The following is a 144,179-nucleotide window of genomic DNA, read 5'->3' as shown; positions in this document are numbered from 1 at the left end:
TTATTTCAGAGATTCATAGATAAATCTCGAAAGAGATCCAAAGTCACAGTTAATATCAGATCCAAACATGGCTGAACCAACTGGGGTAAATCGGAGGGAGGCGGTTTGGTCTGGTGGTCCACCCCAGTAGAGCCCCCGCAGCTGCTTGCCTCTACAATCCAAAATTCCCACTGTATCCCCGGCCTAACTCCACTGTGTCAGGATGGACCTCACCAATATATAATCTGCTGAAAATTCGGGTATGAGGGTTTTGTGACTGAAATCTCCAGGCTTTCTCAGAATTGGGGTGAGGTACCTCCCCAACTTTCCCATACACATGGAAGCAATGACAGTCACCCCCACAAATCAACTGTAGTGCCACCCTGTAAGCTCTACTGCTAGCCTTGCTTCAGAGACCCCTAAATAAATCTCGAAAGAGATCAAAAGCCTCAGAAAAGCTTGGACCCGTGCATGGCTGAACAGACCAGGGTAAATTGGAGGGGCAGGTTGGCCTATGCCCACCCAAAAGCAGAGTTCCTGGCAGCCACTTGCTTCTATAATCCAAAATCGCTGCCATACCCCCAGCCTGACTCCAGCATCTAAGGGTGGACCTCACCAAGATATAATCTACTGAAATTTTTGTAATGTGGATCTTAGTGCACCAACAGCACAGAGACACAGCAGAAAGTCCTGGAAGACACCACAACACCGGAGAACTCTCCAAGTCCCATACTGGGCCAGTTTCAATGGGGCACCCCAGATGGAGCAGGTGCAGTCTCCCTACCTACTCAGATAAATTCCCGGTGACCAAGAGCTTTCACAAGCAAGGTCCAGGTATACGGGTTCCAGGACTGAATCTCCAGGTTGCATGGTGGCAGAGGACCCGGGACATCCTACCCCAGGACCTCGCCCACCCAGCAGACTGACTGCCATTCCCACAATTTGCCTCTGGAAGCCATTTTAGCGCACCAACAACCGGCCCAGAGATTCCCAATTGAGTATCAAAATTGATTAGTGCCATACAGAGATATCTCTGAAACCCAATCATTTACAATCTAGAATTTTACACTTACAACTATGGCCGCGTGAGCTCTGATGATACTCAAAATGAGCAATGGAAAGTAAATTATCTAGCATCTGTCCCTGGCTTGAATGGTGGTGGGAAATTTTGAGCAAAATATAATGCCCAAAATTAGAGAGAGAATATTGGGAAAATTGTCAGCCATAGAGGCAGGGTGAGGACTGGGATATAGGTGGTGGAAAATGGGCACTGGTGGATGGATGAGTATTCCATCATTGTATGACTGAATCTCAAATATGAAAGATTTGTAACTCTATCTCGTGGTGATACAATTAAAAAAAAAGTAATGCGGAGTTCATGCCCAATTCAATCAGCTTAATCAATGGCTGAACAAAATGCAGCACTCCTACATTCTTAAAAGAAAAAAAAAGAATGTATTCCTAAAACACAGAAATTTTACCTCCGTTAAAAACAAATGTTAGTATGTACCAATTCTTTTCTTCTGATGAAGTCTTCCTTTCCTCCATATTGAAATCTCTTTTAAATCTCATAGCTGAGTCTTTTTGGCCCTGCTTATCTATTTGTCTTTATTGTTTGGAGGCTAAAGCCAGTGGTACTCAGGGACTGTCCCTGGTACTATACTAGAACCACCAGTGATGATTGGGATTCAAAGCCAGGTCAATAACATGCAAGGCACATGCTTTAACTCCTACATTATCCCTTCTTCACAGAAATCATTTCTTGAATAGTTTAAAAGATACTAAAGAATTCTGTGATTCAGAATTCTGAATGACCCTGAACAAATTATTTACTTTTTCATTTCCAAATGTTGATATGTTCAGTACTGCTAGTAAGCATCGCATGAACTTTTTTTTTTTGTTTCAGATAATTCAACAAAGACCTGTCTGTTACAGTTCTTCAGTGTGTGAAACACTGTTCCAAGAGTAGTAATACAATAAAAATAAAACAAAGACCGTTTTCATAAGGAAATACATCCGGTACATTAAAATAAATAATAAAGGTTGGAGTGATAGTAGAGTATATAGGTTCTTTGACTTGCAAGTGGTGAACTCAGGTTCAATACCTAGCATCCCATATGATCCGTAATCAACCAGTAGTGATTCCTGAGCACAGAGACAGGAATATATCCTGAACTCCAGCAGGTGTGATTAAAAAACAATAACAACAATAAAAAGTAATAATGTGCTACAAAGAGTAATAAAAGAGAAAATAAAAATAAGGAAGTACAAAAGTATGTGCTATATTAAAAAAGAGTATAATTTGTCTGTAGCATTTGAATTTAAATTAGTTTTTGAATATATGTTTGTGGAAGGATTGTGTTACATCTAGTTGGTAATCAGGGACTATTTTAAAATTAATTGAATCTGGGGGTTGGTGCCGCCAGCAGGCCAATCTGTACCTGTGATGCAAGTGCATCAGCAGCCTGATGGCACCTTCAGACTTCCAGACACCCCAAAATTGCTGCTGTGCATTTGGTCAGACCCCAAAAATTAGGGGCAAAGTTTACCAAGAAAGTAAGGTAAAGGTAAGGTAAAGGCCCTCCCGTTGATCGTCGATTTGCTCGAGCGGGCCCAGTAACGTCTCCATTGGAGACTTTGTTGTTACTGTGTCTGGCATATCGAATACTCTCGGTAGCTTGCCGGGCTCTCCGAGAGGGGCGGAGGAATCGAACTCGGGTCGGCCATGTTGGCCGCTTGTAAGGCGAACGCCCTACCCTCTGTGCTATCGCTCCGCCCATGGCCAAAAGTTAAGTATGTGGGAGACACATGCACAAACCACCTCCAGCTTAGCTATATAATTGGAGGCATGGCTTCTCTGGTTCCTGATCAAACTGCTTAACCGCCATGATCCCAGAGACTCAGAAACAAACCTCGAAACCCAATGGCTTTCGGCAGAAATGTGTCCAGTCCCTGCAGTAAATTACAGGCACTGGGTCACCCCAGGTGGGAATAGGTTTCGTGCCTTGGCCTGTTCCCCTTGGCAGCCTGGTGGCTACCATCCTCCAGAGGCCGCTGGACAGTCAGGTTTAGGCCTGCAGTGGTGAGACATGTGGGGACTCACAGGATGGGGGTGGAGCCGGCCCTTTCTTCCCCATTCTAACAAGACCTCGAGTCGCCACCTACAAACAGCCTCTCTGGTTCCTGATCAAGCTGCTTAACTGCCATGATCCCAGAGACTCAGAAACAAATCTTGAAATCCAGCGGCTTTTGGCAGAAATGCCTTCGAACCACGCATTAGGTTACTGTCGCCAGGCCAGCCCAGCGGGGAAAGGGTGCTGTCCCTCCACCTGCTCCCCCTTGGTGGCTCGGTGGCTGCCATCTGCCAGAGGCCATTGGACAGTCGGGTTTGGGCCCGCAGTGATGAGACACACAGGGCCCTCACGGGATGGTTGTGGAGCCAGCCCTTTCCACCCCAATGAGACCTCTAGTCACCACCCACGAATGGCCTCTCTGGCTCCTGATCAAGCTGCTTAATGGCTCGGAACCCAGCAGGTTTTTGCAGAAATCCCTCCAGATTTAATGATTAAAATTTCGGAATTTCAGAATCGCACGGCCACTACTGCAGCCATGTGACATCATATGTTTTTTCATAACTAGCAATAGAAAACAAATTGTCTACTGTTGCCTTTTCAACAGATCTGAGTGTTGGGGTAAAATCCCAAATAATAATGGTGGGTCTGATGTCAAACTATTGAATGTAATCAAAGTAGAGAGAGAGTAACGTGGAAATCATCTACCCCACAGGTAGGGGGAGGGTGTGGGATGGGGGTATACTGGGGTTTTTGGTGGTGGAGAAGGGGCACTGGTGAAGGGATGGGTGTTTCATTGTATGACTGAGACTTAAACCCGAAAGCTTTGTAACTGCTCTCATGGTGATTCAATAAATAAAATTATAAAAAAATGAAAAAAATAATAAAATTAATTGAATCACCCTGAATTATAAATTAATTCATGATTGGGTTCTGGTATATAGTGTTTCAACACCAATCACTCCACTGGTGTTCACTTCTCTCCACCAATTCCTATACCTAGTCTCCCAACAAATTCCATCTCCACCCCCTTGCTCCGCCCCCCCTTCCTCCTTCCAGTCACTTTTCTCTTTTTCTTAATTCCTATTAGGCACTATGGTTTATAGTACTGTTACTGATAAGGTATCACACATACCAATTTACCATCTTTTTAGCACTCAGTTCTCAGTCAGAATATTTACCTCCTTCACTGTTACAGTGTTTCCTTACCAGACATAAATCTTCTTCTCCTCACATTGGTAAGGGCTATTTCTCCTGATCTTTATTCCTATTGGCTTGGCCATTCATTCTTCCCCTACTACGTTCAGGGACTGTTTCTGGGCCTATGCTCAGTTGTGACCCTTATTGCTTTATAGGGACCATATGCAGTGCCAAGGACAGAACCAGAGGTCAGCCACATGCATTGCCATTGCCTCACCTTCTGTACATCTGTCTAACCTCAGCACTGGAGCTTCAAAGATATATTAGAGGATTTTATTTTGTAAAAAATTTCTCTTTGTGGGTAACTTGGTTCCCACATACTAATTTTGCACACTAAAATTATCACAATATTCCATAGATCTTTATTTTTTCATTTTTGTTCACCATTATTTCCTTGTCAACTTTAATTATTTGCATGTTTCCTATTTTCATCATTATATCTAAAGTTATCAAAATGTAATTTCTAGTTCTGCTTTTACTCACAGCTGAGGTCCAGGTTCTCAACTATCAATTACATGTCGAAAAGTTTTACTTGATAGTTTGGAAGTTTCTCGTCCCCATCAAAGAACTGCAATTTGATTTTTTAACCCAACTTTCTCCTGATTAAACTTTTAAAATGATTATTATAAATTTCTGAGTCACTTGGGATAAAACTTCAATCTTCTTTTCCTGTATTATAGTTATTTAAATCAGTTTTAACATTATAAAATTCTCTTTAGATTTTCATCTAAATATATTATTGACTCTTAATGTAGAGAATGTCAGAATATTACACTACAGTAGAGGTAGACATTAGACTTCTGTTATAAAAGTTCGGGGAAGCCACATGAAGTCACGCTTTTGCATCCCATAAGTACCTAGGAGCCATTGAAGGATTTGACAGAGCATGGTTCATTTCATGTTATGTTAAGATAACCCAGACTTAAGGGCAGGCAAGGGGAATCTCTAGAGAGAAGATGTTGACTTGGTCTAGGAAGAAGTAGCAAGCATATCAGGACCAAATGAACCATTATGCATCATTAATTTGAATCTCTGTTCCAGAACCATGAGTACACTGCCATTTTGTTGTGAACAAATTATAGAATACTCAAATATATTTCAAGTTATTCATGAACCATTTTGTGTTATAATTCCTACCACTGTGGTAAATATTCTCATACAAATTATTCTTCTCCAATTTCCTTTTTTGTATATTCCTCATTTTTTACATTGTTGTCTTTCATGACAAGAAGGAAAATTGTTATTATTATTAATACTATTATTATTATTTTGATTTTTTACTTCTGGATCTGCATTCAGGGATCACTCCTGATAGGTTCCAGGGACCATATGGGGTGCCAGGGGTTGAACTGGTCTCCACCACATGCAAAACGAGAGCCTTATTCTCTACTATTTCAGTAGTCTCAAGAAAGAACTTTTAGTTTATACTTCACTACTTTCATTATTTTGTTTTACTTTTTATTGTCACATTTTCTGTTGTGATTTTGGTTTGGGGGGCATAACACGTTATCCTCAATGCTTTCTCCGGACTTTGCTCACAGACATCATTCCTAACTGCTCTTGGGGAATTATAGAGAGTACTGGGGCTCAAACCTGGATCAATCACATGCAAGACATGTTGATCTAGAGTATTCTCTGCTCCCCACATTATTTTAATCATAACAGCCTTGCTCAATGCACACCTTTTCTGTAGAAATTCCTGAACAAGTGAATTTAAATAGAACAATAAATTCCTCCTTGTAGTGACAACAGGGTTTTAATTTTATATCCTTAAATTACCCATTATTAATATTTTATATAGCAACATATTTCAAGCAAGGATGTAGTTTCCTTATGGGAGGCTTATTTTTTCTGAACCAATAGTATCTTTCTGATAAATGAATAATTGTAAATAGATTAGAATAAAGTTTATATGCACTGGTAAATTAAAGATCACAACAAGACGTAGATATAAATATCATGTAGATGCTGAAATTAATTTTATAGACCTGATGGAGATCAACAAACTTTTATATGAAGTTACTATGGGGGAAATATGCACAAAATGCTATTCATTGCAATTTAAATAACAATTTTCAAATGTCAAGGCCATTCTCTAGTGATCCAGAATTGCCCAGATAACTTATCCAATGAAATAAAATAAACAGGGTAGAGTAAAAACAAAATAGTCTTCCTCCCCAAGGCTTAGAGAAAACCTCTAAGAGCTATTCTGTTTTTGCAGCAACATTAGAGAAAACAAAGAATAAGGAGAGTAAAGGGAAGAAAGACAATGCAACCGCAAGAATTGAACCATACCTTTTTATCTTCATTTTATTTCTTTCCATCTTATTAAAGATGTCACTAGAGAAGAGTGATCATTATCTTGGGTACAGGTTCTTCTCTCTTTGCTCACAAAGCTCAATCAATGATCATGATCAGTAAATTTAGGACCATGACTGATACTGACAACTACTATTGAGGTCGTATAAGAGGATGGGAAAGGTAAAGCAGTTTCTCTCAACTTATGTTTATGGACTTACCTTCTTTTTTCCCTATAGCTTTTGCTTTTTTGTCTCTTTCTCTTTTTGATGATGATGGGCGATGAGTCCTAAACCCAACTCTGATTCTTTGAAGTTAGGGTTTTTGTTGGATAAGAATCTAGATGGAAAGTTTGGGCAGGCACTTATCTAAGGTAACTTCTCTAAGGTGGTGCCTTTATGAACTTCACAGAGACAGAGAAGGAGATAGGCAAGAATTTTATAAGTGAACTGAAGGCTAAGCAGATGACGGGAATATAGGAGTTAATTTTAGATTTGGTCGGTTAGAGAAGAGAAAAGATTAGTATGATCTTTGCTTTATCACTAGCTTGTCATTTCAATCTTCTTGGTGAATAAACAAACATAATTTTTCTAGAAAAAAATTCAAAATGACCTTTGGGAATGGTAAGAGATTGGGTAAACATTGTCCATATCTCAGGGATATGGACATAGCTACAAAATAAAGGCCTGTTTTCTATATTTTTTTATTTGAATCACCTTCCTCCATATTTCAAATAGAAATTGTACCAGGAAGTTTTTGTTTGTTTTTACTACATAGGGAATGAACAGAAATGTATTTAACATATAATTTTTTTCCTATTCCTATTTTCTCTATTCCTATTTTCTCTATTAGAAAAGAGGATATTAAATATTAAAATCAGATCTTTGCAGCACTCAGCCGAAGAGAAGGACAACATGGAGGGCGGGATCCACAGATCCCGAAGGAAAAAAAAAAACTGGTTCCAAAAAGAGCCGAGATCATCGGGAAGTCCCAGATGGGGTAGGTACCGCATCCCGCCTCCCCCAGATGGAACCCTGGTGACCAGAAGCCTCTACAAGCACAGCTCGAGTATGCGGGATCTAGGACTTTTCCTCAAAACCGCGCGGCCGCTTATGCGGCCGTGCGACTTCTCTCTATATACAAAGTGATCCATGGGAAGTAAACCACCCAACCTTTCTCCCTGAAAATCAGAGTTAAGTTTGGAGCATGGCCACAGCCCCAGAAACACAAGGACTTAATGCATAACCCAGCAGCTTGGAGCAGAAAAGTGAACGGGCTATGCGTTAATCCAGGCCATCATGTCTGTCCGGAGGGGAAAGGGTGTTGCCCCATTCGCCCTCTCCTCTCTGGAAAGAAAGATGGCGGCCACATGGTAGCCTTGTGGACAGCAGGCATGAGCCGGGGGAGTGGGGGCGACTAAAACCTCATGGGAAGGGGGGCATTCCGGTTCATCCTTCACACCCTACCGAGGTCACCAGTTGCCCCCCACGAGCGGCTCTCCAGCACGGCCACAGCCCCAGAAGCACAAGGACTTAATGCAGAACCCAGCAGCTTGGAGCAGAAAAGTGAAAGGACTATGCGTTAATCCAGGCCATCAGGTCTGTCCCGAGGGGAAAGGGTGTTGACCCATTTGCCCTCTCTTCTCTGGAAAGAAGGATGGCGGCCGCATGGGAGCCTTGTGGACAGCAGGTATGAGCCGGGGGGGGGGGGCGACTAAAACCTCATGGGAAGGGGGTGTTCCGGTCCGTCCTTCACGCGCTACCGAGGTCACCAGTTGCCCCCCATGAGCGGCTCTCCAGCACGGCCACGGCCCCAGAAGCACAAGGACTTAATGCAGAACCTGGCAGCTTGGAGCAGAAAAGTGAACGGACTATGCATTAATCCAGGCCATCAGGTCTGTCCCGAGGGGAAAGGGTGTTGCACCAGTCACCTTCTCCTCTCTGGAAAGAAAGATGGCGGCCGCATGGGAGCCTTGTGGACAGCAGGTATGAGCCAGGGGAGTGGGGGCGACTAAAACCTCATGGGAAGGGGGGCGTTTCAGTCCGCCCTTCACGCCCTACCGAGGTCACCAGTTGCCCTCCATGAGCGGCTCTCCTGCACGGCCACAGCCCCAGAAGCGCAAGGACTTAATGCAGAACCCAGCAGCTTGGAGCAGAAAAGTGAAAGGACTATGTGTTAATCCAGGCCATCATGTCTGCCCGGAGGGGAAAGGGTGTTGGTCCCTTCTGCCCTCCTCCCTCTGGAAAGAAAGATGGCGGCCACATGGGAGCCTTGTGGACAGCAGGTATGAGCCGGGGGAGTGGGGGCGACTAAAACCTCATGGGAAGGGGGGCTTTTCGGTCCGCCCTTCACGCCCTACCGAGGCCACCAGTTGCCCCCCACTAGCGGCTTTCCAGCACGGCCACGACTCCAGAGCACAGAAACCAATTTCTTAACTATCTGACTTTCAGTAGAAATACTTCCAGGGTCAATAAGTAAAATAGCAGAAATCCAAAACCAACATTTAATTCTTGAACCCAGCTGTAGAAAGCAAATCACTTCACAATGCTTTTTCAGCATGTCTGATTGGGGGGGGGGGGGGTAAACTCTAAATAATAGTGGTGAATCTTTTATTGAAACAATGAATCTAATCAAAGCAGATAGAGTGTTAACTAGAATTCATCTGCCCCACAGGGACTGGGAGGGGTGGGGGGTGGGGTTTTATTGGGGTTCTTCATGGTAAAAAATAAGTATTGGTAAAGGGAAATGTGTTTGATATTTGCATGACTGAGATCTAAACCTGAAAGCTTTGTAACCTTTCCCACGGTGATTCAATAAAGAAATAAAAAAAATAAAATAAAAATATTAAAATCAGAAATTCCAAATAAGGAAAGTAGAAACAATTACACATTCCAATCGATAGCACGGCGGTAGGGCGTTTGCCTTGCACGCAGCCAACATGACCAACCTGAGTTCGATTCCTTCGCCCCTCTCAGAGAGCCCGGCAAGCTACCTAGAGTATCTCGCCGGCACGGCAGAGCCTGGCAAGCTCCCAGTGACGTATTCGATATGCCAGACACAGTAACAACAAAGTCTCTAATGGAGACGTTACTGGGCCCGCTCGAGCAAATCGACGAACAAGGGGAGGGCCTTTACCTTTTACCTTTACCTAATGTTTAACTATTTCCACTATTTCTTGCTTTAAATTTTCCCAGAAAATAAGCATCTTTGGTGCACAAAGGATGCAATAAAAATTAAAATTTCAGGGCTGGAGAGATAGCACAGCGGGTAGGGTGTTTGCCTTGCATGCGGCCGACCCGGGTTCAATTCCCAGCATCCCATATGGTCCCCTGAGCACCGCCAGGAGTAACTCCTGAGTGCAGAGCCAGGAGTAACCCCTGTGCATCGCCAGGTGTGACCCCCCCCAAAAAAGCAAAAAAATTTTTTTTTAAATTTCAATAACAAAAGTACAAGGCTGTTTTTCCTCTACCAAAAAGATACTACTCAAGAACCCTCTTCTCTCTAACAAAGTTGACCTTTAAAACTTTATTTCTTGCAAAAAAAATGAAAGATGTCTGCTTTGCAAATTTTGGAAAGCCATTTGGAGATGTGTGGGAGGCAAATGATACATCAGAGTTTCTCTTATAGGCTTCAGTGCAGTGGGTTCCAAACCCCAGGAGGGAGAGACTGCAGCTTCACTCCTTACTCCCTCCAGCCTCCATCCAGATGGCCTCCTAGTTAAGTATTGGAAAATCATTTATCCTTTGTGCTTGGCTAAAAGTGGAATTTGTAAAAGAACAGTTCTTTTTCCAGGTACTTAGTAAGATAATTTTTTGAATCACCAGTGACATCACTTTCAAAGTTAATAGCCCATTAAATACCAAGTAACTGGAGATTCCAGAGAGAACCATCTCTGAGGAGAAATGGAAGGTATTAGCTTTGAGTCGGGCCCATGGGAGTCTCCAAAATTGTATAACCATACTGCTTACAGGAGCAACTTCTAAGTGATAAAGTACACACTTCGATAACAAAAATGGAGAAGCTCTGATTAACAATGGACAGATGATCTGAAATGGCTTCTAACCTCCTACAAAAAAGACAAAGATAACCAACCCATTCACAACTAAAATGCTTGGCATCACCAATCCCTAAGAAAATACAATCTCATACCTGTCAAAATGGGTTCCATCAAAAGTTAAGACAACCAAGGATGAGGACTGTGGAAAAGAGAACTCTAGTTATGCTGATAGAAAAGTAAATTTTTGAATCACTATGGAAGGATGGTACAGATATCCTCAAACAATTGAAAAAATAAGTATCATATTATACAGTTATTTGATTTGTGAGTACCTATTTAAAGAAAACAATGACATTCAAAATTTGTTTGCACCCCACACACATGCAGCACCATTATCTGTAATCATAGCACTACAATCTGTCCATCAATAAATAAGGTATTTTTTTGATATGCACACAGGTATTAATCAGCTATAATAAAGAATAACATATGAAATTCCATCACTGGAAGATAGCTGAAATGGTAGAGTGCATGCTTGTCATGCATAGGGCCCCAGGTTCTATCTTTGGAACCTTACAGGTTCCCAAAGGTTGCTTGGTGTAATCCTAGTGGTCCTCAGCACCACTGGGAAGGATCAAAATAGAAAAGAAAATAAACTGATGATACTTATAGCAATATATATGAATCTTGAAATCATTTTGCTAAATAAGCCATAGAAAGAAAAATATAGAATGATTTCAAACGCAAACAAAAACCAACAACAATTTCATAGTTACAGAGAAAACAGAAAACAAGTGTATAAAGTAATGATTGGTATAAGTATTACAGTATAAAGTAGTAATCAGTAATATGAGTGAGTCAAGCAGTATTAAGTTACAGTAAAAATTAGGAGAATATAATGTTTAGCATGATGGCTATTATTAGAACTGACTGCACATTTGCAAATCACAAAGAAGCAGATCTTAAGATATCTTATTACAAGATTAAAAAAAAAAACTTCACAGTGTAGTAATGGGGTTGTACTAGGCTAATCGTGAGCATTTTGCAGTGTATACATTTAATAAATGCTGAACTCATGAAAACTACATGATTTATATGTCAATTATACCTCAATTAAAAATAAATTTGAAACCAGAGAGGTATTACAGTTAAGGTGATTGCCTTGCATGAACCGACCTCGATTTGATTTCCAGCACCATATAGTGCCCTGAGCATTGCCAGGAGTGACTTCTGAGCAATGAGTCAGTATTAACCCCTAAGCACTTCTGGGTAGGACCGAAAAGTTGAATAAATAAATAAATAAAATTAATAAGTTTTCCTACTGTCATCAATATTTTTATTTAGTAATGAGACTAGTTAGGGATAGACTAAAATTATTCATGAGAATTAGTTTTCATACTTTTTAGAGACCTGTGTTTCTCAAATTTTTACAAATGGATCTTTCATTAGAAATATTTTATTCCTGTTTCTATCATTTCTCTGAAAAATACAGTAAGTTAGCTAGTTTAGTAATTCACCAGGGATCTTTTATGTGAAGAAGCAAAAGCCGTATTATTAAACTGTGTATCTTATAGTTTGGTAGTTGAAGAAAAACACCCTCAAGGAACTGGGAATAGAGCTGGCAGCAGTGTTGTGTATGAATTGCAAAGAAGTCCAAGTGTCTCTGTGACTTTTGTTTTAAGAAGAAAGGTGTTTATGAAGCATATCAACAGGAAGTCACAGAATGAGAGTGCTTTGTTTAACATCTGTCTGTCAGCTAACCACACTACTGTGGGGAGATTGGCAGGATCTTTAGGCTTTTAAGCTACAGTCTTTGTCAAAAGTAGCTTCAGACTAAGACAGATTCCATGCAGCTGAAGAGGTGCCTCTGCACAATTCACAGACATTTCTCTCTTCCAGGATATTTCTATTATTATTTTTTAAAACAATGATGGGTCCCATTCCCCTGACCCCAAAAGAGCCTCAAATGTGGCACTTTCTAAAATCTCAGGGCTAGGGCAAAGAAGACGTTACTGGTGCCTGCTAGAGGAAATCTGTGATCAACAGAATGAGAGTAATACAGTGATTTTTTAAAACAGGTGAAGACCTCCAGGACCCAGCCTCTGCCATGCTAAGACATCTCTCCACATGCGCAGATGAGCCTTATGCATGAAGGAACTGGCAGAGGAACCCAGCTGTGTGGGACCTGGGGTTGAGATCTCCAAGCCTGCTCAATTTGGGACTGGGCCACCTCCACCCAGATCCCCCATCTTCCAGTATCTATACAGTTACACCCACCAACTGCCGTGTAACCCCATCAATGGCCAAGATCCAGAGACTATAAAACCAAGTTCCCAGAAGCGTGGCCACATTTGCGGCCTCGCAACCTCTTACTGTCTTGTTCTCACTCTCAGAGAACCCAGCAGGCTACTGAGAGTACCCTGCCTACATATATGCCTTACTGGGAACACCTGTGTAGGTGACTCAAGTCTGTCCCAAAAGCTTTCATCCCTCTCGGAGAGCCTGGCAAGCTACCGAGAGTATCCAGCCCACATGGCAGAGCCTGGCAAGCTACCCATGGTATACTCAATATGCCAAAAACAGAAACAATGATGGTCCTCATTCCTTTGGCCCTGAAATAGGCCCCAACATGCCCTTGGGCTACACTAGTCCATGACAGGGACGAATGTAGATGTGACTGGCAACCGCTGGAGCAAATAGTTGAACAACGGGGTGATCATGATAGAGATAGTGATTTTTTAAAACTTGGGACAGATTCTGAGTTTGTAGTCTATATTTTAATACTTGAAATTGTCTCTTCTTATAAGAAATTCTAATATTACATGACATGTTAAAATGTATTTAAAATGTTTTGCTATTGTTCGGCTTGCAACCACACCTAATTGTGCTCAAGGCTTACACCTGGCTCTGTGCTCAGGGATAACTCCTGACAGGTTTGGGGGAATATCTGGGGTCTGGACATTGAACTCCAGTATGGAGCACAAGGCAAGTGCTCTACCTGTTATTCTATGTTCTGGCCCCTTTAAGTGCATTTTTAAAGGATCATTTTCAAGAAAGTGGAAACAATATACTTGAATAGATCTTCCACTAGGAAAGATTTAGGAACTATCTGTAAGCATTGGCAATAAAAATGTGTACAGAAGAGCTGTTTGTTTAAATTGCTCTAAGAGGCATATATATCAGAATAAGTCTCATATTTGAAAGTCTGAAATTCTACTGTGTTTAAATACTGAGTGAAATAAACTATGCTATGATTCTGGTTAAACGGCCAAATCCACATTCCCAGGCAATGCTTTCAATTGTTGATTTTTACAGGCTACAAGGCCAACTTGTTCAAAATCAACAGCATAGATTAAAAAAATACTGAAAATAATATTTCTTGAATATTCAGAATGATTTTTGTTTAAAATACTATCACTGATATCATCTAATTTAATGCATAAAAATGTAAGTGTGCTCTGCAGTATTACCTATAATTATTTGAAATAATGTGTAATTGTGACCATTTTACAAATGAAATTTAAGGAATATTATAAACTTTTACCCACATAATTTAAAAGAATCACTATGAGGTTTTATAAAGCAGAAAGTGGAGAATTATTGCAGAGTTCCTTGTGTAAGTTGCAAAAGTGTATAATAGAAGATCACTGATAAATTATCTTTCTAAAATGATTGCTCTAGGGGCCATCGATATAATTCAAAAGAACTGAGCTCATGGTTAGCATGTGTAAAGCCCTGATAATTCATCCTAACATCATTCCTGGTAATTCATCTCTTCCCAACAGTATATCATCAGGCCAGACCATTAACAACACCAAAATCAAGCACTTAACTACCAGGCCAATACCCAAAGTGGTCTGAGTATCTCTAGTAATGGTCTCTGGTCCTTCTGGTACCATTAGGGGTAGTTTCAACAAACCAAAATCACATGATAACTAAGGTTTTGATTCATGATATAAACACAGGAAGAAATTCTATGGTCACTTCCAAATGTAATAATATATAGAACAATTCCCTTAGAATGTGAATGGAATTCATTCATATCAAAGGATGAGGAAAAATTATCGGAGTGGTCAGGCAAGACAGAGATGAGCTTGGGATAAACTGAGCTCACTGATACAGAAAAGAAATTGGTAACAGCTATTTTCACAAGGCAATGGGGCCAGTACAGGGAGGGATTCAAAAGGGATAAACTTTTAGTTATATGGAGATAAAAAAGTAAAGCAAGTTGGCTATAGTTAATAATATTGCATTCCCTTTTTGAAAGTTGGTCAGAGTAATTTTCCTTAGTTTTCATCATGAAAGAGTAATTTCAACCATGTATGATGAAGGATGTTAACTTCAGTGAGGTAATCATTTCACAACTACATTGAATTATCATATTGAACATCTGAAACAACGTTTCATTTAAAAAAAGAAATTAATTTTAAAATTTGGGTTGTAAAACAAGGTAAATGGTAAGGTTTTTTTGACAGACAAATCTGTTTACTAAGCCAAAAATGATCTTGGTCAAAGCAGGTAGGTAGGACATAATTAAACCACTTTTTTAAGATGCCTACTAGGAATCCAAGTGGTTGTTAGTTCATTGAGTTCACGAATCACGAATCATGACCATCCTGTTATTCGTTGATTGCATCGAGCAGGACCCAGTAACGTCTCCTTCATCCTAGCCCTGAGATTTTTAAGAAAGTGCTATATTCAAGGCTCTTTAGGAGAGTGAGACCCATCATTGTTACTGGTATTTGGCATATTGGGTACGCCACGGGGAGTTTGCCAGACTCTGCCGTGTGGGCAGGTTACATTCGGTAGCCTGCCAGTTTGTCCAAAGTACGAATGAGATAATAAGATGTTATAATATGATGTCGTGCGGCCGCAAATGCGGCCACGCAGTTCCGGGAGCTGGTTTTTATAGTCTGGCCAAGACTCAGAGACTATAAAAACCAGCTCTCAGGTCAATGGAATTTTATAGGAATATGTAAGTTGGACCACGGAAATAGCTCAAAGGGCTTGATACTCATGATCTGCATACCAGAGGCCTGGCTAGGACCACAGGGTCCCGCAATTAACAAGCCAGGAATAGCTTCTGAGAACTGCCAAGTACAGCTCAAAACGAAAAACTATGCCAAAGACCTACTCAAGATTTACTTATTTTTTTATTCCGTATCCATATTATATTTTAGGTATGTTATTGATTTATACATTATGCCACAAAAAGTTATGTATCAAATTTTTCTTCTAAAAATACTATACTCTTAATCACTTAATCACTTAATCCTCGTTATTCATCGATTTATTCGAGCGGGTGCCAGTAACGTCTCCATTCATCCCGGTTGCATGCTAGCGTAGCCCAATGGTATCTGTTCGTTTTAGGAACATGTAGAGCCTCAAACCGATCATTTAGGGTCTTGACGAAGAAGTCTGACCATCTTATAGGTGGGCGTCCACGTGATCTTTTGATGTCTCGTGGAATCCAATCAGTAATGGCTCTAGTCCAGCGGTTGTCTGTAAACCTCATTACATGTCCAGCCCATCTGATTTTTGATGTCTTGGCAAATGAGACAGCGTCCCTGATTCTTGAGCATTGACGAAGATCAGAACTCCGGATTCTATCTCTCATTTGAGTGAATCGTGATATTCCAAGCATAGTTCTTTCGATTCCTCTTTGAGAGACCCGAATAGTGTTCTCATCCTGTTTTCGTAGGGTCCAGGTCTCTGAGGCATATGTTAATGCAGGAAGAATAGTGGAATCAAAGAGATGTGCTCGTAGTTATTTCTTCAATGCTCTTGAAGGCATTCCAAGCCGCTCTCTTCCTCCTGCGTAACTCAGGTGCCAGGTCATTCATCATGTTGATTTCTCGACCTAAGTATATATAACTGTTGCATTCGGAGATGGTGGTTCCGTTGAGAGCGAATGGAGCGTCAGGAACAAGGCTGTTTCTCATAAACATTGTCATCATAAGATTCAGCTGTAGTCCTACATTTCCACACTCACGGTCAAAGTCCGCAAGCATTTGTGCCGCTTGGCTGATGTTTGGTGTTATTAGAATGATGTCATCAGCAAAGCGGAGGTGGTGTAGTTGCCGACCATCTATCTTCACTCCCATGTTTTCCCATTCTAGTCGTCGCATGATGTTCTCGAGGGTGGCACTGAAGAGTTTTGGTGAAATGGTATCACCCTGCCGAACCCCTCTCTTGATATGGATGATTACTTCTTTGTAGAATGGTGAGATCTTGGTAGTGAATCCACAATAGAGCTCACGAAGGATCCTGATGTATTGAGTTTGTACGCCCTGATTGGCTAGGGCTTCCATGACCACTTCCGTCTCAACAGAATCAAAGCTTTAAATCAATGAACGTTAGACAGAGCGGCATCTTGAACTCCCGAGATACCTCAATGAGCTTGGTTATTGTGTGGATATGGTCAATGGTACTGAATCCTTTTCGGAATCCAGCTTGTTCACATGGTTGTCCTTCATCTAGTGTTCTGCTAATCCTATTCAGGATGACTCGAGTGAATAGTTTGTAGATGACAGACAATAGGCAGATTGGGCGATAGTTGCCAATGTCGTGGATGTCTCCTTTCTTGTATAGTAGTACAGTCTTGCTGGTTTTCCATTGGGATGGAACCTTGCATTCAGACAGGTAGCGTGTGAAGAGTCGAGCTAATGTATTGACGAGTACTGATGGTAAGTTCTTCAGGTGTTCAGGTCTGATCTTGTCTGGGCCAGGTGCTTTTTGTTTCTTTACCGACGAGATGGCATGTTGGATTTCGGAAGGGAGAACATTGGGAACGACATATCCATCATGTGGTATGTGGTATGTGGGCAAGTGGATGTGGCTATTAAAGAGATCTGAGTAGAAGTCATAAATAATCTTCTCCATTGCTCTTCTGGAAGATGTGATAGATCCATCATGATGTCGGAGGGCAGTCATCTTGGTTTTGTAGTTGGTGAAGGACAGGCGGGCATTACGAATGTTTTCCCAGCTTCTGCTGCATCTACCAGTACTGCTGCTCTCCTGTTTTTGAGGTCATCCTTGATGGCTTTTCTGCACTGTTTTGCCAGTTCGGACGTTTGCTTGTGGTTGCCTGAGGCACGTGCCACGCCACGTTGGCGAATAAGTTCAAGAGTGTTCGAAGAAAGATGGTTTTTTGTGGTTATCTCTCTCTTGGCATTCCTTGCACAAACATGGAGGTGCTGAATCATTCGATCGTATTCCTCATCAATGTTGTCAATGACGGCATCTTCCCATGTTGCTGCAACAGAGCCAAAGAGTTCCCAGTTGGTGGTTTTTCTGGGAGTCCTCTTCTTAAACCTTGCATTCTTTTCTCCTCGTTCTGTGAGGTAGAATTTTGCACGAAGAAGAAGGTGGTCTGATCCCGTTTGGAATTTTGGGACAACAGCAACATCGGTTAGGCAAAACCGCTGATTGAATATGATGTGGTCTATTTCATTGTGGAACCGTCCATCGGGAGACTCCCATGTCCAACGTTTAGATTCAGCCTTTTGGAATTGTGAGTTACCATGGAAGGTTTTGGTTGACATGATGAACTCAGACAGTCTGTCACCCTGTTCGTTCCATTCCAGGCCATGGGTTCCGATGTGGAGTTCATCGACTGATCTTCTTGGTCCTATCTTGGCATTAAAATCACCGACAATGATCTTGTAGAAGGTGTGATCTTCTTTATAGAATTTCTCCAGCTCCATGTAGAATTTCTCAGTTTCTCTTTCACCATAACTGGATGTTGGTGTATAGACAACAAAGATAGAAACTGCCGGTAGTGAGCCACATTTATTCAAGTGTAATCGTCCGATTTGGGTTGTTAGGCATTCAAATGAATCAATGCTTTTGCTTTGCATGACACAGAAACAATTTAGCAAAAACACAAAAACCAAAACCAAAAAAATTTCTTTTGCTAGCAGGAAGAAACGTTACTCTTAGAGGCATTCATCTTTCTCAATCAAACTTATCAGTATTAAGCTGATCACAGTTACTTTAAGTCTCATTCTCTCTTACACTGAGTTCAGGATTTCAAGAATGTCATGTCTCAGATTCCCATAGGAAAGGACTGTGGCAGGTATATCATTGAGTTCAATTTAAAGAAATCAGAAGCACAGTTAAAATTTCAGACCTAGAGCTGGAGCAATAGCACAGTGGGTAGGGCATTTACCTTGCACGTGGCCAACCCGAGTTCAATTTCTCCGCCCCTCTCAGAGAGCCCAGCAAGATACTGAGTATCTAACCCACACGGCAAAGCCTGGCAAGCTACCCATGACATATTTGATATGCCAAACACAGCAACAAGTCTCACAATGTTACTGGACCTACTTGAGCAAATCAATGAACAACGGGAGGACAGTGACAGTGACAGTGACAACTTATTGCTAGTATTTTGAAGTCATGGAATTGAATCATATTTCAATATTGTCTAGGAGATGGTCATGATAAAGTATCTGCAGATAATCTCCTTAGAAGAGTTTTATTATGAAAATTTTCAGAAAAGTAGCTTCCCAAGAATACTAATTGATATGAATCTAGTTACACTAAAATAGTTGGTGAAAATAGTCATTTTTGTAAATGTGATGGAAATCTTTCTTTCTTGAGTAATATAATATTCAGTGACAGAATTTCAAATTTGAGTTTCTTATCCAATCATGTAACACAATTTTCTAAGCAAAATCATTGGTGTCTGACAAGAAACAAGTACAAAATCTTCTCTCAATCTATTGCTAAGACATCCATAAAGACAATACTTTAAAAATATTCACCAGAACTTTGGAACCTCTAATGCGAGTTAAATCATAAAACATAAATATACTTATAACAGGAATTAACACTAAAAAAATAGGGAAGATACAAAAGACTACTAAACTTTGCTGCAAGAGTTAAAATTGAATACAAAACAGAGACCAGACTTAGATTCTGGGAGTAAACAAGCCAGTGCAATCTCATAAACAATATGAAAACAAACTTATTTATTAATAGAAATAAACAGCCTATCATAAACTTTCTATGCCTATTGCATAGAAAATTTCAGTAATCTTCTAAGTAAGATAATCAGATTTAACCAATCTTCTGCCACCAGGAACTCTCATTGTAATAACCAATCATTATAAAGATTAAAAATTCTTATTTTCATTTTATAAGACATCTCTAAACTTAATACCCTGAACTTAATATCACTTTTATTTTGGAAAGCTCCAGGATGTTGAACTGCTCTGATATGCCAGCAAACTCTTACTACTGCTCACTGATTTTTTAATAGCTATTTCTGGATTTTAACATAAGAAAGTGATAACCTGGCAAATGGCACCTCTCCCAACTTTTGCATAAGGATGTAGATCAAAAACATACATTTCCTTTTGCTCCCTCTGGATTCAGGAAGCTATATAGTGAATTTTACTTAAGATTTAAGACCAAAAGGAAGAAAATAAAAGAGTTGCACACTTTTTCAACTGTACTGTAAATAGATTTAGAGATTTAAAAAAAGCCAATTTACTTAACGAAACTTCAGTATGTTGGATGCAAAATTGGTTGTAGGGAAAGCTCAGAAATAGCCTACTTTATACCACAGATGTTACCACCTGATATCTTAATTAAAATGATTAAGAAGGCACCTGGTGCCTCTAAGCTAGTGGTAAAGTCAGGGAGACAAAAAGGAGCATTTCTTAAAATTTCATATAAGATATGAGTGTCCCTGGGTCCAGAGAGAGAGTACAGCAGGCAAGGTACTTGGCTTGTGTTTAGCTGGCCTGGATTCAATTCCTGGTATCCCTTCTGGTTTCCTAAGCACTCCCAGGAGTGATCCTTGACTGCAGATCCAGGAGTAGTCCTTGAGCACCACTGGATGAACACCACCCACCAAAAGAAAAAAAAAATGATGTTAATACCTCAATCCAATCCCTGCCCTTTAGCAGTTGGATTTCTTCCTCTTTCCAATCCTGACAGAAGAATTAAGATTTGCTCTTTAAGCAGAGCATACATTCTTTAAGCAAGGAGAAATCAGATGAAGCCAGTCCAAGGAAATCAGAAGTTTGATTCAATATCAGAAAACAGAACACCAGTCTGGTTAAGAATAGTGAGAATATCAATATGGCTCCCTCTTCTCTTGTCCAAGAGGATGAGTGTTGAAACTCCAATCTAATCCTCTTTGACAGCCACATTGGGGATTCAGTAGGTAGATAAGAGAAAATAAATGCATATACACATATAAACATGTACCAAAATGTTCCTAAAGATATTAGAGTAAATAGCCAAAAAATAAAATCAACTTCAAGGTTTGTCATGCATGTTTCAACCTACAAGGACAATTGACATTCTGATAACAATAACACCATGAACCTTGATAACATTAAAGTCACTGTCACTGTCTTCCTGTTGTTCAGTGATTTGCTCGAGCAGGCCCTGTAACGTCTCCGTTGTGAGACTTGTTGTTACTGTGTTTGGCATATTGACTACATCACGGGTAGCTTGCCAGGCTTTATCGTGCGGGCAAGATACTCTTAGTAGCTTGCCGGGTTCTCTGAGAGGGGCAGAGGAATCGAACCCGGGTCGGCCTGCTCGACTGTGTGCAAGGTAAACGCCCTACCCGCTGTACTATCACTCCAGCCCATAACATTAAAGATTGTTGGAAAATATTACAAATCATACTAGTATGAAATGTCAATGGTAGGTGAATCTGTGGAGACAAAAAACAGTTTAGTGATTTTGGGAGGTTAAGATAAGAGAGCACAGTGTGTAAGTCTAATTAATTTAGGATTTTGAAGGATACTTAGATGGGTTACACCATGTACTTATGGAATTTACCACTTGTGGAATAAATTATGTGTCACAGGAACCTGGGTCAGGGTGTTAAAGCCGCTAATGAGGGAGGAGTCAGTCTTTATCCCACTTAGTCCATCCCTGATGCTCTAGGGCTCTCCCAAGGCACTGGCACATGCAGGCCGAGACAGACAGATAGACATACACACACACACACACACACACACACACAAACACTCACACCACACAGTCTCATGACACTCTGGACAGAATCAGGACTTTCCAGGAGCAGTACAAGTTCTCACCGTTTGGGGGCTCTTCTTGTCACCTCTGGTCTCTAGCTGGCTCTTGTTCTCTTTGAGAGAGTCTCAAAGAGGACTGACTGCTGAAAAACTTTTCCTCATTGGTAAAATTTAGCAAAACAGAAATCTTTGAAACTAATAAAGGCTTTAGTTTGGTTCTGATATCTAGATGTTTGTTATCTTGGCAGCTAGACTTTGAACATACATAAGTATATTTGAGAGAAAGTGTTTAATCTAGTCAAATTTTACAATGTGTCACCTGTGATGATTGTATTATCAAGTCAACCTAGTTTTATACTCCCAAGTGTCTATTTGACTTTGATATTTAAATGTACAATGTCCAAAGTGAAATATAATGTCTAAAGTGAAGACAACTCTGAATTATTCCCATTTCTCTAATATATTTTTATGATTTTTCACGTGTTCTATGTTTTCTATCATTTGCTGCTACTCATCATGTAACATTAATTATATCCAATGCATCATGTTTCTATTGATGCCATTTTATTTCATGATTATATTGGGTTCTGAGTAATTGTAAATAACAGTAATAATTGTTCTCTAAACTATACTTAATGCTTAAAATAAACCCACGTTTCCTTTATTTTGCTCTGACCAAATCTTGGAAACAATTTTTGATCTATTTTTTTTCAGGGGAGTAGGCATACCTGATGTTTCTCAGGGCCTACTTCTGGCTCTGTGCTTAGTTATCATTCCTGGAAGGGCTGACGAGTTCATATGAGGTGCTGGGAATTAAACTTGGGTTGAAAAAGTGCAGACAAGTGCCCATCTGCTGTCCTTTGTTACTGGTCAAAAACTTTTAAAATTCTTAAACATGTCACATTGATGCCCAAATCATTCTATGATTTTCAATAATATACAAGATAAAATCTCAAATTCTCATGCTTTTAAATAAAAAATTCACTTTTCTTAAATAGGAATCCATAAATTACACCTGGAGGGACCTTCTGAGATCTTGAGCGCAGAGGAATTTTCAATAATACAACCTCCTTGGCAAAGAAAATGAACTAAATTATTGGGATTAGAAATAAATTATTGGGACTACATAAAACTAAAAAAAGTTTAGTTTATGAAAGAAATTATACCTAAAATTAGCATCCAACTGGTTGGTAGATTATATCTGCACTCCATGCATCAGACAAAAAGCTGACATAAAACACTCTCAAAACTCAATAATAAACAACTGCATAAAAATATGGAAAGAGGAGATAAGTAGACATTTCATCAAAGAAGACATATAGCTGGCCAATAGGCAGATGGAAAAAAAAGTTCATCATCACTGCCTAGCAGGGAAATGCAAATCAAAACAATGATGAGATATCATGTCACACCAGGGAATGTACTCTATATTAAAAAGACCAAAAATCTTACTTACTGACAGAGATGTGATGAAAAAGGAACTCTCATTCACTGTTGAGATGACTGTTGCAAGGTTCAGTTTCTCTGAACAGTTGTTTAGAGATTTCTCAACACATGAGGAATAGGATTCCCACATGACCTTGAATTCCACTCCTGGAAATCTACCTCAAGAAGATAAAAACTTTTATCTGAGAAGACAAATGTATATCTAAGTTCATCACAGCACTATTTATGATAGCCAAGACCTGGAAACAACCTGGGTTTCCAAAAACAGATGAGTGCATACAAATATATGCAAATACATCATGAAATATTATTTAGCTCTGAGAAAAATAAATGAAGATTTGCAGTTTGCTGCCACGTGGACGGAAAGTGAAGTGAGATGTAAATTAAAAAGAAGTCCTAGATGAACTCATTGATAAAGAAAAAAGGAAAGGGATTAGACAATGCTCAATGAAATAAAACCTTAGACATGATCCATAGTATTAGTACTGGGAATTAAGGGCTTAGGAGAAAGGTGCAAGGGCACATGGTATACTGGGGGAAGTATTTTGAAATAATGGAGGAAATATTGCTGTGGTAGCTTTGCAACTACAAGACAATAGCTTCACTAGAATTATAAACTATGGGAACTGAATAGTTAAGACATAACTTTAAACATTTAGAAATAAAGACACACCCACTGGCCCTGCTTTATTGATTTCTGCCTAAATCTTCAAGATGCATGCATGCAGCGAAAATTCATGAAAGCACTGGTTCCTGCAGTGGAGACCTCCAGGGCACCCTCAGGAGGTGGACAGGACATCCAGCTGAAGCCCAGGTAACTGCACCCTCATTTGACTGCTGCAGTCACAGCAAGGTTTTAACTCCACCTCTTCATGAGTATTCTCTTTGCAGGGGTGACAAGCTGTGAGCAATTTCAGGTACACTGGTGCCCAGGCTAGAACTCTCAGGCCTTCTCTGATGGGGGGCTGGGAAGGGAGAGCTTCCCCCGTCCTCCTGTACTTCCAGAAACTCTGGAAGCCACATCTACCTTCCATAGCCACCATGTCAACCCATTGATAATTTTTTTAGACTTATTGATTTTAGGATTGGAGCTTTGTTTCAATTTCAACTCTAGAATTTTAGCAACAGCTGTGACTTATGTCTATATTAAAACATATTAATTTTTTAAAGAAAAATTTAATAATAAATTAAAAATTGTATTTGAAACATATACTTCACCTAATTGACTTACAAGGCGTTTGCTTCTATGACGTTAATTTTATATTTTATTTATGATTAATATTTTTCATTCTCAGTGTTACTTCCTCTCACCATTTTATTACATCTTATTCAAATGCAATTCAATCAACAATATTATGTTACTGTTTCTTAGATTATTAAAATAACAACTATGTATTGGGCATATAAATAGTTTTTGTGAAGCACTGTTCTCTGCTATGGGATAGTACTGGTGTGTAAGATATCATCTTTGTCCCCTGGGAGTATGTTGCCTGTTGAGAAATCATCAATTATAATCATGTAAACAATGAATATGAGACCCAGAATCAACATTTATTGGCCATCTGTCTCTGTCAGGCACATATGGACCCTCCAGACAGCCTTGTGAGAACAGGATGACTTTACCCACATGTGAGGAAGGCTTAGAAAGATCAGTAACTTACTCAATGTCTTATGACAGAGTACAGTTCTGTGAACCCCAAATTCATTACATGCTGATTTAATAAAAACCATTGCCTAGCAAACTTAATTCCAATTCCTACCATATTTTGTTTTACGCATATATTCAGTATTTGTCATACACTGGACTAGACATTATTTCATGATTTTATATTACATCATATTTCATTTATTTAATAAAGAGTTCCTACAAATTGCTTGACACTGAGCTAAGTCCTCAGAAATACAAGGCCGACACAATGAAATCTTTGACTTTAAGGACTCTTCATCTAGTGTGAAAGACAAAAGAATATTTAACATTGTATACAGGGCTCTGACTGATGGCTATACCTTTGAAATGTCAAAATTCCTTATCACCTCAGTTGTAATGGCTCACATTGATGTATAATCTAATCCCTCCATTTTCAGCTGTGCTTACACTTCTTTAAAAATGGTACCACACTCTAAGTGTTATCAAAGAAGGCTTTCTTAATGAGAGATTCTTTGCAAAGAATTTGTTGTTGTTGCTGTTGTTGTTGCTATTGTTTTTATTTTGTTTGTGCTCAAGGATCATTTCTGGCAGTGCTCTGGGGACCATATGTTGAACTGGGGATCAAAGCTGGAACGGCCATATGCAAAGCAAGTGTTTTCACCCATGTTCTATCTTTCCAGGCCTTTAAGATATTTAAAGAGTGACCCAGAGAATGTCAGGCAACAGAGGTCAAAAAGAAAAAATAAGTGCATATATGGCAGAAAAAGAACCGTAAACAAATGCAAGGTTGTTGAGCAGGATAGTATTTGCAAGAATCGCCTAAATCCAGAGCCGACTGACTTCAAAGCAGAAGTTAGAAATAGAACTGGGAAGGTTTTTTTTAACCACGATTTGTCATTTTAAAGGTATCTGATTTTGAGAAGTATAAAAATACTGATACATTTTCCTCACCTAATAGTTAAATTAGGAACTTTGTTGGAGTCTACACAAAAAGAATCTGCAAAATGGAGTTTTTATAAAGATTTACCAGGGGACTCTAATGTACAGTCATTGTTGAGGATCAGTGCTGCAGGCTAGGGAGATCCTAATCAGTTTAGGAAGCAAAAGGAATGATCAAATTTGTTTCTTGGATAGAGAGCACTCTGGCTACAGCACAGAAAATTATCTTGGTCATGTGGCAGGAGGGTAAGAGATGCAGTCAGAGTTTGTTACTAACAGTTCAGGAAAGACAGGATAAGTCTTTAACATTACTTTCTATACCATTTTGCCATTATGTTTACTAGATATCAATGTTATCTGTGGGTTTTTGTCAGATTGGTTTTCCTAACAACCTTTTTGTCTAGAATAGTGTATCATAACACAAGATAACACAAGATAAAAAAAATTGAAATAAAAATTATTTTTTCTAAGTTTGAAACATGACAATAGAGTAAAATGTTTTTTAGGAAAATGTGGACATTAAGTACCAATATCAGTGAGAGTTAATATGGGTCTTAGTCTACCATGGTATAATATGTAACTATGCACATATTTAAATATTTTGGCAGTTTTCCCTTTCTAATTATTGTTCACATAATAGATATCATTCTCACACAAAAATACTGATTCATTTTGTATCATTAACAGCACATTCAGTTTATTCAAACTGTAAACAAGATTATTTAAAAGATTTCATAATGGGCTATACTATCATTTATTAGTAAATTTCCAATTGTTGGATATCCAGGTAGCTCTTCATATTTTTAACTTTACTGTTATAGACGATGATCATACTTGACAAAAATTTGTTATTTAAACTCCTGATTATTACTCTCAGAAAGAATGCAAGTAATAGATTTACAGCCAGAAAAAGTGTTTTGAAGGTAATAGAAAAATGTTGTAAGTTTATTTTCCTTGTAATATTTACAGTGATCACTCTTCTCACCTGTACTATCTAATAGGCTTATCATTTATGTGTCAATTTGCCAGCATTGTGCATTTTCTCATATATATATTTAAATAAACACACGCATATGTGTGCAAACATATATAAATTTATATATTTCTTAATTACAGAGAAATATGAACAAAAGTGCTTTCTTCAATATTCTCTCAATATAAAATGAGAGGTAAACATAGAAAACAACATACTGATACTGAAAACTTTTTCAGAATATTTTTGAAATGCCAAAATAGTCCATAATGTCTCATTACCTTTCAGTGATTTATCCTATTATAGCACATAAAATTTTTCCTTCCTAAAAATGTTCTTTTTTGTTTCAAAATAAGTATGAAAGGCTCCAATATCATTTTTAGTTTAATTTTGATTGATATGACATGATACATACATTTTTCATTTGTAAGTTGTGAGTTTCATGTCTTTTATATTTTTACACAATACGTTATTATATGTTCCATACCCATTTATAGACCAGAGATTTGTGATTTTTTTATGTATATCAGGTGATCTATGGTTCTTTATCATTAGTTCTTTAAAAAACCCTCTGTGGGCCCTGGAGCTAGTACAGCCTAGCATGGGACTACTTTGGGTTGGAGACTCAGGACACATGGCTGCCTGAGAATTGCCAGATACAGTTTCAAAGGCCACAGTGACTTCCAGGGTGGTCCAAGTGGTCCTTGGCATGGTAAGGCATGAGCAGCACCTCATCCTCAGTCCCTATCTGGGATAGATCTCCAAGGATCCTGAGCATCACCTGAGAGCATGACCCTCCCTGAAGTAAAAATGTGTATCTGAAAATTTCCATGACTTCTTTATATATTTCCCACTTGTGAATGTATTAGAATTTTTTTTTAATTTTGATTTTTGAATTTTTCCAAGACTTTTTGAATTGTTCTGATTTCCAGTATACTAACCCAGTATTTTCTATTGTATAGGGCCTCTCTCTCTCATTTTCCATGAAGCCAATTTTGGTTTGCATGTTTCAGGACCAAGTAAGGTGGTACTCAAAGGTGACTCCCAGGTTAGTGTTCTGGAATTTCTTCTGGTGTTGTGTTAGGAACTAATTCACTCCCAAACTCAGACCTTCAAGGGGAAAAGTATCTGCTCCAGTCCTTTGAGGGAGTCCTAAGCCCATGATGCTGATTTTTAAAAGTACATTCTTGCTTCCTCAGTTGAATATCTCTTGCATACTTTTAACATGTATTTGAAAATTAGTGTATTTTTGGATTATTTAAGACCATGACCAAATACAAAGAAAGGCAGCATAAAATGTGAATAAAATGCAGAATATAATGAGTAAATACAGAGTTAGAGAATAAAACGGCAAACCTCATAGAATTATAATTATAATGGTATAAAAATAACAATTATAATGGTATCAAATAATTTTTAAAAAATTTTTATTAGTGAAACACCATGAGGTACAGTTGTAGACTTACAAATTTTTGTCCTTGGGTTTCAGTTATACAATGATCAAGTACCCATCCCTTCACCAGTGTCTATTTTCCACCACCACAGGTCCCAGTATCCCTCCAACTCCCCATCCTCCCATCCCACCCTGCCTCTGTGACAGGGATTCCCTTTTGTTCTCTCTCTCTTTTTGGGTGCTGCAGTTTGCAAAAGAGGAATTGAGTTGCAATCATGTTTGGTCTATAATCTACTTTCAGCATGCTTCTCCCATCCTGGGGCATCCTTCCAATACTCTCCATTTGGTGCTCCCTTCTCTATCTGAGCTCCCTTTTCCCCTAGCATGTGTGGTTGGCCTCCAAGCCATGGAGCAAAACTCCTGGTACTAATCTTCACCATTCTTGGGTGTTAGTCTCCAATTTTGTTACTTTATGTTCCCCAGATGAATGCAATCTTTCCATGTCTATCCCTCTCTTTCTGACTCATTTCGCTTAGCATGATACTTTCTATGTAGTACCACTTGTATGTAAATTTCATGATTTCATCTTTTCTAACAGCTACATAGTACTCCATTGTGTAGATGTACCAAAGTTTCTTTAACCAGTCATCTGTTCTTGGGCACTCAGGTTTTGTCCAGATTCTGGCTGTTGTAGAGTGCTGCAATGAACAAACAAGTTCAGATGTCACTTTGACTATACTTTTTTGCCTCTCTGGGATATATTCCCAGGAGTGGTATTGCTGGGTCAAATGGGAGCTCAATTTCTAATTTTTGGAGAATCGTTCGTACTGTTTTCCAAAAGGGTTGGACCAGTGGGCATTCCCACCAGCAGTGAAGGAGGGTCCCTTTCTAGCCACATCTGCGCCAGCACTGGTTGCTTTTGTTCTTTTGAATGTGGGTCAGTCTCTGTGGTGCGAAATGATATCTCATTGTGGTTTTGATCTGCATCTCCCTGATGATTAATGATGTAGAGCATTTTCTCATGTGCCTTTTAGCCATTCGGATTTCTTCTTTGAGAACGTTTCTGTTCATTTCGTCGCCCCATTCTTTGATGGGATTGGATGCTTTCTTCTTGTGGAGTTCAACCAGTACTTTGTATATCCTTGATATCAACCCCTTGTCGGATATGTATTGGGCAAATATCCTTTCCCATTCTGTAGACTGTCTTTGTATTTTGGTCGCTGTTTCTTTTGAGGTGCAGAACCTTCTTAGTTTAAGATAGTCTGATTTGTCTATCTCTGTTTTCACTTGCTTGGCCAGTGGCACAACATCTTTGAAGTTACCATTAGCTTCAATATCATGGACGGTTTTTGCTAATTTTGTCTTCAATGAACCTTATGGATTCTGGTCTGATGTTTAGGTCTTTAATCCATTTTGATCTTACTTTTGTACATGGTGTTAGGCAGAGATCTGAGCCCACTTTTTTGCATGTAGCCGTCCAGTTTTGCCAGCACAATTAAACAATTTATTTTTTTAAATATACAATCCTTACATCTAATTTTTGAGGAAAAGGAAATCTGAAATCAAGGTATCACCTTTAATCAATGCTCACTCCAAGGTACCACCTCTTTTAAATATCTGATGTTTCCTTGGCTAGAATAATTTCATCACATGCCCTCTGATAGTCTTAATGTTAAATACTCCCCTTTGATAAAGACAGTAATCATAATGGATTAGAGGACCACCCTATTTAGCAGGATTTCATTTAACTAATGAGATTTGCAAAATAGGGATTTCAATAAAACACCACAATCTTAGGCTCTATAGGAAGCATTTTAACTTAAGAATTCAGGGGAGAACAAAGAATAAACTATAGCAGAACAAATATCCTAGCAGACTTCTGAGTAATATTTTTAATTTTTTTAACCAAAATGTGTCAATTACAATTTGTCTTAAATCACACCTGTCTTCAAATTATTTATAGAGTATGAAAGCATATCATTTAGATTTTTTTTACTCAGGACAGCGGGTAGGGGCATTGTCTTGTATGTGGCAAACCCGGTCAACCCGAGTTCAATTTCTCCACCCCTCTTGGAGAGCCCTCCAAGCTACTGAGAGTATCTTGCCAAGTCTCACAATGTTACTGTGCCTGCTTGAGCAAATTTATGAACAATGGGAGGACAGTGACAGTGACAGTCTAAAGATCAAAGTAACTCAGCATTTCTCATCAAAACAAATAACCCTTTTGAATAGCTTTTGCTTCTATAGACCTAGTTTTTCCAAATGACCTGAGGTATAGGGACATGATGGTGGGAAATGTACACTGGTGGAGGGATGGATATTCAATCATTGTATGACTAAAACTCAATCATGAACGCCTTTTAACTATCTCATGGTGTAGCACTGTAGCACTGTAGCACTGTCCTCCTGTTGTTCATCAATTTGCTTGACCGGGCATCAGTAACATCTCCATTGTGAGACTTGTTGTTACTGTTTTTTGGCATATCTAATATGCTACGGGGAGTTTGCCAGGCTCTGCATTGTGGGTGGAAAACTCTTGGTAGTTTGCCGTGCTCTCCAAGAGGCACGGAGGAATCGAACCCAGGTTGGTCTCATGCAAGACAAATGCCCTACTTGCTGTATTATTCATTTCATTTCATTTCATTTCATTTCATCATCCTGTTATTCGTCGATTGCCTCGAGCAGGCCCCAGTAACGTCTCTTTCATCCTAGCCCTGAGATTATATTCAAGGCTCTTTTAGGAGAATGAGATCCATCATTGTTACTGGTATTTGGCATATTTGGTACGCCACGGGGAGTTTGCCAGACTCTGCCCTGTGGGCAGGTTACATTCAATTAACTGTATTATTCAATTAAAATAAATACATACACACACATATGTATTTTAAACTACATATGGATGATCCTGTATGCAAAATGTAAGTTTTAGCGTTACTCCTAAGGTGTTTCTTTATACCACATTGTATCTATCACTCCTGACTTTGCTTGGGGGTTGATTGTATTATTGCTGGGGAATCATGTGAAGCCAGTTTCGCCGCAGGTAAGGCCTTAACCCCTGTATTATCTCTCACCCCCATGATTTGTATCTTTTGTTCTACATTTTTTAAATAACATATTCATTTTGGCATTTATTTGTAACTTTATTTTTCTTAATTTTTTTTATTAGTGAAACACCATGAGGTACAGTTGTAGACTTACAAATTGTTGTGCTTGGGTTTCAGTTATGCAACGATCGAGTACCCATCCCATCACCAGTGCCCTTATTTGTAACTTTAAATCATTTACTTTAAATGCTGATGATAAATTAACATCCAATACTGGATATTTTGGTAAATCTTTTCATTTTTTTAACATAAAGAGTTAAAGGTCAGCATTACTCTATGTTGCATAAAGTTATATGGTTTGAGACTTTCTCAGGGAAATATACCTAAAATTGGGATTATGGTGTAGGAAGATATGTATTTCTTTATACGTTTTGCTAGATAATTATCAGTTTGCTTTATGGTTGACAAACTTCCCAAATATTTATTTTGAAATGTGTGCATATTTATTATTTGAAAGTGTTCTATATTCACTCTAGATATTTTGTTTTATCAAATGTCACAAATATAAAACATACATTTTCCCATTTATGTTTTATCTTTATACTTAATGATATTTTTGGCTGGTACAAAAAGTCTCTCACTGACGTCCTACCAAGGCCATGAGTTTCCCCCCATGAGTGGCTCTCTGGAATGGCCATGGCCCCAGAGGCACATAGACCTAATTTAGAACTCAGTAGCTTGAGGCAGAAATGTGAATGGACTATGCATTAAACTACGGTGCCATACCCCACCTTCCCCAGGAGGGAACGGGTGTCCATCTCTTCCACCCTTCCATCCCAGCAGCATGCCTCAGAGCTTATTGGACAGCCAGGCATGAGCTGCTGTGACAGAGAAACTGCAACCTCATGGGATGGGGGACAAAACCAGCACGTCCTTCAGGCCCTACTGAGGCCATGAGTTGCCCCCCCACGAGTGACTCTCCAGCACGGCCATGGCCCCAGAGGCACACAAACCAATCTCGTAATTATCTGGCTTTTGACAGAAATTCCTCCACACTTAATTACTGAAATATCAGAAATCAGAAATCATGTGACCGCTATCGCTGCTGTATGACATCATATGGTCTGCATAACCAGCAACAGAAAAATTATTTCACAATGCCTTTTCAGCAGTTCTGATTGTTGGGAGAAAATTCCATATAATAATGGTGCATCTTTTGTCAAAATAATGAGTGTAATCAAAGTAGAGAGAGAGTTAAGTAGAAATCATCTGCCTCACAGACATCGGGAGGGGTGGGAAGGGGGGTATATTGGGGTTCTTGGTGGTGAAAAATGTGCACTGGTGAAGGGATGGGTGTTTGTTCATTGTATGACCGAGACTTAAACCTGAAAGTTTTGTAACTTTTCTTACAATGATTCAATAAATAAATTTTAAAAAAATCTCTCCCTCAAATAATGTAAAAAAATTCACTTTAAAACAGATGATAATATTGAAATATTTCCTAAGAAAATACCTTATGTTGAAATTATAACCATAGCTTTTTACTACCATTTTGAATATGTTACAGTTTTCAAACCAGTTAAAAAATAGATGTATCGGGGGTATGGTGCTGCCAGCAGGTCAACCTGTATCTGTGAGGCAAGTACATCAGCAACCTGATGGTATCATTAGACTTTCAGATACCCCAAAATTGCTGCTTTGCCTTTGGCCAGACCACAAAAACTTGGGGCAAAGTTTACCAAGAAAGTAAACGGCCAAAAGTTAGGTATGTGGGAGACACACCCACAAACCAACTCCAGCTCAACTATATAACTGGAGGCGTGGCCTCTCTGGTTCCTGACAGAACTGCCTAATGACCATGATCCCAGAGACTCAGAAACGAATATCAGAACTTTTGGCAGAAATGCGTCCTGTTCCTGCAGTAGGTTTCTGGCGCTGGGCCACTCCAGGTGGGAATAGGTTTTGTGCTTTGGCCTATTCCCCCTGGTGGCCCGGTGACCGCCATCCTCCAGAGGCCACTGGGCAGTCAGGTTTGGGCCTGCAGTGATGAGACACGTGAGGCCTCACCAGATGGGTGTGGAACCAGCCCTTTCCTCCCCATCCCAAGGAGACTCCGAGTCACTGCCTACAAATGGCCTCTCTAACTCCTGATCAAGCTGATTAATGGCCATGATCCCAGAGACTCAGAAACAAATCTCGAAACCCAGCGGCTTTTGGCAGAAATGCATCTGGACCATATACAAAGTGGCCGCTGCCTCAGCTTATTGGAAACAGGTATGAGCCGGCAGTGACAGGGAAACTGCAGTCTCAGGGGAAGGGGGAAGTACCGGCTTGTCCTTCATGCCCTACCGAGGTCATGTGTTGCCCCTCTCATGAGCGGCTCTCTGGCATGGCCATGGCTCCAGAAGCAGAAGAACTTAATCCAGAGCCCCGCAGCTTGCGGCAGAAAAGTGAATGGACCATGCGTAAAACTATGGCACCATGCCTCCCAGGGAGAAAAAGGGTGTTGCTCCCTTCTGCCTTTTTTCACCCCAGTAGCAAGGTGGCTGCCACCTCAGAGCTTATTGGAAAGCCAGGTATGAGCTGGCAGTGATAGGGCGACTGCAGTCTCATGGGAAGGGGGGCTGTACCAGCTCATCCTTCACACCCTACCGAGGTCACGAGTTGCACCCCATGAGCGGTTCTCCAGCACGGCCATAACACCAGATGCACAGAAACCAATATTGTAATTATCTGGCTCTTTGCAGAAATCCAAAATTACATGTTTGCTATTGCGGCTGCACGATATTATATGATTCTCTTAACAAGCTATAGAAAACAAAGTATTTCACAGTGCCTTTTCAGCAATTCTGATTGTTGGGGGAAGGGGAATTCTAAACAATAATGGTGAATCCTTTGTTGAAATAATGAATGTAATCAATGTGGAGAAGAGTTAAGTAGAAATCATCTGCCTCACAGGCATTGGGAGGGTGGGGGAGTATATGGGGTTCTTGGTGGTGAAAAATAGGTACTGGTGAAGGGAAAAGTGTTTGATCATTGTATGACTGAGACTTAAACCTAAAGGCTTTGTAACTTTTCCCACAGTGATTCAATAAATAAATATAAGAAGAAAAAAAAGTAGATGTATGTTTATATATTGGTGAATGTTACGTATGTGCTTCTATATGTGATAAAAGATAAGGGGGCACTTTAATATTTTTCATTTGAAGAACCAACTACCTTGGCACTAAGCTGTATACTCTTTCCACTCTAATTTGTAATTTGTAATGCTATCTTATTCATAATTCAGTTTTCTACTTATATATAATGCTATGTTTCTAGATTCCTATTCTATTCCTTCACCATTTTTGTCTGTGTCAAATCGTCTTAATTAAAATGACATAAGAATATATTGTGGTATATTTTTTAAAGAGTTGTTCTATTTTGTTGTTTCTCAAAATAATTTAGTTTTCTTCTTTCTTCTTACATGTTTATACTTGTTGGGGTCATGTTGTTCTGTTCCTTTGATGTTCTTATTGAAATTTAGATTAGTATTATGTTGAAATTGTAGTTTAATCAAGAACAGTTTGACATATTCACTGACACCAAGTATTTATTCAGAAACACTTTTAATTTCTACTTATATCAGATTCTTTTGTGCAATGCCAAACTCTATCTTTATAAACTTGCATACTATGCTAGTGTTTTCCTTGTGTGTGTGTGAATTGATATTCTGTCAAAAAATATTTTTACAATTATATCTTATAGTTTAACCATTTCTGGTACCTTTAAAAGCATACATTTTTCTATCATATTATTTGTTTTCATGTTTTTATATTAATTTATCTAAAGACACCTTGATAAATATCCTGTAGCTTTAATGAATGATAAAAAATTCTTCAGGATTTTTTATGAACACACGTAAAATGCTAATGAATTTTAGTTTTGTCATTTTATCAGTCCTTTAATGAATGAGTTCAATCACACAGGTTCAGGTGGGAGAAATGATGCCCCAAAAGAAATTAGTCCTTCTGGGTGTGTACTCAATGTTGCAGGTAACCTGATGTTTGGCTGTCTCACCTAAAGTTACAAGTAATTTAGATAAAGAGAGGAACAAGGCAGATAGTAGCTTTGAGAAAGTGGGAGTACTACTGCCCTCCTGTTTCACGCACCTAGTAATCCAGAAAAGTGCCTGGAGAGGGTTTGGATCAATAAAGATTGCCATTCAACACCTATAGGACATGAAAACTTGCACCAGCTCTACTGAGCAACTGTCATGGTGGTTCTGAGTTTCACTTGATCATCATGTTGCAGGAATTTGCGGTTAACATCCAAGTTCTTAGTGAGCTGTGACCTCAGGCTAGAGTGAGAAATTGCTTTTTGTAGGGTTAGGAAAGTTAATTCTGGCCCTGGTCCAGGTTTCCAGGTTTGTCTTGTAGCTGTACAGAACAGATTTTAAGGAAGGAGATGAATAGAAGTAAGATAGCTTTTAGAAAATATGTAGGCAAAAGTTTTTGCTGGTGTATTTTCAAGGGGAGGAGCACAGAGATTTTGGTGGTCTTTTTCTATGTAGTCATACACTTTTTCTTTTTGGGTCACACCCGGTGATGCACAGGGGTTACTCCTGGCTCTGCACTCAGAAATTACTCCTGGTCGTGCTCAGGGGACCATATGGGATGCTGGGAATTGAACCCGGATCGGCCACGTGCAAGGCAAACACCCTACCCACTGTGCTATCACTCCAGCCCCAGTTGTCATACACTTTTGATTCTCGCCTCTCCTGATGCAATTCAGCCTGTGCTGACAACAGACTTTCATCTGGTCTTCATTTCTTTGCCTCCAGGGCTCTAGGCTGCTTTGGATTGGGGACACAGCAATTCATAATTCACATGTTGGGCTCATTACTTCCAGAAAAGTCATTGTCAGCTCTGCCACTCTATCTACTTGTCTGAAATATCACTATGATTAAGTATATATTTACATTTTTATTTGGTGGCTGACTTTTTCTTTTTAATCTTCCTTTCATTCTGCTTTTTATCTAAGTCTCCGGGAATTACAAATTGTAGTTCTCATTTTTTATAGCATTACAATTATTTTGGTTTTGGGGCCACACTGATAGCACAGAGGGTTTATTCCTACTTTTATGACAAGATGTCACTACTGCTGGTGCTTGAGGAACAAGACAGTGCGAGTGATCAAACTAGTTATGGGACTTTATTAATTTTGCCTGGCATTTAACAGCTGTAAATCAAAGAACACTTGTCTTAATTGGGAAAAATCTGTGGTATTTAGCCACTTAAATATTGCCTTTTTCTATTTTTCCTTCATTCTTTTATACAAAAACTCCCATTAGATATTTGTTCAAATATTTTAAGTTATCTCTCAAACCACTTAACTCTTTGTCCCTATACTCTGATTTTTTGACTCACTATATTTTAGAACTGATTCTGCTGGACAATTTTTTAAATAAGTATAACTTCAAATATGATCTAACTGCTGATTCTTCACATACTCCCATTCTTATTTTATTCGACCTACTTTTTCTTTGTAATGTCTTACTTATTTTAACAAGTGCCAAGGCTTTGCATGGGCATTTCAAAGCATACATTTAAAGTTCATACTGACTACTTTATAAAGTAATGTTACCTGTAGTGCTGCACTGTGTGTGTATGTGTGTGTGTGTGTGTGTGTGTGTGTGTGTGTGTGTGAGAGAGAGAGAGAGAGAGAGAGAGAGACACTGGGAAAGGGGTGAGGGGGAGGGGAAGGCACCATAAGACAATGGCTTTGAAGTGATGCAGTAAGGGAGCATATTGACTCCAGGGAATTTCAAGACAATTATAAGAAACTAACCAATTTAATCTTTTTTTTAAAATCATCACATTGGTCTAATATTTCTAAAAGACATTAATGATATTAACCAAGAGATCCTGACTATTTCCCTCAGATTAATTATACTTTAAGCAACTTTTGTCCTGACAATGAACCTCCCTCTTCTTAAGAGTATTTTTCCCTTGAATCCTGCCTTCTTCCAGCCATTTACCAGTTTTACAAGCCAGAAAAATCTTTTCCAGAAACCTAGGAGGCATCGCTTTGAAATGTAATCATCCAGAAAGAGAGTGCTCTTATCTCTCAGTCTCTGTAGTATGGCAGGAGCAGCCAACTTTGATTAAGTACCAATTAGGAAAACAGATGGCTTAATAACGTTGACCAAGCTCTCCCCAAGGCCTTCCACGACTTTTCCGATAGCTCACCCTGTGCTTAGAAATGTCCCAGTTTAGTTTAAACAACTTGGGTTCTCTCTCAACTACTGCAGCTCTCTTTAATAAAATATTACTTGCTTGTTTCACACTGTATGAAATGGTGCCAGATCATACAGTGGATATGGTCTTTCCTTGTACATGGCTGACCTGTGTAAGATCTGGTGTCATAGACAGTTCCTCAAGTTCAACCAGGCATGACCCCCAAACACAAGGCCAGGAGTAAACCCAGATCACAGCCAAGTGTGGCCCCAAAACAAACAAAAGAAACAAAATGAAACACTTTTGCCCCTGCAGACACCAGAAGAACTCTATTATTCTTCTTGAATGAGATTATATTTCAATTTCTGACCTTAATAGGATTTTGCCTCATATTTTTGCTTATTTTAAACATTTTATTGGCAAGAGTTAAAGAGAGAAGGCTCTCTAAATCTCAAATCCTAAATATAAGCAAGAATTTAGGGAGACAGATTTTTGTGTCTGCTTCTTGACAGAACACTTGCTTCTGGCTTCCACCTTTAAAATCTGAACCCAAGTCCTGCAACCTGAAGCCTTTCCTAACTTTCATGACCAGCATTAGGAATTTTTTTCCATCTGTTTGTGAAGAGGTTTATCTGTACCATCATGATAAAATTATTCTCATTATTTTTTAACCAATTTGGAGGTATTCCAGAAGATGTATTTATATAGATGTAAAGATGTAAGATTTCCACTTAAATTATTTTCTAAATCAATGATGCTTTCAGTTTCATTTTTCTTAATTAGAAAGCTGTGTTCTTTCATATCAAAATAATTATAACTTATATAAAATAAAATGAACTTATTTGAGGATGCAACTTATTAACATTTCAAAATGTTTATATTCATGAAACAACTGTAAGAATATTTCTATGCCCATAAGCACTTGTTTGTGCTTTTTACATAGACACCTAGGAGTGGAGCAGCTAGATTACATGGTAGTTTTAATTTAATTCAGAACAGACTGTTCCTATAAATGCTGAACCATTTATAACCCACCAGAGAATGAGGAGGATTCCTTTTTCTCACATACTTGCCAGGTACTTAACATATCTGGCATGAGCTACAGCCCTCTAATCCAGCTCCTGGTCCTTCTGGCCTTTTGATATAGGCCATTCTCACAAGCATAGGGTCATTTCTCTTTGTCATTTTGATTTGCATTTCCCTAATAATCACCAATAATGAGCATTATTTTGCAGTGTCTATTGGCCATATGTATGTCTTTTGGGGGGAAATGTCTGTTCAACTAATCTCCCCATTCTTTAACAAGGCTGCTTTTTTTTTTTGTTTTTGAATTACAGAATGATTTATGTATCTTGGATATTGGCGCTTGGTCAGATATATGGCATAAAAAGCTTTCTCCTATTTAATAGGATTTTTTTGTTTTATTGATAGTTTCTTTCATAGTGCAGGAAATATTTAGCTTAATGCTATCCCATTTTTTTATATTTGCTTGTTTTATTTGACAAAGGAGACAGGTAACTGAGGGCACCACTGAACCCAACACCAGAAAATGCCTTTCTTGTTTTCTTGAAGGATTTTATAGATTCAAGTCTAATATTCAAGTCTTTAGTCCATATATTTGTACAAGTTTTGAGATAGATTTCAAATTCTTGTTTTTTTCCCATATGGTTATACATTTTCCCAGCACTATTTGTTGAAGAGATTTATATATTCTTTTCATTTTATGTCTTTTTCTCTCTTCTCATTTGATCCCTGTGATGCTAATGTTATTTCCCCAATGGTATATCTTGTATATATAATTTTATCTTCATTTAAAGTATATATTTCTAATTATTCTTTCCATGATAAGCTTGAGCTAATGAAACAACTTTTTGATTTGCATTTGCTATCATCTAGGAGCAACTAGCAACAGGGTTGAACAGATCTTGGTCATGCTCTGTGGTAAGAAATTGTTAGTGCCATATTGGAATAGGTTAACTAAACAGGGGATGGGCCTATAAAAAGAAAACTACAAATATTACTTAAAGAAATAAAAAAGAATATGGGAAAGTGGAAACATATACATTGATCATGGATTGGGATGATTACCATTGTCAAAATGGCAATAAACTCCAAAGTATTATACAGATTCAATGCAGTCCCTATAAAGATGCCCATGAAATTTTTCAAAGAAATAGATAAAACACTCCTGAAATTCATATGGAACAACAACTCCCATGAATAGCTAAAACAATCCTTGGGAAAAAGAAGATGGGAGGCACCACCTTCCCCAACTTCATACTATAATATAAAGCAGTAGTAATTAAAACCACATGGTGTTGGAACACAGATTCACAGACCAGTGGATGGGCTGGAGCGATAGCACAGTGGGTAGGGCTTGCATGTGGCCAACAGGGCCAACTTGAGTTTGATTCTTCAGCCCCTCTCGGAGAGCCCGGCAAGCTACTGAGAATACCTTGCCTGCACAGAAAAGCCTGGGAAGCTACCTGCGACGTATTCGATATGCCAAACACAGTAACAAGTCTCACAATGTTACTGGGCCCGCTCAAGCAAATCACTGAACAATGGGAGGACAGTGACAGGGACAGGGACATCTCAAATATATTATCATCTAATCTTAAATAAGCAAGAAATATGAAGTGGAGAAAGAACGAAAAGCCTCTTCAACAAATGTTGCTGGAAAAACTGGATAGCTACATGCAAAAAAAATGAGCTCAGACTTCATTCTAATACCAGGCATAAAATTTACATCAAAACATTATTTACCCAATACCCATCTAATAAGGGATTAATATCCAAGATTAATAAGGCAACAGTAGAACTTTATGAGAAAAAAATCCAACTCCATCAAAAACTGGCAAAAGAAATAAACAGAAGATTCCTCAAAGAAGAAACAAAAATGGCCGAAAGAGACATAAAAAGTATTTTCTCCATTACTAACCATTGGTGAGATGCAAATCAAAACAACTATGAGATATGATCTCACACCACAGAGACTGGCACATACCAAAAAGAACAAGAGCAAGCAGTGCTAGAGTGGATGTGGGAAGAAAGGGACTCTCATTGATGGTAAGAATGTAAAGTGGTCCAGCTTTTCAGAGAACAATTATAGGCATTTATCAAAAGGATAGAAATTGAACTTCCATATGAACCAGCAAAACCACTTCTGGGAATATACTATGGGGATCCAAAAACAGGCAGCAAAATTGTCATCTGCAGTACTATTTTTTTGCAGGACTATTTTCAATAGCCAGAAACTGGAGCAACCCAAATACCTTGGTGTATCTACACAACAGGATACTATGCAGCTTTTTTGGAAAAATGAAGTTATGAAGTTCATTTATAAATGGGTAGACATAGAACAGTATCATGCTGAGTGAAATAAGTCAGAATGGTTGCCCTCATTTGTGGGATGTCAAAAAACATAATATGAGACTTATACCCAAGTGCAGTAGAAATGAGGGCCAGGAGGATTGGTCCATGGTTGGAAGCTTACCTAAATTGCAGGGTGAGAAGGCACTTGGGATAGAGAAGGGACAACTATGACAAAGATAGTTGGAAATGATCACTCTGAATACGACTTATATGCTGAAAATGGGTAAAGGAAAAAACATGATCACCTCTCATTATCTGTATTGCAAAACATAATACCCAAAAGGGGGGAGGGAGGGAGAGAATGGGGAGGAGGAGAGGGAGAAGGAGAGAAAGAAGGTATAGCTTGGGTGTATACTGGTTGCATATTATACATGGGAATTCCTCAAGCTGCTTCCTTGCTAACCCAAGAAGGATGTGGCAGAGGCCTGATCTGTTTGTGAGGTAGGCACAGGAAAGAATTTCTTAGCTACCAGTTAGTTCAGCTATTATTTGGAGGTGAGAGGGGCTCACTCTGGGGACTTGCCTTCAGGACTTGTTCCTAAGAATGATCTAAAAATGCAACAACCAGATGGACGTTCTGACACTTGTTTCTGGCTTTTGAAATATAAATATTGAATCGTAGGAATGGGGGCAGGGTAGTTATTCAGGGCAACTCTATCTTCAGGGAAAAATTTTGTACCGCTGTACCCTGGAAATCTCTTCTAAATTGAAAACTTTTGATTGTGGTTCACACTTCCTCACTTCCTCCCTCACTCCCATTTTTAATTCTTTCCTTCCCAGGGACTCTCCTAAGCAGTATTCAGAGATCCTGAGGATCATTCACAATGATTCTTGGCCAATCAGGTCATAGTTTAATGCTAGTGCAGTAGGAAGTACTGCTTCACAGCCTTACAGTAGTCCTTGGGGTTTGAGTGGGTGGCTCCAGGTCTAAACCAGGAGATGCATCCTGGCTATTGACGTCACATATCAAACAAGAGCAAGGCTCATGTAAGACAAGCAACAGTAGACTTGCATTACCTCTTGGTTCTGGCTTTGTTTTTGTCAAAGGCTTCCCTCTAACCCTGAGTGTTCTAGGAGATATTCTTCTGTCTTTGTTTGCTGGGGTATCATTTATGTTTCTGTAATTAACCCAAGGATGAGAGTGTATTTTGTAGTCACTGCAGGAGAATACAAACACAGGTTCTTTGTCTTTGGCCATCTTCTATATTACATTTCAAATCATTGAATTTCTTCTTATGCTTTTGGAATTTATTTTTACAATGTCTAAAACTTGGAATAACAAGATCTATTCTCTTCTTTTATACCACTTTAACCTCAATAATTTTAACTTTTTGAAAATCTTTACAAAGTTTACTTATTATTACATTATTTTTTGCAAAGTATTTATGATTATTATTCTTACTGGGATTGTATCTTGCTTTATTTATGTCAGTTGGCCAAAGCAATTTAGAAATCACCTTCAATTATTTATATTTTAGTAACTTGTTCCATTATTTTTTCTATTTATGTTAGAATTGGTAAGAATAGCACTGCACTGTTCTCTCGCTGTTCATCAATTTGCTCGAGTGGGCACCAGTAATGTCTCACAACATTGCGAGACTTGTTACTGTTTTTGGCATATCAAATATGTCACGGGTAGCTTGTCAGGCTTTGCGTGTGGGCGAGATTCTCTCGGTAGTTTGTCAGACTCTCTGACTGGGGCCGAGGAATCGAACCCCAGCTGGCTCCTGCAAGACAAAAACGCCCTACCTTCTGTGCTATCACTCCAGACCCTGGTAAGAATATTAGCATCTAATTCATATATTTGATATATGTTATTAGTATGCTATAATTTTAATGCATATCATTTTTCTTTTCATTCTTATTATTTAGTTCACTAGAGCAATATTACAAACTGAAAAATAATGTCTTGCAGGTTGTATTGGATAGGTGCCTGTGTTTTTGAAAGGATCTCAGTGGAAGTTAGAAGATATATTTCCCAATTTATCTTTCTTGACAGAAAAATAACCTCACCGTGTTTAATCACTTCTATTTATGTTTTCTGTTGTATTCAACTAAGTTCAACCCTCAGTGTATACCTTTTCAAGTATACTTTTCAAGTGAACTTACACAAGTGATACTCATGAGAAAAATAAAACACAGTTCAAATAAATAATACTGGTACGTTACACATGATGACTTCAGCAAAGACCAGAGAGAAAGACTGTTTCTCAATGGTACATTTCCTTATTTGTTAGTCAATATTTGTTCCTTGAACTTATGAAGCACTACTTTGCTTTTATTTCTGACAGCCAGTACCACTGTAGACCAGAATTTTATAAAATTTTTAGAATAATCTTATACATACTAAGTAGCAGTAAATCCACTGTTAGTGAAAATGCAAAACATAAAAGTAGTAGGGTGGTTTTTGAAGTGAAAGAAGGGGGATATTGGACTGACCCTGGACTGGTACTCTGTGATGTAATGGTTTTGATTAACTTGTAGTTATTGCAGCTCATTATTCTGCAGTATGAGGTATTTTTTAAACCTGTTTTCCTTTTGAATAGACAGTTGTGCTTTTTCTTAGATCACCTAGCTGTCTCAGATGTGCAGGTGTGTTTCTTCGCATAAGCAAACTCTCAACTAAAGGGAGAGCTCTGAAAATGATGAACGGTACTGCTCATCAGATTGAGTTGTTTTCTTCACATTTATTAGAAATACTTTTTATTCTTGGTCTCATTTTTCCTATTTATTTGTCATTAGCATTTATTCCACAACTACCATATAGTATGCTCTCAAGTTAAGTACTTTGAAAAAACAGTGATCCTCAAAATTAATATTAATTAAGTACTATACTACACCAATATAGCTGCCCAAAAGAGTTTTATATTTCATGCGAGGGTTATAGTTACTGTTGATTATTGGAACAAAATTATGTATTTATTTAAGCTGCACTAGGGGGAAACTTTGTTAAGATCATATATTCCATTACTTCTGATTTGTATTTGTGAAAGTGATGAGTATTTTGGTAAAAAAAATGGTTTAAAAGATATTACACGATATATATCTGAAATGAATAAAATAAAATTCAATTGATATAAACACTTAAATATATAAACATGCAAGAATGTAAAGTATAGCCTTATAAAATTGACATTTATTATCTTAAAATTATATTCATAAATATCATACATTAATCAATAGCATTTGTTATAGTAAAATATATGATGAGAGAATAAGAATCATAGTGAATATATATAAGAATCAGAATTGTGATTTACTCAGATATAGGACAGGGCATTGCCTTTGTTTCTAAAGATTCTTCCTGATCCCTGTGAGGTCAAGTTATTAGCAAGTTTAGTACTTGCTAAAGCTTTCAAGTAGTTCTTATATCATTGGAAAGACTAGAAGAAAGAGCTTGAACTCAGGGCATAAAGACCTAGGCTAAACTATACGTAAGATTTGTTTTGCCATAGAAATGCATGCTTTGGGTTTGTGACAGAATATATTATAGCATTAATTTTCTATTCCCTGAGAATAAATGAATAAATTATCTGTTCACATTCTAGTTGTAATTTTATGGTTACTACTTGGAATGTACTAGAAATTCCATGTATCATATATCCCTCTGCCCCTCCCCTCTCCCCTGATCCCCCCCCACCTCCCATGACACACACACAAATGCAACATATGGAGAAAACATTAGGTCCGGCCTGGAATCAAATGCATTCAAGTGCAGTCTAGGTTGATTAAGTCCAAGTTAACATGCAGTGCATGAGGGAGAAACAATTTTGGCATGCCACTGAAAATACTGTTGTTCTTGATTATGCTGTAGAAGCTGAATGATGTTTTAAAAATGATCCTGGAAACTGACAGCCATTGCTGTTGTATGAAATATTTTTGTAGTGCCTTGATTCACTATCATGTATCAAATTACCAGATAAAAGCAGATAATTATGCATCAGGTATCAAATTACATAACATAGTACTGTCTGCCTTCATCGTAAGAGGTGAAGTCCTACTTTCCCAAAATCTAAGGTTTATTCCAAAACAGGGAGAGAATTCCAATAATAAGTAACAAAAGCAAATAATGGATAGCAAAAAACAATAGACATCTATTTCAAAACTCCATGAAAAGTATGGAAGTATCTTTAATGGTTAAGAATTTCCACTTAGAGAAATAAATTCTAAAATTGCAACATTTTCAAAAAAGAATTTTTACTAAGTATTTTTATTTAAAATAGTATATAGTAATAGTTCATTTATTTATTGGGAGAGATGGAAAAAAGAAAATCTTCATCTTCCTTTAAAGTACTGAATACTTATTATATTTCCTAGATTAAAAAAATTAGATTAGATAGCATTCCCCAAATTTCGCCTACATATCTCTTTAGAACTGAATCACATGAGACCTTTCCCCCTTTAACCGGAAATTGAGAAACACTCAGAAAATTGCAAAGTAATTTTGGAGTACAAAGAATTTGTAACATCATAATTGTGTCTACCAAGAGTTGCATTTCTAGAATAATGCAATGAAAATTTAGAGGACAGTTCTGAGAGAAGGGTTTTTCAAGTCAAGGAAATATGACCTAAAGAAAAGTCAAATATAGAATGAAAGAGTTGGATGTTTCAGAACATGATTCAAAGTAAGAACAGGTAAGTGAGACAGCAGGGAAGGTTCCAGAGTTACAGCAAAGACTGCTGTGAATACAATAGAGAAGGTATAGCTTCATGATTAAAGGCATGAGCTCCACCCTTCAGCACACAAAAGTAAGTAACTTAACTTGGACCCAGTTTCTTTCTTCTCTCTCTCCTCATTTCTCCATACATTGGCATGCTAAACTAGATCATGCTTTCAAATAAGATAGCACAGCGGGTAGGGCGTTCGCCTTACAAGTGGTCAGCATGGCCGACCCGAGTTCGATTCCTCCGCCCCTCTCGGAGAGCCCGGCAAGCTACCGAGAGTATTCGATATGCCAGACACAGTAGTATTTCAAATACACTATTGTAAAGCATGTGAGGATGAGATTTAAAGTTACAGAGCTAGACTAAAAACCTGATTTAACCTCCAATTGAAATACCATTGGCCTTTATAAAACAACATACATATGAAGTCGTTTCTCTTCAAATTATCTTGGATAATTTGTACAAGTCTACAGATGAAAATTCAGTGTGGAGAGCAAGAAACACAATCATGGCAGAGAGATAGTACAGGGATTAAGGTATTTTTCTGGTATGAAGCATAGATGGGTTCAATCCCTAATAATGCATTAAGGTCCTCCAAGGTCTGCCAGGAATAATAGTTGAGCACAGAGACAGGAGCAAACCGTAAGCACAGCTGCTATCACACTAAAACAACAATAAAAAAACAACAAAATACAAGACAAAACCAAGTTGGAAGAACTGTAATCAAATATATAAGGTGAATAATTCCTTCAAATATAGAAGAAAAATGTAGATAGTGAATCAAAGGACTGAAATCACAAACAATCCTCATGTGTCTAATTGGGGGGATAGTGGAGCCATTAATCAAGCTAGATATTAGAGAAGAAACTGGTTGTAAAGGAAAGATAATAAGTTCAGTTAGATAGAAATTTGCCCTTTCAGTGTCAAAAATTAGCAGAATCATGTTTTTACATGACAAGTCCTGCAATGTTGCAGTAGAGTTCATAAGTGACTAATTACTCTTGATCTATTATAACTGCATAGTCTCAGAACAGATTAACTTCTTCATTATCTTTTTAACATTGTTGACCTACACTGAGTTTATGGTCTTCTACCACTCTTGTTTTCTTCTCCTGTGGACACTGGACATGATTTTGTCTTTCTGTTATAACATTACAAAATGAGCTTAATCATTTTATCCACTCTATTTCTGGCCATCTTGACTTCTAAGGTCAGGAATTTATTTGATAATTATGCCAGCAATGTTGACTTCTTGGTGGATTCAAGTATTTTTCTATCAGAATTTCCTTTGTTTCAGAATTGAGGGGGTGGGACTGAACACAAACTTTCTGCACAAATCTCTTATGTAATGCTACTGATAACTTATATGTTAGCAGGTTGTTATATGTTATAACTTACATACACTATGTTATGTTATAACTTATATGTTAGCAGGGAATTTTGTTAGTTTTCAATGTGCTAGAAATCAAATTTGAGGAAAAGAACCATTTTTTTAAATTTAAAGTTACCACATACAATATTTTTTTAATTCCATGCAGTTAAACATGTAAATTCCTTAAATGATGATCATTTGAGTTTAGACTGGGGTCTTGAATGGAATTAAATGGACATCCTATTTTGTGCTTTGTGTCACGGACTTTTCAAAATTCTCACCAAAGCATTTTGTTTTCTTACACATATCAAAAAAGTATATTTTCCTACCTTCTTTGCATTATTTGTGAACTATATAATCCAATTTTGGTTTATACAATGTGGAGAAATGTGATCTCTCTACCTGTATAAGAAATGTTACAAATATGGTCAAAATTCTTTGTATGAGTTTTCACTCTTTTTTTCCATTCTAAATGAGATCACCATGCAGTTAAACAATGCAAAGGGGAACAACTCTATTCTGGAGAGTCCTGGACCCACACTGGACCACTATACAATCATAGGCTTGATTTTTTTACTATAATATTGACTGATATTTCCAGCTCGTATAGATTTTTTTTAATATTTGCTTTTTCCATTCCATTTTGAAAGTATGCTCATTATAGACGAAAGATAAACAATGTGCTTTCTTGACCCCAAGAACGTGACTTGGTGGTAGAGTACCTGCCTTCCTTTGATGAATCTGTGAGTTAGATCCCTGGAAGTACCCACTATCTTAGGTGATGTCACTGGCACTATTGTGGAGATCCCAGTGCCATGACAAGTGTGATCTCTAGTAAACAATAACCAAGAGAATGAAAGCATCACGACCAACCATGTTCACACTTCAACTACATATTCACCTAAACTCCTGACAAATGCTGTAAACAAGTATTTGACCTCCAGATAAGGCGACAACAAAATGAAGGGAAAAGGTAGAAAAGTTCAAAATACTATGCTTAGGAAAAATCACCAATGTGCATTTATTATGCTATCAGTTAACAAATAATTTTCCCCAAGCAGTAAATTGCTGCTAAATTCAACATGAACTATGGTTCATTTCACCAATATTAATATATACAATGGAACAGGTACTGAGTGAGGTATTGAATGAAAATATAGCTAAGAAAGTAGAATAAGGAGGATGATGATGGTGGAAAAAGTTTACCCTTTTTCTGAGTAGAGAGGGAAGTATTCTGTTTACAGGTGAGATTTGAACAAAGATTTGTAAACCATGAGGTGGTCTGCATTGTATTTTATTTTTCAGGGAATTTTTTGGTTATACCCAATAGTGCTCAGGACTAACTCTTGACTCTGCACTCAGGGATCACTCGTGGAGGAGCTCAGGGGACATATAAGGTACCAGAGGTGAAATCTGAGTTGGGTAGTTACAAGGTAAACACTCCACCTGCTGTAATAGCTCTAGACTCTCTTTTTGCTTTGAAAAAATTTAAAAGTTTTATATCTTTGGTGGTTTAATTTTACTAACCTTATTTATGATAATTTTCATATTTTTTTCTTTTGTGATACCTTTCTTTTTCGAACAGTGTGTAGAATGTTTACAGTGAACCAGGCATTGATACAAAAGCCTGTAAATTAAAACAAAAATTTTGAGGATTTTTTAAGAAAATTTTAGGAATCATAGTTAATTTTCTGTTTCCTTATGTGGTGTGTCTTAACCTATATTTCTATGTTTTTAAATCAAAAACATAAAATGATTTTTTCTTCAAAATATTTAATTTCTAAAGACTAAGGGACCCTTATAAATCTATCTTTTCTGTGAGAATTTCATAATGATATAGTCATTTCCCCCCAACAGACCCAGTAATGTAAAGACTATTTTTAGTGACTCTTAATAATATCATAGAGAGCATTAAAATGTTATATTCCAGATGGAAATGGACACCTGTAATTTTTGTGGATATGCTAGTAGATTATTGCTTAGAGATGCAATGGGCTACATTTAGCTTTGATATTTAATTATTAGCAAACAAGACTATATTTCACCAGCAACAGCTTCTCTTGAACTATGTCTCAGGTACTTAGGATAATTTGTCTCATAAGAATACTGTTTGATCATGATCATGATCGTCCTGTTGTTCATCAATCGACTCGAGCAGGCACCAGTAATGTCTCCTTCATTCGAGCCAAGAGATTTTAAAAAGTGCCATATTCAAGGCTCTTTCAGGGTTAGGAGAATGAGACCCATCATTGTTACTGGTATTTGGCATACTGGGTATACCACGGGGAGTTTGCCAGACTCTGCCATGCATCCGGTAACCTGCCAGGTTGTCCAAAGTAAGAATGAGATAATAAGATGTCTTCCTGGAGCTGGGTTTTATTATAGTCCCTGGGTCTTGGCTGTTGGTGGGATTACACGGTGCCAGGGGACCAGTTGGTGGGTGTGACCCCTGCCTACTGGAAGATGGAGGATCTGGTTGAAGGATGCTCATCCCCGATCTGAGCAGACTTGGAGATCTCAGCCCCGGGACCCTCATGCCTTTGTTCCTCTGCCGGTACCTTCATGCATGTGGAGAGTGGTCTCAGTATGATTGTGGCTGGTTCTGGAGATCTTCGGCTGCTGGAGCTCTGCTCGGGGAGGGGAGGGAAACTCAACCCGCCACTCTCCACACGCATGAAGGTACCGGCAGAAGAACAAAGGCATGTGGGTCCCGGGGCTGAGATCTGAGATCTCCAAGCCTGCTCGGATCGGGGCTGAGCATACTTCAGCAAATCCTCCATCTTCCAGTAGGCAGGGGTCACACCCACCAACTGGCCTCCTGGCGCCGTATAATCTCATCAGCGTCTAAGACCCAGAGACTATAAAACCCAGCTCCCGGAATAGAACAGCACAAAGTCTCCTGCCCACCACCCCCTGGCTGTCCTTGCCGGGGCCCCTTGAGGGGGCCGGGTTGAGTTTCCCTCCCTGCCCTGAGCAGAGCTCTGGCAGCTGAAGACCTCCAGAACCAGCCACAACCATGCTGAGATGACTGTTTGAGAGAACGTCAAAAAAAATTGGGGTGGATCGCCATCACTTTTAAAATATAGGAGCAAATTAATATAAATTACAGTAAGAAATCAGTCCTTTTGAAAAGATGAAGTTTCAGTCCTAGCAAAGCTGTCTTTAATGTTTCATGACTGCATTACATTTCACTGCTTAATAGGAATATTTACACAAATGTGTATTATGTGAAATATAAAGAGTACTGATGCTTTTAAATCTTTGTCACTATGAATACAATGAAAAATTCACATATACTTATGGGTTTATAAATATATATATAATTTATAAAAATACATAAAATATCTAAAATATCAAAATGTTTGCTGAATAACCATATTGGTATCTATTACTACTCCAGGTTATAGCTAGACATAAATAGCTAGTTTTGTGATGACTTCTGATCCAACTCTATGATTTGTCTCTACAGTAGGCAATAACTAGACCATTTGTTTGTTTGTATTTGTCCCATTTCTGATAGTGGTCAGGTCTTGCTCCTGGCTCTCTGTGTAGGGATAATTTTGGGTGGGCTCAGGGGACCATACTGAGTTTCAAATTTTGGTCAGCTATGTTCCAGATAAGTTCCTTATTTGCTTTACTATTTCTTCGGTGCAAGCCTATTTTTTGTTATTTTTATGGAGTAAAATATTTAAAGTATTTACATTTTACCTACAATGAAATTTTGTTCAGTTTCTACTATCCACAAGTGGCATATATTCAGCCCCACATTCTTGTATTCCTATAACCCTTCAATTATTCCATAGCCACATACATTACCATACAGTTTATTATGAATAATTATTCAAGTGGCCATATTCACTAAGTTGTCACAACTTTAAGACTTGTACTTTATTGTTTTTGAAGTTCAGCCTTAACAGATGGTTAGAATCATGTGCTGGTCTCCATAAATATTTGCTTAATTTACTTACTAAGGGGTAAAAGATCCTCAGGTTTAGGAAGAAGTGTTTTAGAATCTTTATTGATTCCCTATTAAATGGTGGGATTGTGGGACTGATGATGGTTTAATAAAGGATGGATTTAGCAAACAGAAATTCCTAGATAGTATTTTAGAGAACAAAGGAGCATTATACAAAAAGGTGATTGCCAATTGTAAAGTACTTCCTTAAGAAGCTTGAGAGTCCCTGTCTGCATCACCTTTTGTTTTCTTTTTTTAAAATAGGCTACTGTTTAATCTGAACAAAGGTCTGAGTGAAACAAGAATTGGTATTGAAATCTGATGAGAAGCAGGTCAGTACCCTACGAACTTTACATACCTGCTTCTGTTTTGTTTTTTTCAAGGACCTGTTTCCATGTTTCTCAAAGTGATTTTCTGGAACATATGTTCCCAAGTTATCAACAGTTGTAATTTAAAAATAACACTTAAAATATGTTTGAAGATTGAAGGATAAGATAAAGAAAATTAAAATAAAGGTAAAATTTCTGAATTATACATTTTGGAGCCTTTACTATACAAATAAACACTGAAATTTTATTAGCTTAGCACCACAGCCTAATCAACTGAAATAACCAGTAACCCCTAAAAAGTAAATTTAGAAAACTATATGTAATATTTTCAAAACTACTTAACTACTACCTTGGCCTTTTTGTGATGTAACTGTATATACCACTATTGAGGAATACACTTTATGAAATATAAATACTATTGAATTTTTCCTTCTCCTAGGTATTGTCAAAGATTTTCCATTTTCACAAGCACAATGTTTTCTTAATCAATTAGATACTGAAACTCAGAAGCATTTCCTCAATTGATGCTAATGGAATTTTAAGCTATCCCTCATGAGTTTTCTTTCTTAAATTTTAGTATGTAAGCGCAAAACTAATTTCTATGTGTACAAATAAAAATATGCTCTTGTACCAATTCTAAATTTATTAGATTAATTTTTGTGTATTATTGTGATTATATGTTCCTTTTCTTTGTCCATTTCAAAATCAATTTACGATCAAATATACCCTTACCACAGTCGTAGAAATTTAGAAATATGAAACTAAGTGAAATGTAAAGTAATAATAAAAATGTAAATGTGCTTATACTGTGTGAAAAATAATTTTAGCTAAAATATTGGCTTTCATTTAACTTCTCAACATGCAGGAAATTTAACAAGGGGAATTTCAGAAACTTGCTCTCTGAATATAGATGCATTACATTTATTCAAACTACAATGTGGTTTCACTTATATTTTACTATATGGAGCTCCTATGTACTGCTTTTGACAGACCAATATTCATATTCTTACAATTTTCAAAATTAATATCACACTTTTGCCATGTTCTAGAATTATATACCAATAAAATGATTGATGGAAGCAGAAAATAAGGACATGACTAATTGTCGGAAATTTATTACTAAAATCAATTACTAATAAACCAAATATATTGAGCCCAAATGCCCACCTATGCTTTATACCACTTATAGGTATAAAACGAAAGAGAAGGTCAGTGATAATAAATACTCTACTGGAACCAGAGTAGAACGCGCTCATGGTTACATCTTGTTCCTCTACATCCATATTTCAATTCATAGCATACACGGTGAAATCTCATGTATGCATCTTTTCAGTGAGCAAACTGACCTTTCTTGGGTGTTGGTTAAGACGACTGTTTGGGTGATGGTCAATTTTCATATAAGTCAGTGTGTTCTAGCTTCCAAGTCTCTCATTCCACACTGATGTAGAATTGGTGGATACCCTCCAAAGTCAACTCTTCCTCTTGACCACAATTCAAATAGAATCCCTCGTGAACTTCTTGGTCACCTCAAGAAGGCATTACAGCAGACAGAAAAATACCTGGGTTTTGCTATTGAGATTTTGAAATATATGATAGATCTGGTTCTTGAATCCTTGTCTGAACATTTCATCACCATCATTTGGTACAAATATCTTGATGGTAAAGAAAAGAGAGAGCAAAAGGGAATGCCCTGCCACAGAGGTGGGGCAGGGTGGGATGGGGTGGGGTGGGAGGGGTGGGAGAGCTACAGGGTTCATTGGTGGTAGAAAATGGACACTGGTGAAGGGATGGGTACTCAATCATTGTATAACTGAAATCCAAGCACGGAAGTTTGTTAGTCTAAAACTGTACCTCATGGTGTTTCACTAATAAAAAAAAAAGTCTTGATGGATTTGGAAGACAGATATCTCTGGTTAAACACATCAAGCCCGTGACTGTGGGTACAATGATGTGGGGAGCTTACAACTGCAGCTTCTGCACTTCAGCATGCATGTTGATACCCCCATGGCAGGAGACACCCATGTAATCTCCAAATGCCATGACCATCTTTTGTATCTACTGAGCAAACTCTCTAGTGGATTCCAGAATCAAGGCCTGGGTGGCTTTTAGATACTGTTCAATTTGCGTCAGAATTGATATGGCAAAAGAAGCTGTTTCCAAAGTTCCAGATAGGGCGTGAGCAACTATATCATAATACTTGACACAAGCAAGAATGGTTTGCTCCTAGATAGCAGAGAATTTCTTAAAACCATAGGCATAGATGCCATGGAGGAAGGATTCTGAGAAGTTCGTATCATCATAGCTGTCAACAATTTCATTCCAGTTAGTCTTGATGATACCTTGGGTTCCATCCTATAAGGACCTTTGTCTCTGAATCGAGAATACTGACTCACAGACGTGATCCTTAGAAAACCCCACACACTAATTTTAGTAGAATTCAAAGTCCATGTTAATAAAATGAACCTTGAAGTTAATGCTAATAGGTAATAATGTCTATTGTTTAATATCCTCAGGCTTGTTAAAAAGCTATATTAAATTTCAGCAATTTTAGTTCCAAAATACTGACCTATTTAAAAATATAAATATGCTTAAAATATGCTACAAATGCATGCATCGGGATGAGTATTGACGACTATAAAATATCTTCACTATCAAAAAGCAGGATGTGAGCTGCTCACATCCATAGCTGGAATGGATCTGCTTCTATAAAAATGGGAAACAGCAGCTGCAGGGAACAAAAATTGTGCAACTGATTTGATTTTGCAAAGCAGACACATTCTTCGTGTTATGATTCAGCTTGCTAATTAGGCCTGGCATAATCAAAGGAACTTTGGAAGAAAATAATTCTGGATTATACTCAACTTCTATACTTTCTAAGATGTCCTTAAAACATTTCCCACATTTCTAAGATCACTGTGTCTCAAACTTGAATACTTTGAAGAGCAAAAACAGGATTTGCAAATAACATCCCATTGGGTAAATGAATCTGTGTCAAATTCCTATTACAAGTGAATAAATGGAGAAGTAAAACAAAAGTATATTAATGGATCTGTAACACCTGAATCTCAAGAGCTATGCAAGCAAAAAAGCATTCAATTTTTATTTTTTAAAAAATCAGGGATTAGCAAATATTTCTTTAAGGAGCATATTTCTTTAAGTATTTTTAGAGCTGGAGCGATAGCACAGGGGTAGGGCGTTCGCCTTATAAGCAGCCAACATGGCCGACCCGAGTTCGATTCCTCCGCCCCTCTCGGAGAGCCCGGGAATCTACCGAGAGTATTCGATATGCCAAACACAGTAACAACAAAGTCTCCAATGGTGACGTTACTGGGCCCGCTCGAGCAAATCGACGATCAACGGGAGGGCCTTTACCTTTTTTACCTTTTATTTTTAGAGCACATATTTTAGGCTCTATGAATGATATATATATATATATCATAATGTGTCTATTAATCTTTACCTTCTGGGGGAAAAGCTATCGTATATCTCATGTAAACAAATGGATGTGGCTTTGTTTCAATAGAACTTTACAAATACAGGTGGTAGTTGTCTTCATTTAATTCTCAGGAAAGAGAACTAATAAGAACCTATGTGGTAACAGTAACTTAATGCTGTCAAACAAATACTGCATCAATGTATTTCATGTTTGATGAACACTATAGAGATAATTAGTATATGTAGTATATTTATAAAAATATTTGCAAATACATATACTTACACTATATGTATATGGATGGGCAGAGAAGAAAAATAGGTATTATTTAAAGAGCATATGTTCTAAAGTATATGTGGGGTAATAGGAGAACAAAGAAAGGTTATATACTATTATGAATTAAGTACATTAACACAATGATGATTCTGTTTATAACAAATAATAGGTATTTCATCAAACAAAATATATGTTTAAAGAGTAGGAGATGATAGCTTTAGTAATAATATAACTGAGACAAGTAAATCATGTTTGTATTCTGAAGCTCACAATATGCCATGAGAACATTTTTCTTAATAACTGGAAAAGTTATAATACTAACAAGCATGTATGTATAATGTACAGACAATATATTCATTAACATTTGAAAAATATAGACAGAACTATGTGGGTCTGGAAAGGTCCTTAAAATAGTATGTTCTTTAAAATGGCCTTTGAAATAGGAGTAAAACAGATGTGATATATTAGTGTGGTGGATGGGGTATTTTTATATGTGAGGAAAAACACTGAGTACTGGTAAGAGGTCAGAAATTTTATGCTAGGTTAACTTATTTTTTATATAGTCATTTAAATAACTACTTTCATTATTTTTTTCTCAAGTGATTTCTGAATACAAGTTCTTTGCCCATATGAATTATTTTTTTCATACTTTTAAATTTATTCATTTTTATTTATTATTGAATCACTGTGAGATACAATTACAAAGCTTTTATGATTTTCAGTCCTACAAACATTGAACATCCATCCCTTCACCATTAATGTCCCCAGTATCCCTCATGCCACCCACATCCCATACCATTCCTTGTCACTATGGCAATTTACTTCTTACTTTCTCTCTACTTTTGGGTCTTATGGTTTGCAATATAGATACTGAGAGACCATTATGTTTAATCCTTTATCTGCTTTCAGCACACTAACTTGAGAGATAAAAATTCTTGAAAGAAAATTGGGATGCAGATGGAAAAAAGATGATAGATTTTAGATGCAAACATTTCAGTTCTAATCTATTACCAATGTGGAATCAGCTTTGCTTAGAGAAGAAAATAATGAAATATATTTCAATGTCACTGGCTCGGCTCTTCACTTGCTACCTGTCTGAATGCAAGGTTCCGTCCCAGTGGAAAACCAGCAGGACCGTACTACTGTTCAAGAAGGGAGACATCCATGACATTGGCAACTATCGCCCGATCTGCCTATTGTCTGTCATCTACAAGTTGTTCACTCGAGTCATCCTGAATAGGATTGGCAGAACACTAGATGAAGGACAACCATGCGAGCAAGCCGGGTTCCGCAAAGGATTCAGCACCATCGACCATATCCACACAATAACCAAGCTCATTGAGGTTTCTCGGGAGTTCAAGATGCCGCTCTGCTTAACGTTCATTGATTTAAAGAAGGCCTTTGATTCTGTTGAGACGGAAGCGGTCATTGAAGCCCTAGCCAATCAGGGCATTCAAGCCCAATACATCAGGATCCTCCGTGAGCTGTATTGTGGATTCACTACCAGGATCTCACCATTCTACAAAGAAGTGATCGTTGATGTCAAGAGAGGGGTGCAGCAGGGTGATACCATTTCACCAAAACTCTTCAGTGCCACCCTCGAGAACATCATGCGACGACTGGAATGGGAAGGAATGGGAGTGAAGATAGATGGTCGGCAATTACACCACCTCCGCTTTGCTGATGACATTGTTTTAATAACACCAAACATCAGCCAAGCGGCACAAATGCTGGCCGACTTTGACCGTGAGTGTGGAAAGGTAGGACTACAGCTGAATCTTACGAAGACAATGTTTATGAGAAACAGCCTTGTTCCTGATGCTCCATTCACTCTCAATGGAACCACCATCTCCGAATGCAACAGCTATGTGTACCTAGGTCGAGAGGTCAACATGACAAATGACCTGGCACCCGAGCTGCGCAGGAGGAAGAGAGCGGCTTGGAACGCTTTCAAGAACGTCGAAGAAATAGCTAAGAGGACGAAGAACCTCCGGCTCCGGGCACATCTCTTTGATTCCACTGTTCTTCCTGCATTAACATATGCCTCAGAGACCTGGGCCCTACACGCCATTCAGATCTCCCAAGGAAGAATAGAAAGAGCTATGCTTGGAATATCACGTTTCACTCAATTGAGAGAAAGAATCCGGAGTTCTGACATCCGTCGACGATCAAGGATCAGGGACGCTGTCTCATTTGCCAAGGTGTCGAAAATCAGATGGGCTGGTCACGTAATGAGATTTAAAGACGACCGTTGGACTAGAGCTGTTACTGATTGGATTCCACGGGATGTCAAGAGACCGCGTGGCCGCCCACCTACCAGATGGTCAGACTTCTTCCTGAAGATCATGAACGATCGGTTTGAGGCCCTTCATGTTCCCGGAGCGAACAGATGCCATTGGGCTACACTAGCACGCGACAGGGACAAATGGAGACGTTACTGGCGCCCGCTCGAGCAAATCGACGACTAACGGGAAGTTAAGTGATTAAGTGATTAAGTGATTTCAATGTAAATATTCTAGTAAGGACTGTAAAGTGTGATATACACAGTGTGTTGCAGAAAATTCTGTGGCATGCTGGGGAGGTGGTTCTAAGAAGACCGGAGTATGACTGAGATGACACCTAAAACAAGAATATGTGTCACTGAGCAAACCTAAAGGAATTCTTATAACACACCCTTAGAATATTTTTACTTGGGGCTGGAGCGATAGCACAGCGGGTAGGACATTTGCAGACAACATGGCCGACCGAGGTTCGATTCCCAGCATTACATATGGTCCCCCGGGCACCGCCAGGAGTGATTCCTGAGTGCATGAGCCAGGAGTGACCCCTGAACATCGCTGGATGTGACCCAAAAAGCAAAAAAAAAAAAGATTATTTTTACTTAACACAAATTTATGCTTTAGCCAGGTAATATAATAAGCAGTGACAGTTTTACTTATATTTGCAAGCTTTCCCCAACAAACAGACACAAATTACTCATGGAAAAGGATGGAACATTCCCATCTAGCATATCTTTATGTCCAGCAAGTGAAATATGTGCTAAATGTTTGGCATAATACACCAGTGAGCATTTAAAACTACTCCAACAATAACAAATAGAGTTTTGAATTTTGAAAATCAGAAAAATGATCAAATAGATGTTATTTTTAGAGAGGGGGTTGGGGGTCATACTCAGCTTTCTCAGGGCTTACTTACTCTCGGCTCTGTGCTCAGGGATCATTCTTGGTGGTGCTTAGGGGCCCATATGTGGTGCTGGGGATTGAACCAGGGTTGGCAACGTGCTCAAAGAGTACGTTAACCCACAACTATCAATCTCATCCAGGCATAGATGACATTTTAAAGATGTTTAAAAAACTGGACTTTGTAGAGTTTTTAATACACCATTATTGGTAGGGAATCTTTGTACTACCAATACTTATGACTCAGCATGTTTGTATCAATAACTCCTGGAATATTCTTTGCTCAACATTATCCCCTACTTTTAGCACCCAGTTTAAATGTACTCTCTCCTCTGAGGCTTAGTCTAACTATATACCCAGTATCAACTAGCATCACTGCACCATGTTTTTTCATCTATCATTTTAAATTTGCCACAATTATGGTACTATATGAAATTATTTGTTTGCTTTTATACAATCTCTGGATGTAAATTATTTGATGATGAAGACCATTGTCATTGCCATATTTCTCATAACCTAGAGAGAACTCAGCCCATAGCATTTGGCAATTGCAAGCTGAAGAAATAAGTGTGTGAGCAAATTTTGAAATCACTGTGCATATCAGTAGAATTAATCATTCCTCACTACTAGTTCCAGAAGCATAGGTTCTAATAATTTACCAAATTTTCTTGATTTCTTCCACCCTCACATTTCGAACAACTCTTTCACATTAAAGAAATATTAAAATTACTAAAATGCGACTCTGATCTGGTAAGAATAATAAAATATCCTTTTCTTCTATGTGCAACAATGGAAATTTTTCATCCAGGAATTAAAAACTCCCTGGAATCCAACTCCACTTTAGTGATTTAACTTCATATCCTAACACTCCAATATACTTTTCTCAGTCAACCTTCTTTCTTGAGGATGATCGCAACCTTCATGCTCTTTCTTACTTTGTACTTTTACAAACTTTGTGTTCTTTATATTAAAAAATTATATTTACATTCACTTATCAAAATCTAATAATTCACAAACCATCTCTAATTTTTCTTTCTCTTTAGTAGATATTGCTTTTATAATATTTTAGAATGACTGTATTTTGTTTTCATAGAAAATTTATAAACATCTCAAGAAAAATCAATCTTTAATCTTTAACAAGGGGTGTTGCAACATTGTATGACTGAAACCCAATCATGAGCAACTTTGTAACTGTTTGTAACTCATGGTGATTCAATTTAAAAAATTGGTACTTATAAAGAAAACTTTATCTTGTGGCTGGAGCCATAGCACAGTGTGTGGTAGGGCATTTTTGCCTTGCACGCCGCCAGCCCGGCCGATCCGGGTTAGATTTTTCCACTTCTCTCAGAGAGCCTGGCAAGCTACTGAGAGTATCTCGCCCACACAGCAAAGCCTTGCAAGCTACCCATGACGTTTTCAATATGACAAACACAGTAACAAGTCTCACAACAGAGATGGTCTGGGCCTGCTCGAGCAAACAGATGAACAATGGGAAGACAGTGCTACAGTGCTACAGTATTCTGCAAAAAATCTACACAAGTAGGCTTACTTCTTAGATATTTATCACTACTCTTAAATTTAACTAGACCATCTTAAATTTAATTATAGCCTCATTAATTACTAATTTTCATTTGTTATGATTAGAACCTGAGATTCTTAGGGCCAGGTATCTCATAAACACTGCTCAGAGGCCTAGGTCCTTTTGCAGTAATTTTTAGCTAACCAGGCCAGAGATTTAGTTCTAGGGTCTGAGACAGACAGGAGCCTCCAGTGCTGCATCAGTGATGTTTGGCAACCATGCCACACCCAGCTGTGCTCAGGGACATTATATGGTAGTCAGGATTGAATGGGTCAGCTGCATGCAAGACACGTGCCTTAATTCCTATACTTATTCGCCGAGTACACATCTGACAAGGAGTTGATATCAAGGATATATAAAGTACTGGTTGATTTTTCTTTTATATTGATATATATCGCTGGAGCGGTAGCACAGCAGGTAAGGCATATGCTTTGCACTTGCTTGCGGCCAACATGGATGACCCAGGTTCGATTCCTTCACCCTTCTCAGAGAGCCCAGAAGCTACCAAGAGTGTCTCGCCTGCGCAGCAAAGCCTGGAAAACTCCTTGTGAAGTACTCAATATGTCAAAAACGGTAACAACAAGTCTCACAATTTGTTGTGAGACGTTACTGGTGGCCCCTCAAGCAAATCTATGAACAACAGGAGGATAGTGCTACAGTGCTATTGATATATATTTATTCACCTCATTTATAGCTACATATAGAAAGTTAAAAATAATTTGTAGCCCCCAAGTTAAAATACCAAAGAAATATTCCTTTGCAAAGTTTTACATTTGATCACAAGTGTATCTGTTTACCATGTATGGCTTAATTCTTTCTTTGATCTTTGCCCACGGCATGCTCTACTTCATTTTCTTTTACCAGAAGGAAACTGGTTGGTTATCCTTTAAGTTACCTGACAGCTATGCTACATCATGTTACCTTGTGCCACAACATGCTTCATCCTTTTTTCCTTCTGCTTTTTAATCAGGAAGATGTCTCCTCATATGTCACAGTTATTTGACAATTTTATGATAATCTAGCCACTGCACACATACTGCATAGTTGAGTTATACCAAGTACCACTGCAGTGATTGTACACTGACTTCATACTTTAAGCCCATGATGTGACCTCTATTGTAAGAATTGTACACAAATCATAATTCCACTGAATGTATTTCAATAGAAAAGTTTGATCCCTCTCTTCACACATTATGGAGAATAATCCCTTCCTCATACATCATTAGTTTAATCTTTTTAATCTCTATAATAATAATTTGATTCTTCTATGAGATCTTTATATTATTAGCAAAAATTTAAACATCAAACTCTGTTTAGTACTATATATATATGTCTTATTTTTATATGATTTAGGATTGCTTTTCTCATAAATATTTTATTCCTTTGTATTTTTGTTTTGTTTTCTCAAAGTTTACTACTGACTCAGCTCTCAGGTATCACTCCTCGGGGGAATTGGGGGACTATATAAGGTGCCAGGGACTGAATCTGTTTGGGTCACGTACAAGGCAATCACTCTATCTACAATACTATCTCTCCATATTATCACTGTACTATCTCCTTCATATTTTAAAATGAAATCTTATCAAATATCCTAAGTCTAGGCACTAACTAAATTTCATTTCCTGTGTATGATTGAATATACTTAGCACCATCTAATTATGGTAGGATATGCTATATCTATATGCTTGCTTTCATTCATGTAGTGACAGAATGACTGAATATTTGTTACATTTTTTGGTACGGCTTCTGTACCTTATAGTATTTCTCTAAATAATTAAACTGCCCCCCTTGTGAGCTCATATTTATTCTTTATACCAGTCTTTAAATATATTGAGAACTTTTTAGCACTCTTTAATTATTATTGTATAGCAGAATTATTTAGCACTATTTAATTATTATTGTATAGCAGAATGCAGAATGCATTTTTTCACACCAATGGCTCAAGAAGGCTTTTGATTCTGGTATAATCTAAGAATTAGAATACAAGGACATAGATACATAAAATAAGCATCTACATAGTTGGGCAATTAATTGTTTTGAAAGAATTTAGCTAAGCTATTTAATTTTTTTCCCTAGGGACTAATATCACAAAATGTTGGCATATAGATTTGTTGGTCATGAATTAACTGAAGGAAGGTTATTTAAGCAGACTCCCACACTTTTTTTTAAGATTTTTATTAGTGAAACACCATGGGGTACAGTTGTATATTTACAAATTTTTGTGCTTGGGTTTCAGTTATAAAATGATAGAATACCCACCCCTCCACCAGTGCCCATTCTCCACCACCAAAGATTTCAGTATCCCTCCCACCCCCTGTACCCCCCATCCCACCAAACCTCTGTGGCAAGGCATTCCCCCTTGTTCTCTCTTTTCTTTTGGGTGCTGCAGTTTACAAAAGAGGCACTGAGTGGAAATCATGTTTGTTCTAAAGTCTTCTCTCAGCATGCATCTCCCATCCTGGGAGGATCTTCCCAACACCCTTTATCTGGTCCTCCCTTCTCTATCTGAACTGCCTTTTCCCCCAGCATGTGTGGCTGGCTTCCAAGCCATGGAATAAACCTCCTGGTACTTAAAACCTGGTACTCTGCTATTCTTGGGTGTTAGTCTCCCACTTTGTTACTTTATGTTCCCCAGATGAACGTGATCTTTCTATGTCTGTCTCTCTTTCTGACTCATTTTGTTTAGCATGACACTTTCCATGTAGTAACAGTTGCATATAAATTCCATGACTTAATCTTTTCTAACAGCTACATAGTACTCCATTGTGTAGATGTACCAAAGTTTCTTTAACCAGTTATCTGTTCTTGGGCACTCAGTTTTCTTTCCAGATTCTAGCTGGAATCTGTAAACAGTGGTGCAATGAACAAACAAGCACAGGCGTCACTTCGACTATACGCTTTTGCCTCTCTGGGATATATTCCCAGGAGTGGTATTGCTGTGTCAAATGGGAGCTCAATTTCTAATTTTTTGAGAATCGTCCATACTGTTTTGGAAAAGGGCTGAACCAGTTGGCATTCCCACCAGGAGTGAAGGAGGGTCCCTTTCTCACCATATCCACGCCAACATAGGTTGCTTTTGTTCTTTTGGATGTGGGCCAGTCTCTGCGGTGTGAAATGATATCTCATTGTTGTTTTGATCTGCATTTCCCTGATGATTAATAATGTAGAGCATTTTCTCATGTGCCTTTTAGCCATTCGGATCTCTACTTTGAGAAATTTTTTGTTCATTTCCTTGCCCCATTTTTTAATGGGGTTGGATGTTTTCTTCTTGTGGAGTTCAACCAGTACTTTGTATATCCTTGATAACAATATGGAATGCTTCATGAATTTGCATGTCATCCTTGCGCAGGGTCCATGCTAATCTTCTCTATATCGTTCCAATTTTAGTATATGTGCTGCCAAAGCAAGCACCCCAAACTTTTTAAAAGTACACTTCACCCTGATTTTACACAAAACACAGAAATAATATGATGACGCACTAGCCAATTTAAAAACAGAATGCAACCTTCTCATATTTAAAATTCTCCATCTTCATAGGGAAACTCCAACCTAAATATCATCTATAATTTTCAGACCTGTTTTAGTTCTTTTGTATTCCTTATTCTTAAGCCATATATTACCCAGCATAGTGTATAAAACACCATACTATACCATACTATCCTCCCGTTGTTCATCGATTTGCTCGAGCGGGCCCAGTAATGTCTCCATTGTGAGACTTGTTGTTACTGTGTTTGGCATATCGAATACATCATGGGTAGCTTGCCAGGCTCTGCCGAGCGGGCAAGATACTCTCGGTAGCTTGCCAGGCTCTCCGAGAGTGTCAATAATTAATACCCATGAATGTAGGACATTTATTTTGTAAATATGCTTTTTTTTTTTAGGGAAGTGTATTTTAAGTTGACACTTGATTCTCAGAGATCACTCCTGGAGTGCTCGGATACCAGGGATTGCACTGCAATTGGCAGCACTTTAGGGAACTGCCTTGATATTTTAATAGCAGTACCATATCTCCTGCAGGTGAGTATGTTCATCTGCTATGGCATTTGTAATGTTGTAGTATGTGTGCTTTAAGAGTTTCTTCAGATCATATATCTAGGCAAGAAATTTCATAGATCAGTCACACCCACAAACTGCCCTGGCACCATGTAATCTCATCAATGGCCAAGATTCAGAGAATATAAAATAAAGCTCCTGAAAGAGTGATGCAGAATCTCCTAACCCCATGCTAGGTTGTCTTCACCAGGGTACTTTGGAAGGGGCCAGTTTGAGTTTCCCTCCCTGCCCCAAGCAGAACCCCAGCAGCTGTAAACCTCCAGAATCCAGCTGCAGCTATGCTCAAGGCCACTCTTCACATGCTCAGTAGAGACTTATCCATTAAGGAACCGGCAGAGAAACCCAGGTATGTAGGACCAATGGCTGAGACCTCCAAGCCTACTGTATTGAGACTGGGTCTTCTCTACCCAGATCCCCAGTTTTCCAGTAGCTTGGAAGTCACACCCACAACCTGCCCCTGACGCCACACAATCTTATCAATGGCCAAGATCCAGAGGCTATAAAATAAAGTTCCCAGAAGAGAGCGATGCAGTATTTCCGGGAGCTTGCGGCCACATTCACAACCACGCAACCTCTTTCACTCTAGCCCACTGATGTACCTAAAGAAGCACATATTTGTTTGGTTTTAACATGCTTGCTTGTATTCTCTTATATATGGGCTTAAATGGCTCCAGAATGAAATACAACAAACTTCACACACTTCCTTCTTATTGTGGTGGGAAGATGTTCGCTGTTGGGGTGGGTGTTTGCATATTATCTGTAATGAACTTTAGGATAACACTGTCTTGTCCTTCCTCAGGTAGTTTAGGTTTATCAAGTCACACCCATCCCAGTGCTCTTGAGTAACTCCCACTCTTTTGTTTATTTGTATCTATGTCTCTATGATCTCCTCCCCAGCCAGTTAATCACCTTTTCTCCCTAATCAGATTCTGTTAGCTTGTAAGATCAGATCCTTCTAAGGACACTGAACTTGTATTGTAAGCAATGTCTTTTCTCTATGGACACTGGAAAACAGTTAATATTATGCTTTGTAACTTGGGAGTTGAGTAACTCTGAATAATTTTTACTCCTGGGTATCTGTTTTCTTGACTCAGTTGCCCTTAGTTCCTAGCACCCCAAAAGCAGGGACCCAACGAGGGACTGAATGGACACAGAGCAAGCTGTGAGCTACCCTGGCATCGAAATGGGCCAGACCAAAGTGCCACAATACTCAACAATAAGTTAAGAGCATGATCATGGACAAATGCTGTCATGATCCAAAAGTAAGTAACAATGAGACTAGGACCCTGCTAGGGCTAGAAAGACTAACCTGGCCTGAGGACTGTGGAATGTATAGTGAGATGTTTATATCTCTTACTGTGCTCACACAGAATGATATTGCTAGAAATATTAGAAGTAGATTTACTACAACTGTTTAAGCAGATTACTAGCTGAGGAAAGAACACACCCTTGTTAGAATCCCACCCTTGAGCAGATCTCCTAGTAATCTGGAGTAATCTCTCTAGATGAGATTTTATCCTTGAGTTAATCTCCTGGAGGAGTGGTCTTACCTCTCTTTGTTGATTTGTTGAAGTTCAATCCCCTTTGTGTCATCACCCTACATGATTGCTATATAAACTAAGAATGTAAGCTCTGAGAGAGTAGAGTCAGAAGTGAGAGAGCTCAGGCTCCTGAGATCCAGAGTCAAAGCCAGAAGGAGAAAGGGTTCCAGATTGGGGCCCAGGAGAGAAGGAGGCAGAGGAGAGACAGGAGTGAAGAGGACTGGAATAAACTACAATTGGAGCGACAGCACAGCGGTAGGGCATTTGCCTTGCACGCAGCCAACATGGCCAACCCGAGTTCGATTCCTCTGCCCCTCTCGGAGAGCCCGGCAAGCTACCAAGAGTATCTCGCCCACACGGCAGAGCCTGGCAAGCTCCCTGTGATGTATTTGATATGCCAGACACAGTAATAACAAAAGTCTCCAATGGAGACGCTACTGGGCCCACTCGAGCAAATTGATGATCAACAGGAGGGCCTTTACCTTACCTTTCGTATCAACCAGCCTGGCCCTCATTTCTTCCTTTGTCTGCCCTTGGCCAATAGCCATCCTGATCCAGGCCACACAGAGGCTCAAAAACACCGAAACTGGGCGGTGAGATACAGCTGTCCAGAGAGCTCGTGAACACACAACCTTCAGCATGCTAAGATTTTACAATGAACTATTGTGAACTACTCTATGAAAATATAATGTATAAAAATTTCAACAAAAAAATTTCATAGATCGTGTTCATTTTCTTAATCAGTATATAATCAGCATTCTTTCCATGGAGGACATGCCACATAAATTCCCATCTGAAATATAGTTTGTACTTATCTATTTTTAACTATTATTCTTCCATAGGAATAATTTTGCATAAAATTACATGTAATTAAAATTTATATTCCCCCATAATGAGAAAAATCAATCTTATGTTTTGAGCAGGTTATTTTTATTTATTGTACACTCTGCCCATATTTTCATTATGTTTTGTTTTATGCCATTGTATTTGTGAGCTTTTTGTTTGTTTGGGAGCCATACTCAGCAATGCTCAGGATTTACTCTTGGCTCTGTGCTCAGGGATCACTCTTGACATATCTTTGGAACCATTTGTAATGCCAGGAATTGAACCTATGGACAGAGTCAGTTGAGTGTCAAGTAAGCAACCTATGAACTATACTATACCTCTTTTCCAATGACAGACATTTTTAATTGAAATGAAAAATAAATTAACTGTCTTTTTAAGTATTACTTTTTTGTGTGTAATAAAAATATTTCCTAAGAAGAGTTATTTTAGTATTCTCTGTTTTGTAACTCATACTTATATTTTTATGTTTTGAAGTGTTTATTTTCTTGTTTGTTTTACACCCAGTGGTGCTCAGGAATTACTTTTAGCTTTGTGCTCTGGAATTATTCCTGGCAGGGCATGGGATTCATATGGGGTGCAGAGGTTAGAGCGAAGGCTGGGTATGTGCAAGGCAAGGGCTTTACCTAATATACTATAACACTAGTCATAATACTTATATTTTAATGCACATAAAAAATCTCTGTGTCTATAATGTTTGTATGTGCATAGTGCAAATAGTGCATAGGCATATTTTCTATATGATTAGCCAATACAAATTTTTAATTTTCTTTTAGGGTCAACCCGGTAATGCACAGGGGTTACTCCTGGCTCATGAACTCAGGAATTACTCCTAGCGGTGCTCAGGGGACCATATGAGATGCTGGGAATTGAACCCGGGTTGGCTGCATGCAAGGCGAACACCCTACCTGCTGTGCTATTGCTCCAGCCCCAGCCAATGCAACTTTTTACTGAATAGATCATCCTTCTTATTCTGTTTTGTATCTGCTGTCTTAAATCAAGTTTTTATTCATGGTTTTGGCCTATTTACTGTTGGTATCTTATAGTAATATATAATAAAACAAAATATATTGGTAGTAGGAAACACTGGCAGAGTCTCCTGTCCCCGCACCTGGCTGTCCTTGCTGAGCCACTTGGAGGGGAGCGGGTTGAATTTCCCTCCCCGCCCCGACCAGGGCTCCGGCAACTGAAGACCTCCAGAACCAGCCACCACCATGCTGAGACCACTCTCCTCACACATGAAGGTACCGGCAGAGGAACAAAGGCATGTGGGTCCCGGGACTGAGATCTCCAAACCTGCTTGGATCGGGGCTGAGCATCCTCCACCCAGATCCTCCAAATTCCAGTAGGCGGGGTCACACCCACCAACTGGCCCCCTGGGGCTGTGTAATCCCATCAATGGTCAAGACCCAGAGACTATAAAACCCAGCTCCTGGAATGACATCTTATTATCTCATTCTTACTTTGGACAACCTGGCAAACTACCGAATGTAACCTGCCCACACAGCAGAGTCTGGCAAACTCCCCGTGGCGTAGCCAATATGCCAAATACCAGTAACAATGATGGGTCTCATTCTCCTAACTCTGAAAGAGCCTTGAATATGGCACTTTTCTAAAAATCTCAGGGCTAGGACGAAGGAGACGTTACTGGGGCCTGCTCGAGGTAATTGACGAATAACAGGAAACACTGATCATGTTTTATCTTTTTTGGAATGAGCTTTCTAGTTTTGGTCATATGTTCTTCCAATCATTCTCCATATTTATAAAAAATAGCTTGACGAGCTTATGAGAAGCCCACAGAGAACTGATTAGTACTGTGCTAAGAGAATTGTCATCACTGAGATTTTGAATTCGGCTATGCATTAATGAGATATAGCCCTGGTAAAATGCACATTTTGTACCTACAGGGTCTGAAGCTCAGAGTTTTGAAACACATGCAAAAATAATTTTAAAAGTATATTTATAAAAATTTATGAAAATGTAATGTATCAACTTTATTAGTCATATACCCAACAATCATGCTAAATGATTATGTTCTAATGTTCCTTTTGGAATTTTAAATCAATATTACTGTATAGATTTTTATAACTTCTCTTCATTTATAATCATTATGGGCTGGACCGATATCACAGGCGGTAGGGTATTTGCACTGCATGTGGCTAACCCGGTTTCGATTCCTCCACCCCTCTCAGAGAGCCTAGAAAGCTACTGAGAATATCCTGCCTGCACAGCAGAGCCCGGCAAGCTCTCCATGACGTATCTGATATGCCAAAAAACAGTAACAAGTCTCACAATGGAGACGTTACTGGTGCCCACTGGAGCAAATTAATGAACAATGGGAAGACAGTGCTACAGTGCTACAGTACTACAGTGCATAAACATTATTTTCCTTTCCTAATATACTTTTACTTATGTGCTTATGAGAACTTTTTGATCCATGAAAACTAAAGTGTCATCAATTGATTCAATTGTCCTACTGTTTACTGATAAGTCGTACATTTTTCAATGATAATTTTAAGTAAGTCTTGTCACATCAAGGCATTTATAATCTTTCAGCTTGTTAAAATTTTGTTACTTTATCAATAATATTTTGCATAATTATATTGAATTCCATCAAATTATTTTGTTCAGGGTATTTATATTATCAGATTTACATCATTGTAAACAATTACATAGGTAGATTTTCTTCATTAAATCAATTTTTTGGAAGGTCAGATACACCCAGTCAGGCTTTACTCCTCCCTCCGTGCTCAAAGATCACTCCTGGCAAGCTCAGGGAGCCATATGGGATGGCAGGGGTCAAATCTGGGTCTTCTGTGTGCAAGGCAAATACTTGATCCATTTTACCATATTTCTAATCCCTACTAAGAGAAATTTTATGATTTTGCTTTTTAAAAATTCTATTTTAGACACCAGGATTTACAAAATTGTTACTGGAAGGGTTCATATATACAACATTCAAGAACCACATCCACTGCCATAGTGCCTACTTCCCACCACCATTGCCCCATCACCCCCTTCACCATCCCCCAATATGTAATCTTCCTGCTACAGAATCTTAGTTTTTACTTGCTTTGGACTTTAGTTAGTCCATTATTATTACTATTATTATTATTATTTTAATATCCCAAATATGGATGAGATCATCTGTGCCTGTCCCTCTTCTTCTGACTAATTTCACTTGGTATGATTCTCTCTAGATCCATCCACATACCAGAAAATTGTGTCATTTCATCTTTTCCTAAAGTTACATTCTATTGTGTGTATGTTGTGTTTCTTTATCTAGTCAATTTTTCTTGGACACATAGATTATTTTCAAGTCTTAGATATTGCAATAGTGTTGCATGTGTGGTGGGGTACGAGATTATCCCAAAAGTCTCTAACACAGTTCGCCAAAATAAAGAGAACCTGCAAGAGTTGTTGACCCCCAGAGCAAGGGTCTCAGTGCTATGAACAGCCTGAAAACAAGTTTAGATAAAGTTTTAAACATTCCTTATTATATTAAGCTTCACTGCATCAATTAACTTAATTTTTTATTGACTTATTCAACTTGTATTTTTAAAAATATATATGTTTTATCTTGAATAACCACAAGATACATAGTTTCAAAGTTGTTCATAATTGGGCTTCAGTCATACACTATTCTATACCCATCCCTTCACCAATGAACATTTTCTACCACCAATGTCCCCAGTTTCCTCTCACCAGCCCTACCTAAGCCTGACTCTATAGCAGATACTTTGGTTACCCTCCTCCCTACCCACTCTTTTGCTTTCTCTCTTTCCTTTTGGAAATATTGTTTGCAATAGAGGCACTAAAAGGGTATCATGTATATCCCTTTAACTGGTCCAGCCTTTGGAAAACAATATGGACGTTCCTCAAATAAACTAGAAACTGAGCTTGCATATGGCACAGCAATACTAATTCTTGGAATATACCCTTGTGGCCCCAAAACACATGGCAGAAAATCCATCTGCACTTCCAGTTTCACTGTAGCACTATTTAAAATAGCCAAAATTGAAAGAACAACCGTAGTGCCTGAGAACAGATGACTTAATAAATTATGTTACATCTGCAGAATGGAATACTACACTGCCACCAGAAAAAATAAAGTCATGAAATTTGCTTATAAATTGTTGGATATAAAGAGTATCATGATGAATGAAATGAGTCAGAAGTAGAGGAACAGAAATAGACTGACTGCACTTATTTGTGGGATACAGAAAAATACAGTATGAGATGAGGGCCAAGAAGTCAAATATTAATAGCTAACATAAATATATATCTGTTGATACATTGCTCTCAGACTTAAAAATATTTTTATGTTATTCAATTATTTTTGCATGATTTTATAAAATAGATTTACTTCCATATGTTTGTTTTATAAGAAATATATCTATTTGATCTAAACTTTATTATTTGTATCTTTGGCTGGCTAAGCTTTCAAGGTTATACACCTCATCAGAAACACTTAAAGCTCTTTTCCCTGCTCATATGGGTATTGACTATTCTGGATGCCTTTTAGAAAAATATTTGTAAACAATTCAGATACAGTATATGTATTTATAGTAGATCTAAGGCTACTGATAAATCTGATTAATTTTCCTTACTGATAAAAAATATCAGGGGCTGAGAGAATAGAGGGAAGAGTAAATATCCTTCTGCTGTGCTTGATCTTAGAGGAAAGGCTTTCAGTTTTTCTTCACTACACACACTCTCTAGTGGCTATGGGTTTGCTGTATTATAGCCTTTATATTAAGTTCTTCCAATCCTTGTTTTGTTGAAAGTCTTTTTTTTAATTATTATAAATTGATGTTGAATCTTGTCAAATATTTTCTATGCATGCATATAAATGACTGCATGTCTTTTTTAACTTTTATTGTGTTAATGTGTTGTATCTCATTAATTGATTTGCAAATATTAAGCCATTCTTGTATCCCAAGTAATAACTCTTTCTTGATTGTGGTGAATGATCTGTATAATGTGTTGCTGCTTTCAAATGTTAGGATTTTACTGAGGCTTTCTTTACCTATCTTCAGTAGGAATATTAGTTTGTAATTTTCTTTAAGTAATATCTCTATCTACTTTTGGTATCAAAGTAACATCGGTCTCAAAGAAAATGTTCAGGAAGATTCCTGTTTTTTTTTTTTTTCATTTTCAGGCAAAGCTTAAGAAGGATCTACTTTGAAGGTTTGATAGTACTCACTAGTAAGCCTACCTGGCCTTGACACTTTGTTCTTGGGGGGCAAATTGTTTATTCTCATAACTTTCCTTATAGAAATACAGCTAGCTGGTTTGTCTACTTCTTCCTGGCTTAGTTTCAAAAAGTTGTATAGCTCTAGAAATATATGCATTTCTTCTAGTTTCTATAATTTAGTTGCATAAAGCTGAGTTTGAAAATCTTCTTTATTTCTAGGATGTCTGTCATAACTATGCTTATTCTATTTCTGATCCAGTATTGTTTTTATTTTAATGAATCATTGTGAAATACAGTTACAGACTACACACTTTCATAATTGCATTTTAGTGAAACAATGTTAAAGTATCCAGCCCTCCACCAGTGCCCATTCTCCTCCACCAATGTTCCCAGTATCCCTCCCCTCATCCCTGATCCATTTTTTTTTTGTTTTGTTTTCTCTCTTATTTTCCTTAAGAGTCTAGACATGGATTTGTCAATTTTATTCTAGAGGAAAAAAATAAAATAAACAGCTCTTGAACCAGAAATATTGAATAGAGGTAAGTCATTTATCTTCCAAAAACTGAATGTTTCAATATCCACCACTGTAAGTGACCCCTGAGCACAGAGCCAAGTGTAAGCTCTGAGTACGGCTAGGTGTGTGCTCCAAACTAAAAACAAGTATAAAAGTTCTTGGTTTCACAATCATTTGTATTGCATTTTTATTTGCATTCTCTTAATCTACACCAAAATTGTTAGTATTTTTTTTATTCAACTGATTTTGAACTCCAGTAGTTTTATTTTCTAATTTCCTGAGATAACATCACTTATCTTTAAATGTTCTTGTTTCCTGTTGCCTCTATTGATATTAACTTCCCTGTTAGTTCAGTTTTTGCTGTCAGTTCCTTACGATCTGGTCATTCACATCTTCTTTCTTACTTGTATCCAGGAATATTTTTTCATCCTTTTCTTTCTTTTTTGACCCAGTGATTATTCAATAGTGCACTGTTTGGCTTCAAAGTCCTTGATTTGATCCTGACTTTTTCTTTTCTAATTATTTCTATATTTATTAATTGTATATTAAAGAATACTCAATATTATTTCTATTTCTTTGATATTTTGTAGATAATTTTGTTTCTTAGCATGTGGACTACACTAGAGAATGACCAATGTATACTGGATAAAAATGTGTACTCCATGCTTACAGTTGGAGAGCTCTATAAATGTCAATCAGGCTCAGTTATTCTATTCTATCTTTTAACACCTCCATTTTCTTGTTGATTTCTGTCTAGTTGAAATATTCAATGATGATAGGGTTATATTATTTATTATTATTAAAGTATTTATTAAAATCTATTATTATTTTGCAGAGGCCACAGTTTTCAAGAATCACATTCATATTCTGGCACCTCACATTTTAAGTTTTATTCTATATTAATGAGATAAATTCTGAGTTTGATCAAAATTTAATCACATAGAGATTAAAATGAAGCTGCTTATTTTAGAAAGCTTTGCCTGACCTTCATCTATACTCAAACAATACTTTGCTATGAAGGTAGTAATAATTCTCCAAAATCGAAGCAATTTGTTTGTTTGGAATTTAGCAATGTAGCTGATATATAGAAACTAAGTGATAGATATTTGTTGGATAAATAAAGACTAAAGCAAGAAGTTCCACCACTTATATTTTTGTTCTAGTTTCGGGAGCCAAGCTTATGGAGTTAAAGTTTATAATGCTGGTTTTGATTTTAATAGTCCAGGATATACATTGAGCAGAGAGATACAAAATAAAAATTCATATTCCAGGACTCTGAGTTGCCATAATAAAATCCTGAGGGGAGCCAGTTTCAAAGCTAATCTTAGAAAATTCAACAAAAGGGTTTTGATGTGTTTCAGCAGTGTTTAGCTTTGAGAATATATAGACCATTCAAGATTAGAGGAGAATGAGCAGAATCTTAAAGCTAATTTCCAGAAAAAACTATCTAGAGAACAATTTACTTGAATGGACTGAAGAGGACCTGTTTGCTGGGGCAATAGAGAGTGGGATCAGTTAGAGAGGACTGCTAAGGATGACAAGCCGACAAGTCTGGGTTTAATATGGTAGACACCAGGGTGCTCTTCTGTAAGTGTCCTTGAGTAGAAATGACATGATGAAATGGTGCTTGAGAAAAATTATTGGTGCAGCAGGGGGTCAATAGCTTAATACTATGAAGGGGAACATTTATACCTCACAAGTTCACCATAGCATTGCATGGCCATCTTAACAGGCCTCAGTGATTGCAAGACTATTTTTGAAAAGCCCTGTACTTTTGGTAACATATTTCATTCATACTCTTTGCCAAGAGATTTCTTGTCCCTTTCTTTTCTCTTATCTTTGTTCTTTAATAAATGCCCTGCCACTGGCAAAGATAAGAACCACAATCATTTGTTTTCTGTTGCCTGTGGCAGATTGATGAAAACAGTTGCATTTTAAGCTACTACTCTGATTTCCTTCAGGTGACTTCAACTGTGACAGGAGCATTAAACAGAGGAGTGAGGAAATAATTCTTACTTTGTGCTTTCTCACTTCAGAGCTTCTCCTCAGCAGGGAGAAAGCAAATCGTGTACATTTTTGGAAGCAATTTTGTGACTTATCTACCAGGGAGTGACCTACAATCTAGTAAAGTTTGCTTAAAGCCTCTAAATGGATTTTTAACTGCTACTGTGAACCCACAAAGAATTGTTCAAGGAATCACCTCTCAAAAGTCAATTTCTATTGAAAAAATCAACAACAACCAAAAATCCTCAAACCCAAGAAGCACGCTACCTCTCTAACCTTAAACTTCTTTGCAGTTTCAAAAATATACCAAATCTCAATTTAGTTTTAAGTATCAGTTGTATAAGTATACCGAATAAATAGAAGAAAATAACTCCATTTCACACCGGATAATATTTACGTCATTAACACCATCACAATTTTATAAAAGAAAACTCAAGGTGAATCAGCATCAGATAATCTTCCTCGCCTACCCAACTGAATCTTTCTAGAGAATCTAAACTGGAGTTGTTTTATGAAAAATGTCTAGCTTGATTTTCATGAAGTTATCAGATTACTATTAAAACTACATAGTTCTATTTTTGACAATTTAGGGCTTAGACATGATTTATTTGGCTGAAAATAGATGAATCAAACAAATAATACATTTTCACTAATGTATTTTAAGTAAGATGTTCTTGTGTTTTAAAATTTTAAGTTTACCACCTCTGAGATTATTCTAACCTATGTCATGCAGGTCCTTTTTTACAGTGAAAAAGTTGAAGAAAAATCACTGCTTTGAGAATGGAAACCTTTATTAATGTCACATTATAGGGTTGACTTTCTGGGTCTCTGAGGAATAGCAGCGCTATTTCATAGCTAGTAAGATGTTACCGGATTATGTGTCAGAGACTGTTGTTTCAGAGAGTGTGGTGTGGTACTCCTGGAAGGCAATGGATGAAGTTGGAAGCAGGCAGAACAGTAAAAAATCACCATGTAATCCACAATGAGATTGCTTTCCCACATTGTCAATGACAAATTTTATGACTGCCCAAGTGACTGGCTAAAGTGATGGATACATCAGGATTTAACTAGAGCAGATAGATTACATGTAAAAGGAAAATCTTTCTCTTAACACAGGGTTCTGACCTTAGTCCTAAAATCTGGCAAGGGGTTTTGGAAATAATACTAGGTAATCACTGTTTAGTGATCACATGCATTAGATAGTTTTCTAACTGTTTCAAATAGTTCACAGTTTAATTTTGGAAACCAATTAATAAGGTATATATTTTATTATTGTCAATTTTTATAGACCAAAAAACATGAATAAAAAAGCAATTAAGTTTCTTGCAGTAAGATCTCACAACTAGTAAAAAATGGAGTTAGAATGTAAAATTAATTATATAAGTACTATGTAAACTTTAAAAATTATTTTATATATGTGTTTATATATGTATAAAATATTTGAAAGAATAAAAATTATACAAAATACATGCAATACTTGTAATAAATATATACATGTATGAATATAATTTATTATACTGGCAAAATATCTTGACAGAATTATGATCTATTATTGGATAGAAAAATAAAACTGTGGAATGAATACTTAGCTAAGCATATTTCTCAGCAAAATATTGAAGATAAAATCTAGTTTCTCTTTGTTTCTCCTTGTTACTAATAGTGTAAATAAGAGAAAGGAGAAAATATTTAAAGGAAATTATTAAGAAAAAATGAACCAGAATTTGATGCTATTAGACATTCTCAGTATATCTAGATAGTATTATCTAAAACAGGGTCAAAGTACAGCAGTACAAACTGTTTCCTGGAGAATTTATGCACATAACCATTGGGTACAATCAATCACCTAAGCAGAAATAACTGACAGCTTGGAATAAACAGAACAAAGATAGAATCAAATGAGAAAGTTTACTGAATCTATGTGACTCTGTTGCAACATGAGGGGCACTAGAGCTACTTGATATAAACATTTGTTACCCTTCAAAGAAGTATAACTCCAAGGATGACTCAGATACCAACACAACTTCTGCAACCAACAGTGGCAAAGAGGAGGTAGGCCAGGGGTTCTAGTCTGTTTCTTCTAGTGAAAAAAGTGGGGATACCACAGAAGGTCACAGGGGTAAGGAATACACATCAAAATCTAACTGAAAAGTAAGTAGAATATATTCATAATAGTGATATAACTAAGAGGACATCTGGAAGGCCTATGTAAGAAAGATGTCCAGAAAGATGTCCAATGTATTGTTGTTAAATAATTTCAAATCAAAAGCACAATTAGATGACACTGTAGCTAATTAGAATTGTAGGAAATGAAAATAGAGTGACAGCACCTAAAGTAGGTGAGGATCTATATAAACTAGAAATTCATAAATATCTAGTGGAAATAAAATTTCCACAACCACTACTGGGAAGCTGTTTGGTAAATTTTATTTTTAAATCTAACACCTACCATACAATGCAGTCCTTCCACTCATAGTTACTACCTATGAGGGAGAAAAGGAGCATCAATTCCTATAAGAATTTATACATGAATGTTCATAGTATTTTTATTTACTAAAATCCAAAATTGGAAGCAACTAATATGTTTTTAAATAAATGAGCAGATCTATAAACTGCAACATAAACACTGTAGGGATTTATGCTTGACAACAAAACACGGAAAATTATACATATTATGACATGGATAAATTTCAGAATAAATAGGATGAGTGAAAGCTACCAGTGATACACATCTGGACATTTATATAAAATCATAGAAAATGCAAATGAGGGAAAGAACGCAAATTGATAGTTGTCTGTAGGTGAGTAGTGATGGATAGTATTTATACATGGGCAAGAGAATACACTTGATGATGTATTTATCTACAACTGTCTGTTGTGATGGTTCAGAACCCAGCCACAGTCATGCTCAAGGCCACTCTCCACAAGCTCAGATGAGGCTCACGCATGAAGCAATCGGCAGAGGAACCCAGGTATGTGGAAGCCAGGGCTGAGATCTCCAAGCCTTCTCAGATCAGAACTGGGCCTTCTCCACCCAGATCCCCCATTTTCCAGTAGCTAGGAAGTCACACCCACAAACCACCCCTGGTGCCATGTAATCTCATATATGGTCAAGATCAAGAGACTATAAAACAAAGCTCCCGACCTCTTATATTCTAGCCAATGATGTACCTAAAGCAGCACACATGTATTTGATTTTAACATAATTGCTTGTATTCTCTTATATACATCCCTCTCGGAGAGCCCAGCAAGCTACCTTGAGTATCCTGCCTGCACTGCAGAGCCTGGCAAGCTCCCTGTGGCATATTTGATATACCAAAAGCAGTAACAAGTCTCACAATTTGTTGTGAGACATTACTGGTGCCTGCTCGAGCAAGTTGATGAACAACAGAAGGACAGTGCTACAGGACTACCTAGAGTTAAAAAAATCAGCCTAGTTCTCTCAACAAGCAAAATGAAGATTCCTCAATAAAGTGAAAATATAGGGTCTGGCAGAAAGGACTTGGAGGCACACTTTGCAAGCAGATGCCCAGATACTGGGCACATACAGTCCCTTCAGGCATTGCCCAGGATGGACTCCTGAACTAAAAAGCCACAGAAGGGCCCCTGACACTGCCAACTATGGCTCATAAAATACATATGTAAATAAACAAAAGAAGTTCTATATGATCTAGCTGTCCCACTTCTTGATATTTTGCCCAAAGAGTACAAAAATACTAACACATCCCCATTTTCATTGCAACATTATATGCAACAGCCAAGACTTGGAAGCATCCAAATGCCTATCAACAGATGGTAGAATAAATAGGTTTTCAGAAATCCCATAATCAGTTCTCCACCCACCTCTACCAAATCCTTTGACTCCTATCCCACAGTAATATTTCTGGGTCTGATCGCACCTTCCACTCTGCCATATGTATCAGTGGTTTGATGTTTCAGGCCAGGGCTGGTTTTGCACCTGTATCTGAGAAAGGACATACTTAAAACTTGGACATATCTACTACATCTTAGGTTCCAGATGGGAAAAAAATCTCAGATGAGATCAAACTTTTCTCAGCTTCCTATGGACAGAATTATGCTCCAGTCGAATTGATCCATCTGCTTATAACTATCTTACTCCCTACCTTCCTGTTTTGACCATAATGCTGCTCCTCTCTACAATGATGCCCTTCTTTCTTACCTACAAATCCAAATCCTATTAAAATTGAGTTCTAAGTTTCCTGTCTACCAAATCTTCTCCAATAAGTCAACTGAATATATTATTCTTTCCCTGAACTGTGTAGTGATGTTTTATGGCACCTTTCCCATGGTGCTTCAGAGTTTATTGTATTTTAGCAATTTAAATAAAAATATTAATAATGTTCTATCAGTTACTTCATGATAGGAATTAGACCTCATTCTTGCATGTACTGAATGTTTCTGAGTAAATGAATGAGCATGATTTCCATTAGAAAATAAATTACACTTAAGTAACTTTTTTTTTTTTTTTGATGAGAAGGCAAACACAGCTCCCCACTACACAGATTATGCAGTTGAGTTTCCCGCATTTGGGAAAATCTAAGGGTCAGCACAACCAGAGTGCAAAGTATAAGTGTCCCCTGGGAAAACCACCTTCATAATAATGGTATCTTCCCTATTAGGTAAATATATTTACGAGACTTTTTGAAAGAGAAAATAATTATCTTCTAACATTGATTTATCTTGCATTTTGTTTCCCTCCCAAAGTATAATCATGCAAATACTTGCTGGTTAAAATGCTCTCATCAGCACTCCTTCAATTATCCAAACCCCATTAAAGTTTTAACAAAGGACAGGATATTTAAACTTGAATTTTTGATCTGTGAACTTTTGATCAACTAATAAAGAGAATAAGGTTAGCCATGTATTAAATTAGATATGACAGACACCTTCAAATGAATACTTTGATAGTCAGCATTTTGTTCCTTCCTTAGGTTTCTTTCATCTAGTATAAAATATTTTTAATGAAGAGTTATGTTTCACAAAAGAAACTACACCTACATTCTGCAGGCCAGATTTAGAAGTCTCTCTTCACTTTGTCTAATATACAGGCAGTGAAGAAAAATGCTGCTGTCTCATGACCTTTGAAAAGTTGGGCTGCCTTAGCTTTTTCACTAGAGGAATTGCTTTCAGGGAGAAAAAAAAAAGAAGGGCCGGCTGTAAATTTTGCATCTTGCTGGTTTAAATTTGTGAAAAACAGATTTCTAGAAGAATTTAGTATTCTTCCTTGTTCTCTCTTGTTCTGAGGACCTCTATCAAGCAGAAATGGAAAGAGAATACTTCTATACTTATATCTCACAACTACTGCATGTATTTTTGTTACTAAAGAATAAACTTCAGGATTCCACATTATTTTTATGAAACTAGCATTACATTATAAGTTTCAGGCATGCATTCTTCCATTACTGTGTATATGCTCCATTAAATTGCCCATGGAAGTTTCCAACAAATACTTTACAATATGGGTGTCCTCTTTGCCACATCTCTTTAGTCCCATCCTTTATGATAATAAGATAAATAAGATCAATTTATAGTCTGAAAGTTTACTTTTATTTCATTTTGCCCATCTTCTTTTATTCTGTACATATCACACAAAAAACTTAAATTATAAATTATATAGTGTTTACTTTTAACTTATTCACCAAGCATGATACTTTCTGGGGGGGGGGAGGGAGGGGGAGAGAGAGAGAGGGAGAGAGAGAGAGAGAGAGAGAGAGAGAGAGAGAGAATTTTATTTTATTGTACCTCTTATTTTATTTTCTATGTTACAACCAGCAGTGCTCAGGGCAGGGCTTGCATGCAGAGATCACTGGTGATGGGCTTAGGAGACAATATGGGCTGCCAGGAATCAAACCTAGGTTGGCTGCATGCAAAGAAACCACCCTACCTGCTGTATTTTCTCCCCATGCATCTCTTCTATATTCATTTATCTTTTTGGTGGCCACTTAGGTTATGCCTAAGTCTTGACTGTTGTATACAATACTGCAATGAATATGGAGGATTTATATCTCTTCTAGTTAGCATTTCTGCATTTTTGAATAAATACTTAAAAATAAAATATTTGAATTGTATGGGATTTTTATTTTCAATCATTTGAATAGTTAGCATAGTGTTTTCTAAAATGACTATAACAATTTACATTTCAACTGATAATTTATAAAGATTTCTTTCACTCTACCTCCTCTCCAACACTTGTTTATTATCTTTTGGATAACAGTCATTCTCACAATTGTGATCTCATTGTTTTGATTTGTATTTGCCTGATTATCAGAGATGATGAACATATTTTCATATGTCTATTTACTATCTTTTTTGTATTCTTTGGAGAACTGTCTATCAGATACTCTGCCCATTTTTTAAATAGTTGGGCTGTTATATATTTTTGAGTTTCATTAGTGCTTTTTATATTTACAGAGAATTTAAAATAAAGAAAATTTTCTCCTGTAAATTACATTGAGAAAATGAATACCACGTGCAAAAGAATAAAACTAGATCTATATCTAGCCCTACGTACAAAAAATCAATTCAAGATGAATTCACGCCTTGAAAGCCAGATCTAAGACCATGAAACATAAAGGAGAAAAAAATCCACAATCATATACTTCTTGACATCGACATTTGAGATTTGTTTAAAATTTAGACTACAGCAGGAATGAAAATAAAAGAAAGAAAACAAAAAATAAACAAATGAGGCTGCGTCAAACACAATATATTTTGAACAATAAAAGGATGAAATGCATTAAAATGAAAAGACATCACACTTATGGGGAGAAGACATCAGCACCAGGCACATTCCACATTTTTTTGGATCATGCATCCATAAGGTATTCTACAGGACAGAAAGTAATAACAATAAGAAAGGAGTTTTTTTTTTTATACAAGACATGCTCCTCAGACACATGAATATTTGACTCCATCCAGCAGGTCTGATCAACTGTTCGTAAAGAAACAGTATCTATCATCAAAAGGGAAATGATGCAAAGTTTTCCTCCAAATTGAATGAGATGTTCTGGGAAATAGTTCAGGAGACAAACTAAATAAGAATGAAGTCCTGCATTTGTTAGATTAAAAGAAAATTTCATCATCTTCATACATTTCTATTTTTCACTAGTATAGAGAGTGTAATCAAGTCACCTAAATAATTTATTATCAATAATTGTGACTCACTTAAAGTACACAGCCCTTTTTTTGTTAAACATTATTACTTTAAAATGTTTATTATCTTAAACATTTATAATTTAGAACTTAAGCACACTGGAATTGACCCTTTTGACTGAACACTCTTGACCCTGTCTCAACAAACACACACACACACACACACACACACACACACACACACACACACTGCCCTTTTTTGCTTTCTTTTCTAACATAAACCTCAATTTTGTATTCATCTTTACTCTCTCCCATTTTATCCATCTGACTGAAGGCTTTTGACTTCACATCTTAATTCTTATAGGTCTGATTGTAAAAGTAATTCCCAGAAAATTACCCAATATTGGACAATAACTCTAACCTCTCCTCAGAGGCTAGATGGAAACTTCAGAGATTTAGCTCTCTCTTTCATGGGAAAAAAATACTTACAGGTCCTCTTTTTACACTCATGATGTGATCATGAATGCATGTAACCAGATTGCTAGTGGCAGTTGTCTTATTACCATGAAAAATAATTCATGGTGAGTACAGAGGCAGAAAACATATGGCCCTTGATGACATTGCCACGTGAGTGAATCAACAATCCTTTCCCACTTCTAGGTTTTTGGTGATGTGAGTCAATATATTTCTTCATCATTTTAAAGTGCCCTGATATCAGTTTTCTATTCAGTGCAGCTAGAAAAATCTAGCTTCTATATTCTATAGAAAATAGATAGACTCATTTTCAATTATTTTAATGGTATTTACCGACAGTTTTAAAACTATTTGCAATTTAAGTCGGGATAAAGGAAAATATCCTCTTCTCTTGAAAAATGTGTACATAGAATAGTATCTGAAGAAAGGAAATAAATTACTTAATATTTTGTTTAGGAGAAAAATCCATAACAATTTTCCTGTATTCCTTAATTATTTACTCTCCGTACATATTTCTTAAAGTCAATTGCTTATGCTATCCTAACATTTGAGTCATGTAACATTAATTACAATGTAATCTCTATTAGATTTTTTTCTGACTTCTCCACAAAACAACCAAAATGTATGGCATCTAACTTCATTTTCAGTATAAATGCATCTATCTTATATCTTAGGTCATCATTTTTACTGATTATTCACAAATGTTATCTTACATAGACATGCTTTTGAATTCCAAAATTTCACATTTAGCTGTCTTCTATAAATTTCATTTATTATTTAGAAATTTTAATCTACTTTTTTCTCTAAAACCTAATCTTTCTTGGCCTATTTTCTTTATAGAGATTACTGCTGCTATCCATATAGTTTGTCGTTATTCTATAGTCCTTACAAATTGTAACCAATGATGACCAAGTACTATTGTTTGTAAACATCAATGCACCATTTCTCTTGTTTATCTTCTTTTATGGATTTTATTATTTGTGCTTAAGTCATACTTTCAACGTCATTTTTACTTGTCCATCAAAATATGCTTCAATTTTTTTTTTTTTTTTTTTTTTTTTTTTTTTTTTTTTTTCATGTCTATTTTTTTTTTTTTTCCCCTTTATTATATTTTATTTTTTTTAAAGTTGTAGATTTACAATTTTTTGTGCTTTGGTTTCAATTATACAATGATCAGATACCCATCCCTCCACCAGTGCCCATTTTCCACCACCATGGATAATATCCCTCCCACCCCCATCCCCCCATCCCCCCGTCTCTGTGGCAGGGCAATCCCCTGTGTTCTCTCTCTCCTTTTGGGTGTTGTGGTCTGCAAAAGAGGCATTGAGTGGCAAACATGTTCAGTCCATAGTCTACTTTCGACATGCATCTCCCCTCCTGGGAGGATCCTCCAAACATCCTTTATTTGGTGCTCCCTTCTCTATCTGAATAGCCCTTTCCTCTAGGATACCCGGCTGGCCTCTAAGTTATGGAGTAATCCTCCTGGTGCTGATCTCAGCTATTCTTGGGTATTAATCTCATACTTTGTTACTTTATATCCCCCAGATGAATGCAATCTTTCTATGTCTATCCCTCTCTTTCTGACTCATTTCGCTTAGCATGATACTTTCCATATTGTACCACTTGTATGTAAATTTCATGACTTCATCTTTTCTAAGAGCTACATAGTACTCCATTGTGTAGATGTACCAAAGTTTCTTTAACCAGTCATCTGTTCTTGGGCATTCAGGTTTCTTCCAGTTTCTGGCTATTGTAAAGAGGGCTGCAATGAACAAACAAGTGCAGATGTCACTTCGACTATACATTTTTGCCTCTCTGGGATATATTCCCAGGAGTGGTATTGCTGGGTCAAATGGGAGCTCAATTTCTAATTTTTTGAGAATCGTCCATACTGTTTTCCAGAAGGGCTGAACCAGTGGACATTCCCACCAACAGTGAAGGAGTGTCCCTTTCTCGCCACATCCACGCCAGCATCGGTTGCTTTTGTTCTTTTTGATGTGGGCCAGTCTCTGAGGTGTGAGATGGTATCTCATTGTGGTTTTGATCTGCATCTCCCTGATGATTAATGATGTAGAGCATTTTCTCATGTGCTTTTTTGCCATTCGGATTTCTTCTTTGAGAAAGTTTCTGTTCATTTCATTGCCCCATTTTTGGATGGGGTTGGATGTTTTCTTCTTGTGGAGTTTAACCAGTATTTTGTATATCCTGGATATCAACCCCTTGTCAGATGTGTATTCGGTGAATATCCTTTCCCATTCTGTAGACTGTCTTTGTATTTTGGTCACTGTTTCTTTGGAGGTGCAGAAGCTTCTTAGTTTAAGATAGTCCCATTTATCTATCTCTGTTTTCACTTGCTCGGCCAGTGGCGTGGCATCTTTGAAGATACCATTAGCTTCAATGTCATGGAGGGTTTTGCCAACTTTATCTTCAATGTACCTTATGGTTTCTGGTCTGATGTTGAGGTCTTTAATCCATTTTGATCTTACTTTTGTACATGGTGTTAGGCAGAGTTCTGAGCCTATTTTTTTGCATGTAGCCGTCCAGTGATGCCAACACAATTTATTAAAGAGGCTTTCCTTACTCCACTTCACATTACTTGCACCTTTATCAAAGATTAGATGAGCATATGATTGAGGAGAGATGTCAGTGTATTCAACCCTGTTCCATTGGTCTGCAGTTCTGCCTTTGTTCCAGTACCATGCTGTTTTAATTATTACTGCTTTGTAGTACAGTTTGAAGTTCGGGAGGTTGATCCCTCCCATTTTCTTTTTCCCAAGAATTGCTTTAGCTATTCGTGGGGGCTTATTGTTCCATATAAATTTCAAGAGTGTTTGCTCCATTTCTTTGAAGAATGTCATGGGTATCCTTATAGGGATTGCATTGAATTTATACAATGCTTTCGGTAGTATTGCCATTTTGACAATGTTAAGTCTCCCGACCCATGAGCAGGGGATATCTTTCCATTTCCTCATGTCCTCTTTTATTTCCTGAAGTAGCGTTTTGTAGTTTTCTTTGTACAGGTCCTTTACTTCCTTAGTTAATGCTTCAATTTTTTTACTCTGCTTCTAGAGTCTTTTCTCTTATACTTGTCATCTACTATTTAAGAATAAATTTTCATTTGTCACATTTCCACTGCTCTCTGTATATCAAGGATATATCTAAATAATCATGAATTTTAACATACTTATATCCCTAAATAGTTCTATAACTTCATATCTTACAGGTCTTTAATAATAACCCTTAGTATCTTCTATCTTGTACCATATCTCTTTGACTAAAGCATAAAATTGTCTTATTTATCTTCGTAATATATCATCTGAGGAATCGCACAATAGAGTTGGTCTAAACTTGCTCATTAGATGACTGAATGAACTTTCAAAATTTTAAAAATAACCACAAAAGCTACTGTTAACTAATTGTAAGTAAAAAAAGTTGGAATAGAATTTACATAGCTAAACAATAATGAAATGATTGGAGAAACTAACATAAAATTTCTGGTTCCAAATGTGTTCTGAAAGGAAGTTCCTATCTTGAACACTGAGACCTTAAGAGCAGACATATGATTTTAACAGTATTTTAATTCTATGCTTTATGTGCAAAGAAATGAAGGAGGGTCTATACCCTAGACACATGCCTGATATGTGGTTGACTCACGTTAAATTTCTGACACTAGAGAGTCCTCTGAGTATCACTAGGTATAACCCTGAGGTCTTCAGCATCTTCAAAGTAACCTAATTTACACAAGCCAGTGTGGCACTTCAGTCTCAGGTCCTTGCGTTGAATTGCTAGTCTGGATGGTATAGAATTGCTGGATGGAGTTCTTGAGCTTTCTTAGCACTGTTTGAGAGTCTACTCACAGTCACATGAAAGGAAAAGAGCACAAAGATAATGTAGTCCAACAAAAGCTAAGAAAATAGTAAAATTTTAACAATTGCTAAATTGCTATAGTAGCACTGTAGCACTGTCCTCCTGTTGTTCATCGATTTGCTTGAATGGGCACCAGTAATGTCTTCATTGTGAGAATTGTTGTTACTGTTTTTGGCATATCGAATACGTCACGGGTATCTTGTGATAGTATTTTTATGAATTAAAATTAAATTATAATTGATAATAATTTACTAACAATAACAATTTAATAATAAATTGCTATAGTATTATACAAAATATATTAAAATCCATTAATTATAATTCAAGTATTTCCCAATCTTAGAATAAGAAATTATTTCCAGTACTGGTGACTATGTGGTAATTGATGGTATGTAAAGGATATGAAATAATTTTCTAATATGAAAATAAGAAGTGTGCAAAAGATTGGACTGTTTGTGGTAATCATTAATTTCCTATGTAGTATAGTAGTTGGCCCTTTAACTGAATCTGATTGAATTAATAATTGAGTGTTTGGAATAGTGTGATTCACAGCTGACTTTCTCTATGTGTTTGAATTTACCATGGTAACTATGGATTGGTTTTGTGACTGTGTAGTGTATTACATTGAACTGATGGGATTAATAATTGAATAGCAATTATAAAAGCTGGTACAGCTTGTGTTCATTATCTTGGTTATTTTCTATTATGCTAACATAGAGATCCTATAATGTCCCATCTGCCCATCACCATCAACAAAGCAATAGGCCATGCCTGCTAAAATCACATATCATACATCTTAATCAATGTACTAATACAGACATCATTTTTTACATTTTCATTACTTTAATTTTAAAAGAGCATTTAAGTAGATATATTTTTTGAAACTGCTCCCTGTATATATTTATATAATGATATTCAAAATGAGTTCCCTGTATCTTTAATTTTATTACTTTTTCTTTTTTAACAATATATCACATTTATTATGAGTACAAAATCATATTTTTGTTTTTATGCTAATAGACATTTCTTTTATAGCTTAGCAAGTACAAGATTAATTTTTTGGGGGGGCGCAATCCAATTGAAAGTTTATTTTCAATTGGATTTATTCTCTGGGTATCTTTAGGATTTGTTTCTGTTGTTTTTTTAAAAATATTTTTTTTCTAGAGTGTTTAATGATATTAAAATATATATAGGCCTTTGTCAAACATTTTCTGATATTAAGTGTCCTATATGTTCTGACTGACTTGTTACAACCTGTTTAGTTTCAAGTAAATCTTGTTCAAGTTCTATTTATTGCAAAGTTATAGGAAATTGTATATTTGACAAAAAACAAAAAAAAACACGGTCAATGTAAAGAATGGAGTAGGGAAACCTAGGCAGGCAAGCTGACTAGTCTTACTAGTTTATCTGACATAAAAAATAAAAAATAAATAAAAAATATCTTGGGTTAGAGTAGGCACACACCAGATTGGATGGGAATGTAATATAGAAAACAACTAAGCTCAATGAACAAAAATATTAACACAATAGGCCCAACTAGCAACAACAGCTTACTTAGTAAACCCTCAGACAAGGACTTAATGTATCCAGGGTGAGATTCAATAAATTTCACAAATTTTCTTTTACTGAAGTCTTCTTTGATAATTCCAGTAGCCATTTAGTGGTAACAAGCAATATAAAATTATTTTGGGGACAGGTGGGAGGGAATCATTCGTGGTAGAATTGGGATCGAAATATTTAATGCCTGTATCAAATGTATCATAAACAACTTTGTATACCATGGTGTTTAAATAAAGTAGGGGAAAATGAAAAAAGAACCGGGTTATAAATACAGGCCTACTGACAAATGAACATCAATAGCAACAAGGAAAAAATAGTATTTATTTATCATAAAATGTTTTATATTTAATAAATAAAATTATCAAATTTTCATTTAATATTTTACTATGTTTTATTACTAAAACTGCATAGAGATTGGGAATCAAGAGATAGTCCAGTATGTATGCATTTGCCTTGAATACAGCTGATTTGGGTTCAATCTCTTGTGCCCCATACAGTCCTCAAAGCCCTTCCAGAAGTAATCTCTGATCATAGAGCCAGGAGTCAGCCTTGAGCACATCTGACTGTTGTCTCCCCACCCACCAAAAAGAGTAAAAGCAAAAAACCCACAAAACTAACAACTGTTATAACTGCATAATAATCAAATTTTGCTCTTCATAGAGGCATAAAATTTGGGTAGTGTAATTAAGAAATCATGGTGAAACTTTGTAAAAAATAATTGAAATTCAATATATTGAATTTAATCTCTTGAAAAACTGAGATATCAAGTTGAGAAAGATGAAGGTGTTATGAGAGTCAACTTTTAATTTTATTTAGTTAATTTATTGGTTTTGGGGGAATTATATCAGGTGTGCTCAGGCCTTAGTCCTGGGTCTATACTCAGGGCTGGTACCATATCCGGTGCCAGGGATCAATCCTACTCAGTTGCCTGCACTGCAGGCACCTGACCCACTGTGCCATGTCTTCAGGCCCTAGTTTTAGAAAGAAGTAGGTGTACTTTCTTGTACTACATCACAGATGCAGAAAATTAAGGTCCTCTGAAAACAGGTGTCGACTTAGACTTAGAAAGAGCCTAACTGTTTAGAACTAAGAGGAAATGGGTGTCAGTACGCAAATTTCTTGTTAATGAGGAAAGAATAGTCTTAATTTTTAAGACTTTAATAATTTTGAACCATACATTAATTGAAAAATTTTCCTAAATTATTTCACATTTCACTCATTATAACAAGAATAGAAAAGCAAATGTTTGAATATCTTGCTCATTATGTTATTTACTGGTTGCATTAGGCCAGGTTACTTCAACTGTGAACACTAAATTTCTTAATCTCTATTAAGGAAGTTACTTCCTTAATGATAAATCATATTATATCAATGCTTGACAGAAAAAATAAATGCCAAGAAGAAAACATATACAAGAAAACTGATTTGGACATATCTTAACACATGATGAATTTTTACTATTATACTTTTAATTATAACTGAATTATTTACAATTTGATGCATAAGCATTCTGTATCTGTGACAAACAAATGGTATTATTAAAAAAAGAAGCAACTATAGTTAGGTAACCCTGAGACAATTATTTCTGTATACTTCAATTATAAAATTCCAGAAGGGTTAACATTAAGATAAAATATATAGGACATTTCTTTATTTATATGTACTTATGGATTTAAGCCTTAACTGGATTTCTGCCCCAGGCTTCTCATCAGTGATCAGTTAAACACATTAACTACTTGATCTAGGACTGTAATTTGAAGAACATGATATTAAAATTTTCTGAAATAACTTCTTTTAATGCTTTTAGAACTATATATCTAAGGATGCATTTAGTCAATTTTTTTGTGTTATCTCTATAAAGACTCAAACTACTATAGTCAGGCAATTTTATATTAAAATAGTAGTGGTTTACAATGGTGATACATTTTCTGTTCCTTGGTTCAGTGAGAGAAACAAGATCTTTTAAGAACATCAGTTATCCCTTTAATTCCATGCTGTACTCTAGGACTTGAGGGGGTACATTCTAGAAGTAAATAGTATTGGTTACAGTTCATTTCTTTGTTGCTTCTTTAGGGAAATGAATATAACACTTCAGCTGCAGAAAAGAAGCAGCTGTGTGAATAAGAAGTAGCTACATTTTCAAATGTCAGTAAGCCCATATGGCATCTGACCTAGGAAGAGGTTCTCAGTGGGAAGACCTGAAGACTGTGCCTATGCTACTTTGTCTTTGCACTATGACCTCCTGCTGCTCTTGTTGGAATGTAGGAAAGATTTTGCATTGAAACTGAATTTCACTCATCCTTATTCATCTAGAATACTAAAGTGAATCCTTTTAGAATCAGCTTGAAGGTTATCTACCATAGATGAAAATGATATTTGAGGCAATTACTGGTAAATATTTTTACCAACTCATATATTATATATATATATATATATATATTTTCTTTCATCTGGGGATAGAGTTCAAAGTCATAAGGCACATGCTCTGCAAGTCTGAAACTTAAATTTGATCCCCAGAACCACCATATACTCCACCCTTTCCAGTATTGTCAGCTATAGACTTTGCCACTCCTGAACACTGCTATGGAACTAGTTACACTAGTGGAGGGAACTGGAAACAGGTGAGGGGATTGGTGTTGAACATTGTATGCCTAAACTGAAATCATGAATAATTCTGTAATTTGGGTTAATCAATAAAAATTTTAATTAAAAAACATGGAAAATTAATGATACATGGCAAATATATTTTTATTGCTTGGTAATCAAGATTTACAATTTTGTATTATTTATCTTAGACAATGGTTACACTTCCTATTTAGATTTTTATATGTAGAAAATTTCATTTTAGTCCTATTTATGTCCACTGAAATATTTTTATTGACATGACGATTTCTCAACCACCTAATTTTAGAGATCAAGCAACTGAGGCACAGAATTATTAAGTAACTTATTTACAATCCTTTACTTAATGGACATACAAAGATAATAACAGCAAGCTATATTACATGCCTACCATAGATAAAACACTGGCTGTGTATTCTCATTTCCAGGTTTTATATTACAAATACCCAAGTTCCTTGACTCTCGAGTAACAGAAATATGGACTGATCTCTTTTTCTTCCTAGACAAGTTCAATGGTGCCTGAACACAACAAAGACAGCACAGGAGATTGCCATGACTCAGTTTCTCAACAAGAGTAATGTCAGGAGATTTAAATTTTCATGTGCAAGATTCAAAAGCATCCTATGCAGGTTGCAGTGAAGAACTACCTTTGCAGTAACTACTTTGTTTCCTGCCAGGAAACAATATGCTTAGCTTCAGGAATGCACACGGCCCACTGACTAGTGCTTTTGCCTATTTGAGGTCTGCTGTGGTACATGGCCTAAGTGGTGCATTCCTAGAAGAGACTAAGGGCACATGGCCTAAGATGGCAAGGTTGTTTATTACTTCAGGCAAGTTATATAGAATAGGTTGGGCAAGCCCCTTACAAGAAATTCTCCCTGGACTTGTAGTTTTATTTCACCTCTCTTTTGTATTTAGAAAACTGCATTTTAATTAAAAAAAAAAAAACCTGGTAAAATACATACATACCTCTGCACACACATATTTGCTTTTAAAAAAAATAGACTTGGTGACTAAAAGAGGTTTTCAGTCTATATTATCAAAATTATTGTTTGAGAATTATCCGACTGTATAAAATTTTATACACCTTAATCATAGTACTATAGTGACAGATTTCTGATATACAGACTAATCTTTTAGTAAGATTCAAATAAGCTCTAGAAAAAAGGCCATGATGGCAGAGAAGGGCAAGCTGCGATTTCTTACCAAGGGAAAAACATGTGAAAAAACAGAGAGACAACCAAAGGAAAATTTTGTTAGTAGTCCTTAAGAGGAAGAAGGGCACCGCAGTAACCAGAGAACATATCTGGCACATTTTTAGGGAGAAGAACTGCCAAAAAGTAAAGAGATCAATCAGCATGACCCCAGGGTAGGGGAAGGTAAATCAGGGAGAATGCAGAACAATGCAGGGAGTGGGGGTTGGGAAGAAAACTGCAAAATGAAAACTCACTCACAGTTTTGAGAATCTCTCCCTGTGCAAGGCCTGAAAGGCTGAACAGGACTCCAGCCTGGTGTTTGTAGTGGGGTCACATATCTGCAAGCCCAGGCAGGGAGACAACCAGGCAGCATTCCATGCTGAGTCACGGGGTAAGCAGATAGTAACCCGTGTGGGGAACTGTCAACAAAGACCAAACCATCTGCTGACTCCCCCACAACTGAGTGAATATAACCATTCACTAAGACTCGGAGATGCATATGATTCGGGACACAAGGAAAGCTGGGTCTTGAGTTCATGGCTGCTCAAATTCAAACAAAGCAACGGGTATTGGGCAGTAAGGTTAAAAAAAAAACATGACCTGTAAAAGCAGGGGGTGATGCTGGTTTGCACTGCAAAGTATCTGCAGTAGTGATAAGCAACACAAACTTAGCCCCACAGATTAAATGTGAAATTGATGAACCTCCGCCTAAGATTGCTTTCCACAAGCGCAATAAACTAAGTGCTTACTCGTAGCCCTCATGACGCTGTAGCTACAATAGGGAAGTAGAGGAGCTCACCAATATTAATGGTTAAAGAAAAAAAGTTCTGAAAGATCCCCAAGTATCCAGGAACTATATAATCTTCCAGACGAAGACTTCAAAGCAAAGGTTGTTTAAAGATTTCAGGGAAACAACAGGGGAGACCTACAACAAAGAAAGTGAATGTGAACCAGGGGATGAGCAAACCACAGCCAGAAGGCATTGAACTAGAGAGCAAGGGGGATGAACTAAAAAACTCATTAGACGAACTCAGCAGTAGAGTGATAGAGGGCAAGAAACAAATCAGTGTGCTGCAAGATAAGATACAGAGAACTATCAATAAAGAACAGAAGGAAAACAAAGGTAAAATATAAAGACAACAACATCAAGGAATTATGCAATGATGTCAGCAGGAGCATCATAATATAGAAGTCTCTGGGGGAGATCAAAAAGAGAATGAGGAAGAACTAATGGATGAAGAAAGTAGAGTTGAGAACTTTTCAAAATTGAGTTATATACACAAATATAAGACTCAAAGAATTCCAAACAAAATAAAATTTTAAAAAGTTCAAAATACACTCTATTAAGGTTTAAAAAAAGCCAAAGATATACTCCTGAGAGCATCAATATCAAAGAAGAAACTTATGTGTAAAGGAATCCCCATGAGACTGAATTATAGTATACCTATCAAATGAAACTCTACAGCTCAAAAGAAAGTGGTCAGATATAGCAAGTGAATTGGAGGAAATATTTAGCCCAGCAAGATACCTCTGTTGTACTAGGTTATCATCCAAATTTTAAGGAATATTGATGCAGCTAAAGAATTTCATGGTTACTACACCAGATTGGCAAGAAGTTTTGCAAGCAGCACCACATGGTCCATTTTAAAAGGCAAAGAAACACTCTGGACTATAACACTAAGAAACAAAACATTAGAGAAAGGAGAAAATCTTGTCTTGGACAACACACATGAGGGCCACTTGTTTTGAATTTAAAAGTGGGTACAGACTCAGAACTATAGAGATAAACTACATCATAATCTAAGGCAAACATACGTAGAGAGCTAAACTTAATCTGAACACTTCCTAAAAGAAAGGTATCTGAGAACAGCAGAAAAATATAAAAGAAAACCAAAGAAGCAATAAAAAGAACATAAGTAATCATAATTTATACAAAATGATGGCAATATAGATCACCATTTTAATAATCTCACTTAATTCTAGTTGTCTTAATGTATCAATCAAAAAGCACAGAATAGCTGGCTGGACCAGAAAATTGAAACCAAGCTTTATCTGCTTATCAGAGATATATCTCAACAGTCCTGATTAAAATGATGATTACAATAAAGAACACCCTGTTGAGTGGGAAAACATATGTGTTCACTCTACATATGACATAGAGTTAATATATGAGATTTATAAAGTGCTCACAAAAGCTAACTATAGAAAAAAATGAACAGTCCCATGAGACAATGGAAAATGAACTAAAAAGGCATTTCTCAAAACAAACAGATAACTGATGGGTATACGAAAATATGCTCTTCATCACTTACCATCAGGAAAACACAAGTAAAATTTATGATTACATATCACCTCACACAGTGAATGTGCACACATCAACATTACTAGAAACAACCAGTGCTGGTGGGGATGTGGGTATAAAGGAACCCTGATCTCCTCTTGATGGGAATATCACATGGTTTATTTAGCCACTAAGAAGACTCTTCAAATAATTAAAAGTCGAGCTTTTATATGTCCCAGAAAGTCTACTCCTTGGTCTCCTTGGTATCTAGACCAAAAAATCAACAATATTAATTCATAAAACTATTTTCTCTAATAGAATAATTACAATATTATTCACAATAGCCATAATCTAGAAGTAGCCAAAGTATCCAATCAGAGATAAGAAGACCAAGAAACTCTGGTGCTTGTACACAATGGAATACTACTCAATTATTAAAAATAGATTAAAACCTGAACTTCATTCTGTCTTGGATATAACTTCAGGACATCACTCTGAACAAAGTGATTTAAAGGAGAAGGACAAATACAAAATGATAATTCTCATATGTGGAATATAAATAAATATAACAAGGGAATAATCAGTGGTCTATAGCAAACTTTGAGAGTGCTGAACTGAGTTTGCTAAATTGAAATAGTGGAGGAGGGTTAGAAGTAGGACTAGTAGTGACTATCTAGAGAGAGCAAGAACTGGATGATGCTAATATTCACATTATGGTATAGGTCAACAATATTATAGACCCAAAACATTAAGATGAGCCGTATTATAAATAAGTGTCTACCCTTTAAAATAATGGATTCTATTTTGTTTCTAGTGTTGATATTCAAAGCATTAAAATGTATGTTTAACACCAGAATCATCCAACTTAAAAAAACATGAAAGTTATAAAAACTGAAATTTAAGGACAAAGATGATTTTGTTGAATGTAGAAAAAGGGGAAACAGCAAATCTTAGGGAAATCTTGGAGGAACAACCTATATTTAGGCAGGTATTCACTAAGTTTGCATTTTGGTTTAGTGAGGTTCTCATTGCTAGTACTATGTCTAAGGGTGTGTGGAAAGAAGGTAACTTTGTTTTAATAATAATAGCTAAAAAAATTATGGATTTTTATTTTTGAAGAGAAGAGAGCTCTACCTGTTAACAGGCAGAGAATATTCTGACTCAAAGGGTTAGTCAGAGACAGTACCTTAACTCCTACTTTAACTCCATCTCTAAGAATGGCTCAAATTTTGAATTATAAACTATTGGTTGGCAAATTGCCAACCATTCCTGAGATTTTTGTATTGAAGAAAAAAATAAATGTATATCAATTAAGTGTTCATATTTAGGCCACTAGTGTTTGAATCATTCATGTTTGTCAAAACAAAGTTGATGTAGCTAACACTAAAAAAGGCATCTATTTTAAGTTATTTAGGTAAAAATCCTCGCCAGATTCCCCAGTGAAGATGCAATAACTGAGTTGAGAATCCTTTGATTTGAAAAAATGTAAATTAGATTACTTAAGGAATTCAAACTAAATTTTAATAATGTAGTTCTGATTTCTCTTAAAGTTCTGAAATACACAGTGCTGGTAATAAGGTCAATCAGATATAACTATTTTTATTACTCAAATCTGTAGCTCTTCTAATTTATATATATACATATATATGAGCATATATATATTTATGTATGAAGGTAGAGGAGTTTGCAAGGGAGAAAGCCCCAATGGATTTTGGCATCTTAGTGTTGAGTTTGGTATGGATATATATCCTTTCAAACTATGCAAAATTTCATTTGTAAAACATACAAGAGCCTATCAAGAATTATCTGTTAAAAAGCCAAATTTATAAATGCATGCTTTCATAGTCCTCAAGCAGTTTCAAGAGATAACATTAAAAGCCCAGTTTTTATCCCCCACCTGAAGTCTTTTATTAAGTAGCAGTTAGATCAAAAGTCTCATTTTCTGCACAAAGTATTTTATATTTTATCCTATGCAATAGTGTGCTGTAGATAGATTTTGCTTGTTTCTCTTTTTAACAAACTGGTGCCAATTGCAGGCCTGTCATTTCTCACAGAAAAGCAGGCACATATGCAGAAGGGAAACACTCTGGTCAACATACAATTCTCTAGAAAAGGAGCCTCAGAGAATTCAATTCAGAAATGCTAAGCCAATTTAAAAAGGAAACAGGGGTCCTATGATAAAATAGTGATAAATGTCTCTCAACAGCAGGTGGTGCAATGCACAAAATATGCAAAATGCAATTGTTTCCAAAGTATCTTTCTCCTATTTGTAATGATAATGCCTTGAAATTGCTAAAAATAACAGTTGTAAACTGTACAAAACATATAAGGGAATAATTCATGTTAGTTGCCTTACTGGGAATTATCACCGAAAAATTTACTCAAAATATGCAAACCTTAATCATAAGAGAGATAACTCAGGTGTCATAATAGAGTTATATATGAAATTCACTGGAGGCAGCAAGAGTAGCTGATTACCTAAATGCCTCCAGGCGTTAGAGATAACAGAGGGTTTCAAAGAGAAAGGGGTACTTTAGTAGTTTAAGGGATGCATGATGATTTTTTTTTTCTGAGTGATCAAGAGAAGAGACTGTTTCAGTGAAAGCATACTGTGCAAAGGCATAGGAACATACAAAACTCTAAGGCGTCTGGGAAAATTCAAGGCAGTTTCATCTAGCAACCAAACCTTCCAGATCATACATGCTCATAGTCCTTACCAAGAAGTGGCTGGGTGATTTTGAACACGGTAATTAACTTAATATAAATCTCATTTGTTGAAAGTAAAGGAAAAACCTTTACCCTGTGGGATATCTGTAAAGAGTAGAGAAGGAGGAGGCATGTAAAATGTTTCTACAGTGTCTAGATAAAGCAGATGTTAAATAATGATTACTGCTGTTCCCTTCTCTTTTTCCTCCTCCTCCACCTCCTCTTCATCACCACCATCACCTTCAGAATGCAGACATAAGCTCCTAGAAATTCAGTGAAGAAATTTAACAAGAGGCATTTAAAGACTTAGAGGAAAACAAAGTCAGACGATTGTTTTAGGAATGGCATATAATACAGTATAGTATGGATAAACTTGAGTTTGGAATCAGGGAAAGCAGTGAGAAGACCACATTAGTAACCCTGGAAATATAAGCGCAAACTAAAGCACTAAGCATTTAAATCAAGAGAAGGTATATTTTCACATTTACTTTCCCTCTTTCCCTCTTTCCCAGGTAAAGACAATGGGCTTATGGAAAGCTTCAAATACAAAATCATGAAGTTGCTTTGGTTACACTGAGAAAGAAACTAAGGTGTGCTTCTTTTTCTATCTCAATTCCTAAAGACCAATTTCAGTACACTGCATTTCAAAATATGTCTTGTAGTTAATTCTGCAGGGAAGGTTTCTGCTCTGCCTGTCAAAGTAAATACAAGATAAACAGGAAGCTTTTCCATCAAATTTTACCTCTTGCAATCATCCAAGGTATTTAAGATTCCGTACATAATGTCTTGATAAAATGAATTTAGAATCATGTAATAGTGGATAAGAAAGTCAATAAAAATATAAATGTGCTTGCTGGGCACTGCTGGTCCCACTCAGAGAGTAGCATAACATCAAATTCTCTATAATAACCAGTTCATTTCTTGTCAAGCAGGTTGTGGTTTCATAAAGAAGCAATATTAAATTTACTTTTAAGATATTTCATCCTTATTTTCCTCCGAACTTGCTTTGTGTTTTAGTTTGATTATTCTAAGGTCTATTTTTTATAGCACATTTTGTTAATATTATACATTGAGTAAAATCAAACCTAAACATACTGTGACTTTACATTGGCATGCTCTATTTAAAAAAAAATTTTTTTTTGCTCTCAAAATTCTGTTAAACTTAATAGCCGAGAGCAAAATAATAGATTGGGTTCATTATATCTGTGGTATCTGTAGACCTATTAAAGAAATACACAGGACTCCCAAAGCTATACTTTAGATTATATAGTTGCAGGTTGTTTTAAGATCATATCTTATCAATTCAGGCAAAAAATAATAACCTACTTTAGAGTGTTTTATTTCAGAAAAGTTCATTCACTCAAATAAATCATTAATACATAGTTGTTGATCTTTATATGACAGATGTTGTTTAAGAATATAGCAGTGAGTAAAGACCTAAGGATGTTCACATTCTCATTCAGGAAGTAAATTATATGGTTATGACACATTTTATTAAGTGATAAATGTAATGAAAATGAATCCAGCAGGAAGTGTAGATAAAAAGTGTAGACATTTTCCAATTTTAAAAGAGAAGAGAGGGAGCAAAGAAATGAGGAGATAAAGAATCAGGCAATATTATTATAAGCAGGAAAAGTATTGTAGTAGCCAGGACTACAAAGTAGCAATATATTATTTATATTCTCTTAAATAATAAGAAAGTCACTGAAGTTGGAGTCAAAGGAGAAAAGGATTAGAGGTTGCAAAGGAACTCCAAAAAGTAGTGTGAGACCAGATTAGTGTTTGGAGATATGTTTAAGCATTCTGTTTTATATTTTGAGTGATCATGGGAGTCCATAGAGGAGTCATAGCAGATCAAATATATGATCTGACTTAGAGTTATATTTTGTGTTACTTGGACATTTTGGTAGGGGTTGAAGTTCAGTAAACTTGTACATCAAAAGCATATATATTAACACTCTTTTATGTTATCTCAATAATAAAAGTAATTTTAAAATAGTTACTATCCTTCTGAGTTGAGAAAAAAATAAAATTGGTTGACAGCAGAAAGGAGGAACAGAGATACCACTCCAAAAACATAGCAATAATCTAGGAGAGAAATATAGCTAACGACTCAGATTTTAAAAATAGTGGTAGAAGAGTCAATATATATGTTTTGGTCATAATGTAAATTGATATTAAAGGATTTCCAACTGTAGTATTAATAGTGATAACGTCAATATTTTAAACTAAGTAACTGCATGAATAAGGAGTATATAAGAGGAGAAATCAAGAGCTCAATAGTGGTCTGCTTAACTTAAATATGTATTAATATTCAGAGATGTCCAAAAGGCAATCAGAGATACACATCTAGCAAGGTTAAGATAAATAACAGGAAAAATCATGTTAGGAAGCATCAGCATATAAACTTTACTTACATAGTGACTAATATAGAAACCCAGAGGTTTGGTATCAGATAAGAAGTCCAAGAACTGAGAGAATACACAATTAAGAAATTATAGATGAGATAATAAGGAAAAAATATATATCAAACATCAATCTATATAATAGAAAAGAAACCATGAGAACTTAAGATAAGTTTCACTAATAAATCTGTTCCCAAGAGAAAAACATCAGCTGCAGCAAGACCAACATTGAACACTGACTTTTAGATTTAGCAATATAATCGTTATTATAGATAAAAGAACTCTTTTGTGGTGGGAAGGGAACACAAGACTGTGGGAAGGTCTTTATGAGCTAATGGAAATTAAATTCTAGAATCATCTTTCAAAGGATGTTGCTATAAACGAAGCAGAAAGAGAGGGAACACTGTCATGGTAGAGATGAAGTAGATAGAGAGCCTAGTTAAAATGAGAAAATTAGCATTTATATGCAATACATTATATTTAATAATCTTAATTTAAATATTATTTCTTCTTCATTTTAAGGTAAGCAGTAATAATAAACTGAATCAAATTTTGGGACTACCTAACCACTACCTAACCATTCTTACATTGAGTTAGCATTGGCAAGGATTTGCTGACAGCATTTGTATATTCTTTATATCAATCCTTTAATGTACTGAATGCAAGTATTTTTTCCCATTCAGTTTAGGTGTCTTCTAAGTTTTGGCTTGTGTTTCTATTGACATGAGGAAACTATAATTTGATATAGTTTCATTTGATTACTTTTTATTCTATGCCCTTTGCCAATGGCATATTATAGAAGATATCTTTGAGGTCCAAATATTGAAGTGTTATGCCTATGTTTACTTAATATAATTTATAGATTTCTATATGATATCAAGATTTTTGATCCACTTTGTATAGGCTTTTACATGCTGTGTGATATATGGATCTAATTGTAATGTTTTACGTGCAGTTATACAGTTTTACCAGCACCATTTGTTAATGAGATAATCTTTATTCTATGTTCTCAGTTCTTTTGTCAAAAATTAGTTGACCCAGGACCGGAAGCAGAGATCCTCTGCACATTTCACCCTGTCTCCGTCATTCCAGGGAACTTGCCCATATGCCACCTCCTGCTGGAGCAGATAATCTCTTCATTGGCCACCATCCAGATTACATGGCTTTTTCTCCCAGATGGGAGTAACATGACGCCTGCCATAACCATGCCACTGGACTCCATGCCAGGCTGTTTCACTTGGGATGTCCCAGAGGGGGCGGGTGAGAGCCCTCCCCGCCCCAAGGGGCCCAGCCCCAGCAGCTGAAAACCCCCACAACTTAAACGCTGCTATGCTCAAGGCCACTCCCCACACACTTGGGCCAAGCTTCACATATGAATAAAAATCACATAGGAATATAAATAAATCACATATAAATCACATAGGAATATTCCTGGACCTTGCGACTGCATTCTTGGCCATGAGATATACCATAAGACACTCCCTACCCATTATCCAAGAATACTAGACCACATTTGATGGGGTTCAAATAGTAGGCTCCCAATCATAGAGGGAAATAAATATGTGTGTGTATGTGTGTGTGTGTGTGTGTGTGTGTGTGTGTGTACATATTTTAATCACAGCAGGTAGGGCATTTGCCTTGCATGTGGCTGACCCAGGTTCGATTCCTCCATAGCTCTCAGAGAGTCTGGTAAGCTACTAAGAATATCCCACCCGCAAGGCAGAGCCTGGCAAGCTCCCCATGGAGTATTTGATATGCCAAAAACAGTAACAACAAACCTCACAATGGAGATGTTACTGATGCCCTCTCGAACAAATTGATGAACAACGGGAGGATGGTGTTACAGTGCATACAAAAGCTCACATCACTCAACCTTTAACAACATGTTAGTGATATCTTAAAGTACGTCTTCTAATGGACCCTGCCAAAATGGAACAATCTTCACACTGTTTCCTCTATGGATACTTTTTTTGTAGCATTTTCAGTGGTTTTTTTCATAATAGACAATACAAAACATACTATTTTGGTTGTGCTTTGGGACAGGGATTGAGGCTTGGGATGAAAACATCCCAATTATGGTGGTGGGAAGGTGTAATGTTGATGGGATTGGTGTTCAAATATTAAATGTAATCAAATATTGTGAATTACCTTATAAAATAAAAAAATAAAAAAATTAGTTGACTATCAATATGAATTTTTGTACTTGGAACATACCTAGACATTTCCAACCATTCTCAAAGTCTATCTAGGAGAACAAACCCTATTTGTGATCATTGATATACAAATTGCTTGGATGATATCCAAATTTCAAACATATTCTTGGATGACAAGTCTAAATAATACTCAGGTTTTGAAAAATCAAAGATTGATTAGTATCTGTCCACTTGATAACCAAGTGTCTTTGTTCAAGGTATGAATTTCATTAACACACAGATGATGGAACTTTGGCACAGGCAGACAGTATGAGTCAAAAATATTATATATATATTTAAGATAAAATTGCATTATAATGATTTTATAGACAAAAGCAAAATGATTATATTAGATATTGCCTTTATTTTGTTGTGTTCCCATTAAAAAAAAACCCAGAGGGACCTTCTATGTTTTCTCATTTAATAAAAGCAGTGGGATTTTGGGAAGTTTCATGTGGGGAACAGTGTTTTAGATAGAAAATATTTCTCCAGAGAGTCACAATTTTGATGACAGAAATTTGGAAGTGCTGTGCATAGAAGAAATAGTAGATGAATTAAGGATTCTGAGAAGAGAAGAATGCTATAATTTCTCTTTTGATTAGAGTTAAATATTTAAGTAAATAGGGGGTGGAAAATGTGTAAATAAATAATAATTAAACACTTTTTAAATTATGTTTCTATGAGTTGTTTATCCACATATATCACTCTATCACTGTCATCCCATTGTTTATCAATTTGCTTGAGAGGATGCCAGTAACTTCTCCATTCATCCCAGCCCTGAGATTTTTAGCAGCCTTTCCTTACTCGTCCTTTGCAACGGTGACATATTGGAGGCTCTTTCATGTTCAGGGGAATGAGACCCATTATTGTTACTGTTTTTAGCATATCGAATACATCACAGGGAGCTTGCCAGCCTCTGCCATGAAGGCGGGATACTCTCGGTAGCTTGCCAGGCTCTCTGAGAGGGACAAAGAATGTATATATCCGTCAGTATTCTAAAAATAAATTTAAATCACTTGATTTTTAAATAAGTGAAAAAATACACATGTATTTGATTTGATTTTTTCATTAGATACAAAACTCATGTATCAGATCATTTGTATAACATACATACCTTGAGAAAGGTGGGGGGGTCTCTGCTGTCTTTATCCGAGAAAGAGAGAGAGAGAGTCAGAGAGAGAGAGAATTTTTGAGGTAGTACATGACTAATAATTTGGTAAATATCCATCACGAAAACCTAAATCTCTTACAGGCTAGAAATAATGTAACAAAAACTTTGGGTTTGTTTTGGTCAGGTTATGATTTGTAGCATTTAAACTCACTATTTCGCTCCCAATTTATTAGCAAAATATAGCACTCCAGAAATTCAAATTCTACGTGACATCACTACATGGATTTTTTTTCTTCCATTAGTATCTGCATTTATTTCTCGCTACCATGGCAACCAACCAATTTTGCTTTTCACAAAATCCTTGATACCAAGTTTCATATTTTGATATATAATCCACATTGTGCATCCCCCATTTCAGACATGAAAATTTGATATTACCTAACCAATGGATCTCGTACAGACTGAATCTATTTTTAAAATGTTTACATTTTTTCACAACTGTAAATTTATTTATAAAATATTAGATCCTTTTTAAAAAAGTATTAGAAACAGATTTCTAAACATTTCCATTTTTCCTCTCAGAAAAGCAGTTCAGTAAATTATCTCTTATTTATAAAAAAAAAAGTGACTTTCAAATAATAGAATTGTTTTTATATTCAAATAGCATCTTAACTTCTAAACTAGCACCTGAATCATTTTAAGTTTAGCTCATTAGCAAACTATTCTTTTGGTATGTTGATGCAAAAAATATACTATTTGAGATGCACAGCTGGTAGGGCATTTGCCTTGCACGCAGTCAACATGGCAGACCCGAGTTCAATTCCTCTGCCCCTCTTGGAGAGCCTACAGAGAGTATCTCGCCCACAGGGCAAATCCTGGCAAGCTCCCTGTGATGTATTCAATATGCTAAACACAGTAACAAGTTCTCACAATGTTACTGGGCCCTCTCGAGCAAATAGATGAACAATGGGAGGACAGTGACAGTGACAGTGAGATGCACCTTAGCTATCTTACTGATAGGAAAACAGTATAGAACTGTTTCAAATGAAACACCTAGTTAATATCGCTGTTTGGTATTTTATTATCATTACCCAAGATACAATGTACCCTATCTAATCAGGGATCTGTAAATTATCATTCAAGTTTGTGAGTCAATCTACTCTCTATTTTACACTCTGGGTTTTAAGTAGTTTTGTTTCCCAGGGGGAGGGAAAAAAAACAGTCTATTGTAACCACAAAGAGAGTCAAGCAGAATTTTTCAAGAGTAGTATGAGCTCTCAAAGCAAATAGCCTCTTCTGAGCAATGTTTTATATGGACAAGTGGGATGATTGGATTTTTATGCAAAACTGTGGAACCATTCTCCACAGAAGACAAAAAAAGCAGGAGCATAATGAAATTGCAATTTAGATTTAAAAATAAAGGGCAGTGGTATAACGACTAAACTTACTTAAAAATAGCAAAATATTTCCTATATAACCAGGATATTCAAGATTCATAATCTTTAAAGTTTTCTCAGCTATAGAGAGGTTTTAAAGATAGATGTATATGAGTTTGAAAGTATTTTATCATAAACCTTAGAGTTTAAATAGATATTTAGATCAAATAATGCCTAGACATCTAGATTTTATATTAAAAGCTTTCTTAAGTCTTTCTATACAATTCCAAGAATTTTAAGATTCCAACTATTATCAGGTAGGAACTATTTGTCATATGAAGTCATGTGCAAACAGGAAGCAATAAGTTTAAACTCACTAGTATGTATTCCTGTGGGGTCTGCTAGTCTAAGTAGTGAACTTCCTTGTCTATAAAAGCCTCAGACATTAAAGACTAAGAATTTTGGAGCAATAATTGTACCGTAATTCCTTTGTCATAGTACATAATAAAAAGTCTGTGCCATAACTCTGTTATCATCTTCCAACAAAAGATTTCACATTGATGATCTCAATCATCTTTACATTGTAAATTACTCTTTATATTTATAGTGAATACAGTTTCCAACTGGTTTCATTGTGCTGGAAAAAGTATATTTGAAAACTGAATGCACCAATAGTTAAGTAACTTACAACAATTAGTTTTTCATTTGCATTTCTTCAAGGGCAAGCTAGTGTGATACATACACCAGGAAGAGTACAGCTTCTCAGAACACCTATTATTCCATTCTAAAACAGAGAAATTTAGTATAACATCTATCCTATATTGAGATGGAGTGTAATTATGAAGGGTGGGATTTTCAAATGTAAAGATTCAAAAAGTATGGGGCCAGAGAGAAATTTAACAGACTCTACATGCTTTGTATGTGGAGGCCTGAGTTCAATCAGAGCACTACATGTTTTTTCAAGCTCTGTTTGAAGCAACTCCCCCCATCCCCAAACATAAAGCCTCAAGTACTGCTGAATGTGGCTTAAAGACAAAACAAAAGAATGAGAAAATAAATATCGATCAGCTGAAAATGGTCCTCTTTTTAACTTACTTGAAAATGACAGTACTGATAAACCACGTGCATTTTTCTTTTTTGTTCTTGGTGCAGTATCAGGGATCAAACCCAGTGCCTCACAAGTGAAAGGCAAGTGCTCCCTGCTGAGCTCCGCCCCAGATATACTTTGAAACAATTTTTGATGTCCTGTAAAACTAAAAAAGAGCAGAGAATTTTCATGTCTAATTAATCTGACTTCTACTATTGTTGACAATTTACATAATAGTACAATTGTCAACATCAGGAAACTGACACTAGTATGCTAGAATTTATAGAACTTATTCAAATTTCTTTAGTTTTCCCATTAATTAAACTCCTTTTCTTTCCAAAGCAACAAAGATATTGTACTGCATTTAATTGAGAGTCTCTTTATCTGTCTCTGGTCTATGATAGATGCTTGTCCATTATATTTCTTTTCAACACTTAATTTCTATGTCATTGGTTTACAATATTATATAATTTTATAGGTTCAGCTTTACATTCTAATATTCTTTCCTCTCCATTAATGGATATTTTTCTCCTGACATTGGGCAAAAATTTCTTTTATACACATTTGTTGTATAAGTGATGACACACACATAATACAGTAAACTTTACTACACTTTAGTACGCTGAGTTTCAGCACTTTACAATTTTCCTTAATTGGAGATTTACTCAAAGAAGTACTCAGGGAGAAAAACAAAGTAGGATGTTGAAAACCTATTAAAAACATTGTAATTGTTCTCTAAAAAGTGCCCATATCTATGAATTTTATTACTTCCATTTTTTACATTTCTTCTTAAATTACATTTTGAGCTCATAATACATATTGAACTTTTCATTATAGTAGTTTAAAAATTAGAATACAATACAGAAAAACAGAGGAACAGAGTAACTCCAGGAAGAAAGAAGGGAGGCACAAAGGGAAGAGGGAAGAAAAGCAAAGGAAAGATGGGAGGAGAATGGAAGTAGGGGGAAGGAGAAAGAAGAGGATAAAGCAGACACAGGGGAAGGGTAGAGTAAGGGGAAAGAAAAGGGGGAAAGGAGGGAAAAGGAAGGGAAGGTGAGGGGATGGGAGAGAAGGGGAAGGGAGGGGAGGGAGCAGGAGGGAAAGGGGGTGGATATTATTATAAATTGTGTTAATGACACTAATACCCAAAGAACTAGCAAAATACTAATAGAGGTTGCCTCCTTAGATATTATGGTCAGAACATTATAATACTATAATGATATGGCAATACAATAATGCTACAATATAACACATCTTTCAGGTCTGAAGGATGAAGTGAGGGAACTCTATAGTGGAGGGCAAGAGAGGGAAAGAGATTCTCAGACTAAGAAAAGAACCTTGGTAGACAGGTCCTGAAATTATCAAGCCTACAGAGATTCATACACTTTAAATGAAATATAGCACAGCAGGTAGGGCGTTTGCCTTGCATGCAGCCAACATGGCCGACCTGTGTTCGATTCCTCTGCCCCTCTCGGAGAGCCCGGCAAGCTACCGAGAGTATCTCGCCCGCACGGCAGAGCCTGGAAAGCTCCCCGTGACGTACTCGATATGCCAAACACAGTGACAACAAAGTCTCCAATGGAGACATTACTGGGTCCGCTCAAGCAAATCGATGAACAACGGGAGGACCGTGACACTATAACACTGTAGATGAAAGATAAAGTTAGGAATTGATTTGGGAGAAGAAAGCCCTGTTGAGGATTTCAACTATTCTAAAGACCCTAGTAAGCCCAGGATCATTTTGGAGAGAACTCCTATCTGACAAGCCTATTCACATATTTCATTACTAATACAGTAGTTGGGTAAGTCCTGTGTTTATTGTACCTTTCATACCCAACCTGACCTTTATTAAGTCCCAAGGTCATGCTGTGAAGCATGATCTCTACTAGATATTTGATAAAAAAACAGATAAATAAATTACCAGATAAAGTCCAGTGTTACTTCTATCATTGACTGACCTATCTTTAAGGAAAATTATTTCAATAGAAAATCATTTTTCAATTTGTGTATCATTGTTATACTCCATAAAGTGATAAAGGCATACTTTTAATTTTAGTATGTAATATAAACTATTTAAATTTTAAAATACTTTTATTTCTCAATTTGCTCGAATAATTTGCTCGAATAGGGCTGGAGCAATAGCACAGCGGGTAGGGCGTTCGCCTTACAAGCGGCCAACATGGCCAACCCGAGTTCGATTCCTCCGCCCCTCTCGGAGAGCCTGGCAAGCTACCGAGAGTATTCGATATGCCAGACACAGTAACAACAAAGTCTCCAATGGAGACGTTACTGGGCCCGCTCGAGCAAATTGACGATCAACGGGAGGGCCTTTACCTTTACCTTTACCTTTACCTTTTTATTTCTCAATAAAATGGTTCTAAAAATTTCCCTCATATTTACTTCCATAGCCTTACTCTGAGTACTCAAGACTTCTTAGTAATGTCCTGAGTGCTGATATGGGCTACAAATAATCTTAGTTCAGTTCAACTCCTCCATATTTTCTATAAATTTCTATAATTTTCTAAAATCTATAATTTTCTAAAATCTAAAATTTTCTAAAATCTATCAATTTCTATACAATTTCTATAAATAAGACATTGCAGATGTCTTAAAAATCTGTATTTCTGGGACACTTCCTTTGTATTCAAATATTAAGTCAAGCCACAATAAATTATCATTTCTCTAGTTTTCCCTGATTAAGTGAAAAAAAAGCATCAAAATAGCTTACTTGAAATTGGGAAAGATTATCTTATAAAAGAACAGCTGTAACACCTCCCAGCAAATTGTAGGTCCCATTATATTTTGAATATATAACTGTGTTAAATAAAATTAAAATCTAAAGTAAAATAAGCAAAATATGAGCCTACCTTGAGGATCAAGAAAATCCCATTTTTTATTACTACCATCTGATCACATTTCCCATAGAGTATGGAATACATGAAATACTTGAGCATCTTCCTGTAACATTAATAAATGATGTTCCAACCGGGTCTCCTGAGAGGTCATTCAATCTTTAGCATTGAACGGTTTTGTTTTTGACAAATGAAAGCAGATTGTTAGAGGATTAAATGAAATGTGCATGTACACACCCATATGGGAGCTTTCTGTCTATTTTGTTTCTGACCTTCCCTGAATCCTTTAACATAAAACTGGTGGAATAAAACACGTTGCAGTCCCTTCAGACCACCCATAGTACTCAATACAAATTCTTCTCTCTTCTAAGAAACCAGGGCGCTGGGAGGCTGATTTGAACCATGTATTTGACCCTTCTACAGAACTACATATCCCCTCAGGCTCCTCTTCATGTAGTTGTGCTTGGCTTATACTTAGCATTTAGCTAGAACAGATCTGATCTGCTAAAAACCAGAAGAGAGCATTGTTTTTGTGAGCCCCATGGCTGAAAACAGCCATAAGAACTTCTATTTAACTTTGACTTTTAGATCCTAGAAAAAGAAGCAAATTCCATATCTTTAATCTTTTCATGAAGCATTGGATACACATCCCTTTAGATTTGGTCCTAAAGAAAGTCTGAATTAAAGTCAAAACAGATGCTTTTCTCACTTGTCTGTTGACTGCTTTAAAAAATAAAAGAATTAATTCATACAGAACGTTCTGGAGAAATAGGTTTATAAACAGAAGCATAAAATCTACCATGCAACCAATTTGCCATAAATATATTATGGGGAAATATTTTGAATGTATTTTTTGTAGCAAGGAAGTTTTATTGAAACTTATTTAGAAAGATGTGATGGGAGAGAAATGAAGTTTGTTAAAGAGAACACAGACTTTGCCAGAGTGGATGTAAGCAAAGAAACAAAAACAAGCAAACAAGATGTGTGATAAAGGAAGAACAAGGACTTGAAGAGCAAGTAGGACTATTAATCTCTTAGATAATATTTTCTTGCTTTATAGAAGTCAGGAGAAAACATATATGAAAGACTCATGCTTTGAAGAGGCAGGCAGGAGGAGTAATATTGTTTATTTTATTTTATTTTTTGGTGTCTACACTTAGAGGTGCTTAGTGACTACTCCCAGCCCTATGCTTGGGGGTTTTTTTCCCTTGTGGGTGTTTGGAGAAACCAGCTGGTGCTGGGGATTATACCTGAGCTTTCCACATGCAGAGTATTCACTCCAACCATGTGAGTTATCTCCCCTGTCCATGAGCAATATTTTATAATAAACTGATGCTTAGCTCATCAAAGTTAACTGACCAAAGATTTCATAATAAAGCTATTCAAGACAACTTTTCATATTAAAGTATATTCATGAGAAAAGAACAAGGTATGTTTCCCTATACATATCATAGGAAGTTCATCTAAGGAACAGTCTCTAGTGAGAAGGCTGAACTGGGAAGACCCAGTGTGTGTGTGTGTGTGTGTGTGTGTGTGTGTGTGCACGCGCGGGAGGTGGGGGGGATGTGGGACATGAGGTGGAGAGAGATATTCAAGACAGGAAAATAATATACCCTATATTTATTGGATGTTTCATCTGAGATATTTGATTACTTTTTCTAGAAAAGCTAAGAATGCTGTGTGTTGATAAAATGTAAAGAAACAATTATAAAATTGAAACTTGAAATATAAGTAGATTTTTCTCTTATTGGTAAGTCCAGAAATTTGAAACCAAACCTCAAGTCTGGTTTCTAAAAGCCAGAAATTTGCAAGAGGTTTAATGAATAATCACCAACTTATAAAGTCAAGATCATTGTCCATTGGTATTATTATGGGAGTATAGAAGAAGGTGGAGAAATCATAACTAGTTAATTTAATTGGGCATTTCAATTAAATGCCCACTGGCATGGTCACCAGTCAAGGTAGGTAATGAGATGGAAGGAGGTAGGGCAGCAAGAGATGAAGGAAATTTCCTCACCAAGAAAATTCCTCTTTGACCTTTTAGCTCTGCTAGATGGATGGGAAGGCAGCAGAGCTTCTGGCCCATGAGCATGTGGCCATGGCTGGAGACCAAGAACGCCAAGGGGACAGGGAGCCACTGAGCCATGGATCTTGGGAGATACGCTGTGAAGTCTAACCGAGTATCAAGCCCCATCAAAGAGACATCGTTTACAGGATTCAGGAAGCAGATTTGAAACCAGGTACTTGTACACTGGACAGAGAATATAGTAGGGACAAGATCAGTAGAGTACCAGGATAGGATAAAACTAGAGGTGTGGAAATGGCACAGCAATGGGACCAGAGCATTATAGCATGGTCCTGGCATCGAGGGACAGGGTGACTAGTATCATATATACTAGTAAAATGAGAGACATCAATAGTGGGGAGGGACCCAGACCCATCCACCTAGACTCTCCAATAAACTATAACTTTAATTATAACTTAAGCATTGTTTTGTATGAAAATCTACTATATAATACTCAAGAACACACAACTTCAGAGATAAATTCACTTTCATTGTAACAGTAGTTCAGATGCTCTGTATATATGAGGTCCTGGTTTCAAGCCCCAGAACCACTGAGTGCAATCTTCAGCACCACTGCTAAGCAAAAATCACCCACTTCAAAAGTGATTTATTTGTTTCTACTGGAATTCAAAGTTATTTGTATTTCAAGAAAAAGCAAGATATAACTATCATTCTTGGCTGAAAAACCACGGATTTTTGTCTATAACCACATCATACTGTCATGGTAGCAACTTATGAAGACAGAACAGTAAGATAGAGATTTATTATGTTTCCAGAGTTGACCAGTGATGGCCTGATATATTGTGGATAACAGGTATTCCAGATTCAAAGTAAAGCTTTATTTACTAGAGCACAGCCTAAAGGAGCATTCAAACTGGTTTCATTTAGTGCCAAGAATTAGGAATCAGGAAATAAACTCAAAATTAATTTTATCTTACCCCTAGCCCCCAATTATGGGGGGGGGGGAAGGAAAGAGTGAAGGAAAAAAGGAGAAAAGACATATGATAAGCAAAAGATGTGTGTATGTGTGTGTGTGTGTGTGTGTGTGTGTGTGTGTGTGTGTGTAGGTGGCGTGGGGGGGCTGTCAAGAGAATTCAAGGGGATTTAGGTACGTCTGTGGTATTAAGAAATGATATAGCTAAATATTCAACTACAGAGTCAACAACACTGAAGCGTGTGATACCCAAACTTTAACAACTGAACTTAAAAATGGTGCCTGTCAAGAGGGCAGGCTTAGGGTGAAAGGTTGTACAGGAAAGAACCTGAAAAATTGGTTGAAGGAAGCTGATATTGGTGCTGGGCCCAATGCTGGAGCATTGTATTTCTAGAGTCCAACTATGAATAACTTCAAATTGCAGTTCTTTAATAAAAAAAACTTTATCCTAAGAATAAATATTTAATTTTAGACCTATTTTATATAGTCATACCCTGTACATAATAAATGCATTTATTATACATGCTCTATACTCTTTTTCATCTTTTTAAATAATATACACATGACTCAGACACTGACAGACATATCTATGAGACAGTGTCTGCTTTGATTTCTGTTCCTTATCTTTTCTCTTTCAAAGCATCTGTGCTTTCATTCTCCCTCTACCTATGCAGTTTTCATTATCTTTTCTTCTTTTATACTCATAAAAAGTTTAGTTTTATGTTACTTTGCAAGGATTTGATTCAGAAAATATTTTTGGAATATATGCAGTGTGTAGTCACAGGACATTGGATATCAAATTGTACTTAGCGATGGTGGAGAATGGCATATACCATTTACAACTCAGTAGTAGAGGAGAATACCACAGGACACAAAAGAAAGCCACTGAAACCCAAGATAAGTAGTTTTGAAGCACTTTTGTGAGTGGGTTATAAAGTACTAAAGAAAGTGAAGGAAGGAGTCATATGATTGGGCTATCAGTGTTGGATAATTGGTGCTCATTGAAACTAGGTTCCTACTTTCCCACACAGCTGGGAGATAGGGATTTTATTTTTCTTGATAATAACATTTCAAAGTGATGAACCCCAGGTCATACTTTGAGCCCTGGGTCATAAAACTAGCATGGTGCTAGAACAGAATTTACACTTCAAAGTAGTAGAGGAAGAATTTCAAAGGCAATTCTTCTAGAGTAAAAGCTCTAAAACTGAAAAATAGGCATGAGTCTAGAGTTAGAGATAAATTTGCCTACAGCTTATTGCTTAGTCAAGCTGAGGGGAAGCTGTGTTGATCAGAGATGCTGCAGGCAAGAAGAAAAATTGACAACAACCCCTGCCTTTCTAAAACTTGTAGTTTAGGAGTTTAATAAATAAAAGTCAAACAAATAAAGTTTGAGTAAATATACCAAAATATACAGAGAGCATTGATTACAGCAGGAACGATGCACAGACTTCAGTCTTAAATAAGAGGCCATGAATGCCTTCACTAATTAAATACACTGTGAGCAAACCTATGAACAGAATGTGATTAGGACAAAAACGTGCAAAAGAAGAGAATATTATGTAAGTCTAGTTATATAATCTGATGGGGTACTCTTGTGGGAACCCTGAAATCTAGAAGAATTTGTAATCGACAAATTCAGGGAACTAGCATTCCAGAGCTGTGTATTCAAAAAATAAATTACTAAAGGCCCAGGCGGCTTTTTCTTCTCACTGCCTGTGTTCTGTGGTCTCGAGCCACTTCCCCCACTCAGGGAAGGCCAATGACGATGGGCAGATAAAGGAGGGAACTAGGGTAAGGCTGGTTGGTATCAATTGCAGTTTATTCCAGCATCATCTCCATTCTCCTCTGATTCTCCTCTGGATCTTCCCCTTCCCAGATCCCCCTCATCCTCCTCTTGGATCCTGCTCCTTTGTACTTCTTCCTGCTTGTGCCTCCCCCAGCCCACTCTTACAGTCTAGTTAAATCCCAAAGCATGAGGGGTTGGGGTAACAATTACACATAGGTGTGGTCACATAATCAACAGAGGTAAAGTCATTCCCTCAGGGGAAGCTGCTTCTAGAAAAAATTCTCATTCGGTAAGATATCCTACTGAAGAGCAAAATTTCATTCATTGGTGCATTTCTCCTTCCCTTAGTCTAACAAACATAAATTAGTGTTATATATATATTATATACATGATATTAGTCATTTTGTATGGACACAGTAAAACATACATTAAGCTTATAGGATTGCTCTCCTGGGGTCATCTCACTATAGATCTCAGACTACAGTGCTCAGGCCAGATTAGTCTTTTCTAACCTTTGCAGGGTCCTAATCTCATCATTATTTTTTGGATCATGACAGAATTTGTCCATAACCATGCTCTTAACTTATAGCTAATTATTGTGGTGCTTTGACCTGGCCCATTTTGATGCCAGGGTAGTTCACAGCTTGCCTGGGTCCATTCAGTCCCTTGTCGGGACCCTGTTCGGGGGATGTTAGGAAGTAAGGCCAAATTAAGCTTATGTTGAGAAAGTAAATGTCCAGGAGTAAATATTTTTCACAGTCAATCAACTCCCAAGTTACAAAAGCATAATATTAACTGTCTTCCTGTTTCTATACAAAAAGGAGATTGATTTAAACTATTCAAAAGACATAAGGAGAGGAGAAAGGCAATATTTAACTTACAAGTTCAGTGTCCTTAGAAAGATATAACCTTACAAGTTAACAGAGTCTCATTGGGGGGGGGGGGGAAGATGATAGATCTGTTGGGGAAGAGAGCACAAAGAACTTACAGATAAGCAAAGGAATGGGAGTGACTCGGGAGCACTGTGATGGTTGTAACCCAATAAAGCTAAGCTCTCTGTGGCAAGGGAGAAAGGACAAACCAATGTTAATCTACACAGAGCCATCCCCAATCATGCAGCAGCATTTTAGCTTTTACTTCATCTGACAAAGTCCCAAAGGAAGGAAGCGTTATAGCTTTTGAATACCTTTATAAAATAATTTTTCTACCTATTATACCAAATGTGTTTATGAAATGGGTGAACACAGAATTTGGGAGATATATAGTTGGGTATGCTCAGGAGAAAGTTCAGCTCTGAAAGTAAGGAAAATAATGTGAATTGGATATTAAAATATGTGACTCACTGGATCAATATATTTATGGAAACAGTACAGACAAAAAAAAGACTGGTAGAACACTGATCATTAGTCTAAATCACTGAACATTCTTCCACTCAGCTGCCTTCTTGTCAGTTGAACTTTCCGGCTTTGAAGAACCTTGCAAAGAGAACAAAATTGTGTGGCCCAGGTCATGGATCTTTATGCAGCAGGAATTGAGAAAGAACAGTTTCCTTTGGAAGAGCTTATGACTGGCAGATTCAGTAAATATGTCTTAGCATGTGAAGGAAGACAGATATTGGCACAAATAGAGATAATGAAACACTGTGGCATAAATCATTATAGGATAAAGATTTAAGAAAAAGAAAAACTTAGAAGAAAGCATAACAGAATGACATCAGAACCGAGAAAGAGTTGAGGTGGAAAATTTTAGTGATTTTTCTTCAGACAAACATTACAAGGACGGAAAAAATGGAGCCCTAAAATCTATTGAAATCTAGTAACTGCAATGTACTCAAAGCAGCAGGTGCATAAGGGATGGGGTGTGTTGAGAGATTGAAGTGAGAAATCAGTGCGGTGAAAAACTGAAGTGAGAGCAAGAAGAATCCTAATACGAGTTGAACAACATTACTTTGTGTGTGTGTTATAGGTAGTTGAAATTACTTGCTTACTAAACATTTTTTTGAAATCATAATTGAGGTTTAATTTTAACTGACAGACAATTAGAATTAACTGGACCAACCCAGATAAGAAGGACAAATATCTAAGCAAATTGTTAGCAGTAGGGATGCGAACTAGGGATTAACATGAGAGATAACAAGTAGAAATGAAGTCACGAAACTTGCTTATAAATGGATAGACATGGAGAGTATCCTGCTAAGTGAAATGAGTCAAAAAGAGGGACAGACATAGAAGGACAGGTCTCATTTGTGGAGTATAAAACAACATAACATGAAGCTGACACCTAAGGACAGTAGATACACAGGTGAGGAAGATTGTTCCATAGCTGGAAGCCTGCCTCATGAGCAAAGGAGAGAAGGCAGCTGGATTAGATAAGGGATCACTAAGAAAATGAAAGCTTGAGGAACCGGTCAGGATGGGAGATATGTGCTGAAAGTAGATAATGGTCCAAACACAATAACCTCTCAGTATCTGCATTGCAAACCACAATGCTCAAAAGTAGAGAGAGAGTATTGGGAATATTGTATTCCATGGAGGCAGGGGGAAGGTGGGAGAGAGGGGTTATACCAGGGATATTGGTGATAGGGAATGTGAACTGCTGGAGGGATGGGTGTTTGATCATTGTGTATTTGTAACCCAAACATGAAAGCTTGTAACTATCTCATGGTGATTCAATAAAATTTTTTTAAAAACCTGAAAAAATTAAAATAACAGAGTCATAGAACTTAAAGTATGCAATAAATTGAATAATAAATTACAGGGAATTACAAAAAAGAGAGAGAACATGTAGCTGTCAACGGGTTTCTTGCTTAGGTAGAAGATAGTATAGACTGGGTATGTTACTGAGAACCTGAATAACATGCACTAAAACATGGAAACAGAATTATCATATCTACAAATAATGCTTGCTTGCCAAAAATAATTAGTGAAAGATGAAAATGTTCCTTAATTTGTGTCTAAAAACCTAGGCCCTACAAATTGTGAGACTATAAACCATTGCACAGTTAGTAATTTACATACTAAAATCTATTTGACATTAAAACAGGGATTCTCCCATCAATGGCATAATCCATCAAAAGCATTTAACAAAAATATGATTAATAAAATAATTTTTAAAATAAAATAAAAATTAATAAAATAAATTAATAAAAATGCATTTTTAGTATTGTGAGCCAATGCATACATTTTCTCATCCAGTCATCACCTTCTTTCTCTGGGTCAAGTAATAATATTCAAATTTATAGATGAAATCTCAGAGACATAGTCAAGCTAGCAATGGGTAAAACTAGGTATTGCGATAGAGTCCAAGGATTGAAGTGCCTTAAAAAGAACAGGTAGGTATATATAATCAAGTGTAACACATAAAGTTAATGATATAAAGGACTTCAGAGTTTGTACAGCAAGCAAAGACACATGGATGGAGTGGTTAATAGGTTTTTAAAACTAATATCTAAAAACCACAGGAAAAGGTTTGTGTAATCATCACCAAAAAAATGATCCTTAGGGGCTGGAGCAATAATACAGTGAGTAGGGCATTTGTGTTGCATGCAGCTGACCTGGGTTCGATTCCAAGCATCCCATATGGTCCCCTGAGCACCACCAAGAGTAATTCCTGAGTGCATGAGCCAGGAGTAACCCCTGTGCATTGCCGGGTGTGACCCCAAAAAGTAAAAAAAAACATAAATAAATAAGCCTTAACAAAATGTTCTAGGTAGAACAGTGTGAAAGGAGTTAAGGATACTTAGAATCCAGAGAGACTTTGCTGGAAGCAGGCGGGAAGGAAGACTGAGACGCATGAGGGGAGCAAGTCTGGGTGCATTTTGGACCAAGTGAGCATATTAAGGCCAAGACAGCAGTTCTAAGTGGATCCCTGCAGTTTACAAAGACTCTCTGTGAAACCCCAGTGTATCAAAATTAGTCTTATAATCCTAAGACATATCTGACAGACATTTTATTTAAAATGAATTAACTTGCCATTGTGTGGTAAACATTTGACAGTTTTTGTTGTGAATGACAAAATTCAAGTTTTCAAGAGGAAATCTGAATTTTTGGAAAACTTGTTTCTGCTGCTGTGAGCCTGACAGCTTTTCAGTATTTAATGTGATTTTTAAAAAAATATGTATTATATAATAAACTCTATCAACCTTTGGAACACCTATTAACTCAGTAAACTTACACTTTCAATATAACATAAATATGACATTACATGTTTAAAGGTTCTATTTTTATATTTTGTGGTATGTGGGAGGGGGGCACATCTACCAGTGCTCAGTGTTTGCTCCTGGATCTGTGCTCAAATGTCACTCCTGGTGGGCTCTGAGGACTAGCAGCAGTGACATAGATTGAACCCAGGTCAGAAACATAAAAGACAAATGTGCTTCCTGCTGTAATATTGCTTTGGCCCCTGTTAAAAATTCTCTTAAAGTGTAAGTCAAATCAATGTATTTTAATAGAGTAAAAAAAAAAAGTCATGGATTTTTTTGACATAACACATTTAAGTAACCGTAAGACACAATCATATTAATCAAAATTTGGTCTAAAATTAAATAAAATCCACAATTACCTGAGAAAGGCAGTTAAGATATTCATTTTTTCCCATTTATATCTGAGGTATTTGTGATTTTTTGTCAGCTTCACCAACCGAACAGCACATCAAAACACAGTGAATAAAGAAATCAATGCACATGTCTGGCATACATGAGGCTCTGAGTTTGATCCCTGGGGTAGCAAGTCCATCCTGTCCTCAAAATTCTATGTTTAGCTCTGGTGGCCCCAAAATGCCAGATGTGTGTATCCTCTACCAATGAATAATATTTATAGGTGCATATATAAACAATACCACTTTTTCATGTGCCTTTTGGCCATTTGTATTTCTTTTTTGGGAAATTTCTGTTCACTTCTTCTCATTTTTTTGATGGGGTTGGAGGTTTTTTTCTTGTACAATTCTACTAGTGTTTTATATATCCTGGATATTAATCCCTTATCAGATTGGTATTGGGTAAATATTCTTCCCCATTCTGTGGGCTCTTTCTGTATTTTGGTCATTGTTTCCTTTTTTTTTTAATTTTTATTTTTATTAGTGAGACACCATGAGGTACAGTTGTAGACTTACAAATTTTTGTGCTTGGGTTTCAATTATCAAATACCCATCCCTCCACCAGTGCCTATTTCCCACCACCACGGATCCCAGTATCCCTCCCAAGAATGGCGGAGATCACTGTTTCTTTTGAAGTGCAGAAGCTTCTTAGTTTGATGTAGTCCCATTTGTTTATGTTCGCTTCCACTTGCATGGTCAGTGCTATATCATCCTTAAAGATGCTTTTAGCTTCAATGTCCTGGAGAGTTCTGCCTACCGTTTCCTCTCTGTACCTTGTGGATTCATGTCTGATATTGAGGTCTTTAAACCACATTGATCTAACTTTTGTGCCTTGTCAGGGTCCTGGCCAGTCCTTACTCAGCAAACTGGAATAAGATCCCCCAAAGTTGCCAGACATACTCCCTAAAGGGGAGGGAGTGGGTAGGGAAGAAGCTTCTGCTTGGCCCTCTGCTCACAGCAGGATTCCTGCCATGACAAGGCTGCCACCTAGAAAGAAACTTGCCCAGAAAGAACAGACTGGAAGGGGGGGCAGCTGGGGGTAGTCTGATTCTAGTGGTCAAGCAGTTCTCTGTGTATTGGCCACTACCCAGGGGTTTTTATACATACACGGGGCGGGTGGGGGGGGGGGCAATCCCACGTACAGCACAGTTCTCTCACTTCTCTAGTACAGCTCTTCTCTCTTAGGGCTAATAGTACAGATGATGTCAGTTAATGATTTACATATCCTACTCTTAGGCCCAGGTTATCAGTACCGGTAGGTGGTCACAGTCATGTCCCTCATCCTCAACCAGAGTGCCTGCTTGTGAAGAGTGCTGAGGGCCCCCTGGGTCATTGTAAACAGGGTCTGCTCTTATTTCTAGGGGCAGGGACTTGGTCAAAGTCTCAGGCTAGCTGCTGAGACCCCAACAGTGCCTGGCATTAGACAGAGGCAAGAGTTCAAATTTTTGCAGGTAGCTATCCAGTTTTCCCAGCACCACTGGTTGAGAGGCTTTCCTGGTTATCAGGGAGATGCAAATCAAAACAACAATGAGATATCATCTCACACCACAGATCACTTATCACTTAAACACTTAACTTCCCGTTAGTCATTGATTTGCTCCAGCGGGCGCCAGTAACGTCTCCAATTGTCCCTGAGGCGTGCTACTGCAGCCCAATAGCATCTGTTCGCTCTGGGAACATGAAGAGCCTCAAACCGATCGTTCATGATCTTGATGAAGAAGTCTGACCATCTGGTAGGTGGGGGGCCACGTGGTCTTTTGACATCCCGTGGAATCCAGTCAGTAACAGCTCTAGTCCAGCGGTCGTCTTTAAATCTCATTACATGACCAGCCCATCTGGTTTTTGACACTTTGGCAAACGAGACAGCGTCCCTGATTCTTGATCATCGACGGATGTCGGAACTCCGGATTCTTTCTCTTATTTGAGTGAAACGTGATATTCCAAGCATAGCTCTTTCTATTCTTCTTTGGGAGACCTGAATAACGTTCCCATCCTGTTTGCGTAGGGCCCAGGTCTCTGAGGCATATGTTAATGCAGGAAGAACAGTCGAATCAAAGAGATGTGCCCGGAGCCGGAGGTTCTCCATCCTCTTAGTTATTTCTTCGACGTTCTTGAAGGCGTTCCAAGCCGCTCTCTTCCTCCTGCGCAGCTCGAGTGCCAGGTCATTTGTCATGTTGACTTCTCGACCTAGGTACACATAGCTGTTGCATTCGGAGATGGTCATTCCATTGAGAGCGAATGGGGCATCAGGAACGAGGCTGTTTCTCATAAACATTGTCTTCATAAGATTCAGCTGTAGTCCTACCTTTCCACACTCACGGTCAAAGTCGGCCAGCATTTGTGCTGCTTGGCTGATGTTTGGTGTTATTAAAACAATGTCATCAGCAAAGCGAGGTGGTGTAGTTGCCGACCATCTATCTTCACTCCCATTCCTTCCCATTCCAGTTGTCGCATATATATGTCGTTGCCATATATATGTCGCATATATATGTCGTTCCCAACGTTCTCCCTTCCGAAATCCAACACGCCATTCGTCGGTAAAGAAACGAACAGCACCCGGCCCAGACAAGGTCAGACCTGAACACCTGAAGAACCTGCCATCAATACTCATCAGTACACTGGCTCGGCTCTTCACATGCTACCTGTCTGAATGCAAGGTTCCGTCCCAATGGAAAACCAGCAGGACCGTACTACTGTTCAAGAAGGGAGACATACATGACATTGGCAACTAATGCCCCTTCTGCCTATTGTCTGTCATCTACAAGTTGTTCACTCGAGTCATCCTAAATAGGATTGGCAGAACACTAGATGAAGGACAACCATGCGAGCAAGCAGGGTTCCGCAAAGGATTCAGCACCATTGACCATATCCACATGATAACCAAGCTCATGGAGGTTTCTCGGGAGTTCAAGATGCCGCTTTGTTTAACGTTCATTAATTTAAAGAAGGCCTTTGATTCTGTTGAGACAGAAGTGGTCATCGAAGCCCTAGCCAATCAGGGCACTCAAGCCCAATACATCAAGATCCTCCGTGAGCTGTATTGCGGATTCACTACCAGGATCTCACCATTCTACAAAGAAGTAATCATTGATGTCAAGAGAGGGGTTCGGCGGGGTGATACCATTTCACTGAAACTCTTCCGTGCCACCCTCGAGAACATCACACCACAGATACTGGCACATATTCAAAGGAACAAAAGCAACCAGTGTTGGCAGGGATGTGGGGAAAAAGGACGCTCTTTCACTGTTGGTGGGAATGCCCACTAGTCCAGCCTTTCTGGAAAACAATATGGACAGTCCTTCAAAAACTAGAAATTGAGCTTTCGTAAGATCCCACAATACCACTTCTGGAAATATATCCTGAGGATGTAAAATAGCACAGTAGAAATGACATTTGTACCTATATTTTCATTGCAGCACTGTTCACAATAGCCAAAATCTAGAAACAACCCAAGTTAAAAATGTCATCTGTTAACATATGACTGGTTAAAGAAACTTTGGCACATCTACACAATGAAACACTATGCAGCTGTCAAGAGAGATGAAGTCATAAAATTTGCTTATAAATGGATAGACATGGAGAGTATCCTGCTAAGTGAAATGAGTCAGAAAGAGGGGGACTGATATAGGAGGACTGCACTCACTTTTGGAGTATCTAGGACACTAGATACACAGGTGAGGAAGATTGCTCTATAGCTGGAAGCCTGCCTCATGAGAGACGGGGAGAAGGCAGCTGGAATAGAGAAGGGATCACTACGAAAATGATGGCTGGAGGAACCGGTAGGGATGGAAATGTGTGCTGAAAGTAGACAATGGACCTCTCAGTATCTGTATTGCAAACCATAATGCCCAAAAGTAGAGAGAGAGTATGGGGAATCATGTCTGCCATGGAAGCAGGGAGAGGGTGGGAAAGGGGAAGTATACTAGGGATATTGGTGGTGGGAATGTGCACTGGTGGAGGGATGAGTGTTTGATCATTGTGTGATTGTAATCCAAACATGAAAGCTTGCAACTGTCTCATGGTGATTCAATAAAATTAAAAAAAAATTAAAAATAAACAATACCACTCTATTCACTTTGTTTTGCTATTTTTCTGTTTTTGTTTTTGCAAATATTTTTAATTTACATTATAAAGCCTTAGGAAGTTTTTATATACATATGAAATTATTATTATTATTTTTTGAAGCACCATAGATAACAACACTGTTGATTAAAGGATTTCAGGCACACTAACATGACACTCCCTCCACCAGAATGTTCACTTCCTTCCACCATTGTCTCAATGCCCCTTGCCCCCCAGTTGCCTACCCCAATAACACCCCTCTTAAGCCCTCCATAAATTCAGTTCTGGTAATCAATGCATTTTAATGGTGGAAAAGTATCAGAAAACAAAAAACAGCTTTTGAACACTTTATCGAGAAAACAGGAAGTTTTATGTATGTGATGCAGAGACAGTTTTAGTTAGAGCATGACTTAATAAGCAGACTGGTAGAGACAAGACTATTGCCTTAATAAAATTTATGGGGATTTATCTTATAAGTGGAATTTGAAAAATAGATTATCCTCTAATACACAAAATTAAGTGTATGTAAATTAGGTACAAAATATTCAATCTTATGCAGATAACCACCTTAGCATAAATGGTCTTTGAAGGTTCTAATATATTCATTATTCTCAAGAAAAAAGTACAGTAACAATGAAAGTTAAGTGCAAAATTCTCAACTAAGAAAAAAAATATGTTGATGTGTGGAAACTTGTTCTGATATCTGAAGGGAGTTCATGTGGAAGAAGGAATTAAACTTACTTGCTTCAGTGAACATAATGAGTTTCAATGACTGGAATATAGAGGGAGACAGATTTCAGAACTTTGTGACAATTGAAAAGTTGAAAAACAACACGCTGCCTTATTTGCTAATCCCTTCAAAATAGGTTCTATTAATAGTGTCAACTCTATGCAAGCCATTTGCTCTTGATATGTTATAATTTTATTATTACGGTAACCCCAAGTAATTGGTATTATTACATCCCTAGTTTATAAATTAGGATACAAGTTTATAACTTTTATTATTGACTCATACAAAGCCTATAGAAAGCAATGGCAGAACTAGAATTCTCAGGTAATCTGATTCTTCTGTTGGTATTTTTGCCACTAGTTTTCCAAGAGAACTTAAAAAAGCTATGTGGACTAATCCATTAGACATATAAAAGCTATATGCAAATCTTTTTGAGCACTAAGATTTTTTTTTCTTTTTTTTTCTTTTTTTTCTCTTTATTTTATTTTATTTTTTTTTACAGTTGTAGATTTACAATTTTTTGTGCTTTGGTTTCAATTATACAATGATCAAATACCCATCCCTCCACCAGTGCCCATTTTCCACCACCATGGATAATATCCCTCCCACCCCCATCCCCCCATCCCCCCTGTCTCTGTGGCAGGGCAATCCCCTGTGTTCTCTCTCTCCTTTTGGGTGTTGTGTCTGCAAAAGAGGCATTGAGTGACAAACATGTTCAGTCCATAGTCTACTTTCGACATGCATCTCCCCTCCTGGGAGGATCCTCCAAACATCCTTTATTTGGTGCTCCCTTCTCTATCTGAACTGCCCTTTCCTCTAGGATACCCGGCTGGCCTCTAAGTTATGGAGTAATCCTCCTGGTGCTGATCTCAGCTATTCTTGGGTATTAATCTCATACTTTGTTACTTTATATCCCCCAGATGAATGCAATCTTTCTATGTCTATCCCTCTCTCTGACTCATTTCGCTTAGCATGATACTTTCCATATTGTACCACTTGTATGTAAAGTTCATGACTTCATCTTTTCTAAGAGCTACATAGTACTCCATTGTGTAGATGTACCAAAGTTTCTTTAACCAGTCATCTGTTCTTGGGCATTCAGGTTTCTTCCAGTTTCTGGCTATTGTAAAGAGTGCTGCAATGAACAAACAAGTGCAGATGTCACTTCGACTATACATTTTTGCCTCTCTGGGATATATTCCCAGGAGTGGTATTGCTGGGTCAAATGGGAGCTCAATTTCTAATTTTTTGAGAATCGTCCATACTGTTTTCCAGAAGGGCTGAACCAGTGGACATTCCCACCAACAGTGAAGGAGTGTCCCTTTCTCACCACATCCACGCCAGCATCGGTTGCTTTTGTTCTTTTGAATGTGGGCCAGTCTCTGAGGTGTGAGATGGTATCTCATTGTGGTTTTGATCTGCATCTCCCTGATGATTAATGATGTAGAGCATTTTCTCATGTGCTTTTTTGCCATTCGGATTTCTTCTTTGAGAAAGTTTCTGTTCATTTCATTGCCCCATTTTTGGATGGGGTTGGATGTTTTCTTCTTGTGGAGTTTAACCAGTATTTTGTATATCCTGGATATCAACCCCTTGTCAGATGTGTATTCGGTGAATATCCTTTACCATTCTGTAGACTGTCTTTGTATTTTGGTCACTGTTTCTTTGGAGGTGCAGAAGCTTCTTAGTTTAAGATAGTCCCATTTATCTATCTCTGTTTTCACTTGCTCGGCCAGTGGCGTGGCATCTTTGAAGATACCATTAGCTTCAATGTCATGGAGGGTTTTGCCAACTTTATCTTCAATGTACCTTATGGTTTCTGGTCTGATGTTGAGGTCTTTAATCCATTTTGATCTTACTTTTGTACATGGTGTTAGGCAGAGTTCTGAGCCTATTTTTTTGCATGTAGCCATCCAGTGATGCCAACACAATTTATTAAAGAGGCTTTCCTTACTCCACTTCACATTACTTGCACCTTTATCAAAGGTTAGATGAGCATATGATTGAGGGGAGATGTCAGTGTATTCAACCCTGTTCCATTGGTCTGCAGTTCTGCCTTTGTTCCAGTACCATGCTGTTTTATTTATTACTGCTTTGTAGTACAGTTTGAAGTTCGAGAGGTTGATTCCTCCCATTTTATTTTTCCCAAGAATTGCTTTAGCTATTCGTGGAGGCTTATTGTTCCATATAAATTTCAGGAGTGTTTGCTCCATTTCTTTGAAGAATGTCATGGGTATCCTTATAGGGATTGCATTGAATTTATACAATGCTTTCGGTAGTATTGCCATTTTGACAATGTTAAGTCTCCTGACCCATGAGCAGGGGAGATCTTTCCATTTCCTCATATCCTCTTTTATTTCCTGAAGTAGCGTTTTGTAGTTTTCTTTGTACAGGTCCTTTACTTCCTTAGTTAAGCTGATTCCTAGGTACTTGATTTTCTGGGGCACAATTGTGAATGGGATTGTTTTTTTCATGTTGCTTTCTTCTCTCTCACTGTTTGCGTATAGGAAAGCCATGGACTTTTGGGTATTGATTTTATAACCTGCAACTTTACTATACGAGTCTATTGTTTCTAGGAGTTTTTTGGTGGAAGTTATTGGGTTCTCTAAGTAGAGTATCATATCATCTGCAAATAGTGAGAGCTTGATTTCTTCCTTTCCTACCTGAATGCCCTTAATATCTTTTTCCTGCCTAATCACTATTGCAAGTACTTCCAGTACTATATTGAACAGCAGTGGAGAGAGTGGGCATCCCTGTCTCCTCCCTGATCTTAGAGGGAAGGCTCTCAGTTTTTCCCCATTGAGGATGATGCTTGCTGTAGGCTTGTGGTAGATGGCTTTAATTATGTTGAGGAAGGTCCCCTCTATACCCATTTTGGCTAGGGTTTTCATCATAAAGGGGTGCTGGATCTTATCAAATGCTTTCTCTGCATCTATTGATATGATCATATGCTTTTTATCTTTTCTTTTGTTGATATGGTGGATTATGTTGATTGATTTCTGAATGTTAAACCATCCTTGCATCCCTGGGATGAATCCTACTTGGTCATGGTGTATGATCTTTTTGATGAGTAGTTGGATTCTATTTGCTAGTAGTTTGTTGAGGATCTTTGCATCTGTGTTCATCAGGGATATCGGCCTGTAATTCTCTTTCTTTGTGGTATCTCTGTCTGCTTTTGGTATCAGTGTGATATTTGCTTCGTAGAAACTGTTCGGAAGTGTTTTTGATATTTCAATTTCGTGGAAAAGCTTAAAGAGCATTGGGAGTAAGTCCTCTTTAAAGATTTGGAAGAATTCACTAGTGAATCCATCCGGGCCAGGACTTTTGTGCTTGGGGAGATTTTTTATTACCATTTCAATTTCCTTGGTGGTGATAGGTCTGTTCAGGTATTCCAGGTCTTCTTGGTTCAGCCTTGGGAGTCTGTAGGAGTCTAGGAATTTATCCATTTCCTCAAGGTTTTGATGTTCCGTGGCATAAAGCTTCTCAAAGTACTCCCTGAGGATCCTCTGAATTTCTGTGGTTTCTGTTGTAATGACCCCCTTTTCATTTCTGATTCGGTTTATTAGGGTTTTCTCTCTCCCTTTCTTTGTGAGTTTTGCTAGAGGCTTATCGATCTTGTTAATTTTCTCAAAGAACCAGCTTTTGGTTTCATTGATCTTTCGGATTGTTTTTTGGGTTTCCATCTCGTTAATCTCTGCTCTGAGTTTTATTATTTCCTTTCTCCTGTTCGGGTTGTGCTCCTTTTTTTGATCCTTCTCCAAGCTCTTAAGTTGTGAGGTTAGGTTACTTATGTGAGCACTAAGATTTTTTTAACTATCTGAGTAGAGGATTCAATTTTTAAAATATTTTTAAAGCTTTAGGTGCAGTTAGAAATAATGTTAATTTTTGGTAATATATGTTAAATTAAGAACCCTAAATTTATAATTATGAAATTATAAATAACTTCTTGCAAAAGATATTGATAACTAGTTTTTAATAATCATAATAATGAAAAGCTATACAAGTGTTTGGGAATATAAGTTTGACTAAGATAAAAATTACTAAAAATTAGTAATATTGTTAAGAAAATGTTAAGCAATCCAGTATATATTTGTATGATATTGAGTCCAGGGCAAATGAGTCTTTAAATGTTTTATGAAGTTATTTGTATACAGTAAACATGTACTGGTTTGTATCAGTTTTATGCAATAGATAAGATAAGGCAAGTTTTTCCACAATAAATTTTTATTGGAAAGGGACTCATAACAAGATATTGGCTAGTTTCAGTTTTTATGACCACCTATCACATGTGTCTTACGGAAATGACTCAAAGAAATCTACTAGTATTTGAAGTATATGCTGTCTCTAAATTGTTAACTGAATTCAAGCAGTGGTTTATCATATTAATTAATACTCAATGTTAGAAGAATCAAAAATTTCACTAATACGTTACCACAAACAAGTGTTGAACCATATCTACTAAATGAATTATAATATTAAATTAGAATTTTAGCCCCCCTTTCCCTGTGGAAAAAGAAGACCAGCAAAGACCTTTAATATCCATTTGTCCATACATCCAGTATCTGAGAATTAGGTCCGAATTATTGCTTGGAAAGTGCTTGTTTAAATAACAATTGTATAAGCATCATTACAAGCCATTTGTAGATTCCATACATGAACATTGAGGTAAAATATAAGGGCGTCTCAAGCAAGTGAAAACAGAGATACAAAAATGGTAAAGGTAAAGGTGAAGGCCCTCCCGTTGATCGTCGATTTGCTCGAGCAGGCCCAGTAATGTCTCCATTGGAGACTTTGTTGTTACTGTGTTTGGCATATCGAATACTCTCGGTAGCTTGCCGGGCTCTCCGAGAGGGGCGGAGGAATCGAACTTGGGTCGGCCATGTTGGCCGCTTGTAAGGCGAACGCCCTACCTCTGTGCTCTCACTCCTTAAACTAAGGAGCTTCTGCACCTCCAAAGAAACAGTGACCAAAATACAAAGACAGTCTACAGAATGGGAAAGGATATTCGCCAAATACACATCCAACGAAGGATTGATGTTAAGGATATACAAGGTACTGGTTGAACTCCACAAGAAAAAAACATCCAACCCATCAAAAAATGGGGCGATGAAATAAACAGAAACTTTCTCAAAGAAGAAATCTGAATGGCTAAAAGGCACATGAGAAAATGCTCTACATCATTAATCATCAGGAAGGTGCAGATCAAAACCACAATGAGATGTCATTTCACACTACAGAGTCTGGCCCACATCCAAAAGAACAAAAGCAACCTGTGTTGGCGCGGATGTGGCGAGAAAGGGACCCTCCTTCACTGCTGGTGGGAATGCTGACTGGTTCAGCCCTTTTGGTAAAGTATGGACATCCTCAAAAAATTAGAAATTGAGCTCCCATTTGACCCAGCAATACCACTACTGTGAATATATCCGAGAGAGGCAAAAAAGTATAGTCAAGTGACATCTGAACTTGTTTGTTCATTGCAACACTCTTTACAATAGCCAGAATCTGGAAAAAACCTGAGTGCCCAAGAACATATGATTGGTTAAATAAAATTTGGTACATTTACACAATGAAGTACTATGTAGCTGTTAGAAAAGATGAAGTCATGAAATTTACATACAAATGGTACTACATGGAAAGTATCATGTTAAGCGAAATGAGTCAGAAAGAGAGGGATAGACATAGAAAGATTGCATTTATCTGGGGAACATAAAGTAACAAAATAGGAGACTAACACCCAAGAGTGGCCAAGATTAGTACCAGGAATTTTGCTCCATGGCTTGGAGGCCAGCCACACATGCTAGGGGAAAAGGCAGCTCAGATAGAGAAGGGAGCACCAAATAATGGGTGTTGGGAGGATCCTCCCAGGATGGGAGAAACATGCTTAAAGTTGACTATAGACCAAACATGATTGCCACTCAATGCCTCTTTTGCAAACCACAACACCAAAAGGAGAGAGAGAACAAAAGGGTATTCCCTGCCACAGAGGCAGGGTGGGATGGGTGGTGGGAGGGACACTGAGACCCATAGTGGTGGAAAATGGGCAGTGGTAGAGGGATGGGTACTTGATCATTGTATAACTGAAACCCAAGCACAAAAATTTCTAAGTCTACAAATGTACCTCATTGTGTTTCACTAATTAATATATATATATATATATATATATATATATATATATGCATCAAAGCCCTGGAAGCCCCAGTTGGAGTTAAGACCTCTTTAATTCCACTACAAATTCATGTTTACAGTATGTACCTTGTTTTTTTTTTTAATGATCTCTAGGTTCTCTGACAATATCTGTAGCCCTTATTGCCTAATGACCATTGTTGGTATGGGGTTTTACAGAACAGACAGGGACAATAAAATCTGTAGCTAACATCTTGGCTGCTTATCTGAAGTAAAATGCCAGATTAGCTCTGTAATGACAGATTTCTAAAGTGTGATCTGTCACCTTGAAACATGATAAGAATGAATAAAAGTGATTCTTGCAAATGTTTGGAAAAAGTTATTTTTGGCTAATAGCTGTATGTGTATAAACATACATGCATAAAATATACCTCTGTAAATATCAGGGACATACTTGAAAGGCACAATAAGAATGTAAAAGGATAATGTATTTAATTTAGCAAAATTAAAATCAATCTAACAATAAAACAGTAAGGACAAACCATGTGTTTCTTAAAATAAAATAGGACATATTTCAACTTTCATGGCAAGGCTTTCTAAAAAGACAGCATGGCACTGGAGCGATAGTACAGTGGGTAGGGTGTTTTCTTTGCATATGGCTGACTCAGATTCAATTCCCCGCATCCTAGATGGTTTCCTGAGCACTGCCAGGAGTGATTTCTGAGTGGAAAGTCAGGAGTCACCCCTGTGCATTCTCAGGTGTGACCCAAAAAGCAAAATAATAAATAAATAAATAAATAAATAAATAAGTCAGTCATGTGGAAAAATGCTCCCCATCATTTATCATTAGGGAAATCCAAATCAAGACAACAATGAGATATCTTTACTAGTGAGAACGAGACATATCAAGGTAAGGCCCTCCCGTTGATCGTCGATTTGCTCGAGCGGGCCCAGTAACGTCTCCATTGGAGACTTTGTTGTTACTGTGTCTGGCATATCGAATACTCTCGGTAGCTTGCCGAGCTCTCCGAGAGGGGCGGAGGAATCGAACTCGGGTCGGCCATGTTGGCCGCTTGTAAGGCGAACGCCCTACCGCTGTGCTATCGTTCCAGCCTTTTGGCTAAGATCAAGTGTGTGTAGTATCAAAAATAGTGGGAACAATTTGTGTCACAGAGATGTGGTGGAAAAATATACTCCCAATTTACAGTATGTGGGGTATTGTCCAGTTCAACTTCTGTGGAAAACACTATGCAGAATTCTCAGTACACTCAGAATAAAACTGTCATATGACCCAGTAATTCCTCTTTGGGATATATATCGCCAAAACAAAACAAAAAAAATTACTCAAAAGGACATGCACACACTATTATTCATTGTAACACTTGCTACAATAGCTAAGAAATGGAATCAATCTAGGTGTTTAAGGACAGATGAATCATGAACATATATACACATACATACATAACAGAATGTTATGCAGCTGCACAGACTGATAAAATCATGCAAGCAACTTGATAGGAACTGGAAAATACAACTGGAGTGAAGTAAGCCAGAAGAAGTACAAACACAAAATTATCTTACTTATCTATGGTCTATAGAATAACTGGATGAGGATGTGTAAAGTAATGAGGGTAATGCCTATGTAACTACTGACTCCAGAGTATAGGGAGGACAAAGAGAAGAAAATAAATCAAGGGGGAAGGAAGAAGATAAAAGGAAGTAATGGGGGAACAGGGATCAGAGGCCTCAGGTATATCAATGATGTGGTAGAGTGATATAATTATATTCGAAGATGAGACTCAACAGCAATTTAACCTTGAGGACTAACTTTCAACCACTGAACTTTGTAACCACCTCTCAAGGTGGCAGGTGGGAGAGGGAAGGGAAGTGGGATAGTGGCAAGGAATGGAGGGAGTACAGAATCACAGTGGAGGAAAGTTGACACTGGTGTTGGGATTAGTGTTGGAATATTGTATGCCTAAGACTCAAATATCAGTAACTTTGTAAGTCATGATTCCTCAAATAAATAAAAACATATATAAAATAAAGATCAAAGACCTATGTAGAGAACAATGGTCCTTATAAATATAAACTAGAGGAATGAATGAGTTGAAGTACCTTGCCCTTTGTATTTCAAGCTCTGATAGCAAAAAATTTAATTTTTATTATGTTGAGTTTTATCTCACATCCTAGTAGGATTATCCAAATGAAATCACTTTAGAACTATGCATATTAAGTCATTTGTCACAAATTCCATTTTGCTTGGTGAAAAAAATTATGTCATTGGGCAAAAATTCAGACTGGCTCCCTCAAATGATAGATTATTTGGATCTGAATTGATCTCCTTAAAGGCTTTTCCTAAATCATTTTACTGGCCCCTCCTGTTTTTTTCATGCCACAGCAAATCACAACAGATGACTGTCTGGGCCACTTTCATGACCTTTGCCTTCAAATCCCAACTGTTTTTCCATCCTTCAGTCGGCCACTGCTATCAATATTTCCTTACTAAGTGGTAGTGCACTCTTGATTGATGATAGTTCCCAGTCAGATACTCACAGGAGTATCTGTCAAATGAGTACTGACAACACATAGAGACAAACTACAGGAGACAGTTCCTGAATGCTTATTCTATGGGACCTTTATTTCGTGTGAATGTCAACAACTGCTCAGCTGATAATACCCATTTGTGCACATTATTACTTGAATGATAAATCTCTGTTCTTCTTAGTAGAGTACTAAGCTTATGCTCTAAATATTACTTTATTGAGACTTATGTAGTGACTAGGTTATTTTATGTCACTTAGGGGACCTATGATTCTAAGGGGAAGTCCAAGAACTAACTTTGATTTCCTTAATGTATTCTTTCTTCCCTTGAATGTCTTCTATGCTTTGATGTTCAAATATATGCAACTTTCATTAACTATACATGTTTGAATGATAGCTTGAATGCATCTTGAGGTTGATATCCTGTAGGTAGTTGGCCTAAATTTAAATACTAAGAGAGAACTGATATTAGACATTTCCTTTATTGATGTTAAATTTCCCATGGAACTAGTACCTTTTTTCTGCATCTGTTCAAATAAACAAGTCTACGTAGTGTCAAAAATGAATTTTTACATAAGATTTAATGATGTTTGAGCAGCTCTTCCAGTGATCATGCTTACAATAAAATCATCTTTTGTGGGGCGGGAGCATTTTGGCCATACCTGATGGTGCTTTGAACTTCTGGCTCTGTACTCAGGAAGCACCCCTGGTCAGCTCAGTGAGCCATATCTGGTGTCAGGGATCAAAATCTGATTTGCTTCATGCAAGGCAAGTATCACTCATCACACTATAGTTCCAACACTGAAAAGAAATCTACATTAGCAGATAATTTCCTAATTTAAACAAGTTCTAGAAAATTAGCAAACCTCCCATTAGACATTTACGTCCCTCGATCACATCAGGAGGTAAAGAGAATACTCAGCAGTAGGGTTGGAGACTTGCAGTAAAGTAATGGCTAGAACAAATGTGGCTAGAACTGCTCGTGAATTTCAATCCGTTTTAAGGCACGGTGGTAAATAATACTGTTCATTCAGGGTTTCATGCATGAAACATTCTAGCAGTACTTGCTTCACCAGATTGTTTGCTCCTTTCCACCACTGTCCCAGCATCCTCGCTCCCCGCACCCCCTGTGACAGGATTCAGCTGTGGAAAAGTTTTAGTTTCTTTGCCTTTGGACATTTGTTATTCCTCTAGTATGTTTCTTTCCCACCCAAGATAGAGAATTCTGTATCTGTCTCTCTCCTAACTTCAGTCAGCATGATACTCTTCATATATATCCACCTACCAGCCAATTGCATGGTTTAAAGATTTTCTTTGGCTCAAGTGATAGCACAGTGGGTAGGGTGTTTGCCTTGCAAGCGGCCAACATGGCTGACCCGAGTTCGATTCCTCCGCCCCTCTTGGAGAGCCCGGTAAGCTACTGAGAGTATCTCGCCTGCACGGCAAAGTCTGGCAAGCTCCCCGTGGTGTATTCGATATGCCAAACACAGTAACAAGTCTCACAGTGGAGACGATACTGGGCCTGCTCAAGCAAGTTGATGAACAATGGGAGGACAGTGACAGTGACAGTGAAATATTTTCTTAAAAGTTGAATATTACTCCACTGTGTTTTGTTTTGAGCACAATGATCTGATCTTAGACAATTGGATTGTTCTCATATTTGGCTATTGTGAATAGTGCTTCATTAAAAATAGGAGTGCAGGGGCTGGAGTGATAGCACAGCGGATAGGGTGTTTGCCTTCCACACGGCTGACCCGGGTTCAATTCCTTCGCCCCTCTCAGAGAGCCCAGCAAGCTACTGAGAGTATCTCACCCACAAGGCAAATCCTGGTAAGCTCCCTGTGGTATATTCAATATGCCAAAAATAGTAACAATAAGTCTCACAATGGAGACATTACTGGTGCCTGCTCGTGTGAATTGATGAACAATGGGAGACAGTGCTAATAGTGATAATAGTGCTGTGTACTTCAACTTTTGAGCATATTTTGTTTTAGTATTTATGAACTTCTCCAAGAAATACCATACTGCTTTGATATTTAAGTCAGAATACAACTGAGTTTTAGGACTACAAATCTCTTTCTCAATATATATATATATAGAGAGAGAGAGAGAGAGATATACATATACATATATATAGAGAGAGATAGAGGTAGAGGTCAAGAGAGAGAAAAAAAGAGTCAGTAAATAATGCCAAAAAAATAAGAAAAAAGAATCATGTCCTAGAAATTTTGCTGGGGAATAGGTGGAACCAGAAATTCCCAGACTCATTCACCATAAACATAATTTTCAGGGGAGGAAAAAAAATCACTCCATGCCCTGGAAATCTAACACCAGAATTACAACTGGGGGACTAGTGTCACACATCCCTAGATCTTTCTAGTGTTCCTTAATTGGGGTGGGGACCAATACATACCACTTTTAGAAACCAGTGTTTCAGGAAAAAAAAGGTGGGGGGGAATAAATGTGGACTTCAGTTCATGCTAGAAGCACAGCTATTACTCTTTGGCATACAAATTTCTCAGCACAACAAGAGCCAAAACCTTAGCAGTGGAATGACACCTCCACCGCTCAAGTTTCAGCTGTGTCCCCGTACAAGCGAACACCATCTGCGCCATGGAGGCGGAACAGTGGTGGATTGGAATAGCAGTCCAGACTCATTTTTGAAAACTTGGCAATGACTTTAGATGGCAATGCGACTGAAGTTTGCAGGGATGTAAAAGCTTCCTTGTACTAGCTAACTTATTGTACATTTTCAAACAGAAAACAAACAAACAATCAGAAACTGGTTCATGAATAAGTTCTGTGGTTTTGAGAAACAAATATTCAAAATAATGAGCTGGGTTACAAGTAATATAGTCCTAATAGTTTGGTAGCATTCCATCAAGCTAAATTAATTAGCTTCTTGTGTGTGTTGAGGATAACAGGGCATTTGGAGGGGAAGGCCTGACTCAGACTGTTGATAGCCACAATCTGTTGCATGGTATACCAATGTTGTCTTTTTTTTTAATTGAATAACCGTGAGATACACAGTAACAAAATTGTTCATGATTGGGTTCAATCTCATTACCTGTCCCTTCACCTGTGTACATATCCCACGGCAATGTCTTCAGTTTCCCTCCATCCCAGCATCCCAGTCTCTCTCTCTCTCTCTCTCTCTCTCTCTCTCTCTCTCTCTCTCTCTCTCTCTCTCTCACTTTCTCTCTCCTCTTTATCTTTCCTCTGTCCCTCTTTCTTTCTCTCCCCCCTCTTTAGACATTGTGGTTTGCAATACATCACTGTATCACTGTAATCCCATTGATCGTCAAATTACTTGAGTGGACCCCAATAATATCTCTATTCCTCCCACCCCTGACATTTTAGCAGCCTCTTCTTACTCTTCTTTTCCAACCATTGGAGGCTCTTTCAGGGTCAGGGGAATGAGACCTGTTGCATTGCTGTATTTGGCGTATTAAATATACCACAGGGAGCTTGCCAGGCTCTGCCTGTGCAGACAGGATAATCTCGGTAGCTTGCCGTCTTTCCAAGAGACATATATTTATATATTTCTCTCTATGATTTGTTGCCTACTGTCTGAACCCCATCAGATATTGTGTAGTAATTGTGGAAAATGGGTAGGAAGTGAAGTGGCTGCGTGGTCCAGAAAGAGACCTGGAGCGTGGTGGTGTTTGGGTAGTGGAGGTCAGCTGCCGAGGCTGGGTCCCTTGGGGTGGGGGAGGGCTCTCACCCTCCCCACAGCCTGGCTTGGAGTCCGGGAGCTTCATTTTATACTCCTGTCTAGGAGTAGCATCCGTGAGTTCTAGAGAGTGGCCGATGAGGAGATTATCTTGTACCAGCAGGGTGTGGTTTATGGGTGTGATCCCTGAGTCACAAGAGACTGGGGGAAGCAGGCAGAGGATCTCTGTTTCTGAGTCCCACTGAGTCCAGAGTCCAAGGTCACAAAGTTCAGCATTACCTGGGTTCCGTGGGACTTCCTTCATGAGTGAGGCTTGACCTGAGCGTCTGGAAAGCAGCTGCCTGGAGCATGGTGGTGGTTGGGTAGGGGAGGTTGGCTGCTGGGGCTGAGTCCCTTGAGGTGGGACATTGCAATCCATATACTAATAAAAGGTCATCATGTTATCCCTTTACCTATTTTTAGCCCTCAGTTCGTATTCAGAATGATAAATAAATGGACGGATGTGGAAAATATCATGCTCAGACAAATGAGTCAGAGGGAGAAGAACAGACATAGAATGATTGGACTCGTGTGAAATATTAAAAATAAAATAGTATATGACTAATACCCAAGGATACCAATCTATTTTAAATGGGCTAAATACATTTATTCATTAGCAGTTAATCTTGGCTTTGTAATATTCTACAACAGAATAAACCATAAAGAGTCTTACCTATGCTTACATTAAAAATGCAAATGGAATCTCATTTAAAAGTAGGGTGCAGGGTGGTAGCCAGAGGGCATGCTTTCTGCACTGGAGCCCTACTTTGTGGTTCTTTACAATGTCAAGAACCACATTGTGCCCTGCGCATCTTTGGGAGTGACCCCTAACTCTGGATAAGATCATGGACACTTCTAGGTATATCCCCCCACACCAATCCAAATCAAAACAAACCAAGCCAAATATATGTGATCTAATTTCTGAACGAGAAACCTCAAAGTAGCTAAAGTTTTCCGTTTATATAGCTGGTTAACTAAAATAAAGGAAATGTTTGTTTTCCTGCTTTCTCTCACTTTTTAGATAAAAAGTGAAAAAGTGTCTGGGGGACCAGAAAGTAGACTTGTATGAGACACACTCGATGGGCAGCCAATAGCACCTTGCTTAAACCCCTAAAGTGTCATTGAACAGATGGAAAATTCCGCTTGCCTTAGAAACTACTCATCAATCCCTGGGGCTTAATTGTCCCAGGTGTTGTGGCCATCTGCCAGGCTTATTTACAACAAATACTAACTTAAATTTTTTTTTAAAAAACTGGAATATTGAAATGGCAGTTTTCTTGAGATAGGGTCAGAGAGTATACGGAATTGGAAATTAAAGCTTGAATAGTATATCACGCCCACAATTTCTGCAATGGAAGACACAAGAGAAATTGATTAAGTATGTTAGTTGTTGCCCAAAATTGAAAAGTAGGAAAGCATTACAAGGTTAGAGGGCGAAAAATTCAGAGATACACTAGAAATTGAATCCTTACAAGGCAATACAAATTTTTGGAACTTTCATTTAACATCTGTGATAACTATTACTGGTCACTTTGGTTTACTTCGGCGAACATTCCTGAGAGTTAAGCAAGAAAGAGCTAGGGAGTTACTTATGGAAAAAATATCTTAAAATAGTTTAAGTGCTTGAAATATGTGAGTAATAAGAATAGGATATTTTTTAAGTTTCTAGCATAAACAATTTATGCTATCTGTGCTATCTGCCAATAAGAGTGTAAATGTCTGCAACATAATTAATGAATCAAATATGCCATTTCAGCAGACTGTTATATTTGATCATTCATGAATAAACAATGTCATAATCAATTTTATTCTGTTGTAACAGGGCTAAGGAAATAAGTAAGAGTCCAACTATTTTCAACCTTCTTTTGAAAAATAAAGTTTAGTTCTTTTGTTAATGGAAGAAACTGAGTTAAAAAATATAAACAAAAATAAACAAGATTACCATGTGGGTGATGTTGGGGCCACACCTAGTTGTGCTCAGAGCTTACTCCTGGTTCTGTGCTTAGTGCTCAGTCATTTTGTTTTGTTTATTTTTTTATTTGGGGACTACACTCAGTGATGCTCGGGGGTTACTCCTGGCTATGCACTCAGGAATTACTCCTAGTAATGCTCAGGGAATCATGAGCTGTTGGGAACCAAATGGGATAGCTAACAGGCAAGACAAGTACCCTACCTATTAGGTATTATTTCTCTAGCTGCTGCTCAGTGATCCCTCTTGGCAGAGCTATGGGGATCATATGTGGTATCAATGATCAAAATTGGTCATTCATGTCAAGACAAGAAGCTTAACCACTGTACTATATTTCTGGTCCAAGATTATCATTTAAAAAACTGGGATCCACGAAGTACTTTCATACTGATAAGGGATTAAGTGACAAACTATAAATTCAAAATACCAGCAAATCAGTATAATTCTAAAAGAAAGTGGTTTTGTTTCTATTTTTGTCTGCACTCATAAAACACCTCACCTTAATGTTAAAACTGAAGACCTGGCAAGATTCAACTTGACTCTTCAATTTCTTACTATGGATGAATATTTTAAATCTCCATTTTCTGCTTGAAGTACTGAAAACACTTATAACATAAACAATTCATTCTCTCACCTCCATTTTAGCACAACTGTCAGGTTATGGAAAACTCTGACATGGTGAAGAAATAGTGTTTGAGGGAGTTGGGGTGTGGATATTTGGAAGTAGTTTTCTACCCTTACAGTAACTCCTAATCTTGGCTAATTGTATGGATATCGGTATCTCCTGTACTGCTAACAAGTGTTCCATTGCTTTCTCCTTCTGGCTTCTAAATTCCAGCTCATCATTTTTTCTTGATTACTAATTTTCAGTTTAACAACAATTCATTTTAGTTGGTGGTAAGTTGACTACCAGTGCTTATGCCTGGCTCTAGAAAGCATACCTTTCTTTATAAGGTAGCTTTCTGCTGCTTCACTACAACAATTTTGGAGCATCTACCAAGACTTTTCTTTCATTGTTAATCTCACAGTGTCAATACAAATGCTATAGCTCTTTCAGAAAAATAACTATTACTTATTTGGTTTGCCTAAGAAAACAGAATTTGTAGAACTATGGAATGTGACCTAACATTCTCATATTTATTTCTCTTTGTTCTTTTTCTCAATACCCACATATATTCTCATATGTTATAAAACACTGAAAATATAAATAACAAAAACCACTCTTCTAAATTATGTAGAAATATAAATTTTAGTTAAACTTTGCTTAATATTGGATTGTTGTGAGGACAGATGTATATACAATTAATTTCAGGGAGTAAGAACACAAAGAAGAAATTCTAGAATGTAAGATTCACTATAGTGGTATTTGGAGTATTAATAGAAGTTGTACTTAATAAAAGTATGTGACCTTGATATTTTAAAAATTAGAAATAGTCATTGTGAAGGATACAAAAAAGAGTAGATACAGCAGATACTCATATTTTATTTCTATAGTATAATAATGCTAGAAGTCCAATTTGAATTTAGGGTCCTAGTAAACTAGCATTCCTTCTAACAACATTCAAATTTGAACATTCAGTGTATTTATGATCAAATAAGCATAAACAGAAAAGCATAAGCATTATGTATTTAAATGTAAGGATATTAGTATATAAATGTAAGGGTATTAGTATATAAATCACTTAGAAGTTATACAAGCACATGTATGATAATGTTCTCAAAGTAGCCAATTTAAAGTATGAAGACTGATTTGAATTCAATAATTTCATTATTGAACAATTTAATTCATGCAAAATTTGTTTGTTCTCCATAGAAATATTTATGGAAGTTTCTCAAAAAATTAAAAATTTATCTACCATATGATGGAGCATTCCCATTCCTAGACTGTAAAAACACTAACCCAAAATGCATGTCTGTATATTAGAACTCTATTTTCAATAGCTAAGAACAATATTTTTATTTTAAAAAAAAGCTTTCATTTTGTTTCGGGACTATACCTGGTTGCACTTAGGGATACTTCCCACCCCATGCAACTGCCAGTGATGCTCAGGGGCCCATGTCTGCTTGGAATTGTACCAGGCCTACAGCATGCAAAGCCTTCACCCCTCCCATTAATCCAGCAAGCAAAGCCTTCACCCAGCCCATTGAGCTATTGCTCTGACCCTATAATGAAAGTTGTAATTCCATTTAAATTATATCCTTAAACATTTCTCTCAAAGTTAGTTCTAGGTACTGTATTTTAAAAAATGTAAGGTAGCCAATATCAGTCCTATGTGTCTGTCCCTATCTTCACCCGCCTCATCAATAGGTATCAATAGGCAATAATCATATCTCTTCTTCATATGGGCAGACTCCAATGCCACACTATCAGTGTTTCAAGAAGTTTGTTTGTCCACAGTCTTAGAAACACTTTTCCTGCTTATTTCTTCTCCAACACCAACTAGTTAGACCACCTAGAATTGTTACTATTATGCTTCTGGAATTTAGAAAATCATTGTCATCAAGAAGTCTGATTTCTGTCTCTTTGCTTTATGTTAGACTACTCAAAAACAAGACAATGACCCAGATCTATCTTGTTATATGTTTGCCTTACCTGGCCTTAGAAATCTAGAATTTGGACCAGTTTTTAAAGGATGGTGATGTGGCAGGTATGCTCAGTTTTATACAAGTATTTAAGGCTGTATACCAGTTGTATATTAAATAGTTATACATTACGGAATTTGGACCTTTGTAAATTTAACCATTCAATATTTGATTTATTAAAAATATCTTGAAAGATTCAATGACTATTTGACATATTAATAATAGAGTTTAGAACCCCCAATATTGCTATAATATCAAACTCTAATTTCATGTGTGTGAGTCTGATTCTGAAGACATTCCTGAAGAGGAAGTCATAAATTTTTTTTAAATATTGAAAAATTATAAATACATTTCAAAAAGAGGAATTCACTAAAATTCTCTATGCTGCTCAAATGATTACTGAGAGATCACCATAAATACAAAAACATACTTACTTTTATTCCTCAAATATAAGGTTTTATTGTAGCATATCCAAAAGTAAGCTAATACAAGTGCTAATACCATCATATTTCTGGTCATTAATTTTATATTTTTTGGAAATTTCACTAATCAAAATTTGTTCTGCTTTATGTTCAAATTTTAAAATATTTTCATTTCAAAAATTATTTTGAATTTTATAATTCATTTGAGAATTCTAGAATCATAAGTCAACATATTTCCTTTTCTTCTGTTCCAAGAAACATTCATAATTAACATAAATAATAATAAATGTATATATTAATGATTTATTTCAGCCCTCCCTTTTACTTTAGAACTTACCAAGAAAATGCAGAAACTAAATATTTTGATCAAATAATAAAATAAAGCTTCTGCTTCCCATACCAAACTATGCTTACCTTAATTCTCTCCTAATTTTTAAAATAGGACAATTTAGTTTTCCAACCCATTGATCATTATACTTGTTTGTGGACTGTGATTTAGAATGCAATCAGAATTTAGGTAAAATATGATCATTGAACATGTTAGTTTCACAGTAAAAATTCTTAAAATACAAAAAATTGTACCATAAAAATTTACAATTATTTCCACATTTTTATCAATCCACAGCTGAACAATTCTTTCAGCTTGGTATGATTCAACTTTTATAAAATCTCTTTTAAAATTTTATCTCTGACTCTTCAAATTGAAGCAGATTTCTTAGGAAAAATGGCTCCATGAAAATAAATATGAATATCAACTTTCAGCGAAACATATTTCACATTGGCAAATGATTTAGTTAGTCCTTTAGCAGGTGTTCAGAGAGAAAACTAAATTTACAACTTTAGAAGCCAAATCATCTCTTCCTCAAGCCCCATGATAATTAAAGTGCTACGAATAATTCAGGTACTCTCTGCTGTGATGGCAGCTAGGATTCAATTTAGCAATAATCCAGGATACTAAGTGAAGTCAGAAATCCCCTGCAGTGGTGTAGAGACCGGGTCCTTTGCTGGCATCAGAAAGATGACTTAATTCCTGTCCAATGAGCACACCTGCTGCATATCAAGGTTTATTGCTTACTGCTCTTCAGAGATCTTTGCCAGTGAAGCTTTGCCTTAACTTCTTTGTCATGCTTTGTTAGATCTTTGACGTGGATGTCATTATTCACTGCATCAGTTTCTCCAGCTGCATACACAGGACATTTGTTGATGAGTTTGTTTTGGACATGATTGTAGTGGATGACGGACATTTAAAAGGTCAGAATTACTGAAGATATGCTTTGCTTTGGCTCAGATGTAACTGGTCTGGTAATAAACATTCCCTTTTGCTCATTCTTTTGTATTTAGCCTCAACAGTTGGGATTGGATTTTATGCGGTCCATACAAAGAAAGAATAACAACAAACTTGTATAGAGTTAAGCTTTTCTATATTACCACGCAGACTGAACACTTCTCTCATTCTACCAAACTTGTTGGAATTTAGAGAAAACTTGATCACCATTGCAGTGCCTCATAAAAGTATGTTACAAATAATAGAAAGAAAGAAATAAAGAGAGAGAAATTAGTCATAGGTAAAAGATAAGCCTAAATTTAAAAAATATTCCTGAAGTTCACCTTCTTAGAAAAAAACTGGAAAATTCACTGTATTGAAATTATAAAATATAAACAACTGTGAAGAGATGAATATAAGTATCATTAGCTAGCATAAAACTACAAAAGAAACTTCGAAAGAATGGCAGAAGTACCTATAAAACTCGTTTTTATTATCAATGCCCAAGAAAACCTGTCTTTAGTAGCGTAATCTATGAAATTTCTGCACTAAATTCAAAGGCTTCTCTTAAAAAAAATTATATTTAAATAACATTTCACTACAACATTATTTAAGTTTAATATATAGATTAATTTATGTATTTAATAACAAAATAATAAATACATTTTAACTATTAAAATACATTTTATAGCAGTAGGAATCTCATTTATCCTTAATATTTACTGGACTAACATAACTCCCATATTATTGCTTTGTATTTGCAATGCAACTTCACCTCCCCATCACCTGAGAGTCAATAAATCTCCCCTTCTCCTTCATATACACTTCATTTAATACATAGAAGAACTTTTCGTCTTCAGGTGAAACTAAAATTGCATATATGGTGAAGATCATTACCAGTAACTCAGAATTTTAGAGGCATATTAGGAAAAAGCTGAATGATTTGAGAATGGATCTAACTTTAAAAACTAATGTTCTTCGAGAAACAAAGATTAGTATTAATTTTTCTGCTTACCAAACTTAGTCATTGCTTATGAGGAAAATGCCTAACTAACACAGCAATGAGATGTCATCTCACACAAGTGAGACTGACACACATTACAAAACAAAACAGAACAAAAACTGTTGTCGTGGATGTAAGTATCAAGAGATTGTGATTTATTGCTTGTAGGAATGCTGTCTAATCTAGCCTTTTTGGAAAACATATTGAAACTCTAAAGAAAAAAAAAACCTAGGAATTGAACTCTCATGTGAACCAGAAATTCTACTTGGCATGTAGCCCAATGACCAAAAACTTTATTCAGAAAAAACAATTGCACTATTATATACACTGTAGCATTATGTATATTACTTAAAATTTGGAAAGAACCTGTGTCAAAGAACAGATGACCTGATAAAGAAACTATGGTTTATTTACACAATGGAATATTACTTAGCTGTAAGCAAAGATGAAATCATACAATTATCTGCTATGTGGATGAATCTGGGGAGCATCATGCTGAGTGAAGTTTACCAGAGAGGGAGAGACACAGAATGATCTTTTTCACACATAGATTATAATAAAAAAATCATATTGGGGAAATAAGGAATAGCCAAAGACAACAAAAATTGAGAACTCGTTTTCAGTAGAAAGTCCAGCACTGGAGTTGGGGTGGCACCACTGGTTCAATGATGGAGGGAATATATGGTATGATGTTGGAATCTTGCTTTAAAAGGTTTGTAAAATACGCTGCCTAAATAAATTTTTTGGCTAAAAACAAAAGAACTTTAACTCAGTTAACTGTCATTTAAACAGCAGTGAATGTTTCTATATTTAGCCTTAACTTATGTCCCCAGAGTTCTGAACATGTTTTCTCATTCTAAATATTTTCTACAGATTATTTAAACCTCGAATCATTTCAATTACCATCTAAATATTGATGACTCCCATATTCTAAAGCAAGAACACTATTCAATATTAGGCTTTTATAATATACTCATATGTCTCCATTTTCTTCACCCCCTTTTAATTGCTTCACCTTGTCCGTGCCATACCTTGTAGAATAGCATCATTTACTTCACTGACAGCTAAAGATACAAAGTACAGAAGAGATATATGGCCCCTAACTTCCTGAAGTTTCAACCACATGGTGAACAATGCAATTTACCAAAAATAAATGTATCAACTAACATACTGATGTTATCTCAAAAGTAAAATTATACATTGAGCTTATAAATTGGATACATTAAAATATTTGGAAAATAAATTGACACTGATTTTTTTTTTTACTGTCAGTCTTGCACTTCTCATAGCATTCTTATTTTTGGATATATTTAAATTCCTTTGTTTCCCTCTATCCTAAGTAAATATAGCTTAATTCAAATGATCATAACCTTCTGCTTTAGATCACAATATGTAACTCCTTAACAGGACTCCTTTCTTACCCTCCACATCCTCTTCATGTTCTGGAATGCAGTAGAAGCTTGGGAAATGATTGGTATTGTTGCTCTCACAGATATCGAAATAAACTCTCAGGATTGTGACTAGAGAGCTACCCTAAAATGTTGTTGGCATCTGACTGTTGAATATACAGCAAAGGGCCAGCTGTCGACACATCGTCTCATAATGCATCTGTTGTGCAGTGCTAACAAAGCAGACTGAAACCTCTGCCACAGAAGCAAAAAGGAGAAGCATTCCATTGGCATAGAGGCAACTTCACACACCCACAATGTTGTCACCTTCTTTGAGTCTAATTAGGAACTTAAATCCAGAATAGCATGAAACAAATTAGATGTTTCCATCTAAGGATGTCATAGTTGTCTTGTATTTTAAGAGCAACAGCACAGAAGTTCGTTGTGAGATACATCCAAATGGAGGAAACACCTACAGCTTGCTATATAAGGGAAGCAATCTGGAGCAGCTGCTCTTGTCTTTACTGTGACTACCCACATAAGAGCCAATGGCACTCTCCACTGTAACACAGACCAAAGACTGTCTGAAGGAACGTCTCCAGTTCCAAGTGGGACCTTTCTTTGATTGACCAATGAACACTAAGGCAAAGTCATTAATGCTGAATCCAGAGTTAAAAGATAAGAGTGGTAAGCAGCTGGTAAGCAGCTCTGATATTAAGAATGTAGAATTGATGATCTTAGAAAAAGCTAAACCAAATTAAGAGTCAAGACAGCATAGATTTCTTTTTCAACAATTTCATCTTAACATTTCTATTTCTCCAGGATATGTGATATATTTCTTTCTACAGAATGACATGCCCCTATGCACAAATAAAATTAATCTCAGAAGTATATTTTCTTTCAAGAACTTCTTTGCTAATTTCAAATCTCCAATGCCAAAATTAAAGATGCGATACTTACATCTATCATTTGAGTCACCACTACAGAGTTCTGATTGATTGACTCTTCTGACTATACTAATGATTATTGGGCACCTACTATGTTTCAGGCGCAAGTAGAAGCACTGAGATAAGAAATTAAGCAAAAGAGACATTGTATTCCTATTCTCAGAAAGTATGCAATTCAGTAATCTTTGGATTTTTGTGTCACACCCAGAGGTGCTTAAGGATTACTCCTGTCTCTATGCTCAGGGGACAGTCCTGGAATGTTCTGAATACCACAAACTTCTGGGGATAAAACTCAGGTTGGCCGTGTGCAGTTTAAGTGTTTTCCCACTGAAACTATGTCTCTAGCACCTGAGATACTTACTATTTACTTTAAAACCATTTTTACTATTAGTGATTGTAAGTTTTTAAAATATTAAGCAAGCTGCTTTAGTTTATGCAGCTGGTGGATGGCATACAGCCTGATATATAAATCACTTACTTTCATAGAGATCTAACCTAAATACTTGATTCTATTGCTTTCTTTATAATAAATGCTTGTCAGACATCTCCCTGTGACCATTCCAAAGACATTCCAAAAACACAAACTGTCACATAAAGTCTTATAAATATTAACCTACCTAGTCTTTTCATATTTCCTCTTTTCCTATTAAGTAGACAATTTTCATATTTTAAACTTTATTTGACCTTCATCCCTGAGAGACTTTGATGATTTCTTTGCATTTGTACCTTCAGTCTTGCCTTGCCTTGAGACAATAAACTACGGTGCTGCCTACTGATCTTATCAAAATACAAGATTGGTCATTTCACACACTTTTGTAGGGTTCCTAATACTAAATATAGTATGTTCATTTTTAGACTTTATTAACTTAATCAGGATCTAACATCTGTTTGCCTCGTTAGCTCAGTTCTGCCTCTCTTATGTTTTCTATTTCAGTATCTGCAATTGACAGAACTTATCTTGAGTTTTCCTCCTTGTATACAAATATGTGTCCAGGAGCGATAGCACAGCAGGTTGGGTGTTTGCCTTGCATGGGGCTGACCCAGGTTTGATTCCTTCATCCCTCTTGGAGAGCCTGGCAAGCTACCGAGAGTATCCTGCCCACACGGCAGAGCCTGGCAAGCTACCCATAGTGTATTCAATATGCCAAAAACAGTAACAATAAGTTTCACAATGGAGACCTTACTGGTGCCTGCTTGAGCAAATCGATGAACAACAGGAGGACAGTGCTACAGTGCTATACAAATGTGTACCTTATCCTCTCTATATAAATGCAGTCTTCCCAATTTTCCTCAAGCTGACATTTATTGATGAAAAAAATTCAGCTTAACAAGCAATTTCTCTAGAAAACCTCCTTCTCATTTCACTTCCAGTAGTAGAGCTCATTTTTTTATTTAATTTTTCTCTGTTTATCTGTAAGGATGAGTTAAAACACTGGGAAAGTACCTATATTCAATGCTCAACTGATCTCTTGTACAATATGCTTAATAAATTTTATTTTGAGTTAAAAATCATAAATAATTTATCCCTAGCATATTTGACTTCTTATCAGAATTCCATTTTGAAGTCCAGTCCTTTCCTTTAAAATAGTTATAATTTTAATGATCTGATACACCCCTAACTTTCATTTTCTCATGTAATGAAAAGTAGATAATAAAAAGCTTTAATAAGCTGATTAAAAGTATTCCAAAGA

The 144,179-nt window shown here is 37.1% G+C and overlaps 2 non-coding genes and 1 pseudogene across 2 annotated transcripts; all 3 read right to left on the bottom strand.

Moving 5' to 3' along the window:
• Nucleotides 1–46,304: 46,304 nt before the first annotated feature.
• LOC130028585 (eukaryotic initiation factor 4A-I-like) lies at nt 46,305–131,815 on the bottom strand (annotated as a pseudogene).
• On the bottom strand, nt 62,677–62,783 carry LOC130029654 (U6 spliceosomal RNA). The gene has a single exon (XR_008793387.1). It is a non-coding gene; the product is annotated as a U6 spliceosomal RNA (small nuclear RNA).
• On the bottom strand, nt 78,009–78,169 carry LOC130029501 (U1 spliceosomal RNA). The gene has a single exon (XR_008793365.1). It is a non-coding gene; the product is annotated as a U1 spliceosomal RNA (small nuclear RNA).
• Nucleotides 131,816–144,179: the final 12,364 nt, after the last annotated feature.

This window comes from Sorex fumeus, unplaced genomic scaffold (genome assembly GCF_029834395.1).
Source record: "Sorex fumeus unplaced genomic scaffold, SorFum_2.1 ptg000003l, whole genome shotgun sequence".
Taxonomy (NCBI): Eukaryota; Metazoa; Chordata; class Mammalia; order Eulipotyphla; family Soricidae; genus Sorex; species Sorex fumeus.
This window is presented reverse-complemented; position numbering and strand designations above follow the sequence as displayed.